General features: G+C 39.5%; 2 protein-coding genes and 1 non-coding gene across 5 annotated transcripts; 2 read left to right on the top strand and 1 right to left on the bottom strand.

Annotated features, from left to right (window-relative positions):
* Nucleotides 1–49446: 49446 nt before the first annotated feature.
* On the bottom strand, nt 49447–49529 carry mir184 (microRNA mir-184). Its single transcript, NR_049597.1, has one exon. It is a non-coding gene; the product is annotated as a microRNA mir-184 (primary transcript).
* An 18432-nt stretch (nt 49530–67961) lies between these two features.
* Nucleotides 67962–117636, top strand: rasgrf1 (Ras protein specific guanine nucleotide releasing factor 1). Of its 2 annotated transcripts, XM_018092490.2 has the most exons (27): nt 67962–68564; nt 87506–87612; nt 90010–90157; nt 93603–93692; nt 93817–94070; nt 94844–94923; nt 95079–95272; nt 95427–95536; nt 97939–98057; nt 100734–100894; nt 101058–101115; nt 102043–102170; nt 103554–103636; nt 104731–104979; nt 106429–106799; nt 106951–107076; nt 108317–108487; nt 109069–109175; nt 109945–110057; nt 110416–110476; nt 110774–110877; nt 112393–112477; nt 112570–112767; nt 113042–113121; nt 114622–114739; nt 115570–115638; nt 116374–117636. In XM_018092490.2, the coding sequence occupies exons 1-27, from the start codon at nt 68316–68318 to the stop codon at nt 116464–116466; spliced, it is 3726 nt and encodes a 1241-aa protein (XP_017947979.2). In that variant the 5' UTR covers nt 67962–68315; the 3' UTR covers nt 116467–117636. The 2 variants fall into 2 exon arrangements, with proteins under 2 accessions (XP_017947979.2, XP_031755121.1); XM_031899261.1 differs by lacking the exons at nt 67962–68564; nt 87506–87612; nt 90010–90157; ... (6 more) ...; nt 100734–100894; nt 101058–101115 and having other exon boundaries at nt 102156–102240.
* Nucleotides 117637–122647: 5011 nt separating this feature from the next.
* On the top strand, nt 122648–143942 carry blm (Bloom syndrome RecQ like helicase). 2 transcript variants are annotated; one of them, XM_012958409.3, is made up of 22 exons: nt 122653–123088; nt 123162–123260; nt 124781–125403; nt 126570–126750; nt 127093–127190; nt 127296–127422; nt 128464–129083; nt 129455–129643; nt 132174–132292; nt 133673–133786; nt 134972–135070; nt 135154–135302; nt 135993–136099; nt 136646–136806; nt 137972–138167; nt 138404–138594; nt 140069–140207; nt 140537–140736; nt 140869–141064; nt 141474–141596; nt 141784–142000; nt 143637–143942. In XM_012958409.3, the coding sequence occupies exons 2-22, from the start codon at nt 123163–123165 to the stop codon at nt 143794–143796; spliced, it is 4107 nt and encodes a 1368-aa protein (XP_012813863.2). In that variant the 5' UTR covers nt 122653–123088; nt 123162; the 3' UTR covers nt 143797–143942.
* The last annotated feature ends 237 nt before the right edge of the window (nt 143943–144179 follow it).

The raw sequence follows: 144179 nt of genomic DNA, 5'->3' as shown, positions 1-144179 counted from the left end.
CGCTATGCACAGTTGGGTACAGGTAATGTAAAGCTTTCATTTCACTATTGAGGTCTGTATTCTACAAACTATGCCTCAGGACTTGGCAGATGACACAAGGTCTTATATAAATGGGGAGCTCTAGCATGACTTCTGGCTCATTTATTCTTGGAGTATTAAAAGTGCTCGTTTAAAAAAAAAAAAAAAAAAAAAGCCCTCCCATTTGACTGCTTTGGTATTAACCCATGAGTGAATGCTGACATGGATAGCCAGGGAAAATGGAAAATTCAATACCAACTTACTGGAATTTTCATTTCCTGGCTATCCATGGCAGCATTCACGCTTTCCCACCCCATTTTTGAATATAATTGCTAAGATACAAAGACACTCTTGAGAGGAAGGGGTGGATCTATATATAGGTGTGGTATCTGGAGTGATTGTCTAATTATTTTTAATTCTGTCCTATCAGCTATCAGCGGGTGGAGTAAACCCATGAGTGAATGCTGCCATGGATAGCCAGGAAATGAAAATTCCGGTAAGTTGGTATTGAATTTTCCATTTTCCTCTTGCCAAATATTCCTCTTTAAATATGTCTCAAAGCATTTCCAGATTTGTATGTTTAGCATTCCCCCACACGCATTTTTTCCTAGATTCTTAAAAATCTTCTTGATTGTGAATGTTTTTTGAGATCTGTGTGGCTTTTTCTGTTGACTTTAATGACATAAAATTGAAAAACGGCAGGTGTCATGCTGCAAAAGCTCTTGTTGAGAACATACTGCAATACCCAAACCTTTCGCACAAATATTTTTACATTGAGAAAAACTGACAAACACAAAAAAAAATCTATCTGCAGGATAACTGTGTGTTTCTCTAAGAGCAAGCATGTAATGGTTTCCAACAATCTCATCTCCACAGCTGCCCATAGTGAGCATGTGCAGTGTCACTGACACTCACACAATACAAGATGGGGAAAATAAATGTAGGGGATCAGAAAACACAGACCTTTCACCCTGTTCTGCCTGTGACATCATCCAGCCTGGCTACAGGCAGGGAAATGATCTAATTGGCTGGGAGGCTGGAGGAAGTCCTGCTGGGAGTCCAAAGAGAGGTACTTAGGGGAAGGTAGCGCTACCTGGGGTATAAGAGCTCTTAGGAAGGGAAATTTTGCATTAAATTGAACTGTGCAGTTATTAATCTCACCCCGAGTAAAGTGTGGGACTGTGATATTAAAAGGACTGTACTAGGTATAGAGTCAGTGTGTTATCTGCTAGCGCACATGTTCCCAGTGCAGGATTGTTAATTGTGTTAGATGCCAGTTGCATTACTTTACTTTTATGTACATTTTCTCCTTGGTACTTTAAACTGTGTGTGTTTTATTTTTCCTAGTGGAATTCCCCTGAGGTGTACTCTTTAGTGTCCACTAGGCGGAGCCACTGTGCTGTAAATCCCAGTTCCCAGTATCTTTCAATAAGCAAAGAGGCTTGGTGTACCTGAATGCCACAGGAACTGTGCTGGTTACGTCAGTGTGGTCTGATACTACAGGAGTGTGGTAAGAAAAGGGTTACACAAAGCAGGGGCTATTCAATACCAGAGCCGACCCGAGGCAGCCCTTTGATGCCACCCCCCTCGCCCCTCAGCTCTCTGCTCTCCTGCACTGAAGGGGGTACAGGGGGGAAGCCGCATCACTAACTCAATTGCGTTCTCTGTACTAGAAGAGACAAATGTCTGGTTTAATAACCTGAAATTTAGCTCTTTAATTTACCAGAAGTGTTTTTTCCCCGGCCCTTGTGTGGCACTGCTGCCTGGGGCAACTTTCTCAACTCACCTCCTGGCAGCAGGAAACTGAGAAGTATAAATTAAAAGAAAATTATTAAAATAGACCAGTTTTACTGCATCTGAAAGGAGGTTATATGTTCTCCCTGTGCCAGCTTGGGTTTCCTCTGGGTACTTGGGTTCCCTCCAAAAACATACAGGCAGGTTAATTGGCTCCTTAAAATATTGACCATAGTGTGTGTGAGGTAGGGACCTTAGATTGTAAACTCTGGGGCAGGGACTGAATCATGTATAATCTCTGAAAAGCACAGCATAATATATATAAATAATTAAAAAAGACAAATGAGGCATATAACATCCCTGAACTAAATGTGCAAAACTGTGCAAATAAGTATTTAGTGAAAATTCACTAAGGTTTTTGGTATATAGCTGAGCCTTTTTACAGTAATTACATTTGCCATGGCAACAAGTGTATGTATATTCTGCGAGGAGTCACTTAGCTTATTTTGCATATTGAAAATGGCATGGTTTCCATGAGATAATATGGATATGGATAATATTATAACTGATAGGGGGCTCATGAGATTGTTATATAGTTCATCCACATTTAGTACATCTGCACTATAGAATAATCAGCCTACCTGAGCTTGTACATCGCTAAAAATGTGCGCTTTTATTCTGAATCCTTTTTATCTTTGCTCTACATTCACTTTACTTAATCTGCAGTATAAAGAGTCTGAGGGTAATTGTTAACTAGAAGTAGCTCCTCCCCTGAGGACGTCGGGTGGGGGCCCTACGAGGGGGTTAGGGGGGCCCCTACGGGGGGGTTAGAGGACGCGCCAGGTTGAGTGCACCTGCAGGGCCCCTGGGACGGGAGCCCCGGTGGGCCCTTCACACCCCAGTCCGACCCTGCTGATAGCAGCACTGAGCATGCATGGGAATCAGCTGGAAAGAAGCTGGGGGCTAATAAGGTCATCCTCAGATCCACAGGGCTGGTTACCTTGGGCTGTTACAGAACATTATTTGTAGCATTTCCAGCCTTCTTTATTAAAGGGGAAGTCTGGCTTCCGAACAAAAATTTGCTAAACCCCTAATATACCTATCATTGTAACCTGTTCCTGAATAAATACCATTTTTATTTGCTAAAATCCAACTGCAAAACAACTCTTCTCTTTCTACATTATTTGAAATCCTAGCAGGGGAGAAGAGACTAAAACACTGATGTTACAAATTGTAACAACTTTGCAACAGCTTACAGGCACAAAGCAGGAACTACATAACCCACAATGCATTGCCTTATGATGTTACTTATTGACATCACAAGTAGTCAGCCAGATCAGCAGGGGAACAGGGGGCGGGGCTTAGGGAACTGTGCCAAACTATATTACATTAAAAATCATGAAAAGGCTGCATATTTTTTAAATTGTGTATATTGCAAAGTTGCTCAAAACTCTGTTGATGTTTCAAAAAAGCTTAAGTTGTGTATTGATGGAGTTCTCTATTCTCTATATTTCTTTAAGGGCTGCCATAGTGTCCAAATATGTGTGTAGTAAGCAAACAACCAACCCCAATTCTGTAAATTTAAAACTGTGGACTAATCACATTAACAATTCCCAATAACACACAATAACAATGCCCAATATAGCCTTATGCGTTTCATGCCCATTGGCACAAATAATCACAGTATTTTCAAGAAAACATGACTAATAAAGATCTATGCATTTTGTACCCATTGGCACAAAATCATCACAATTTATCCCAGAAAATGTCAAATATAGCCTTATGCCTTGTGCCCCGTGGCACAAAATCATCCCCGCTTATTCAGGAAATGTCCAGAATGCCCATAGGCAGAAAGGAATTACAGTTTATTAAAGAAAACATTCAATATAGCTTAACACATTTTGTGCCCATAGCCATAAAATAATCATAGTTTATTCAGGAAAAGATCCAGTATAGCCTTACGCATTTTGTGCCTGTCACTCATATCATTTTTTATCCAAGTTCAGTCCCTTTCCTCTAGTTACAGTGCCCCAGTTTTATACAGTAGTTTGTTAAGTTAAAGTGTAAGTGAAGCTTTAGCAAAATCTAAATATATTACATTATCTGCATTGCCCCTATCCAGGCGACACCTTATATCCTCGAAAAATGACTGCTCCCTCAAAAACATTCTGTAATGAATTTCTTGTCAAAATAATGTGATGGTAGTATTGCTGGGTTAACAAAAGGCAGTGTAGAGATCAATATATACATATACTGTGCCATATTTATCCTAATGAACATGTTTTTCTCAGTCAGTCTGAATGCTGTTATAGCTACTATTTACTAATTCCAATTCCTTTCTTATTGGCCCAAGGCAGGATACTAGCTCAGGCAAAGCTCTGGCTGCCATATTATCTTTAAATGGGGCACACACTGAGGGGCAGATTTATCAAAATGTGTGTTTAGAGCTTAATTCATAAAAACTCACCCACGTTCTATTCATTTCCATGCGATTTTTAGATGCATATTTATCAATGGGTGAAACTCATTATTTGATAAATAGGCTTCTAAAAACCCCATAGGAATGAATAGAACGTGGGTGAGTTTTTATGTATTAAGCTCTAAAGTCACATATTGATAAATCTGCCCCTAAATTACTCCTAAGTAATCAGCATACTATAAGCTAGATTTATATGAGCTAATAATCAGTATCCATCATCTATGCTATATGCATATCTATATACTGTATATACTTGAGTATAAGCCTAGTTTTTCAGCACCCAAAATGTGCTGAAAAAGTCACCCTCGGCTTATACTCGAGTCGGGTGCCATGGGTCCCTCTAGACTAGCACCCTATCTCCTTTGTGTGCAAATAAGGCCACCTGCAACCAGACCCTCCAGTGCCCTGGCCTAGGCTCCCACTAGCAATACTTATTTCCCCTTACATCCCTCCGGGACTGGGTCTGCTGCCAGTTTGCCAATGTGCAATGAGCATGGGGTAGTACTCATATTGTTTTTGTTGACCCTCTTCTCCGCTTACAGAGCTAGTTTACTGTTTTTCTTTTAAATAAATATTTAAAAACATATACCCCACTGATGCCTCAATTTATGTAATTTTACTGGTATTTATTTTGATTATTGAAACTTAAGTAATAAGTTTTTCCAGTTTTCTTAGGTAAAATTAGCTTATCAGCTTATACTCGAGTATATACGGTATATATATATATATATATATATATATATATATATATATATATAAGTATAGTGAGAGAGAAATAGAGAAAGAGAAAACAGTGAACTGCACTGTAAAATATAGGAATATATATATATATATATATATATATATATATATATATATATATATATATATATATATATATATATATATATATTACCAGGCAGCTCGACAACAATATTAAGAAAAAGACCAGAGGCAAACTGGGGCAAAGGAGGAGGGAAAAAAAACTGTTAGTGAATTTTCTTTTGTAGTTACTGAAATAAATGGCGTTAATAGTGGCTGGGATACTGTTCTATTAAAGAACAAGTTTTCTGTGGGATTCAGACAGTGACTGACAGTGGAACACTGGTATCAGAGGAGTAAACTTTAATTTGTTTAGAAAAGTGCCACGTTTTGTGGAAAACCCAACTACGAATATAACATAGGCACCTACCTGCTTAAAGTTATACTGTGCATTGCGGTCGCTTCCTGTCAAAAAGTATTATTACTTCTGCCATTTGCATGGACACCCACTACATATACAGTTGCAAGAAAAAGTATGTGAACCCTTGGATTTAATAACTGGTTGAACCTCCTTTGGCAGCAATAACTTCAACCAAACGTTTCCTGTAGTTGCAGATCAGACGTGCACAACAGTCAGGAGTAATTCTTGACCATTCCTCTTTACAGAACTGTTTTAGTTCAGCAATATTCTTGGGATGTCTGGTGTAAATCGCTTTCTTGAGGTCATGCCACAGCATCTCAATCGGGTTGAGGTCAGGACTCTGACTGGGCCACTCCAGAAGGCGTATTTTCTTCTGTTTAAGCCATTCTGTTGTCTGCTAAAAATCATTTGAACATTAAATAAACCCAATAGGATTATGTTGCCACCAATATGAATTCATGCAGCTTAGTTATTAAGTACAAGGTACAGGATTTAGAATTATGGAAAGGCCATCTCCCATAGACTCCATTTTAATCAAATAATTCACATTTTCCTTTTTCTTTCTAATAATAAAACAGTAGCTTGTACTTAATCCCAACTAAGATATAATTAATCCTTATTGGAGCCAAAACAATCCTACTGAGTTTAATTACTGTTTAAATAATTTTATTAGCAGACTTAAGATAGGAGATCCAAATTACAGAAAGACCCCTTATCCGGAAAACCCCAGGTCCCGAGCATTCTGGATAATGGGTCCCATACCTGTACTGTTTTATTATTATTACAGAGAAAAAATATATTTTTTAAAATTAGAATTATTTTCTTAAAATGGGCTCTATGGGAGGTGGCCTTCTAGTAATTCAAACTTTCTGAATAATGGGTTTCCAGATAAGGGATCCTAACCTGTATAAGGTAACATAAGGAGATCAGAAAAAATGTGCTCTCCCTAGGACTACAGTCCCTGGATATGCAATGGCACTGGGTTTATGAATTAAATGGTGCCAATGTCACTTTAAAATACAGTGAAAAGATCCCTTGCCAGTGCTGCAAGGAAAGGTGTGCAATATGGAAATGTTCTTGAGGTTTCTAGGGAGTGATATCCTGGAAATCATCACTCCATAACGGAAAATAAATTCTAAGAGAAACAGGAAACTTTCAGGTTCTCAGGGCTCCATGTATAGTTTTAGATATTTAGTTTCTGTAAGGAGCAAACACTTGCCAGATATGCCTGATATAGATAAAGTATATAGACAATGTATGTGGCCGTGTCCATTATATTATCCCCCTATGCCTCCACACTAGTTCAAGGGAAGATTGAAATGAAAGAATAAATTCCAAATTATCAATTTCTGTTTAATTACCACAAGGTCCGTAGTGCAGTGACTCACCAGACTCAGATAAATCACTTTACCCTTCTCTTTGCCTAGTTAATAATTTACAAGAACACCCCTGGGAATGAACGGTGGATATAATCTTTTTCTCTTTAAGGTTCTTGAATTATGGATGAATCTGCGTTGCTTCTTCCCATGGACAGGTGATCTCATAAATGGCTTTGCTTCACCTTCTATATTTCTCCCAAGTCATACTCACTGATATAATATGTACCAACATCGGAATTTTCTCTCCATTATACTCATACTAGATCATCGAGGGCCACTATAACAATCAGTGTAATGCATCAGCTGAGGAATAAGTTTTCTGCATTTATCCAGAGTCCCTCTTTGTAGCTTCTTCATTTTCTTGAAATGTCCTCACCTAAAGGGCACTCACGGTGGGAATTCCTATGATGCATTATACTGAATATGAGTTAAATCTGGGCTAGTAGTTATCATGTAATCACATCAGCTTGTAGTGCCCCCTTGAAATAAATAAAAGGGGATCATAGAAGCAAGACATGTATCAATGCAATAATGATTTCCTCTGCTTTTAATTATTCACTTTGTTCTCCCTCCTAATCTCCTCATTACGATCCCACCATGTGATGCACTCCAGGCAATTTTAGAGTCTTGTAACACACATAGCATTTATCAGCCTATTCTATTTACACGGCTCCTTAATATTGTATATGTAGCCAGCATGGTGCTCCTCTTCTTCTTACTCTTCTTCATTTTACTAGACAAACAAAACTGATCAAATACTTAAAGAAAGGAAAGGTAACAACTAAGTAAGTAATCAGAAAGGTCTATGTAAATACAGCCATAAGCACTCACAGAAACACTGCACTGAGTCCTCTATCAAAAGAAACACAGGATTTATTGTCTTCTTTTGTGTATCTTCAGTAGTCTTTGGTATTAGACTTTCTTCTCTCAGAAAAATCCTTCAGGGCACAGCACAAGTATGCTTAGTTTGCTCCTCTCCCCCCTTTCTCTGTTCTCCCCCTCTCCTCTCTGCTGTAATCTGAGCTACCAGCAGCCAGAGCTGCAGCACAGAAGTTACGGAGACCAAGCTAAAATGGCAGCTGCTATCTTAAACAGAGGGAGCTTCTAAGGCTGTTAACTTGGGTGTTCTAGAGTAGTGTTCTAGCTTGCATTATTGTGGCTTATTTATTGGCAATAAAATACCAAAAAGACTTTCTTTCTCCTTTAAGGTTATTTTATAGCTTTGAATGCTTTTCTAAACCCAAAATATTAAGTGATGTATGCTTACACTGGGTGCTTCTCTGGTCATTTTCTGAGATATTTGATGAATGCTTATACAGGTATGGGATCCCTTATCCGGAAACCCATTATCCAGAAAGCTCCAAATTACAGAAAGCCCGTCTCCCATAGACTCCATTTTAATCAAATCATTCAGAATTTTAAAACTGATTTCCTTTTTCTCTGTAGTAATAAAACAGTTCTTCTGGATTGCCCTATTGGGTTTAATTAATGTTTTGTTGATTTTTTTTAGTAGACTTAAGGTATGGAGATCCAAATTACAGAAAGACCCCTTATCCGGAATACCATTGGTCCCAAGCATTCTGGATAACGGGTCCTATACCTGTATCAGGCTTTTGGCTCAACTGGGAGTCAGCAACCCTTAGGTTACCTGAATCCAAAATATACATAGAAAGTGCAGAGGCAATTAGGGTTGCTGACACACTCATTCAAAGATAGCTGATGAGCTGAAGTCCACATAAACCTGTCTAAAACTGCTAATATCTAAACTAAGCTAAGAATATAAAATAAATGTAAATTGCGAAAGTGTTTAAAGGAGCAATCTGAATACATTTACATCAATTAATTGGTTTGATTTTAAACCCCCTTTAAGGTGTCATTGCCTACTACTATAATGTGCAGAGTATGACCACAAAAAAGACTACCAACCCACAGGAGAGGATTGGGAATGTGCAGCCAATAATAATGAGAGGCAGTCATGCACACAGACTACACCCAATTTCTTAAAGGAACAGTAACACCAAAAAATGAAAGAGCGTTAAAGTATTAAAAATAGAATGCACTGTTGCCCTGCACTGGTAAAACTGGTGTGTTTGCTACAGTAACACTACTATAATTTATATAATAAGCTGCTGTGTAGCTACCCCGTAGCCATGGGGGCAGCCATTCAAGCTGGAATAAAGGAGAAAAGGCACAGGTTACATAGCAGATAACAGATAAAACACTATTGTATTCTACAGAACTTATTTGTTATCTGCTATGTGCCTGTGCCTTTTCTCCTTTGAATGGCTGCCCCCATGGCTACATAGCAGCTTATTTATATAAATTATAGTAGGGGTTCTGAAGTAAACACACAACTTTTACCAGTGCAGGGCAGCAGCACATTATATTTTAGCTACTTTTATACACTTTAATTTTTTGGTGTTACTGTTCCTTTAACAGAGACTTAATGGGTCATTTTATACCACTATAAGTTCTGTACATGAAAAAAATAATCAGATCTTAATGCCCTTTGTCCTGATGCAATACAGGTATGGGATCCCTTATCCGGAAACCCGTTATCCAGAAAGCTCCGAATTATGGAATGCCCGTCTCCCATAGACTCCATTTTAATCAAATAATTCAGAATTTTAAAACTGATTTCCCTTTTCTCTGTAATAATAAAACAGTATCTTGTAATTGATCCCAACTAAGATACAAATAATCTTTATTGGATGCAAAACAATCCTGTTGGATTTAATTGCAGTTTTATTGATTCTTTGGTAGACTTAAGGTATGGAGATCCAAATTACGGAAAGACCCCTTATCCGGAATACCCTTGGTCCCGAGCATTCTGGATAACGGGTCCTATACCTGTATTAAGAATTCAACCCATTCAGATATCCACACATAATGCTTAATTGTGGTTGCCTTGTTGATGGGGGTTAAAGGCACATGTGATTTCTCTTTTGCTACAGCCATTTCTATGGAGTTACTAGAGAAAAGTTTTAACTGATATAATGTGATATGAACTAATGTGATGTGAAACACAAAGAAGGACTGGTGGCAGGTAGAGCATAGTGAGCCAGGTGAAGGGGGCCAGAGCACACCAGGATTTCTTTCAGTGTCTTGATGGGCCAGTCTGATCCCATGGAGGTGCAAGGAAAGTCCAAGGGAAGAGGATATGAACTTTAATAGGGTAACCTTAATTGTAAGGCTTATCAACCCATGTGCAACGCTGTCTGTGTATCATTTTTAACACCTATCTCTGGAATGGGATATTTGGTATTTCTTGTTACATAGCTTCTTATATAAAGCCCCCTTGTTGTACATCACCTAGAGGGGTTCTGAAGAATTAAGGGGGGCCATGTATTAATTAATAAATATTAACAGATGATATAATGAAGGAAACAAACAAACAGAGAAGAGCAAAGCAGTGATCCCCTGGATAGAAAACTATGGTAGACCAATGGCCAGTGTTAATTTAAATTGCAAGTCACATAGGTCAAAATATGCAGCTATGAAATTCAATCAAAGTGCAATACAGTGTTATACAGCACTATGTATAGCTATAGAAATTCAGCTTTACCTGCACTTTTTTAAGAAATAACATTGCTTTCTCCAGACCGTCCAAACATTAGAGTACAGTACAAATAACCCCATACTATACTACAGTGTCTTCATCAGTGAGAAAACTGCTGGTCTGCTTTTCCCTTCACATAATTACTGTGATAATTTTATAGTATATTGTTTCATTTTCAGAAAGGAGACCTTTATAAAAATCAGTGAAAACTATATTATGCCATTTAAGCCTATTAAGTTCAAGTATATCACATCAACAGTATTGCAAACAATAGCGCTCATATGCAAACATTAGTACTAAATTGCTGAATTGTACCAGAGCAATTTCCTATAGCAACCAACCAGCAATTAGTGCTGTATTGATCAGTCTACTACAAGTTGGAGAAAGAGCAAAGATCTGATATGTTGCCATGGGTAAAAGCCTGGTGCAATTTAGTACCTATGTTAGCAAATTAGCCCCGATGTTTTTCCATCAATAAAACAATAAAGTGTTTCAGAAAGAGATGCAATTGATCCTAATTACATGTCTGAAATTGCTGAAAGTGTTTATAGTTAATGGAGTATATTAAATAGATGGAAGTAGAGGTAACGCTTTGCTGCCACATTGAGAAACTGTATCTGCATTAGGCAGTTGGTAGATAAGGAATCTAGAGCACAATTAAATTGTTGATTAGCTGTGCTAGTAATTTTGCTGATGCTAATCATAGTACATAGCCCTTGGTCACTTCTATGTGTCATAGACTTTTCATGGCCTATATGTGGTACCTTTAAAGGGCCTATGTTGGGCCAGTTCTATTACCAACCCACACACTGTGAAACAGACCTGACTATGCTTATAATTGTGCTAATAATTCCTTAATAACTCAACATGATTCTGCCTTTTCTGCACTCTATACCTTTCCCATTATGTACAGAATGGTCTTTTAGAAGCTATGAATACCTTTCTGTGTCCTGTGGCCTTTTATCATTTTGTTTTGAAAAAGTGTAGAAGCCAAATCACCGCTATGCTTGAGATCCAGTTATATAGTCTGGCCAGCCACCTCCCAGGTATTTTGGACGCTGGTGTTCTCTTTTACAATATAACCTTTAAGGACTTTTCCTTTTATGTCCTTTTTCCATTGACATAATATTGAACACACTAGTCCTATTTTTAAAAGAAGCTGTTCCAGCTTGTGTGTGATCTTTATTGCACAAAAATGAAATTAATGGCTACCCTCAGGAGCTTGCCTGGCTAACATTATCCCTGAAGCCTTAGAACGCGTTGATAAAAGACTCTGGAAATAGAAATGATGTAAACAGATTTTAAAGTTAAATGACAGTATCTTGCTTCAGTCCAGCTAAATCTTATGTAGGCGTGGAATCTTTTATACCAAATGCTAGGGTTGTGTGGTTTTCCACTTGCTCGGATGTTTTATAAAGCAATTTAAACATTGACAACACAATAAGGATGCTTTTACTATCATGGCTTTTTATTTATTTTTTACTTTTATTAGTAGTAGTATTATTGGTATTGTTATGGTATTCAGTAATATCAATTACAGTTCATTGTCTTATTGCAGACTTTTATTATTAGTAGTAGTAGTATTATTGGTATTATTGTTATGGTATTCAGTAATATCAATTACAGTTCATTGTCTTATTGCAGACTTTTATTATTAGTAGTAGTAGTATTATTGGTATTATTGTCATGGTATTAAGTTATATCAATTACAGTTCATTGTCTTATTGCAGATGATCCATAAAATAATTAATAATAATAATGTTGAATTAATTTTTACGTACAACACTTTGGGGTAGGTGCTTGACAGTTCGCAGAGTATTTTGGATCCTAGAATTATAGATCCTATATACTGTATGTATCATGAGAATGTTTTCCTGACCCTAGAATTAATCCCATAATATACAACACCTTTGTGAGTTGGATGCCACTGGCATCTATGTTGATGAATATCTATTCCAGCACAATGCTTTGGTCTGCCTCCAGTTATTATAGATCAACTCTTTACCTTGTTATACACATCTATCATTCTTCTTCCAAATTTCCCTTGATCCAGAAGCACCTACCTCTCCTCTTATCATAACTTAAAAAGTAGAAGAGTTTTGGCCTTAAAGTTGCCCATATGTGGAAAGATCCACTAGTTTGATGGGGTCATTAAATGAGGCAACCTGTTGACTATTTGTTTACTATTTTAGGGGGCTGTATCAGGCTGACTGGAGCATATAAAGCCAGTGATTAGAGCCCTATTCAGGGTAGTGTAATTACCTGGTAACCACAGACAAAGACCAATGCTGTGCTCAACCGTCCTGATACTCTGCCTTGCCTGAGCATTATCTGGACAACTACTGAGCTAAAATCATCTTGAAAAGGTAATTGCTTTGGTCTTATACATGGGCCTGTGGTCTGCCAGTTCAGTCAAAAAATACCAAAATGGCAGCTTAAATAAATCATATATAGGTCAATAGCCTGCCAGTCCAGTCTGTGGCAGCTTGGACTCCTCTAATAAATTAGGAGTTTGGCCTATGCCTACAGGGACACATGGGCCCACACGAGACTCTTCAGCTAAAACAACTATTGAATTACTTTACTTTACTTACTACAGTGCATCTCATCCTTTCAAACAGCAATACCAGGCTGGATTTAATGGAAAGGCTTCATTTTTGCAATTTTTCCCAGTATTAGTTACCAACACATGTCCATAAAATGAATGGGGCAACATTTCATTATATTTGTTAGGGTGGCAGTGAATGTGGGAGTCTTTCAACTGTACCAGCCATTGTTTGCCAGTCTAAAGGCACCTAATAGCCCCTTCACACACTGATGTGCAAGTCAGTCCATGGCGCTTCAGTGGCTGCTGACTTTCACAAAATTCCCACCCAGCCACTAACCTCAGCTTTAGCTTTGCATATATAGTAATAGAACATTGATAATCACATTAATTAGCAAGGCATTTATTTCAAAACATTGTTTTATGACGTTAATTTGTCTCTGGACGAGACAGAAGACATATCTGTTGAGAGACTGCAGAAAGGTCACGGGTAATTTTCTCAATGCAACATTAATCTTGATAGCAGAAAAGTGACACTTCAGACATTATACAGCCGGTTATTAAACTCATGTTCTAGATGCAGTTTTTGTGGGTTGCCGTGTATGAATCAGATACATAAAACTTACTGAAACACATGCAATTAGATTAATGTAAGATGCAGAAGGAAGAAGGACTGAAAGGCTATTGCCCAGTAATATTCATATTCAGGTAAAGCATCAATTACCCAGAATGCTTGGAGCCTGCAGTTTACCGTTAGTCTGCTGAAATCATTTAAACATAAAATAAACCCAGCATGAATGTTTTGGTACCAATATGGATTCATGCAGTTTAGTTAGGATCAACTACAAGCTACTGTATTATTATTATTATTATTATTATTATTATTAGAGAGAAAAAGAGAAGCATTTTTAACAATTAGAATTATTTGATTAAAATGGAGTATATGGGAGATGTCCTTACTGTAATTTGGAGCTTTTTGACTGACGGGTTTTTACATCCCATACCTGTGTATATAATGAGCATCGGCATTGTGCACACAAGTAAAAAAGTGGTGCATGAGCTACAGAATAAAAGTTCTGTTGGGAGACTTGGGGAAGTGGTTAATTGTATGGTACCTGGCACCCAGTTCTAGACATTAGTTTTTACTAGTGATAAAAGCCATATTGATAGTATACGATAATCTGCCATGGAAACCCAGTGCAGTGATATTGTTGGTCCTTTTATTTCAGCAGAAAGTAACTGAAACCATATACCATATTTTCATACCAAGAACTGAAAGGGTCCCTTAAGATCCAAGGTGAATGCACCAATCGGTAGTTCTATTTCTCATTATAGAAACATTATAGCACTGAAGCAGAAACCATACTATGTGCAAGGAACTGATACAGAACTCTTATTCTTATAATTGTCCTAAATCCCAGGATTATTCAATAATTTGTATTAGTATATACATACATTCTAGTGTTGTCATGTGAAGATGTGCCTTTTCTGCTGTCTCTATCTCCCACGGGCAGCCACTAATGCATAGTGATCACTTCAATCCAATAGCCTATGCATTATGTATCAACTCCTTACAGTGCATACATAATTATTTGCATGTGACATTGTGAGATAGTGAGAACTGTCATAGGAAAGATATTATCTTATCATGCATGGCAGCTCGTTCTTCACTGCTTGGTGCACACACATTTGCAAATATAGACATACTCCCACACCAACATATAAACACACATACAGACTAATATGTGCAGAGTGATGGATTAATCACTAGTCAGATAATCACATACCGAAAACATACACACAGATTAAACAAGTAACAATGTTATAGATACTAAGTCTGACACATGGCATCACTCCACAGACAGATGCATATGCACACATTGGATAGGCAGATAGATATATAGATAGGAACTTGCAAGTTTCACCGGAAACAAACCCATTCATTCATTCATTCGTTTGTTCATTCATATCTCAGATCTATTTATTGCAAGCTGTCAATATATTGTAAGTGGTTATGTTGTTTGCCAGTTTTGATCAATGAGCACAGCCAACTGTCAGTTCTTCTGAAAGCCAAACATAATGTCTCTCTGATTTTTATTGAGGTAAATGTATAATAATTTTCTTTTGTTTGTTACTGAAAAACCTATAGATATACCTAAATTACCATTTCATCTGGCTGGCCACATTCTGTAAAAAGAGTCAGGGAGTAAGCCAAGCATAAAAAAAGCTCATAGGAATTGAAAAATAAGGGTTGCGATTGGCTATTTAGTGCCATATGTATCGGTGCCCTGCAGGAGGCTCTGGTTGGTAGTGCACGTGGTCGTTAAACCTTATAAACTTGCCTCCAAGCTTTAAGGCCCCTGTGAGCAACATCAAATGGGTCAGTGGAACATGATTGCCTCCATTAACATCCTAATTGTGTTACAACTCATTACAATAGTGATGGTAGCCTGGTGGGCTGGGGTACATATATCTCACATCAGTCGTGTAAGGGTGGTCAGACATAATGTCCTCTAGGGCCTCAGTAGCTTGGGCTCATTTAGCTATGGTGGTCTGGCATGTACATTGTTGGGAGCATTCACCAGTCTTAGCACTTGGGTATTCATATGTGATTGCACAGGTTGTACATCCACATCAGTCTGCTGGGCCATGAAAGAACCCAAAGATGCCAGATGCTTCAGCTTAATATTAGCTTTTCTTGATCTTACAGGAGTACCCAGCATTGCGCCTGTTGCTTAGATATTGTTACCTTGTTTGTTTCCTGATGTTCAAACTCCCACTTTCGAGAGACCTTTGAGAGCACTGTGAGAGGTCAATCACCTCCAATTTAGACTCCAAACATCACAGATTTCTACTATATGAACCCTCATTATCAAGAAGCAATTTGCAAATAGAGGGAGCACATTATAAGAGAAGCACTGGGATAAAGGTGGATGCAGTGTATGTTTCCCCCATATGTGTGGAAACTTCAGCAAATGTCAGTTTTGCAATGGAAAAATACAGTGTTTATTTTACTATTGTTCAGCTTCAGTAAACGCTGGTTTAAAGAGTCACTGGGGTCAATGGACAAAAGTGGCTGAGTCCTCCATTCCAGTTGGCCGCTCCAGGTGAATTAGGTTCCCAGACAGGTAGATAAAGCCAGAGAGGCTTAGGATTTGTTGTTTTCTGTATTTTTTATTTTGTTTTGTCTAAAGACCAGTTATATTGACTTATATTGCCTCCAAAGGTCTGTTCCCCAGTAAGACCACGGTCCAACTACTTGAAATCCTCTTAAAACACACAGGACTTGCTCAAATGCACATCTAAAAAAAAGAGTCTGTGCGACTGATAAGCCTTGTGTGTGACCTAATAAACTAATAATGGAAGTGCACATACTGTGAAGGATTAGGAGCTCTAAATGATAAAGTTATGTCAATTTTTCAAAAATAATAAATGGTGGTCACAAAATGCATGTTTGAAGAGTCTGTGAAATTATTTTACTGCATTCAGTTTTGAGTATTACAAAGCAGAGCAAGATGCGCATTTACTATTGCCATGAACAAAAGTGTAAGATGAACCCCTTAGGGCTTATAAACAGAGCACTGTTGGCTAATGAGATACCCGTGTAGACCCTGCTCTACAGAATGCACAACCAATGGGGCAAGATCAAAGAGCAAAAAACACAGTGAGATAGGGTCTATCAATCCCGCTGCTCTCATTTTCAGATCCCGGTGCAGCAAACAGGGCAGTTTAGGGGGTCCAGAGTGGTGAAGTTTGCAAAATATAATAAGTATAGAAAACAACAAATCCTAAGCCTGTCTGGCTCTATCTACCTGTCTAGGAACCCAAATCACCCGGAGCAGCCAACTGGAATGGAGGACTCAGCCACTTTAGTCCACTGACCACAGTGATTCTGTAAACCAGCTTTTACTCACTTTGCTTTTTTCACGCATACAAATCTCCATAAAATCCCTTGCTATAGACAATACTGAGAACTGCCTCTGCTAAAACACACGTAAAGACAATTATCAGTAAATGATCAGCATTGTCTGTTTTAGTAGCTGTGACAAGTAGCTGCTACTAGTAGCTCCATCTTCACCCTAAAGGCAAATGTGGTTTTTAAAAATTGTTGACTACAAAATGACAACTATAGTGAGAAAAAAACACCTTTTAAGTACCAATGTAATTACTTACAACAATATAAATTAGGAAAGGAAATCACATTTTATATTTCACTGATAGGCCCTGAACCAGTATACAATTAACAGCAAAAAATTCAGTGAAAATAAAACCACATTTTAATGGCTCAAAGATTTTTTCAAAACATAATACAAAACAAATTCAAATATATACTATACCAAACAGTGACAAGGTGCATCCTAGTGCCTCTCCTAACGCGTTTTGCACAAACTGCTTCATCAGAGGAGGTATTGTGTATTGATGTCACTTCCCTTTTATACCCAACAGCATCTCCCATATACAGTGTACAGGGTTGATGCTATACCTTATAGTGAGCATATATTATAACAATTCTTAAAACATACACATTCCAGGGTCTAAAATTGCCCTGTATTCAGCATAAATTATAACAATTCTTAAAACATACACATTCCAGGGTTTAAAATTGCCCTGTATTCAGCATAAATTATACAAAACCACATAAAAAACTTCATAGGACTTATCTGTTTTAGAAAAAATCTTCTCAGTTAACCACTATAGTGGATATTATAGCCACTGTGTTAAAACATCACACACAGTAAAATACATTAGTGTAGTTCAGTGCAAAATAGTGCAAATCAGTTAAAACAAAATAAAATAAAAACATTTACTTTACTGTTTATTCACTTTTTCTTTCTATATTTCTTCAGACCCAGACCAGTTGCCCTTAACTTATTAAATGCCATGGATTGTAACCCATACTTCTCCTACATAGATTATTTCCAAGGTGATACCAAGAATGGTTTTAATTAAAATTTTGTATTCATCCCTTTTGGTATTACAGTATTTAATGTAAATATCCACTTAGATTCTAACCGCAACAATTTAGTGACCAGATTTCCTTCACTTCTTTCATCTTTTTTATCAATGCCAAACATTTGAAAATGCATCTGTTTGCCGTCATGCGAATATTTGAAATGTTTGTATAGAGGGTTATCTTCCTCTTTATTTTTTAATCCTCGCAGATGTTCTCCTAATCTTATTCTTAACTGTCTTATAGTCCGTCCCACATACAGGGAACCACATTCGCAATGTGGTTTTATTTTCACTGAATTTTTTGCTGTAATTTAAGTACCAATGACATATATCTAAGAATGTTGGTACCAGTTTTACTATATGCAATGCTCAAGACAAAATAGGACTGGCCCTAAAGAATCCAAGATTCAAGATAATTGGACAGGAGGTATAATAGCCAATGTGCAATTAATACAAATTGTAATAATGTGAACAAACCCTCAATAGTGTAAGAGTGTATACTCAGGGGCATTTCACCCTTTGTTCCCCTGCAGTAGAATTCTCCTGTGTGCTATCGCCCCTTAGCCTGGTCATTTTGACATACAGGTAATTAATGTAGTCAATTACCATAAATACCAAAATAGCTGGTGGAGCCAGGAGAATAGTAACGTTTTGCCTATCAAATACAAGGGGCTGCTGAATAAGAACATTTGTGTTAATCTTTTGCCGGAAGCTGTTGGGAGAGGTGTAAAGAAGTATTATTTGCCGGTCCAATGAATGGAACTGCTTGGGGTGAGAATATGTGTTGAATGGGTAAAAAAGGTCAGTTAACCTTGTCTAGAGTTAAAGGGGCATGTAAACTCTTCCAATGGCTCAATTTCTGCCTTCCCAGACTAGTACCTGTAAAACATGGGTCACATGGGTCACAAGGTAACCACCTGACTTGCTGCTGTACAGAGGTTCTTGCAAACAAAACAAAAAGGGTTTATTTAACATCCACAAGGTTTACTCACAGTACAGTTTCTCTGAGGCAAGTCATACAAGCAACATCAAAAGTAATACAGGCTGACACTCCCCTGAGGATGGGTTTGGCAGGAATCACACTCTGCGACACACTGCAGCAGCTTAGATCACTTTGGGGAATTCCTCTCTGTCCACTGGGATCCCTACACTGCAGGCAATATGTCCGGGGAGAGATACCTCCAATCTGCCACTCTTATGGGAGTTACACCTACCAATATATAATACCTTATTTGCGGGGCCCTGTTCCCTGACTTCACCAAGGGCTTCATAACCTTATGGCCTTTCCTTTTCTGTGCCCATGCCCAGGCTCCCAGCAACATCCACTCTGGTCCTCAGACAGAAGCCAGAAAAAGGAAATGTCGCCCCTTTTCCAGCACTGCCTGCTATCCAGTAGCATACATACACTATATAATTGAACTAACTCTGATGCAGGCTCTTCTGCCTAGTAACTAAATTAACTAAGCCCTGGCCTGGACTGGGACTCAGTATAGGCCCTGGCATTACAAGTACACAGAAGCCCAAACAGCCCCCCCACAGACCCAATAAATAGTGTCTATGGCATCTTACAGCAGCTCCTACAGTTTGCCTGTCCAGGCCTGACTAAGCCTGTAGGGATTTAAAGCCATAGGGGTAGTTAACCCTAGAATTGAAGGGACGGCTCACTGTGAATTGTTACAAAAACTGCACGAGAAACCATCATTGATATCAAACTACACACACACAAACAGAAACAACTTGGCGAGTTTATGTTGCTGAAGATCAAGGACAGCCCTCTGAGCTGAGGGGACCAGTAGCATTGTTTCACAGGTGCCCCTTTTTGAGGTTTGATTGGTTTATATGTATAATGGGCTTTAAACACTCTATAGATTTAACTGGGTATCTTAAAAGAGAACTAAACCCTAAAAATGAATATGGCTAGAAATGCCATATTTTACTTATTGCACCAACCTAAGGGTTCAATATTTCTATAGTAGTAAGGCATTCAAAATTATCCAAAATGAGCTCCCATCTTGGATTCTGTTAGGAGTGTCAGTGACTCTCACATGCTGGCCTGTCATATAAACGGATGCTACAGGGCTGATTATTATATTCTGATGCTAATTGTGCTGGTTTCTGAGCTGTACTAATAATCTAAATTATTTACTAACCAGTCTTATATTGTCATTTTTATATTCTGTATAAACAGTATATTGTGAGTCAGTCCCTAAGCTTAAGTGACAGCAGCACAGAGCATCGGCAGACAACAAATCCTGTTTCTTTTGATAGAGGACTCGGTGCAGTGTTTCTGTGAGTGCTTATGGCTGTATTTACATAGACCTTTCTGATAAAGCTTACTTAGTTTTTACCTTTCCTTCTCCTTTAAGTAAACCTTTAGGGGCCCATTTATCAATGAATGATTGGTTACGAATGGAAAAAAATTGTATTTTTTCTAACTTTTAGAACTTTTTCATACTTTGCAACAATTTGTAGGACAAAATCGTATTTGTCGCAATGAGTACGAAAGTTTCGGAATTCATTCAAGCTTCAGTATCGTGACTTTCTTTCGGCCAGGTTGGAGCTGTAGTGCCATTGAGTCCTTTGGAAAGCTTCCCAAGTCATGCATTGAAGTGTCAAAGTCAGAAAGGGTTTTGCGTCGTTTACGATTGTTGAGATCACCATACGTAAACAATCGTTTAAATATGAAGATTTTTTAACTTTCGGATCGTAAGTACGAAATTTTCGTATTCAAACAAAGAGAATTTACGTGACATTTTCGATCATCAGAAATGATTGGATTTCGTGATTTGTATTCGTACATTAGTGAATCAGCCCCTTAGTATGTTATATAGCACCTCATTCCTAGAAACTTTGCAGTTGGTATGTACCCTAGTATATATACCCTATATACTACCCTAGTAGTTGCCTGCAGCCTCTCTGGCACTTATGAAGTTAATTGTGCGCTATATAGTGCACTAAAATGCTCTCTTTGGGAAGCTTATAAATAGCAGAGTGTTCATGAATTTGGCTTTATTAATCCTTCTAAACCTGATGTACTTGGCTCTCATGCTTCTTAAGTGCTACAGAATATGTGGGAATTACCAGGACTTTGATAGTAGATATTGGATACACGTTTACGTTGCAAATGACACATGTTTTAGGCACTTTATTTTGCTGCTGTATTTGCTGTTGTTTTAATGTACTGTATATACTCAAGTATAAGCCTAGTTTTTCAGCACCCAAAATGTGCTCAAAAAGTCACCCTCGGCTTATACTCGAGTCGGGTGCCATGGGACCCTCTAGACTAGCACCCTCTCTCCTTTGTGTGCAAATTAGGCCACCTGCAACCAGACCCTCCAGTGCCTTGGCCTAGGCTCCCACTAGCAATACTTATTCCCCCTTACATCTCCTCCGGGACTGGGTCTGCTGCCAGTTTGCCAATGTGCAATGAGCGTGGGGTAGTACCAGGGTCGGACTGGGGGGTGCAGGGCCCACCGGGGCTCCCGTCCCAGGGGCCCTGCAGGTGCCCCAGCCACGTCCCCTAACCCCCCCCAGGGGCCCCCCTAACCCCCCCCCGCAGGGCCCCCGCCTGACGTCCTCCCCAAGCGCGTATAAATTGAACGCGTCGGGGAGGAACAGTCAGTAAGGGGAGCGCCAGCAAAGGTCGGACTGGGCCGCTGGGGCCCACTAGGGCGGGGGCCCACCGGGATTTTTCCCGGTGTCCCGGCGGCCCAGTCCGACCCTGGGTAGTACTCATATTGTTTTTGTTGACCCTCTTCTCCGCTTACAGAGCTAGTTTATGGTTTTTCTTTTAAATAAATATTGAAAAACATATACCCCACTGATGCCTCAATTAATGTTATTTTATTGGTAATTTTTCCAGTTTTCTTAGGTAAAATTAGGTACCTCGGCTTATATTCAGATCGGCTTATACTCGAGTATATACGGTATATGTTTACTTGTGTTTTGCACTGGTGTTAGCTTTATTCTAATTACAGATCCACAGAGGTTTTTGGTGCCATTCTCACTAGGGGGAGGGTGTTTAGCAGTTTGTGTTGGTTTTGTTCTGGTTATCCAGAATGCTCGGGACCAAGGGTATTCTGGATAAGGCGTCTTTCCATAGTTTGGATCTTCATACCTTAAGTCTACTAAAAAATCAATAAAACATTAATTAAACCCAATAGGATTATTTTGCATTCAGTAAGGATTAATTATATCTTGGGATCAAATACAAAGCACTGTTTTATGTTTACAGAGAAAAAGGAAATCAATTTAAAAAAATCTGAATTATTTGATTAAAATGGAGTCAGGCTTTCTGTAATTCGGAGTTTTCTAGATATCGGGTTTCCGGATAACAGATCCCATACCTGTACTATGTCATTCTATTTGCGATATTTACCAGCACTGGGCAGGTTGCTATATACATTTAGCAAATGCTCCTCCATGGGTATATACTGTATATATATATACACACACAATAGTTATGATACCCTTATAATCAGAGCTTCGTGATGTAATTTCTGTCATATAACTTACTGAAAACTGTGTATTAAAACAAATAATGTACCCCCTGTTGTAAAATATAAGGATATTAGGAAGCACCTTGGAGTTCTATGACCTATATAAAAGCAAAGGTGTTCAGCCTCCTCATACACTTACAATATCCTTACATTATACAGAAGGGGGTACATTATTCAGTGTATGTATATATATATATATATATATATATATATATAACAGCATTTGCTAATTCACCCATGCAGCACTATGCAATGACTGTATGCTGTAAGTTATAATTATTAACAAATACAAAATATTCCACATTGGGATTCACTTACAGCAATTGAGAAGTAGAATTTTTTTACCCCCAAAAACACGCTCTGCCCAGGATTTACCAGATGCAGCTTTGGTCCTTATTAATAACAAGAAAAAACTGAAACTGAAGTATGAAAGAATATATTGAAATGAATAAAAATGTGCTGTAATTCTCTGCACTTGAAAATATTCCCATCCGTACCATTTCCATTACATTATGAATATACAAATAACTCAATTTTCCCTTTTATCTTGGGAAAAAAACAGTTCAATGAATTCTTAGGTCCGTAGCAACTGAGCAGCAAGCATTATTATTATTCTTCTTCTATCCAAGCCACAATGGTTTATGTGCTTCTTGAGTTTCTATTTCTCCAAGTGTTCATAGAGGCTCATTTTATTATAAATCTTTCTGTGAATCATAAAAAGATACATTTTTTAAAAACAAGGAAGGGAAGGTCTGCAGAGAATGAATGAAAAACTCACAGAATCCTAATGATTTTTTCCCAGCGGTTGGAATAACTGACATGTCTGGATTTCTTAGCAGCCTGCGAGAGTCCAAAGCACAGACTTGTTTAACCACAGCCCAAACTGACATGGAGACTGAATGGGGTCAGGCCCAGGGGGGCACCCTGCTTATAAATACAATACAAATTTAAAGACATTCAGTAACTTTGCCTCTTTTCTCCTGTGTGAAAAGACTCCCCATTAGCGATGAACAAAAGTGCCCTGTTTTGATTCGCCAAAATGCAAAGCCGTGGAAAAATTCTCATTTGGCACAGGAAAAAATGCACCCAAAAACAATTGACCCAATGTATTTGGCGCTCGCTTGCCCCGGCTGCTTATCATTGTGCAGTATATGCCCCTCCCTGTAGCATCTCAGGCGGGTTAGGATGCAGGCCGAGGAGGCTGGTCGGGTTGCCTAGGGCATCCAGTCAGCTTGGCCTGCCCCTGGTATTTGGTGAAAACACCATGCAGGATGCTGCCGCTTTGCAGAGCGATTTGACAAAATTGGAAAACTGGGCAGCAAACTGGAAAATGAGGTTCAATGTTGACAAGTGCAAAGTTATGCACTTTGGTAGGAATAATATAAACGCAAACTATCTACTGAATGGTAGTGTGTTGGGGGCATCCTTAATGGAGAAGGATCTAGGGGTTTTTGTAGATCACAAGTTGTCTAATTCCAGGCAGTGTCATTCTGTGGCTACTACAGCAAATAAAGTGCTGTCTTGTATAAAAAAGGGCATTGACTCAAGGGATGAGAACATATTTTTGCCGCTTTATAGGTCCCTGGTAAGGCCTCACCTTGAGTATGCGGTGCAGTTTTGGGCTCCAGTCCTTAAGAAGGATATTAATGAGCTAAACTGGTAAAGGGGATGGAAGATTTAAGCTATGAGGTTAGACTGTCGAGGTTGGGGTTGTTTTCTCTGGAAAAGAGGCGCTTGCGAGGGGACATGATTACTCTGTACAAGTACATTAGAGGGGATTATAGGCAGTTGGGGGATGTTCTTTTTTCCCATAAAAACAATCAGTGCACCAGAGGTCACCCCTATAGATTAGAGGAACAGAGCTTCCATTTGAAGCAGCGTAGGTGGTTTTTCACGGTGAGGGCAGTGAGGTTGTGGAATGCCCTTCCTAGAGATGTGGTAATGGCAGATTCTGTTAATGCCTTTAAGAGGGGCCTGGATGAGTTTTTGAACAAGCAGAATATCCAAGGCTATTGTGATACTAATATCTACAGTTAGTATTACTGGTTGTATATATATAGTTTATGTATGTGAGTGTATAGATTGGTTAGTATAGGTTGTGTGCTGGGTTTACTCGGATGGGTTGAACTTGATGGACAATGGTCTTTTTTCAACCCTATGTAACTATGTAACAGTGGAGTCAATGGACATTTTTTCTTGTTTTTCTCATGCAAAATGCATTGGAGTCTCCATAAAGCTCTTTTTTATATAATTAGTAAGCAAGACTAAAAGCAATAATGACAGTAACTTGAGTCAGTTTTGCTAGTAGGGGGCGTTGCAAGGCAGGCTGTTATACAGGCTACTGGCCAGCCGCCTAATTATTGTTTAATAAATGTAATTATAAAAGTGAAAAGAGGTAAATGTCTTCTTTGTTATTAATGTTATGATATAACAACCTACACAACCTTTAACAACTGACAATATAACAGTACTATTACCTCTTCAGGGGTACACCATAAAGCAGGGATCCCCAACCTTTTATACCCGTGAGCCACATTCAAATGGAAAAAGTTTTGGAGAGCAGCACAGGAATGAAAAAAGTTCCTGGAGGTGCCAATAAGAGCTATAATTAGCTATTTGATAGCCCCTATGTTGACTGGAAGCCTGCAGAAAACTGTTGGCAATTACACTGGGTTTTAATGCAATTAAAGTTTGCCGCCTAACCAGAAATTCAAAAATAAGCACCTGTTTGAGACCACTGGGCGCAACATCCAAAGGGTTGGTGAGCAAAATGTTACTCATGAACCACTGGTTGGGGATCACTGCTATAAAGGCTTCATACCTTTTTACAGACTGGTTGTTTTGGCAGAACTGTACAGACTTACTTCCCCAAGGCAAGTTAGTCTCCTGCACAAAGGTATATGGATATCACATGAGGATAATTATTTCCCTGGTATAAAGGCAAAAACATGCCTTTTAAATCCTCAGAGAAAAAAATGGTTTTCCATCCAGATACTTGTACTGAACCCTTCAACAGGATCCAAACAGACTCCTGGGTCTTCTAGAATTCCCTGGTTCTGCTCTTATTTTTATATCTCTGCTAACAGAAGACCTGTTACTCACACATACATGCAGCCCTTGATACTCCTGGGCCCTGGTTTCTCACAACTGAAGAATTTTTACATATCAGAATCGGAGAATAATTCACTCTATCACTAAAGTTAATTCTACATATCAAATCAGAAGAGAAATACACCCTTAATAAAGAAGTTACTGTATTATAAATGAGTTTCCAGATTGTGCACTAGGGGGCAGGATTTCCCTTCTGGTAAAACTTGAGCAATATAAAAACATTATGCTGTCAAGATGTCTTCTATAAAACTATCCACACAATAAAATCAAAATGGCATTAAGGGAACAGTTTTGTTATGATTTTATTGCTCATTTTTCTATGCCCTTTACTCATTGGCATTGTTATTTGCTGTAGTTTTTCAGCCCAGCAGTCACCCAGATGCTGCCAAGTTGGATATGTTGTATGCAGTTGTATGTGTATATATGTGTTTTGCCATTGCACATTCAGGCACACGTCTAATAAATGTACTTTGCAGGGTTACACTGATTGCATTTACATGTAATTGCAATCATTGTAATCTATCTGATTTTCTGGACATATCCCAGATTTTTCAACTGATCTGGTCCACCCTAGCTTATGGGGGCCTATTATTATTATTATTAACATTCATTTATAAAGCGCCAACATTTTCCGCAGCGCTGTAAAATAAGTGGGTTTCATAGATTGGACATAGAGAGTAACATATAAAGCAATCAATAACCAATACAAGAGGTGAAGAGAGCCCAGCCCAAAAGAGCTTACAATCTACAAGGAGAAAGGGTTGAGACACAAGGTGTGGGAATGGGCATGACCAGAGTTGTGAGAGGTGGGGCACAGGGTATTGCTAAACTAGATTAGGGTAAGCTTCTCTGATTAAATGTGTTTTTAGAGATCTCTTGAAGGCAGAGAGATTGGGAGAAAGTCTGATAGTTTGTGGGAGAGAATTCCAGAGAAGGCCTAGGGATCAGGTTCTCTGCTGGGCCCCGGGCACCCCAGTTTGACACTGTAAATGCCCCTTTTGATAATAGAATGAAGTTGTGCAAGCATTGCAGAACTCCCATGGAATCCCATTGGTGATGGTGCAGATTCTGGTATATTATATAAGATTCTGTGCTCACTAAGATTCTGCATTTGTGGGGCTCCTTTAATGGCGCTAGGCAGAAACCCATAACAACAATCAGAAATGTACTTTGCCAATTTTGATCCTTGTCAGTCTGTATGTTTAAGTCTGACTCCTATTGTAATAGATGCTACATCTCCTGTATCTGACTTATAATGTTGCTTTCACTAACCAATAACCAGTCCCAAAATCTAAATGCAATTTTAATAGATGTTGGCGGAAATTCCTGCAAGGCCCCCTATTGGGGGTTTGTAGTAAAATCCAAGAGAGTTACAAGTGTGTGAGCTACTGACTGTAATGCATTGCCCACTGGTCTGGGAACTCCTGGAATAGGCTGCTGCTCAAGGGCTGAAGAAGATCAAATCAATGGCAGATCAAAGGTCAGAGTAGGTAGAACAATAACCAAATCCAGGAGCTTGGTATGGGTCAAGGGGGGGGGGGGGGGGCAGTCAATACCAGAAAATCACAAGCACAAAACAACAACTGAAAAATAAAATTAGGTATCAGCAGGAATCGGGCCTGGGTCCAACACATTTTATCACAAATCAGCCCTACGTTGCGTGGAACTCTGTCTAGCATCATTTCAGGTGATCGGCATGCACGTAATGTCACTGCTCAATTCTTTAGGTGCAAGTATGCTGCTCCTATTGACTCTAGGAAGGAAGTAGTGATGTGTACCCGACCCTAACCCGCCCTCTCCCGACCCAATCCCTACCCGACCCGGCTCCCTCCCTCCATTTATAGACCTGCGCCAAAATGACATCACAAAAGGGTTTGGGCTTTCCGGCCCTGCGCCTATAAATGGAGAAACCGGAAGAGAGCTGCCGGCAGTGTAAGGTTGCGGGTGGGAAAGGCGAGCGGAAGAGATCAGCCCGCATTGATGTGCTGAGGTCAGCCCCATACCCACGGGACCCGCATATCATTAGAAGGAAGGGAACCCTAAAGGTGGAGGTAGCTCCACAGCTCCCCTGTGTCAATAAGCACAGCAATGGTCAGTTTGGAAGAGAAGGCAGGAAGAAATGAGAGACGCCAAGCACAACTATATGAAAGTGCAAAGAGGGCATTTTGACGCAAGTATCTCTAATGAAAGTGGTTTTAAGAGCACCTGAGTGCCTGCACAGGGATGCCACCCTTCCACTGTCTGTGACATAGCACCCTCTCAGGGGGGGGCAAAGGTTTTATTCCCAGAACTTCGTTTGTTGTAATAGCAGAACTTTCTTTTGCTTCTGTCACTTCTGCATGCAAATAGAATTGAGAGGTAAGGAAAAAGAGAGCATATAGAAGATAATGGGGGAGAGAAGAACTAGAGAAAAGAGAAGTATTATAGGGATGAAGGAGGTAGAAGCATCAGAGAGGGTAAAGACAACTGGAGAGAAGAAAATGGGGGGACAAAAAGATAAAATAAAGGGAGAGAACAGTAGCAGACTTAGAAATGGTGACAGGATCATTCATAATAAATCACGTGGGGGTTATACAGAATATGCTGAGGTTGTGCTGTGTTAATACACACAATACAAAGGCAGAGTGCTGTGTTTGCACAAGCTGAATTGGCAGCCAAGAAATGATATATTCTTTTTTTTTTGGACACACTATGGGCTACATACTTTGTTAAATCTATTCATATTGGGCATCAGACTGTTCAGTAGATAGAAATCACAAAATGGTTTTGCTTTTAAGTGGTTAAAACTAAGAAGTGTTGGTGGGCGAGACTTACCCACTTATAATAGTGGGTGTGGCTTATAATTGTAGGGGGGGCTTGCATTTGGAACGCGGCCACACTATGCGCAGCACACATAGCATCCCTCCACTTTTAAACCTCCAATTCAGGCACTGGTGCCTGGTGTCATTTTAACAGTGTGCCCTGCATTTAGCCAATGCCTCTCGTTTTAATGCTAAATTGTAATTAATTTTTTACCAGTGAGTGGTCACATGAAAACCAATTTGTTCAATGGTCATTTAAATGAGACAAAAAGATCAGACAATTTGTATAAAAGCCCAAATTGCACGCTATCGTTGCCAAGCAACACTACAGAAGCTGGAGGAAATAAGGGACAAATGCCTGTGAAATGGCAGTGTAATAAAAGAGATATCACACAACAGTTTTTTTAAAGGGTTAAAGGTTCTTGGCAATAATATTTCAATACGGTAATGCAAATTATATTATTGCTCTTTAAATAAAAAGAGATTAAATTAAACCACAGGTGCAATGTGCAAAGTTTCAGACACAATTTGCCATGTTCTATCCACATAACACAGCATTAAAACTTGTGCAACGGCACTTATACATTTTAACAAGTGCAAGAGCACATCCCTTAGTGTTCATTAAACAGACCTTGTGCTCCTAGGCTTGTTGTAGCATCAGAAGATGCAGCCCAGCCCTGTCCTTACTGTTTGTCTTTCGGGCCCTGCTGTGGGCTGCACCTTCATGCCTTTCCCCCACTCGCCCCTTTTAAATCTAGGTCGGCCTAAGGTAAGCTGCACTAGATTCCAACAGCAGTCTGCAGGTCTCTGTGCTCCAAGACAGAGTACAAAAGAACGCAGCTATTTGCACAATACCCCAAGCAGTCTGAAAAGTGCAAAAATAAGTCAGATTGCAACCTTTTTTGCACTTTGCACCCCACCTGGGGCTTTGTAAATGACCCCTTATGTTTCCAGATGTTTCTGTACCAGCCCAAGGCAACCACAGCCCTGGATCTGTGCCTCTGAAGATGCCCCCAGTAGCTCCCCATCTTCTTTTCTGCCGATTCACTACACATGCTCTGTGCTGCTTTCGGTTACTTAGGGGTCAACACACAATATACTGTATATTTAGAATATAAATGTCACTATACAAGGCTGATTAGTAAATGATTCAGATTCTCATTACATGGCAGTTCAGAAACGAGTGCAATTAGCATCAATCCTGTAGCATCAGCTTTTTTTTTGGATGATTTGTGATAACCCCTAAGCTTAGCTTCTCAAAAATTGCCCAATGTGCATTGAGCATGTGTAGTGTCACTGACACTCCTGACAAAATCCAAGATGGGCAGCTCCTGTCCTGTTTAAAGGCCTGAATTATTACTTTTATTGGGATTTTGAAACTTTAGGCTGGTGCAGTAAGTCCAGTATATAAAATATGGTAAGCAATGTTACCCAAGGGCTAATTCTTATGAGCGTTGGGACAAAGAAGGCCGGGAGCCCTAGGCAACCCAGCTGGGCGAGCACTTATGAACACACACAGGGGTTACTGGGCTGCTGGGGGTGATGCGGAACTAGGGTTAAGTGAAAGGAGAGGCACCTGCCTGGCGTCCCCCACCATTGCACCCTAGGCAGGTGTCTCTTCTGCCTACCCCTAGTTCCTGATTCTTATAAGCATTCTGTTTCATATGTAGAAGGCAATGATATATGATTCTGTTTTGGTTTGGGAACTTCCAAGAGTCTGTCTAATCACTTTATTTGGCATATTTTCTTTGTCTCTCTGACAGCAGACAGTAGCACATCTGCCTCTACATGTGTTGCTCTGCTCTCTATCAAAGAACCAGCAAGCATTTTGAAGTAGAGGTACAAAGAGGTGTAGGATGAGAGGGACATTTTTAAGGACCCCATAAATACCCATAAATAACCCCATATAAATAAAAAATACAAATACAAACCCCATACAAATAAAAAAAACCATAAATAATTTTTTGCCTAATAGAAGAGAACTTAATTCTAAGCAACTTTTCAATATACATTGATTACATATTTGTAATGGTTTTTTAATTATTTGTATATATAATTGCTATAAAAAGTAGTGTTTGTCTGGCCTTTCTATAATCTGCCCTGGTGGCTCTGGCGTTTGAAACAATGTAACACAAGGCAGCAGACTGACAGACCTGACTCGCTGGAGGAGCCTGGCACTTGCAACATTGTTTAAAAAGTAACAACCAGGAGTCCAGCAAATGCTGCTTTCTATTGCAATTACATTTACAAATAACTTTTAAAGCACTAATAATTTTCAATAAATTGAAAAGATGCTTAGAATTTATTTTCTTTTATTAGGCAAAAAGTCATTTTTGGGGTTGACATGTCCTGTGGGCACATAGAACACCCCGTGTACCATAGCCCTTCAGTTTAATCCTCTAATTGGTATAAACAAATAATATAAATTGATTTGAAACTAATTTGATTTGCTGTCCTGTGTCCTCACCACTTTAACTGATGAGCTTCTTTGCTGGAGGGAAGGGCACATAGAACACCCCGTGTACCATAGCCCTTCAGTTTTATCCCCAAATTGGTATAAACAAGTAGTATAAATTGATTTGAAACTAATTTGATTTGCTGACCTGTGTCTTCACCACTTTACTGCATAACTTGCATCTGAAATTATAATGCATATGATTATACGGATACTGACTGTATATTCTGACCAGTATTAAGAAGCATATCTTGGCCACATCATTTGGGCCAAAATGCTTTCTGACTATTACAAAAGGGCAGTTTAGTTTCCTCAGTGAGAAGTTTGGGGGCAGCTCGTATATCTCAGCTCATATTTCTCAGTTACTACTCATTTAAAGTGCAATTGTCATGATTTCTTCCCACAATGCAGCATATTTCCCAGAATTTCAGTGTCTGCAGTCACAAGGGGGCAATGCGCTTGGCACAATTACACTTCACCTACTGCAATTAGCCAAAATGACTGCAATTGCAAGCACATTTCGCCACTATTGTGTGAAAGTCCATCTGGTGTCCTTTCCGGTGTTTGACACCAGTTCTTCAGGTGTAAATGTGCTGCACCTATTGACACCAGGGCGCAAAGGGAACCCTGGAACTGCTGCCCGGTCAGAAAGTGGTGGTAGCTCCAGGGTTCCCTTGTGTCAATAAGCGCAGAAGGCAGGAAGGACTGAGCTCATTGTGCAAAATATTTTTTCGCATTGTAAACAGGTTTCATAAATGGTTTCACAATATTGTATATGTACTGAAAATGAATAAAATGTTTGTATCTGAGTCATTTCTATCTATTTTTGAGCGGTATACAGGTGCTTTAAATCTCAATTAATGACAAAGCCACAGACACATAAAAGCTCACTTTATTAAGTCAAGTGAAGACTGAGATAATGGGCATTCTGATATCTCAATAATTCTTTATACATTATGTTCATTGCCTCAGAATGTATTATTGGGTTCCAGCGGAAATGTTTATGTGGTCCTTTAGTTTCTGTGGCAACAGAGTTCACTGGTTGTTCATAGTCCGGCCATAGGAACTGATCTGTTGTTGATCACTTATATTCCAAACCATAGAAAACAGCATGGGCATCATCTAAATTGCAAATAATCCTACCTTGATTCTGTTTTTTTAATTTTATTTTTTATTTGGAGTAACACCCAGTAGGCCCATACTTCATCATTGTACCTCCTGTAGCACTGACAGATGCTTTATCCTTTCCCTTTTTCTGTTTAGTTCTAGAAGTCAGCATGATTGGGGGGGAATCTTTGGCTTCTATTTGAGATTCATAAACCTCATCGCTGCAGTTACAATGTAAGTAAGAAGACATTGAGCAGTCTTGGTAAATAAAAAACATGGGTTTTTTATTTAATAGGTAAATTTAAGGAGTTTGGGAGAAACTGTAACATTTCATTTAATGCAGGCCGCACTAGATTCAAACAACAGTCTGCAGATCTCTGAGCTCTGAAATAGAGTACAGTTGTCTGTGGCTAATTGCACAATGTCCCACACACTGGGCAAAGTGCAAAAGATGACATTGTAAATGACCCTTATGTTTTTCATAATGATGACTTTTTAAAATGTTCCCCTATTTGTGACCAGGTTTTTCTACATTTGTTCTGTTTTGTTAATTTTTTCTTGTACCTGTATGTGCAATAAAAATGTTTTAACTTAATGGATCAATGATGAGCAAAACTGCTCCTCTTCGCTTCGCCAAAAAATCTGGATAACGGTGAAGCACTGAAATTAATGGTTGTTTTTTCATCCCATTTTTTTCTCATGCCAGATGCATTAGAGTTAATAGCTGTTTTTTTCTACCATCAAATGCATTGGAGTCAATAGACCATATCTGGGATCGAGATATTAAACTGAAACATAAAGAAATGGTTCTTTTTTTTTCTATTGTACAGCTCTGCAGAATATGTTGGTGCTTTATAAATATCTATTAATAAAGGTATGGGATCCGTTATCTGGAAACCCCTTATCCAGAAAGCTCCAAATTATGGAAAGCCCGTCTCCCATAGCCTCCATTTTAATCAAATAGTTCCTGATTACCTTTTTCTCTGTAATAATAAAACAGTACCTTGTAATTGATCCTAACTAAGATATAATTAATCCTTATTAGAGGCAAAATAATCCTATTGGGTTTATTGAACGTTTTATTGATTTTTTAGTAGACTTAAGGTATCGAGATCCAAAATATGGAAAAGACCCCTTATCCGGAATACCCTTGCATAGCGAGCATTCTGGATAATGGATCCTATACCTGTAATAAGAATTTTGTTAATAGGGACAGCACAATAGGGCAGACTTCCCCTGTAAAGGCTGAGGCTTCTTAGGCTTACTGAAATGTCAGCATTACTGAATACACTCTAGGCTGAGACCACAAACATGTGGAACAGAAACAGGCCTTTCTGCAGCAATAAAACCAGTATATTATTATAGTTTTATACATATTTTATATTTTACTGCAGCAAAATAATAATCTATATAGCAATATAACCAACATAAACATTCTAAATTGTTTTCTCTCGTCCCATTTACCTAAGGCCTACTTGGAGGAGCACATGCTGCTTGGCTATGGTAGAAAATGTAACCTAAATGACCACTGTTGCCATCTTGCTAACAAACCAATTATATGTTTACAGATTGCCTCAAATAACCTTAAAGGGAATGCAATTTCCACAAAAACATTTCGAGCAGCTGCAGCATTAGCAGCATAGAACTCCAGGCCTGATTTGCATTGGATTCAAGCTGTCACCTCTTGTTCTTCCACTAGGGGGAAAGCTAAGTACATGGATTATCGATGCAAAAATCCAAGTTGCTGTTTCAGTGAGCAAAAGCAGAATTATATTTACTATTACATAAGTTATTCAATATATTTATTAAAAACGTTACAAAAATTATTATGGGATTCGGAGTTTTGTATTAGATTGAAGTTGCTATTTATAGTGATTCACTTAAATTCTGCAACTATGCCCGATGCCCATGCCCCACTTGCCTACCATCATCATCATAATAATGCCATTAATAAACATCTTGCCTTTCAATATACTCCTCTAATTGGCAAGTGTGGTATCTGCAAAGATTCAAGTGAAATACTGGTCTGAGGTTCCCAGAAAAAGTAAATGAAAAATAGTTAAAATAAGCCAAGTAGGCCAACTCTCTATATCCTAATAAATTAATTTTTAATTTTAACTATTCTTCTTTGACTTTTTTCCTGGGAACCTCACATCAATTTTTCACTTGGATCTTGCATCATATACCAACAGTCTGGGATGAGCTTTTACACACTCCCTTATGCTGAGACATTGCCGTCAGGGTCAGACTGGGCCGTCGGGACACCGAGAAAAATCCTGGTGGGCTCCGGCCCTAGTGGGCCTGACGGCCCAAAACCAATCCTTGCCGGCGCTCTCCCGGCCGACCATTCCTCCCCTAATGCGTTATGCACGCTCTGGGGAGGACATTGGGTGGGGGACCCTGCGGGGGTTAGGATGGCTCTGTGGAGGGGGTGCGGGGGATGTGGCCAGCGGGGGCACCTGCAGGGCCTCTGGGGTGGGAGCCCCAGTGGGCCCTAACCCCCCAGTCCAACCCTGATTGCCCTTGTGCTATCAACTGTATGACTGTATTGACTGTGTTCATATTTGGTGTGGTGCCCTCATTATATGTTGTTATTAATCAAAGGATTTAGGATACAGTTAGTATCTGCTAAGACAGGTATGGGACCTGTTATCCAGAATGCTCAGGACCTGGCATTTTCCGGATGAAGGATCTTTTCATAATTTGATCTCCATACCTTAATTATACTAAAAAACACTCATTTATATAAACATTAATTAAACCAAACAGGATTGTTTTGCCATCAGCAAGGATTAAGTAAATCTTAGTTGGGATCATGTATATACAATATACTGTATATATATATAACTATATATTATATATTGTTTTATTATTACAGAGAAAAGGGGAAATCTTTTTTAAAAAAAGGAATTATTTGATCAAAATGGAGTTTGGCCTTCCCATAATTCGAAGCTTTCTAGATAACTGGTCTCTGGATAAGGGATTCCATACCTGTACCACACAAAAAAGGAGTATAAGAGGGAGGAAATTTTTCAGGTCGGGGCTACTTCCTTCAGTCTCCAGCTGTGAACAAGGGATACAGGGTGATCTTATTTACACAATGAGATCCTCTCATTCATGTTCAGTTAAATATTGTAATACTGTGATTAAATGGGGCATAAAAACAAAAATATTTTTTTTCCCTAACATAAGAAAATGCAGCTTTCCAGTATGTATTCATTTCAAACTGCAATGGTTTTAAAGTTAGATGTAAAGGCAATTGCAACTGAAAGCAGTATTTGTCTGTCCCTATTTACTCTGCTGGTTCTAACTTTTGAAACAATGTGGAAGTCAGCTTTCCTCCACCCAAGGCTTTATTTCTCACAATGCCGTGCATGCTTCTTTGAGTTTTGTGAAACTGGCCATAAACTGAAAGATCCACTCGTTTGGTGAGGTCACCAAGCGCCCTGATCTTTTCACAATATGCCCGACTTGATGCCCGAGGCCAAAGGGTCGAATCACATTGATGGAATGTATGCCTTTTGGGCAAAGGACCTCGATCCAAGCCGATTGTAGGTCTCTCTACATCAGGGATCCCAAACCTTTTATACTCATGAGCCACATTCAAATGGAAAAGTGTTGGGGAGCAACACAAGCATGGAAAAAGTTCCTGTGGGTGCAAATAAGAGCTACAATTGGCTATTTGGTAGCCCCTATGTGGACTGGTAGGCTCTGTTTGACTTTACACTGGGTTTTTATGCAACCAAAACTCAACCCTAAGCCAGAAATTCAAAAATGGGCACCTACGTTGAGGCCCCTGGGAGCAACATCCAAGGGGTTGGGGAGCAACATGTTGCTCACGAAGCACTGATTGGGGATCACTGCTCTACATGTAAGCATTTTATACAATACAATTTATACAGCAGTCCATACTTCAGAGTAATTATAGTACTGTATATACTATATAATATATACATTGTAGTAGGCCATAATGGGGTTTCAAATACTTTAAATAATAATAATAATATGTACATATAAGAAAACTCAAACATGAAGTTGGTTTTATAAATGTAATTTTGAAGACATGTATCAGTGTAATCAGTTGTGTGAAGGCATGAAACAGCCCAAAATCCTGGCAAAAACATACAGTATGTAACTGGGCTTCTGGGTCTAAAAATAGAAGCTGTCAGTAGAGCCTGAAGCCTCCCAGTCTGATAGAGAAGTGTCGTAGGGAATTCTCTATACCAATACCTAGCAGATAATGTAAGACCATTTGCTTGATTAGAATGCATTTTTAGAACAAGTCGACATTAGTGATGAGCACAGTTTTTCACCAGGCATGGATTCACAGCAAAATTCTGTATTTCCCCATTGGAGATTTTTTTCATAAAATTTTGCCATGGAAAATTTCCGATCCCATCAAAAAAGTGCATAAAAAAAGGCACAGCTGCATTAAAAAAAAAAAAGTTTTGTGGTAGTCGCATATCCCAGGTTTTTTGTTGTTTCATGAATTTTCGCTAATTTTTCACCAAAGCGAAATGGGACAGATTAGTTCATCACTACTCTACATTTTACAATGTTGTACAACAAGGTTATGTGCAATGAAAATCAGGCAGGAAGTCAGTGGAAAGTTTAGGGGAAAGGATCTAGTAACTTTTGTAACACAGAGACTGAGGACCTTTAGGGTGAAGACACACAGAGCTACTAGTAGCAGCTACTTTTTCATGGCTACTAAATGCCAGAAAATACCCTGCCATAGACGATGCTGAGAATTGGCTTTGCTAAAACAGACATAGAGACAATTATCAATAAATGATCAGCATTGTCTATTTTAGTAGCCATGACAAGTAGCTGCTACTAGTAGCTCCGTGTGTCTTCACCCTTAACTGTGGAGGGCGAGTGGCACAGTTGGATCACACTTCCTACTTTCCAGTTTCTGGTGGTGTTTGTCAGTAAGGGACCTACACCTAACAGATCCATTTAACCAATTATCTTTATTGGTTTCATCTCTTTGCCAAAGGTGGTCACCATGTCACTTTCTTCAGAACCACATTGACACTGAGACATGGTGGACTCTGTTACCCCTTGTTGCACTGGCTGCTCTAGGCTTGGGTGTAGCAGTTACACCAAAGAGATGTGCCTGATCTCCATCTAAATGCTACAGATACCACAGTTGAACTGAAATGGAAAGGCTGCTGCTGCTATAAGCAGAAAAACGCTGAAATGTAATTCTTGACAGATCCATGACTTGTTTTGGGTATAGAGAGCCATCGTTACAATGTCATCAAGCAGATGTCACAGCATATTAATGTCAGAGCAGGGTTTTTTATATGAGATCAAGTTTATTTTTGGTTCACATAGCAGTCCATACAAACATGCCACTGTCAGAAGAAATCATAGTCAGTTATGCAAGCATGACAATGCACAAGAATTTTTTAACAAACAATTTGTGCCTGTATGTTGCCTAACCACTTTGACTGTAAGCTCTACGGGGCAGGAACCTCCTTCCTACTGTGTCTCATACCACATGGTAATTACTCCCAGTGTATTTATACTTATTTATTGTATTTATTATAACACTTGTCCTCCCTGTGTGTAATTGTGTACATTGTAAGACTGAACAGCGCTGCGTATCCTTGTAGCGCTTTATAAATAAAGTTAAACATACATACATACAATACTAGGGTATGGGTATGTTTATGCTGTTAACAAAGCAATAACATGTTTAGTAGTTTGTACAGCCACATTCATTATGGCATGATGCCATTTTGCAGTCAGCATTTTTCAGCATTTGTTTCTATGCCAGTACTAGAAGTTTTTCCTTTAGTTCAATGATTATGTAAAAGAAACATTTTTTTAACCTAGTATCTAGTGCATATTCAGTAACAAGAGGGCTAATTAGACACAGTTTATCGGAGTGTTCCTAGGCTTTTTGTCACCAAAAGAGACATACCTGATGCCTCCAAGCAATGCCTACATCTCTTGTGGTCATACAGGTTCTCTGATACACTTTGCTACACCAAAAGAGCACAACTCCCATTTAAAAATATCGGGAAAAATGGAAACTCTGCTCTTGAGTTGTCCCTTGGTGTAAAGTTGCCCAAAATAGGGTTTTAACCTTGCTTCAAGGCAAAAGAACCCCTGCAGTTTATGCACAGGGACATTAGAAATAGCAGCACTCAGCGTTGGACTGGAAACCCAGGGGCCCACCAGAAAACCTTAGACCCCAGGCCCGCTTTCCAAACTACTTTCCCTCTTTTCCTCACCCAACCTCTTTATTCTCCTAGTCTCTTTTATTTGCATGCTAGCATCTATTCTTCCAGCGATATCTCCTCTTTGTTTCCATTCAGAAATAGGGAATGACCATGAAACAGGGATAATGCTCAGGAGCAGGAGGGCCCACTGACACTTGAGCCCACCGGGAGTTTTCCTGGTATCCTGGTGGGCCAGTCCGACACTGGCAGCACTAGTAATAGTAATAGTACTCTCAGGGGGGCCTGAGTAGTGTGGGTTTTAATTTCCATGTATACTATTTGTCACTATTTATCCAGGGTAAGAGACAGTCTAGGATGTGTTTCTTCCTGCATTTATGGTGGAATGCATCCACTGAAAGGGGGGGCCACAGACAGAAACGCTTGTAAGAAAGAGCCCCAATAAATATTTTTGTGTATTAGTTCCCAACCAGTTTTTTTCAAATTGTTAGAGATCGTGCAGTTATGTTATGTACAAAGGTTATTTAAGAATTCAGCAGCGCCTCTAGGATTGTTATAGGGTTCTCAGGGAACTTCAAAGATGACCATTTGCTGGCAGCAACATTAAAGGTGGCATTGAGCAAAATTCCGTTGTTCATAAAAGGGATCTCTACCCAAAAATGTATTATACTGTACATAGTGAATGAAAAAGTGCTTCTTAAAAGGGATCTCTACCCAAAAATGGATTATACTGTACATAGTGAATGAAAAAGTACTTCTAAGCAACTTTCCTATATATATTGTATTGTTATTTAAAAATGTAACTGCAATTAAAAGCAGAATTTAACCCATCTGTCATTTGGTTCTCCCTCTAGAAACATTATAGCTGAAGTCAGTTGCCCTCCCAGTCTGCTAATCTGTTGCGTATGCTACGTGCCAGCAGTGCAGGGAATAGAAACAGCCAGACAGGCACTGCTTTCAATAGCAATTACACTTCCAAATCACTTTAAGACCATTGATATTTTTTATATTTCTAAATCATGGAAAGTTCCTAGAATTACAGTTTATTGCATTAGGCAATTATGTAGGCAGAGAAGAAAGGCAGAGAGGCAGTAATGTATTCTAGTTCGGTGTTGCCCTAGGCACCGTGCCAGTGAGTGCCCATCAGTGCAGGTGCATCACAAGTGACATCACAGCACAACACGTACACGCGTGACATCACTTTCACTCAAGGGTCCCCAAGGAATTCCTCACCTCTGCTGCCAGATTTGATAGGAAAGTATCCAGCAGCAGTGGAGGGTTTTTTTTTTTTTACAATACAGGCATCCAAGGGCAGCCCCCCATTATCTGCCCCCTAGGTACAGGCCTTGCAGACAGGGTGTTTACTCTAGTCCTCCAGTCTCAGAGGAGCCCCTGAAAATGGTAAAGGTAAAATAGTTATCTACAAATATATATATATATTTTTTTTTTTTAATTAAGACATTGATGTCTATCCTGAATGCCACTAGTTGAGGCTGTACTTATTCCAAGCATCCACCAGGTACTGGGTGCTGAAGTTCACCAACAGCTGGAGGGTTTTGGAGGGTTTTGTAACCTCCAGTTAATGTGGTTAAATCAAACTGCTATAGTAAAGAGAGAGACAGATAAGACCCAATTATAAAATGGGAAGGCTTCTGTAGCTGTGGAGCACGTTGTACCAAGATGATAGTGGCCAGGGGGGAAATGGGCCTTTTGAGCTGGCGTCTGAAACAATGGATGAATGCTTTGTATTAATGCTGGTATTTCCTGCCCTCAGCCTTCATGGCAGGAACAGAGAATGGGCGGCAGGGCAATTGCAGAGTTGCAGGGGCTGTCCAACCTTTGATCCCAGCTCCACATACCAGACTGAGCTGTGTTGGGTTTAGGGATTTGCCGGGATGAGCAAATTATTATTCCTCCTGGAAATTGCGCTGCCACTGACATTCCTGCATGTCGGGAGCTAAATCCGTCTTTTCAGAGTTAATACAACAAGCACACAAATCTGGATGAGACAGAGGGAGCAGAGGAACGTAACAAGAAGCACAGGGGCAGTCAGGCCAACTTGCGCCTTCAACTTCTAAATGTGCCTTTCCAAGTAGGAGACCATCCCAAGGTCACATGAAGAAACAGATTCACAGCCTCCTCCTTTACTTTTACATGAGTGGAACATGTGATATTATCATAACCGCTTGGTCCTTGGGTAGCTTATCCTTCCTTAGCCTCTGCTCGCTATATGAATGTCTGTTATTAATGAAGACTCCTGTTCTTGGGGCCAGAGATTAGCTGTATGCTATAGATACAGAGCCCTGTGAGCTTTCTCAGGAAAAAGTTATGATGATTGCTGCTATGTTTCAAATACAGGTGCATTTATCTCTGTTTTTCTATATCTCCTCTTTTATGAAATACGCCTAAAGCTAGGATTGCTAATTAGTCATCTACATACCTGGCCTCTATATAAACTCGGCTGCCTTTATCTCGCATTTGCTTCCCCAATAAGCAATTTACAGTTCACATTCCAAAGTCAAGCCTGAAGCAAATTCATTTAGTGTTCCTTGTTTTTATGGGTCTTGGGCAGTTGCTTTACCTTTCTGAAGTTATTATTCAGCACATAGTGGGCTCTGTAGAACAGTAATTGTAGGTAGGAAGAGAAATGGTAACATTCGGAATTGCACCCCATATTCACCACTTAACTGTGCAAACAGCATAGCAGCACCATTAGTGGTCAGGGTGACAGGTATATCCCGTGGCCAGGGGGTTAGTATTAGCAGCAATACTTCAGTGGCACTAGGAGCAAGGTGCCGATAGTAGCATTTTATATCATTTTTGCCCTTTTATCTGTTGTAGAACAGGGAATCCCAACAGGTACTGATCCCCAATAATTAGAGGTGCCTTGAATTGCCATTACAAAACAATGGGTAATAAGATAATAAAAGTCACCAAGTTTGCACCAAGTCTTTAGACCTATGGAAACCAATTTGAATTTAGCATTCACTAGTCACCTTTTAAAAAGAAAGCACTTTGGGTTATAGGTTACTAGATCAGTTGCACCAATTGCACAACTGTAATCCTTTCAGTGGGAAAGGATGATGGAAGCTGAATGTTTGTGGGTATGGCCCTGTTAATCTCCTATTAGTACTCCTGCTTGCTTTCCAGGATCCCCAGACTGATGTTGCACAACTTTCTGTACCTCTCACATGGCTGCTCTCTGTCTGCCCATTAGGTCATTAACTACAGACAAGTGACCTGGAACCTATTCAATTAGATAATTAATTCTGGTCTGGCAGTTTATAAATAAATGCTAATAATGATGGGTATATACAAGTTCAAAGTTAGTGTTTGGAAAGGCGTAGTCCCCACAGACTGATTCCATGCTTGACTTCTCCAAATAATTTCCTTGATTTCAGGTTATGACTTGACATAGGCTGGGTTTAAAAAAAAAGAACTGCAGCAAAAAAAAAGAATTTAATTGAATTTAGGTCCATTCAGACTCATAAAGTTTCGGAAATTAATCATAAATTTAAATAGACGTAAATAATAATCTTTTCATAGGGGTATATTTAAAAGGCACAGCATAATGTCAAATTGCTCAGCGTGTGCTTCTGAGCATTTTTTGCAATTTACTTTTTTCATAATATTAGCAGTTTTCCACTACTTATACTATGAATGTGTAAGAAGGAGCCCTTCTGTTTTCCTGTCCAGATGTCAGCCAGACACAAACACATTTAGGCTCATAGTGACAGAACTGAGCCCAGTATTGCACAAATTGACACAGATTAAGGTTCTTTTCCAAATATGCTTCTGCATTCCCACATTGCTGCCAGTGCATCTATACTGTCTCTTCTCATGAATGGGGCAGAACTGCTATTGATGCGTGGGAACCCTGGAGCTACTATCACCCTAGACATGGCAGTTTCCCACTGTGGGTTGCGCCTCTAGGCACACCAGTGAATCAGATGCAAATGCTGTTTTGAATGTGTACTCTGCAATTGATGCACCCACTCCGTTTAGAAGAAGGGAGGTTCCGTTTAAATATTCAAAAAGGATTTTTTACTATGAGAGCTGTGAAGTTGTGGAATTCCCTCCCTGAATCAGTCGTGCTGGCTGATACATTATATAGCTTTAAGAAGGGGTTGGATGGCTTTTTAGCATTTGAGGGACTACAGGGTTATGGGAGACAGCTCTTAGTACAAGTCGATCGAGGGACTATTTTGTGGCAAATTACAGAGGTTTTAGATGGGTTTTTTGCTCTGGATCAACTAGCAGTTAGTAGTGATGAGCGAATCTGTCCCGTTTCGCTTGGCCATAAAATTCACGAAACGGCAACAAAATTCGCGAGATGGCGAAAAATCAGCGAAACGTGTTTGTTGCACGTTTTTTTTTCTTTTTTGTTGTCCGCGTCTATTTTTTGTTGCCTGCGTTCATTTTTTGTCACCCACGCTTTTTTTTTTATGCGACCGCACCCAATTTAGATGTGACCACGCCCAGTTTGACACAACCGCTCCCTTTTTTATGCGACCGCACCCAATTTGACGCGCTACAAAAAAATTCCGCACAACAAATTTTTCCGTGGCAATGCCGAAATGTGGAAATTCGCTGCGAATCCATGCCTGCCGAAAAAATTCGCTCATCACTAGCAGTTAGGCAGGTTATATAGGCATTAAGGTTAAACTTGATGGACGTATGTCTTTTTTCAGCCTAACTTACTGTGTTACTATGTTACTATGTTGCTATGATGTAACCCCCAATAACCCCCACTCTGAAAGTACTTGATGCAACTTGCACCTGGATTTGCATCAAAATGCAAACACAGTTGGTTCCCATAGGGTCTAAAGGTTAGGATTCATGGTTTTCACCCAGTCAGCACAAGTAAAACTCCTGGTACAGGAAGTAACACTTTTTAATAGAGAGTAAGCTCTTCAGGGCAGGGTCCTTATCCAAACTGTGTATTAAGCACTTAAAGGAGACATATAAGATAAGTAAAAACCCATGGTGTACAGCAGGGATCCCCAACCTTTTATAACCGTGAGCCACATTCAAATGGAAAAGGTTTTGGGGAGCAACACATGCATAAAAAATGTTCCTGGAGGTGCCAATGAGAGCTATAATTGGCTATTTGATAGCCCCTGTGTTGACTGGAAGCCTACAGAAGAATCTGTTTGGCAGTTACGCTGGGTTTTTATTCAATTAAAACTTGCCCCCAAGCCAGAAATTCAAAAATAAGCACCTGCTTTGAGGCCACTGAGAGCAACATCCAAGGGGTTGGGGAGTAACATGTTGCTCATGGGCCACTGGTTGGGGATCATTGGTGTACAGTATGTGAGTCATGAGCAGCCTTTAATGGCCCAAGAGTTCAGCTGAAACCTGATATACACAAAACCAGTTCCATCACTTCTTACTTAACCAGCTTCTATAGACATTAGAGAATAAAGTTAGTATAAATGATCATTTGATAAAATAATAACTGCAGTTTATATCTAAGCTTTTCTAAACATGTTGTTTGTGTTAAAGTCAAGCAATTAACAAGCAAATGATTCATCATTCCTTGGGAAATTTCCTTTAAAAAGAGATGAACAATACAATAATGTAAAACTAAGGGGGCCTGTAACTCAATAGGTAATAAGTATGTCAAGACACAAACAAAATTCTAAAAAAAAGACTGTAACAGTGAATTGGGTGTGGGTGTATTTTTAGAGAATTGTGTAGCATTGTCTTTCAGTAAATAAACTTGGGCACCAACAAGTCTCTATAGCATGTTGTTAATATTATCACCAATATATTCCGTAGAGGTTCATACCATTCACATCAGTCCTTGGCCAATCGGAGCTTACAATCTAAGGTCCCTGTCTGATTCACAAACACACTATGGGAAATTTTAACAGGAAATCATTAACCTGCCTGTATATTTTGGGGAGGAAAGCAGAATACCTAAAGGAAACCTATGCAGATTTATGGAACCCCTTCTGATCATACGAGTGCCACCCCGTTCCACCATCGGAGGGTACAGGGGGTACTTTGGTCAGGGGCCCTGTATTAGAAGGGGCCCCAATAGGCAAACTGGAGCAATTCACATCCTGCAAAGTAGGTGGAGCTTACAGGGTGTTGGTGTGATTTTGGCAAATAATGGGCAGGATTATGGCATAATAGAATGAGGCCAGGATGGATCATGGGTGCCACCTTTGCCAGTGGCAGAAACCAGACAAAGGGCAGGCTATGATAATGGCACTGCAGATGATGTCTATGGGCATAATGATGTCATTGGGGGGCAGGATCATGACATAACGAGTGGCCATATATTGTTTAGGTTGTACAGATTGGCATGTTAAACCAGACAGCCCTAATTAAAACCAGGTTGTGCAGTTCAAAACCAAACAGGTGTAAACCCTATGTGCGACAATGCGTCCACGGGGCATTTGTTTTCATTGGGGCACCAATCCTACTTGCATGGAACAGGTGACCACTAGGCTAATAACTAGTACCCTGCTTACTTAGTAGTATGGGCCTCATGATTATGGATGGCACCTAACTGGTAATGTGCACATGATCTAGGCTTGACCTGCATTTAATATCATCATAGTGTATGCTTCTAAATCTCATATATTCATGAAGTATAATTCCAGTGTATATGAATTATAGTTCTCTATGGAGCATCTTATTTGTCTTGTGCAGCCTGACCCTACACCTGCGCTCCCTAAAGTATGAAGCATCCCCCTAAAATATGCAACTCGTTCATAACTGTCAGATAAAAATATAAGTTCTGTGCTTTAGTAAGAAAAACAGGCAACTCCCCAAATGTTGGACTATAACTCACCGCCCAGGATGGTGGCAGCAACATCTAAAGCTTGACCATTTCTGGAGCAAAAACTTCTCTGGAATGGGAATACATTTCCCCCCCTATATTTTCAGGAGTTCCCCTATTTTGGCACCTCTCTCTCAGTTGCTGGCACCTATAGCATTCTCGTGATTTTTTACAATTTTTCCCAAAGTTCTGCACAAATTCTGGGTGCAGTGATGTCATCTTAAGCAATTATACATGCACAGGTAGCAAATTTCCAGCTTCAGTGCCACATGTGCGTGATGTCACTTCCAGGGGCATGTGCCTGCGTATGACGTCACTTCCAGTCAGCAGCGAGAATTTTGAAGTGGGCCACATGTGCTCCTGGACACCACACTTTGAAAGTTGACAGCTCTGCATTTCCATTGTATTATTTAGAAAATGAAGTTCAGGGGTGTAACTACAGAGGAAGCAGACCCCCAGTTGCAGGGGGACCCAAGAGTGTAGGGGACCCAGATAGGCGCTAATTAAAGGGCAATTTTAATATATCTTGGCAGAATTGGTCAACTTGCCAATGTTTTGGGGCCCTAAATTGAATTTGATGTGGGGCCCAGTAAAATTTAGTCTTGCTACTGAGTAAGTACATGCGAGAGGAACTCCTAACTTGGGAATTTTCCCTGTTTTTTTGGGGGGGGGGGGTAGTCTTTTCCAAGCAGGAGAAAAATAAGCCTTGTATAAATGTATAAACAAGTTGTTTTATGTGGTTTAAGAGAAGTAGTTGCATAATTCAGAAAATTATTCTAGATTAATTGACGTAATGTCAGGAGGAAAAATACTAAAGAAGAAAACAGTAGTGATTAGCCTAATGGCACATGGGGAGATTTGTCACTTCAGCAGGCAACAAATCTCCCCAATATGCTTTCCCACTGGCAATAAAGTAAATCGCCAGTGGGAAAGCTTAACCAGCACTTCATTTTCCGAAGTTTTTTTCCTATGGATTTCCTTTTAAGGGGTCCTCCTGCCCTTCTATTGTTTATTTGTGATGACACAAACAAAATCCAATACACACAGCTGAAACTGCCAAGATTTTTTCCCACACAACTAAATTAGATCACTATAAAAAAATTAGTAAAACATCTAATAAATGCATAAATGTATTTGCAATTAGTGCAGCCCTTCTAGTTGAATTTCCTAGATGTGTCTGGTCACCCTAAACTAAATGGCTGCAGAGCATTGCACTAGTATTGGCACTGCTGCTTGGTACCCACACGCATGCACTTTTCACTGACCCTCGCATTATAGTGCCAAATAATTCCATTAAGCCTCTGTAACCTGTAAATGGCAATGGCACCCCCTTCCCAGCCCGCTTGTGATATACCTTCTGGCCCACATAATGCCACTATTTTAAAGATAGGGGAGGGGCCAGGGAGGGGGGGACTACAATACAGAAGACCCTGTAGCCTTAATATTTATCAGACAAACTTCATCTATGGTGGTATAATATATTGGGCCAATAAATGGTTAAAGCACATCCCCTCAGCAGATCAGTCAGAATTTCCTGTGTACAACAAGGGTAGGGTTAATAGTTTAATATGCCTGGCTATCTATAGTTAATTAACAGTTACTCTGCCCTGTTTGTTTAAGAACTACATTCATCTTTGGTGTGGTTGCAGTCCGACTGAGGGTGAAGACACACTGAGCTACTAGTAGAAGCTGCTTTTTCATTGCTACTAAACTGCAAAAAATCCCCTGCCATAGACAATACTGAGAATTGCCTCTGCTAAAACACACTTAGAGACAATTATCAGTAAATGATCAGCATTGTCTATTTTAGTAGCCATAATAAATGGCTGCTCCTAGTAGCTCTGTGTGTCTTCACCCTAAGGGCTCTGGCACATGGGGAGATTAGTCGCCCGCGACAAATCTCCCTGTTCGCGGGCGACTAATCTCCCTGAGTTGCCATCAGTTGCCATCCCACCGGCGAACATGTAAGTCACCGGTGGGATGGCACACGCGGCAGCGCGATTTAACTTCGGCGATTTGCCGAAATCACCTGCGCAGCATGTACCATCCCACCGGCGACTTACATGTTCGCCGGTGGGATGGTAGTTCAGGGAGATTAGTCGCCCGTGGCAAGGGAGATTAGTCGCCCGCGACAAATCTCCCTGTTCGCGGGCGACTAATCTCCCCGAAATTCCATCCCACGGGCGAAAATGTAAATCACCGGTGGGATGGCATACGCATACGCACGATTTCCCTGAAATTGCGGAAGTTGCCTTGAGAGGAAACGTCCGCGATTTCAGGGAAATTGCGGCGCAGCGTATGCCATCCCACCAGCGATTTACATTTTCGCCAGTGGCGACTAATTTCCCAGTGTGGCAGAGCCCTAAAGGCTCCTAGATGCAAGTGTTTAGGCAAAGATAAAGCATCCGTTGACTTATACTAAAGTTGAAGTTGATGCACAACAGCCCATACTGTGCCTTTTCCTTGCAACTTTAGCCAAGCTGTACTATTCTGTGCTACATGGGACAATCTCACAAAATCAGTATTACAAACATTATCAGCTGATATCCCAAGAATCAAGAAGATGTTTGTGCTTGGTCCAACCTCTCCAATTAGCTCATATATTATCTAAATAATTCAGTTTTATCCCTGTCCTGTAATCGGCTCATGATCAGATTTGATCTCTGCAATACCCATGAAATCAGCATCTACTACAATAATCTTTACCATACATCCCTTCATCATGGGAAAACAGAGGGTGAGAGAGCAAATGAGCATAAATGCCACATTTTAGTTGCCTTATGTAGTCTAAAGCCGTATCCTGTACATAGAGGTACGGGTGGGTACAGATGTGGATTCAAGTTCTAATGCCGTATTAAAAGTAGAATGCTGGATCGTACATCATTTCTTCAATAAGAAGTTGCGCACACATACAGCAGATGTAGGGTGTGTAACCCACTTACACAGTAGGTCACCCTTTATTTGACACCTTTCATCTACTAAATGTCTATACGACTCCTGTTTTGTCAGTAATGGTGACAGAACAACAACATATAATAGCAACATCTTTTTTATTTAACCATTGTTTAATGTCCAAGCTTTCATGGAAAGTATATGTTATGTATATAGTCCTACAGTGTGGGGAGGGAATTACTCTTTCACCACCTCATATTAGACTGTGAGAATGATTTACTTGAAAAACAATACACATAATTTTCTTTCGTCACGCTATGGTTCAAAACATCAAAATAGTTCCACACTCAACTGGTCTTTTTTTAAAAAATCTGTCAATTTAATATTCCTGGGGTTTAAAAGATAAGGGGTTTTTCCATAATTTGGATCTCCATACATTGTCTGCTTAAAACCATTTAAAAATTAAATTAGCCCAATAGGATTGTTTTTCCACCAATATGGATGTGTGCAGCTTAGTTACCATTAAGTACAGTGTCATGGTACTGTTTTATTATAACAGCGAAACAGGAAATCATTTTAAAAATTAGAATTATTTGATCAAAATGGACTTATGGGAGAAGGTCTTACCGTAATTTAGAGCTTTCTGGATACAGATATAGGACCCGTTATCCAGAATGCTAGGGACCAAGGGTATTCCGGATAAGGGGTCTTTCCGTATTTTGGATCTCCATACCTTAAGTCTACTAAAAAATCTGTAAAACATTAATAAATCCAACAGGATTGTTTTGCATCCAATAAGGATACAAGGTACTGTTTTATTATTACAGAGAAAAAAATCAATTAAAAAAATCTGAATTATTTGATTAAAATGGAGTCTATGGGATACAGGCTTTCCGTAATTCGAAACTTTCTGGATAACGGGTTTCTGGATAACGGATCCCATACCTGTATTAGAAATTCAGATAGAAAATCCCATAGCTTTATAGATAGGTAGACAGATGTAGTACAAAAAAGGTTGGTTCAATACAGGATAAATGTTTTGAACTTACTGGAGAAAACAAAGGCTCTCCAGTGGGGCCTAAAGATTTCATGTTCATGATGAACAAAGCATTTAATTTAGTTTCAATATTAATCACTAAGTTCTGTATTGTGCCAAACCTTTTTGAACTATTGTACTAATTATTTTTGTGTGACAAGGGATAACTAATTCTATAACTACATAACTATTTGGGTGTGCACCACCTTGGACTATATTTCATATAGAGGTATGGGACCTGTTATCCAAAATGCTCAGGGCCTGGGGTTTTCCAGATAAGGTCTTTCCATAATTTGGATCTATATTGCTTAAGTCTACTAAACATTCAATTAAATATTAATTAAACCCAAAGGGATTGTTCTGCCTCCAGTGAGGGTAATGTATCTTATTTGGGTTAAAGTACAAGTACAGGGAGATGGCCTTTCTGTAATTTGAAGCTTTCTGGATAAACAGTTTTCAGATAACAGATCCCATACTTATATATAATTATAGATTACTGTTAGAAATGCCTGAAATCGGAAAGAGTGAAAATGCAGATTAGTGCAGGATTGTTGCAGTCGTAAGGAGTTGAACAGCCAAAGTAGAAAGCAAACATAAAGTTAATGAAGGACAATATTGATAGAAGGTAAGAGGAGTAGATCAGAGTGTCGTGGCTCCTCAGCAATCCCTTGGGCACCTGCCCAAACAGCCTTTTATCCTCACCTCGAGGCAGAAACTTCCAGAAGAGTGTGGCAGTCACACAGCCTTATCAGTTCTCCGTCCAACAGTTTGTCATGAAAAGCTGGGCTGGAAAAGTGATAAGGAAGTGATACTGGCATCTGGGGAGGGATCTTCAGCTCTGCACAAATTCACATATTCCAAGTCTCTGGAAACCCAAAGGGAAGAATGAAAAGTTTCAGTCCATGCGTGAGATTCTGCAGAGATTCCAGATGTGCAGGATTTCTGGCTCAGAGTTAAAATGTTCCCACCACCTTTTCCATGAGATTATGAGTTTCCCCTTATGGCCCTTTAAGCCTTACACCTGTACACCTCCCGTTATGATCTAAAAGTGTCTCCTAACTCAACTACCTTCCCATTCATACCTCCCTCATTTGCCTGGATCCTCCCCCTGCCGTACGCCATTGGCCCCACTTAGTCTTCACTGCCCCAGGACTTCTGCCGAATCATTACATTCCATTTCTCTGACACTCATTCCCTTCCCCAAAAGGCAGAGGGAGGAGTGTCAGTTAGTCATCATGTTCTAGAGTCCAAGAGAACCGTGTGTCCTGCATATGGAAAAACTTTATGTATTTCAACTGCACATTAAGCTTTTATCTGGATATTTGGCACATATTTCCATGCACTTGCCAATAAGATCTATCTGTAAGCATACAGCGGGCTAGTAAAATAACTACCTGATTTCTAGTCTCCAAACACCATTATCCTGCAACTTTTTAGTATAATAATAAGCTCATGGAGAAATACTTGCACACATATAACACAACCCAACTAGAGGCTATACCTATGATTCACACCTTCCATGTCAAATCCTTAAGTCCTCAAGAAATCTGAAAAAGGTTTGTTGTGACAGATTATTTCACGCATTCCTAAGCATAATTACTCTACCTGACACTTTGTATGAATCAGAAAAAGCAATATGGGATTTATTTTAGCTTCCTTTTTTTGCCATTCCCTAGAGGCTGCCTCTAAAGATCTAGTACTTTTAAAGTTGACCTCCCATTCAGGCAATCTGTAAATTCTAGCAAATGCCAGAGGGGCTGCTGTAAGATGCCAGACAGTCACTATTTATTGGGTCTGTGGGGGGCTGTGGGTATCTGAGTGCTTGATATGCAAGGGCCTATTTTAAATCTTGAGTCTGGACCATTACCTGAGTCTTCTACTAATACAATGCTTTGGGGTAGTTTTACCTTGGCTTGGCTAATTCTTCCTATCATATCCTGGATCACTTTATCAGTTCTCAGTTTCTTGTTGCCACTGCCCAATTCACTGACTGTCATTCAGAGAGTATTTCTGTTACCTTAACTAGCTGCTACCTTCTGTCAGTATTTAAACTGGGGTTTGGTCCAGTCATTTCTTTAGCTTAGAAATGATCATTGACTCCGATACTCACACAGGGAACACCCATGGTTGCCATCACGCCATGTCATACAATAATTACACAGCGGTTCAAATAAGTAGGAACAGGTGGGGAACAAATCCTATAATAAGTTGGATGGTGGGAACTTCGAGCCCTCATTGTTGCTCTTGGGTTTCCAAGGCTCCAATATGTCCCTTTCAAGCAGTAATTCTATTACTACAGTTCTACAGATTTCAAAGGTCAATAGCACTAATATCCCATAAATTGTTATTAAAAATAGAAAGAGTAAATGTTCAGCAAAAAGGTGCTATGAGGTTCAAAACCTAGACGTTCATAGGTTTGGGGAAAAAATGTGTGAACTGCTGTTTCTAAATTCAATTATTCAATGAAAAATAGTATGATAATATATAATATAATTAATATGATAAAAAGATTTATTTTCCCAGACTTTGTGACAAGTTTATTATTTTCTGCTTCATGTTTTATTGCTATATGTGTAGGTTTAATGACCTTAAATAGTAAGCTTTAATGGTGATAGGACTGATGTAGGGCTCCTTTTTTTTTTATAAAAAAAAAAAAGTTACAATATATATGCATTTAGTGGATTTATTGGTGTCCCATATAAATTTGGGCTGGGGGGGATCTGCCTGTTAGCTTCGCTACAGTTGACAAAACATGAGAAGATCCTTAGGCAGAAGAAAATTATAGATCCTTTTTGGTTCGGTTGAATTTTTGTGTTTCCACAGCTACACAAGTACTAAATGACGCATTGTTCTCATTTGGAATAACCACTGGCTAACTTTATCTATTGAGAATTATTTTATGTTCCTGCATTAAAACTGTACTTTGAGGGGAATATTTTTCAAAAAGCTGTATAATATATTGACCCTTTTCTCCCCAGAAGGATTTCTTTTGTTTTCGGGCACTTACTATCACTGTAAATCATTTTTATTCATGCGTGAAAATGCTAAAGAAAATAGGGCACATGTACGTCCCCAAATGCAGTGACCAAAGTGCAATCACCATGTTTTTTTCCCACAATGCAGCATTTTCCCTGTAATTCTAGCATCATTGCAGTTGCAAAGTGGCAATGCTCTTGGCACAATTGCTCTGCACCTACTGCATGCATCCAATTTGGCAAAATTACCACATTTGCATGTGTTTTCTTGCAAATCAGACACAATTGCATGGAAGTCCATCTGGCTTCATCTCCGGTGTTCAGCATTCAAGAGATGTCTGCAATTCTTCAAGGGTAAGTGTGCCTTGCCTATTGATGCAGGCGGTAGCTTCAGGGTTCCCCTGCGTCAATAAGTGATTTGTAACAAAAGGCAGGAGGGACTGAGTGGCGCTGAGAAAAACTATACGAAAGTGTGTCCTTTTTGTGCGTGTGCATTTCTTGTGGTATGTATTACTTTGTTTAATTGATATTTTTTGTTAAATTTGTAAATTAAAACTGTTTTGTTGTTAAAACGTCTGCATGCTGTATAAAAGATTTTTTTAATACTACCACAGTAGTATTCTGTTCTATTTAAAAACAAGTAAGAAAACCAATGGTACAATCAGAAATATGCTTCGGTATACAATACAAAATTCAATGCTGGTGAAAGTACACACAAAAAAAAACCACTTTTAAAAATGTTTCCATGAACGTGACAATGATTTGGATTAAGGGAAAACAGTGAGGGGAAAACATAACCTTGGATAAACCTGTCCTGTTCAGTGCTAGTGCCATAAGATCTCCCAGCTTCAAGGGAGCCCCACTGCCCCCCCTTAGAAAAGGGCTACCTTTGCTTGGGCTAATTCTGGTTCCAAGCCTCATTCCTCTTCCTAGTCTGACTGTAGACATACTGCTCATACTGACGACTAGCAGGCTGAAAGCACCTTTCCCAAATGAGATCTCCCTGATATGAAGCATGGCCTGAGGGAAACCATGTGGACTGGATAAAGAAGGAATGCCGTTTGTGTCCCAGTATGTCTCCTGGTTTGAATAATGCTTTATTGCACAGTGTGGATACCAGGACTAGACTAGTATTTAGTACAGCACAGATACAAGAGATTTAGGTTTAAATTTGTAACCGCTTCATTTGTGGAGTTTTGATGATAAGTGTTGAAAGGAAACAAGACAGGTTAGTATTTTAGGCCGGTATTATTGATTGAGTGGTGCATTCCAAGCTGTGGTAACTCAGAATAGGAAAAGGATTTGGCCACAATGCAGCAACAACATCTGACGTTAATTTAACTAGTTAAACTTGAAAGTCAAATCTCATCAACCTGGTCGCCACATGCTCTAGGGGCCTTAGCCTCTTTAGGCAGTGAGTGTTCTGAGGGATAATGTCTCACAGGTAGCTTTTGTCATCCACTGCAATATCCAACAGCAGTAGGTTTTTGCTTTAAGGAGAAAATGGCTGCTATGATTATACCAGTATGCCAACCCTAAGGTATCTGATATTCTTGCCTGACACATTTTGACTGTGGCAATTCCTTGTGTGACAACTGAGCTGATTAAATTAGTGACTGCTAAGTGATGGTGTGAAGATTCAAACAGTCATTGCCCATTCACCATTTGCCAATTCACCACTACCTCTGCAGTGGATTTCTGCTTGAACTTCACAAGTGTTTATATGGCACTAATGTTGTTATGATCGAGGGGCTGAACAAATGAGGGCCAGAGGAGGCTTAATCCTATGAATTCAAAAACTAGTTAATGTAAGGGTTATATTATCTTAGAAAATATAATTTAGGGGCAGTCATAAAGTTGTCAAACCTAGGTGCCCCCCTCCTACCTTCTTATAATCCAGCGTCTCACGCTGAAAGCAACAGCCAGGGGGGTGCATGTTCATTCCCTCCATTGACATTTAGGGCTGAATCTTTAGATATGGAGGTAGAAACAATACGAATTCTACTTCCACCTGACAATTCAGCCCTAAACGCAGATTTTGCTCAGGTTCCTTCAACGGCACCAGATCAAAATCTTTTGCCCCGCTCAATCAACGAGACGACAGATATCCCAAGCTATTGCAATATCAGACGTCTCGTCAATCTGCCATACACGCACCAAATATCGGCTGAAATGAGGTTTCATACGATAATATCGGTGCTTGTATAGCCAGCTTTAGTCTAATTACAAGAAGTTTCAAATCAAGGACAGTCTGAAGAAAACAGAAGGTGGAGTAGGGGAGTAATAGGACAGAACATTACCCAATAAAAATGGAAATTGCTCTGCTTTTTCCAATATAGAGCTGGCATTTATAAAAGCACATTAGTAACTACAAGCTTTGATTACGTTTAGGGGCATTATTAAAGTTGATATTTAAAGGCAGTTTTAGTGGGGCCAATTTAATAACATGGGTGCTCACTTGCACCAGGGCAAACAGACTTGAAAATCAGTCAGAAGTTTGCTTTCATTCTCTAGCTTTAGCAGCAATAATAATGATTGGTTGCTATGGGTAACTGCACTGGTGAAATCTACCACACCTGTTAGTGAACGTTAGCAAGAACATTTAACAATCCAAGTTAAGATGAAAGTTTATGTGGAATTATAATTAAAGTTACAGGTAAGTAGTGTTATTTTAGCACAAACAAGTGCTGTTGGCATTCTAATAATTATTTAGGTAGTTAGCTGCTAGTTCTGGGTTATGAACTAATCCTTATTATCAACTTTGGTATTAGAATTTGAATGAATGGTTACCAGAATGTATTGGTGCTGGAGATAATAGGAAGTTCCGTGGCTAAATGTCATATTAGTGATGGCTTTTGCACTCATTGTTTCTATAGTAGCTTCACATATCCCTGGTCAGTCAGCTGGAAAATGGAATCAGACAGATGAGCTCCCTTACTCCCAGACTCACCTGAGCTATCGTCCACTATTGCACATTCCCCCGGCCTTCTCACTCCTCTTTTACAGCTTTATGTAGTTCTCACTTCCTTTCTTACACCAGTATTGAGCCAGACAGATTTTGTATCTATCATATTTACAACCCGGATTCCAAAAAAGTTGGGACACTAAACAAATTGTGAATTAAAACTGAACGCAATGATGTGGAGGTGCCAACTTCTAATATTTTATTCAGAATAGAACATAAATCACGGAACAAAAGTTTAAACTGAGAAAATGTACCATTTTAAGGGAAAAATATGTTGATTCAGAATTTCATGGTGTCAACAAATCCCAAAAAAGTTGGGACAAGGCCATTTTCACCACTGTGTGGCATCTCCCCTTCTTCTTACAACACTCAACAGACGTCTGGGGACCAAGGAGACCAGTTTCTCAAGTTTAGGAATAGGAATGCTCTCCCATTCTTGTCTAATACAGGCCTCTAACTGTTCAATCGTCTTGGGCCTTCTTTGTCGCACCTTCCTCTTTATGATGCGCCAAATGTTCTCTATAGGTGAAAGATCTGTACTGCAGACTGGCCATTTCAGTACCCGGATCCTTCTCCTACGCAGCCATGATGTTGTGATTGATGCAGAATGTGGTCTGGCATTATCTTGTTGAAAAATGCAGGGTGTTCCCTGAAAGAGATGACGTCTGGATGGGAGCATATGTTGTTCTAGAACCTGAATATATTTTTCTGCATTGATGCTGCCTTTCCAGACATGCAAGCTGCCCATGCCACACGCACTCATGCAACCCCATACCATCAGAGATGCAGGCTTCTGAACTGAGCGTTGATAACAACTTGGGTTGTCCTTGTCCTCTTTGGTCCGGATGACATGGCGTCCCAGATTTCCAAAAAGAACTTCGAATCGTGACTCGTCTGACCACAGAATAGTCTTCCATTTTGCCACACTCCATTTTAAATGATCCCTGGCCCAGTGAAAACGCCTGAGCTTGTGGATCTTACTTAGAAATGGCTTCTTCTTTGCACTGTAGAGTTTTAGCTGGCAACGGCGGATGGCACGGTGGATTGTGTTCGCTGACAATGGTTTCTGGAAGTATTCCTGAGCCCATTCTGTGATTTCCTTTACAGTAGCATTCCTGTTTGTGGTGCAGTGTCGTTTAAGGGCCCGGAGATCACTGGCATCCAGTATGGTTTTACGGCCTTGACCCTTACGCACAGAGATTGTTCCAGATTCTCTGAATCTTCGGATGATGTTATGCACAGTTGATGATGATAGATGCAAAATCTTTGCAATTTTTCGCTGGGTAACACCTTTCTGATATTGCTCCACTATCTTTCTGCGCAACATTGTGGGAATTGGTGATCCTCTCCCCATCTTGGCTTCTGAGAGACACTGCCACTCTGAGAAGCTCTTTTTATACCCAATCATGTTGCCAATTGACCTAATTAGTGTTATTTGGTCTTCCAGCTCTTCGTTATGCTCAAATTTACTTTTTCCAGCCTCTTATTGCTACTTGTCCCAACTTTTTGGGATTTGTTGACACCATGAAATTCTGAATCAACATATTTTTCCCTTAAAATGGTACATTTTCTCAGTTTAAACTTTTGTTCCGTGATTTATGTTCTATTCTGAATAAAATATTAGAAGTTGGCACCTCCACATCATTGCATTCAGTTTTTATTCACAATTTGTTTAGTGTCCCAACTTTTTTGGAATCCGGTTTGTATTTATAGAGATTAGATTAACAGACAGAAGACAGACATAAATATATAGATATACATTTTTTTATTAGATGACTTTACATGTACAGTTATATGCCCCTCAATCCAGAAACCTGCTATCCATTTTAAGAAAATAGTTCTAATTTAAATGAAAAATGATTCCTGCTATTCCACAGCCACAGTCTCTTCCCAGAGGCTATTATCCCCACTGTTACTATAGGCACCATCTCTCCCTACTATACCTGCTATCCCACAGCCACAGTCCCTTCCCAGAGACTATTATCCCCACTGCTACTATAGGCACCATCTCTCCCTACTATACCTGCTATCCCACATCCACAGTCCCTTCCCAGAGGCTATTATCCCCCCACTGCTACTATAGGCACCATCTCTCCCTACTATACCTGCTATCCCACATCCACAGTCCCTTCCCAGAGGCTATTATCCCCCCACTGCTACTATAGGCACCATCTCTCCCTACTATACCTGCTATCCCACATCCACAGTCCCTTCCCAGAGGCTATTATCCCCCCACTGCTACTATAGGCACCATCTCTCCCTACTATACCTGCTATCCCACATCCACAGTCCCTTCCCAGAGGCTATTATCCCCCCACTGCTACTATAGGCACCATCTCTCCCTACTATACCTGCTATTCCACAGCCACAGTCCCTTCCCAGAGGCTATTATCCCACTGCTACTATAGGCACCATGTCTCCCTACTATACCTGCTATCCCACAGCCACAGTCCCTTCCCAGAGGCTATTATCCCCACTGCTACTATAGGCGCCATCTCTCCTTACTATACCTGCTATCCAACAGCCACATTCCCTTCCCAGGGGTTATTATCCCCCCACTGCTACTATAGGCACCATCTCTCCCTACTATACATGCTATCCCATAGCCACAGTCCCTTCCCAGAGGCTATTATCCCACTACTACTATAGGTACCATCTCTCCTTACTATACCTGCTATCCCACAGCCCCAGTCCCTTCCCAGAGGCTATTATACCCCCACTGCTACTATAGGCACCATGTCTCCCTACTATACCTGCTATCCCACAGCCCCAGTCCCTTCCCAGAGGCCATTATCCCACTGCTATTATAGGCACCATCTCTCCCTACTATACCTGCTATGCCACAGCCACAGTCCCTTCCCAGAGGCTATTATCCCACTGCTACTATAGGCACCATCTCTCCCTACTATACTTGCTATCCCACAGCCACAGTCCCTTCCCAGAGGCTATTATCCCACTGCTTCTATAGATACTATCTCTCCCTACCATACCTGCATTGCCTACAGTATTATGCATCAGCACCGCTTTAGTACTTATAGAGACCTATACATTTAGAGCTGTCGGTTTAAGACATCACATTCTTGATTAAGCCCCTTTGTATTTTGCACCTTTATATGCTTGCGATTGCACCACTTGAAACATGTAGATGTACACCCATGAGCTGCTCACGTGATGCAATTTGCACCATAAACATGCAATCATCTTACCCATACTATTCTTTATGCCTCCAGCATCTGCCCTAAAAGTTTGCACCTGGGAAGGAAAGTGGCATTGTGGGTAAAAGAACATGGAACTGCGCTGATTTCTTTGAACTTTCTCAGGAAATGATCCCTTGTGTCTGTATTCTTTGCAACTCTACGGACGCATACAGAGATACAATCTCTATGGACACTCTTACCCCTTAGAACCTAATACTTCTTTTAGCTCCACCTCATCCCACTTTATCTGAATGGCAACACTGACTTTTATACACATCCAACATCCAAGTTGCCCAGTATATATACAAAAGCTTTCTACGGTTACATGAATTTGGGGAGGATCTGCTTAAAGGTGATAATACAGTTCAAGTACCAGTTATATGTGCTGAATATTCCCTTCTCTTTTCTTACTTTTGTCTCTATTGAAACACAGGTAAAGACTGATAAATGTGTTTGTTGAGGGCCTTTTTACTTTAATTAATTGGCACAAATGCCTGATGTGTTCAGATGTGCTGACACTAACCAGGGCAAGTGTATTCATCAGAGAGACCAGGTATATACCCTTGGCAAATGTACAATTGACTACTCACTGCACTGTGTCATATGTCAGCCAGCGGCAGTTGCAGAATGCTGGAAGTTGCAGTTCAGCAAGCAACAGGTAGTATACCCTTACATACTAGAAACGTATTGATTGGGGCTTATTAGTTCCAGGAAACCCCTAAAACATAATGTTGAGTCACAATTAAAAATCCAAACTTGTTGTGTTTGGGCACAGTAGGCCAGTGCTTTACTAAACATTCCTCCTGCATCAGTCGTTAAAGCTTCTCTATCCCGGCCCCATCAATAAGCTGCTGGAACTCCGTGTAGGAACTCGTCAGCACATATTCCATGTCATGACATATTTGGGCGTTCTGCTGTGCGTAGTCAGCGGCAGGTTCGCTTGTTGCTATGGAGACTGGCTGTGTCACATCTTTCTATTTTTTGTCCTTGCAGTGTTTCCATGGCAACTTATATTGACTATTCTAGAATTCTATTTTCATAATTTCCTGGTTGTTGGAGTGAAATATATATATATATATATATATATATATATATATATATATATATATATATAATTATGTGTGTGTTGATACTTCTTCATGCTGGTGGTTATCTTTTGTATCTGCCGGAGTGTATGTTTATGCCTGTTTTTATAGAAAGATATCTTTGAGTATATGTTTATTTATGTGTAAAAATCTACAGTTGTTTACCCATACTTATATAATACATTTAAAAAAAATAGAAAGAAAAAAGTTTGTGTTATATACTTTTGGATAGGTTAGTGTGCCAATAAATAGACAGACAGACAGACATGTAGGCATATAGGTAGAAAGACAGATAGATAGACAAGTAGACAGATAGATAGATAGATAGATAGATAGATAGATAGATAGACATAGAAATAGAAAGACAGATGATAGATAGATGGTAGATAGATAGATAGATGGTAGATAGATAGATAGATAGATAGATAGATAGATAGATAGATAGACATATAAGATAGATGATAGATAGATATTTGCAGATGGACAGATATATATAGACAGGGGCAGACAGAAGGACCAATTAAGATAGATAAAAAGCACCTACCTTGCCCTCTTTTCTGCTACCACCTTGCTGCTAGAATTGCTTCATAATAGATAGATGATAGATAGATAGATAGATAGATAGATAGATAGATGAAGTATAGCTACAGACAGATAGATAGATAGATAGATAGATAGATAGATAGATAGATAGACATAGATGGACAGACTGACAGAGTGATAGATAGATGAAAGATAGATAGATATATAGATAGATAGATGATAGATGATAGATAGATAGATCGATAAATAGATAGATAGATAGATAGATAGACATAGATGGACAGACTGACATATATCTTTATTGTCATTGTCACAAGTATAACGATAGATAGATAGATAAGATAGATAGATAAGATACATAGATGATAGATTGTACATTTTTGTAGCAAGGTACTCACATCACTAAAATGTGCCTCGAGCAAGCACTCGTGCATCAGTGCATAGCAATCTAGTACAAGGAGTAAGTTGAAGGAGATTCGCCACTAAAGTTGAAGGAGATTCGCCAGTCCTTCAGTTCACCATGGTCAGTGGAAATGACTAAAAGCAGGGACTTCTCAGATAAGACTTTGCCCTTTCCCCTTCTAAACCCTGCATTTTATAATCTTTACATCTCCTTTAGGCACATCAGGTGATGAGGTTCACCAAGACTACTTTAAGGGGTGTGTAGAATAAACCCTTTCCCATCCCCCCTGGCTCTTCAGTGACTATAATATTAATATAAAATGTCTTGTAATTTCTACCTTTTACCATTGTCGAGGGAGTTGGGCCTTATTTGTTAAAAGAAATACAGACCTTAGCCATGCGCTTTTGTGTAATAGAAGCAAAGTGTTACTGGGGCCCCTAAACTTCACCCCCACTCCAAACAGTTAGTAGGGTGTTTCTAAAGGGTACCCCTACATAGCATTACCAAGTCCCACATTCAGTTAGGCCAATAATGAGATTATATTAGTGCACTAAAACAGCATAGTTCCAAGTGTGTTTATACCCAACTGTATTGTACCCACAGAGACACACTGTGCTTTTCCTGCTGTAGATTAAGTATCTATAGTCTGCCTCACATCTCTCCGTTACTGTCTCCAAAATAGAAATCAGTACCACCAAAGATGCTGGCAGGAATCATGTATGAACTTATCATCTCATGGTTTATTTTCCCCATAAAATTGCTGATAACGTCTGACCCCTCTCTCTGCTTTTTAGGACTTGAAATAACTTGGTGGGGGATGTAATTGAGTTTCTAGAGCAAAGTCACAGAAGCTGAGGTTAAAGCCTTATTGAAAACAAGCTTGCTTTCTGAACCATGCACACAGAACAATGCAAGCGGAAAATCTCCTCTCATGTCAGAGCTTGGCTGCCATATTGATGTGACATCTGCACCTGGATATCTGGAGCGTATCCTGTGCTTTATCTGAGGCCATCTCCCAAGCACACCTGTGTTACCTGCACTCACCCGTCTGGGTGGGGCAGGCACATAGTCAGGCCACGAGGAACAGGGTCCAGTAAAAACTTGTCAGTTTAATGTGACTGCACCATTTCATTTGACATGAGCAGGAACAAAGAATACTGCTGTGTTGGCTTCTCTTCCCATGCAAACTACATACACAGTTGCCCTTTGGCATGCAAGACCTGTCTGAGCAATCAGATTTCTCCAGATTTAAAGGGGGTACTGACATTAACTTTCTCATTAGTTGGATACATACTTTATTAGCAATTTTAAACGATGTTATTCTGTGCATTGCCTTAGTTGTGATAATGACACAGCACATGAAAACTGCAGCTTATAACCAGGGGCCATCTCTATGCTCATGAAGTTCCCCATGCTGAGAATTAAATTATAACCTACTGAGTAAATATTTTGTGTATGGGTTGTACAGTGTCTGTACAAAGCATACACACTGATGCTCCATGGGACGGTCCCTGTAAGTGCTCTGCAGTTCAGATAGAAGGGTAGGTGTTAGCCAATACACTCAGGGGCAGATTTATACTGCTGTGTAAAAAATGGCAATAAAATTGGGATGGGGGGGCAGGGCCCACCGGGGCTCCTGCCCCAGGGGCCCACCTAACCCCCCCACAGGTCCCCCACCCGACGTCCTCGCCGAGTGCGCATAAATAGAACAGCATCAGGGGAGGAACAGTCTGTAGGGGGAGCGCCAACAACGGTCGGATTGGGGCGACACTGTACACACTAGTGTGGGTAACACTGCCACTTGGATAATGAAACAGTATGATTGTCTAGAAATGGCTTATACAAATTATAGTGAGTAGCACTTGTTCTTTTCTTGGTCAACAATCACTGTAGGCAGCATACGAATCTGAAAGACTCAGCATTCTCTCAAGCCTGAGAAAGGGCTAGACGCAACCTAAAACTTGTGCCTGTTCAGAGATTTCAAACCCATCATGGAACAGACACTTTTTAAACAAATACTCTTAGAATGGTGCTTGTATATTTCTTTGAGATTCATAGTGCTGCCTTATGGTCAGCATTTCTCTCAGGGTCGGACCTATAGCAAAAGGGTGATGGGGTTGCTGTCAACCAATCAGTAGGTCACCTGTTTGAAAGCCAAGATCTGGTTGCTATGGGTTACTAGACTTGATGCAAACTGTTCAACACTGAGGCCCTGGACTTTTTGTAATGACAAACCAACTGAGACACAGCCTGCCTCCTGAGCAGCCCTTACAGGTAGCCATTGTAATGCAGAACTTTCTGGCTTTATCATTTCGCCTAATTTATTTTTAATAGCACCAAAGCGACATAAGCTTTTGTTTGCTGACAGTTCATTTTCAAATCTGAATTAACACTTGCCTTTGATGGGGTGAAACACTATCCGAACATGCTCTTTAGCCCATTTTCCCCTATCAACACAAATCAGAGAACACATTTTCAGCTATATTAATGTGACAGCATTTTTGGAAGTAGATAAAACTGAGCGTGCATATTCTCGTGCAAGGGCAATGGTATGTTTGTTTAAGTACATAGCTACGTGACCATTAGGTCAGTGATGTGCATTCATCTGACATTGCTGGGCACTCATGCAAAAGTTCTATTCATCCGTCACCTTACAGCTTAAAAAAATATAGATGGAGCTTAAAGGGGAAGTTTACATTAGAACTTTTGGTAGTCTGTAGATATTGCTATCATGAATGGAGCCCTTAATTTTATAATTTGTTTTTGAATTATCTGCTTCTAACCTGAAATCTGAAATGCTATCCTGGTGCTGGGAGGCTGACTGTGGGGAACCAGTATTGTTTATCACCAGGCCCCCTCTCCCAGTGTGTTGGTCAAACCACTTGTCAGCCTTTTTTTGCACAAAAATGATCTTGTGTGTGGGTTAAAATATGTCCATGGTCATCACATGCATGTATACAAGTGTCTAGCACTGTGAGAACATTCCTGTGCAGTTGCTAGGGCCAGTGGGACCCTAACAACCAGAGAAACATTTACATTGTATATAGAAGGGATGCAGAGCAAATTAATGAATTTAAAAGTGTTTGTGTCAGCAGATGTTATATAAAGGGACGTGCATATTATGCATTCATGTCTTACCATTATGGAAAAAGTGTATAGCGTAGTATAAACATCTGACCAGTTCCTTATCGACTAGAATTGAGCTTTCAGCATCTGGCAAGGAACTGGTTACATTTGTATGGGTGGGATCCCTGCCTCTCACCATTATCATCTGATTGATGCAGCAGAGATTCGGAATAACACTAAACCCTCCCATATGCCTGGAGCTTAAAGGCCTGTAATACATGCTAATAAGAGTTTGAATATACAAGCAATGCGGTCCCTGGAATGCATAAGGTTATCTGCACACCTGCAGTTGTGTACAAAGTAACGGTTATGTAAAGGTGTAGTGTTAATACTACATTTGGCATCATGTGATTTGAACTTGTGAAAAAGCTATGGTTGAAATACCAAATCCTGATGAGGATATATCTGTGGCTTTGAACGCTTATGCAGCAGAATGCCTGGTTTCATTTATACGCTGGGTCGTTGAAGTGTACAACATTGTACCGCATCGTATCCTCTCTGGGAATAACATGGCTAGAAACGACACAGTGCACACCCCTGATGGGTCGTATTTATGGGTCATCTGCATCCAGAGATCAGACAGGATCTACATAGGCACTGCAGTGCTGTAACCAGAGAGACCGAGCTCGCTATACTGGCTCTACTGTACTCAGTGTCCTGACCTCCCATGGGCTGTTTGGCACAGTGCAGAATGCAGGAAAGGAGAGGAAAAGAGCAAGACACAACAGTATCTTAGAAAACAACAATAGCAATATGTATCCGTATTAGCATGGATTGATATGGTTGTTTCTATGGTTGTTTTCTCTTCCTTTCGATGTATATTACCAAGCACATAATAACATACTGTATGGAGATGCATACATGCAAAGATGCACCAAAGTGTAAATGAACCTATACTCTCACTGACATAAATATAATAAAGGGTATCTATTTTCAACACATGCACATACATAATGTGAATTTAACTATAGGTATCATATACTGTATACACACAGCTCCTGTATGCACACATTTATACACACACATGTATATCCACAGACATATTTTCTTTGTGTCTCCAATAGCCCCTGTACTCCTTCCTCCCACTTTCCCCCCTCCCTCTCTCCTTTCTGTGCTGAGGATGCTGGGAGACGTTTGCAAGAAGTGTGTAGGCAGCAAATCTCTATAAATAGCCCCGTCTCTCAGTCTGAATATTACCAGCATGCCTTATACAGTACTCCTGTATTCAGAAACATGGGCTGTGCAGCACATCCAGTGCCCCCAAACACCTAAGGATAGCAGTACATTATTGAACGCTAGAATAGAACCAGCTGCTGAGCTCAATCCAAGTTTGTGGCATTTTAAGCAAGTAATCAAGCAGCGATATAATTATGTCATATCACTGATGTTTTATGCTTAAATGGATGACTCTTTTTGCACCCATAAATCCAAGCCCATTTTAGGTGAGTGCTTATAGGCCTGTTAGATAATGTACAAGGCAGGGAAACATGGGAATGAGTGAATAAATATTATCTTTTAGTCTGCATGCAAAGCAGTGCGAGTCCATCAAAATGCATTATAATAAATACAGACATTAGCAGGCGATTGCAATATCTGTATTTATTTAACACTCGTTTTACTGTGCTCTACCCAGAATTTTGCAGCCTAGTCATGGTTATATACAGTATTAAGCGGTGCTAAGGCAAATTAAGTGCAAACCTTTATCTCTTTCATTCATCGTAAGGTAATCACAAGTAAAAGCAGTTCAATTTGGGGCCCAAAGGCTTATTGAAGTCCTTTAAAGGATTAGCCCAACCCAATGCCTTAAAAGAATAATGTGACACAGCAAACTAAATACCTTCTACATTCTAATGTATCTTATAATAAGCCCACTAATATTACCTAATTGATGGTGTACACAGACTGGGCCAGCAGAACATTGGGGAAAAAAAGCCCTGCCGACCCAGACCCACACCCATTTTAAAACTAGGGGCACTACCCCCTGACCATGGCTGCAAGGGAGAAGTACAAAGTATGCATGGGGGAGTGGGGAAGGGAGGGTGTTGCACCATCAATTATGCTGTGTGGAGGACCCTGACACCCTAGTCTGACACTGGTTAGTATTATAAAAATGTAGATCCTGCTGCTCTTAATCATTGCAAAAAGTCATGGGTAAAACACCACCAATAGAAATGGTCCAATTTTTGCACCTAAGAAGGGGCATAACTACATATATGTAGTGGTGGGGAAAGGGGGGCCTGATAAAGATTTCCTACCTTTGGACCCACCCCCCCTGCCTGCACCTGTACCATCTGTCCCAGGAGACACAGGACAAGAGGCAGTGTGCACTCAAAGAAGCAGTTGGGGGGCTGAAATGTTTTTGTGGGGTGCCTAAAAAAGTACATTATGCCACTTTGCTCAAGGTATGTAATAATAACTGGACTTTTTGCATTAGAAGATATAATTACTTAGCACTATTTGTTGGATTGGCCAAATGGTTCAGACAAACTAAATTCAAACCCTTTAAGTCATGTGACGTTAAACCTTTGGACAACTGAATGCAAAAGTTGATCAAATGTAATGATTTTCCTCAAATATGATTATGCAAACTAGGGTTTAGATTAGGATTGGCATTCGGCCGCATCGTTTGTGGTGGGTTTGTTACTCTCTCAAATACAAAAATGATGGTATTGGCGCATTTCACTCACGGGAAATTTTTCAACATAGCCATATTTCTACATACAAACTAAATACAATACAGTTATATGCAGGTAGGGAGTGCAAGTTATCTTTGCCTACCTTTATGTTAGGGGGTCTCTAGGGTGGTGTTGAATAAAAACTTATAGGGTTAACTGTGCCTGGTCGATCAAAAACAGAAGCAGGCGGTTCTAGTCTCTTTGTTCTAGAGCTTACAAGAGAGAACAAACAATTCTACCCTTGATATTCATTTTTTTGCATTCTTAAGATACCTACACAAAGGATCAGAGAACTGTTAATACAGTCATTAAGGGAAAAATGTCTATCAAAGCCATTCTTTGCCATAACTGTTAAAACAGGTTGCCACTAGCAATGGCCTTTAGGGAAGAAAGGCATCTGCAATGTCTTCCAACATGCAAAGCTGTGACCTTTTCTTCATCAAGACCTCAAAGGGGGAATCATAATCCAGGTGTACCCATAGCAACCAATCAGAATTTTACTTTTATTAGTCTTAATGCAGCAGACTGATTACAGCTAATTGCTCATTGGTTGCTGTGGGTTTCTTCTCTGGAGGAAGAAACTTTATCAAGTGTTTTGTGTGGTTGGGGAATAGCATAAAGTATAGCTTAGACATCTCAAATTCTTACTCATCATATATACAGACCAGCCTAATATGGCATTTATTTACCTGAAATATACCGATTTCCCACATAATTAGGGGCATATTTATAAAGCTATGTAAAGGATTTTGCAGCCAAAAATGTGTAAGAAGTGGTGTAAAATGAAGGCAGATGTATAAGATGAATTGATATATTTATACATTATTAACACCAAACATAGAGGTCACACAAATAATCCATTACAAGAAGATAACTGGCCTATCTATAAAGGTGAGTATTTTATTTAGCCAAATTAGACCCTAAAATTACACTCTGGGTTTATAAATGTCTAATTTCCCATTTTGTATGCCAGAATTTTCATTTGAGAAACACAATTGCATAAACTTATTACATGGCTTTATAAGTGCATGTGAGTTTACATGGCATATTGTGTGCTTCTTTGAAATGCTTGTGCTGGTGGGGATGCAGCATTATCTGTATTTCCCTGTATCACCTACTTGGACAAATTCTATTCTGCCTGAGTTGGCCACTGTCCGTGGTGCTGAATCAAAGCAAAAACCTAGTGAATTAATGAATCAATGGTTTTCTGGGTTTAGGGTTTGGATTGGGTCTTTCTGTTATTCTGGCCACAGCGGCCAGGGCAGTAAATGTGAATTCATCAGCATTAGCACTTCTCCATGCAGCACATGAATGCCATGTTACCCCTTGCCTATGGATTAAACCAGTGGTCTCCAACCTTTTTGGCACCAAGGACCGGTGTCAAGCACGAACATTGTTCCACAGACCGGGGGGTAGGTGTTCATTCGTGCGTGCATCTACGCTTTTCTATGTGCACGTTGTGTTGATCGCCGCAGCGCTTTTATACGCGCCTTTCTTTGGCCAGCGCTTCGTTTACGACGCATTTTTACCGTGGCCGGGAACTGAGGCGGTCCCCTAGAAAGCACCCCGTGGCCCAGCACTGGTCCGCGGACTGGTGGTTGGGGACCCCTGGATTAAACAATCCTTCTTGTATAAGAAAACATTTAGCAGGTCTAATCCCAGTAAGTGTATAACTTACTTTACCATATTTAACACACCCATACCTTGCACTTAGGGTAACAATACAGAGAGCAGATCCAGCCTAAAAGTTTAGTGTCCAAACTGTGGCACTGTGTCAATAACCATGTTTAGTATACTTTATCTTTATGAAGGTTGTGGGAATGGGGGCCCTAAAATTACTCCGTTGTGGGCAGAAACCCCTTTGAGGTAGTGGGACATGAAGCAAAATATCTCCAGCTCCCCCAAAAAGCCTTTATTTCTGTAAAGTAATGCAATATCGCTGAAGGTTGCAGGTTGGCCTATTCTGCATTAAATGAATATATTATTCACTTTCTTCCAAGAAAACAGCTGAATGTGTATGATACCCAGTTACTTTGCTCTCTGGGGGCTCTCAGTAAGTGGGGCACAACGGGCTGCGGCAGCTTGCGCCTTCCAGTAGCCAAGACAACTTTAAGTCCCAGTTTCTCCCATACTTTTCTCCCCCCCACAGAGGCCTTAGCTCCCACTCATGACTAACCTGCCCACAGACTGCGAATCTACCCAAACTCTGAACCCCCCGATCTCTCCTGCTGCAGCGCTCACCTCTCTGCCATTCCATCCTCCCCTCACTTCCCCACCCTCTCCCTGCATGTCGAGCCTCCGCTCTCCCCTATTCTACTTCCCTGCGCCGTAGCTTGGGCGCTGTCCGTGGTGCTGAATTGGCGCAAACCCCAGAGTTGCGTCATGTGACTTGTCCCGGAGAGTCGGGCACCGGGAGAGGGACTGGTGGGAGGAGCGACAGTACCTGGGATTCCGAGCACTGGGGGGGGGGCGTACCGGAGGGAGGAGCGGTATTAATCGCAAACTGGGGGGGAGGGTTACCCTGCACCTAGGGGAAAAAAAGCGGTCACCGTGGGGGGGAGGAGCGGGTCTCTGTGGCAGAGGGATAGAGCACCGTTAGAGGGGGCTGGGGGCGGGGCTAGCAGGCAACAAGATGCAGCGGCTCCGGTTGAATGAGGCTCACGCCGTGTACCTGGGGCAGCTCGCCCGGAAAGACGGGACGCGTAAGGGGATCCTGAGCAAGCGGAGCTCGGACAACAGCCGATGGCAGAGCCGGTGCTTCTCCCTCCTCTACAACCTGCTCTTCTGCTTCGAGAGCGAGTCCAGCGGGCGTCCGTGTGCGCTTTACCTGCTGGAGGGATGCAGCTGCGAGCGGGGGGCCAAAGGGGGCCCGGACAGACAGGTACCTGCAGCCTGGGGGGGGGGGGGGGCAGTGGGGTAGCAGGTCACTGGCAGGGGGGTATCAGTGGCAGGGCTGCCAGAGTCAGGCTCATATGGAGAAACACCCGGGGAGAAGCAGATGTTTCGCTGGGTGGGGGGGTCTCCAAGTCACACTGTGCGCTAATACTAGTGTTGGAACTCTGTGGGAATGTGTCGGGGCCTCACCTATCCATACTATTAGCGGATGCAGGGGGGTCTATTTAAGGGGCCCTAAGCAGGGGTAACTTCTCTGGGCCACTTGCACCCTACAGACACAGGGCAGAACTTGTACATCTGTCTGTCCATTCAGTGGCCTAGAAGTTACTGAGCCCTACAGCAAATTCTTTTTAGGCCCCCATACCCTGCAAAACACATATACAGAAATCACATATCAGCTGGAGCTCCAGGGCCCCCCATAAACTTCCACCCCCTAGGCAGCTAAACACCTAATTGTCTGTCTGTCTGTAACTAGTAAGGATTGGGCATAGCCAAGTATCACTAAATTAATATACATATTGATATTTATTTGTATCTGTATGTGTAAGGCAGTTCTGCAGTGCTTATAGCAGCAGTGGTAATAAAAAGACAGCAGGGCCTATAGTGGCAGCAGGGATAACAGGTTATGGGAAATGACTGCAGCTGTGGGATAGCAGGGCAACATTGCAGCACTAACACTATATAGCAGTGTTGCCCAAGCTGCTTTAATACTGTTGCTGTTGAAGTACAACTCCCAGAAACAACTGGAAACCAAAGAGTGTTGGGAGATAACAAATAATCCAACCCTGATGGGATGGCAGGTTAGAGCTAGTTGTGGCACATATAGGATTGCAGTACATTATGGTTGGTCAGCTGTAGGTCTATAGACTGGATATGGCCCTCTAAGCAATTCTTAAGGACCCTAGCTTGACCCAGGTTACATAGACTTCTTTGTATGACATCATCATTTTAAAATAACCCAGTCCTCAAACCTGTAGCATATGGATAATGTGCCCATCATGGAAGTGTCACAGCATCATCCTTGGCCACAGGGTTAAAGGAATAGTTTTAAGGAAGAGGAGAACTGTAGTTACACAATAGCTGGAGGGCTTTTTTTGTATGTCCCTAAATTTGTAAGATTAGGGATTTTTAACTGTGATAAGGTAAGAGGCTTAGTTCACACTCAAGACTCTGGTGTAATACAGTTGGACCAGGCCCCTTTATTTTACTTGTCAGGTCCTGTAATTATCCTTGTATTTTTAATAGGCCATGTTCACTTTATCAGATCCAAATATAAATTCAGGTGCATTGGTGGCATAATGAAACATTTGTGTATTTATGCAACCTAATTCCCTGCTGTTATATACTGTACCTTTGCATGTTTATGTGATTAAGGATGCACAAAATCCAGCATTTTGGGATTTTGCCAAATAACTAAGTGACTTTTTTTATATTGACATTTGCAACTAAGCCGTACCCCCAGACATTTTTAACTGTTAGCTCCAGGGCACAGTTCCCAAGCAGATCACCAGCAAATCGACAAACTCATCTAATCCCACATATGGTCTCCCAAAGTGTACAACTAAGCAGCGTTGTTGGTGGCCATAATAATTCCATTGCCAAGTCCCATGGAACTACTTGCCAAGCAGGAGCATGTGCATTTGATACTGACCCGTGGTTCTGGCCAAGTTGACATGTTTCTGGCCATTCACCATAATTGAACCGGGGAACAATATGGAACCATGATATGACCAAAGATGGAGACTGGTGGGGAAGTTGGGGAAAGAGACAGCAGGATGGGTGACTGTGCCCTGTAGATGACTGTGGATAATGCCTGGAGGAGATTTAGTTCCCCTTAAATGAAAGCTCATGACATCTCTTGGTTCAGGACTCTAATTTGGTTCTGGAAAAAACTGAATCCTAATTCAGTTGCATCTAAATCATGTGCAGATTTTGACATGACTGTCCTATTTAATCAGGTCTGATTTCTTTGGCGTCCAAATTGCTTAGACATGGTGTGTGCAAATCTGTCATAAAAATGCCTTAGTAAACTTATATGAATGGGTTAGCATATTAAAATACAGATATAAGCACACAAGAGATAAATATCTTTACAATGAGTAGTATACACAAGAATGATGAATGAAAATATAAGATAAATGAATATAAGGTTTGCTATTGGATTCATGGCAGCTTAGCCAGAAGTATTTCTATTGTAATGAATAGGTGAGGTTTTCAAGAATTTAGAATCCAAGGAACCTCAGTCATACAAGGCACATTAGTGTGGCAGCCCACTGACCCACATACACCATGCAATCCAATGTCAGATGAAGTTGGTTCAGCTGCAGTCTGGTCTTATCAGTGGGAACAACGATTAAACCCCCACTAATTTTATGTGAAAGTTACATGGAAACCAAATATAACTGAATCTCCATATGACGAGTAAACCGATTTTACGGTGGGATGTGTTTCTCTTTACAAATTGGATAAAGTCTCATTAAATGAAAACCACGCCTGATGCGTCTGTCATTCATATTACAATCAAGTTACGTGTAAATTTCAGTTGGGCAGTAGCGTTGAAGTCAAAGGCAAATGTGCATAAGGCACATTTATATACGGAGGTTGAGAAACACCACAGGGCTAGTTTATTAAAATTTGTGAGCGTTTTTTTCTACAAATTAACAAACAATTCTGTGCAAAAAATCCAATTATGAATATACCTGTATATGGTTATATTAAACTTGAATAGTCACGATTTAGTACTGAAATACACAAAACCCCAAAATTCAGAGGGAAAAGTTCAAAAGTAAAACCTGGCAAGTTTTATAGAAGCCAGTGGGACCTACATCTAAAGATTTCAAGCAATTTGGTGGATGGAACAATGTGATTTTTGTCCGTGAACATTTTTTGCCTATTATGCAACAATTGTTCTATTTTTGTATTTTGTTAAATATGCCTGTGATTGAGAATTTAAATATGAGGTAGCGGAAAAACTTGAATTTATAAATCAGCCTCCAAAAACTTTATAGCAAAGAGCTGTGATTGGGTTTAAGAGTGGCATTAAATGGTTTTTTGGAAGAGAAGGATAGAAATTACTGGGAAATTGCTGGGAACCAACAGATGAGTGCTGAAAGGTCAATATTTATGGTTTGGACTGATATAAATGTGTGTGTGTATATATATATATATATATATATATATATATATATATGTATTTCAGCCAAGAGGAGCACTTGAGTGTAAGACAAATCAACTGCCTCGTTGTTAATAAAAATACATGGATAGAAGGAAAAACTATTGTACTCAAAGGACTTTGTGTAAAAAATCAAAAAGACTTTTAGTTTATTTAGTTTCCTAACGTTTTGGTCACATTACATGACCTTTCTCAGGGGAGCACTTCACTGTTTGTTTGTTCTCCCTGGAGAAAGGTCATGTAATTTGACCGAAACGTTGGGAAAATAAAATAAAGTCTTCTTCATTTTTTTCCACAAAGTCCTTTAAGTGCAATACAATACTTTTTTCTTCTATATATATATATATATATATGTATATACATGTATATGTATATTTTTTTTTTCCCAGAACTTGCAACTGAAAAAAACAGAACCCTAGGTAAACACACTGTGATAGAGAAATCCAGGGAAGATCTCTATGGACCTAAAGAAGTCATGTATTTGAAAGAGGTTTATGGTAACTTGAGGAATGATTGAAGAGAATGGTGTGTAAAAAGTGGGGTTTGTGCATATATGGGAGTTGGAGATGGAAGTTGTACATATGTACAGCAGAAGAAGGAAATTTAAATGGGAACTGCAAATGGGGGGTTGTCTATACTTGTGGTTACGTTAATACCTAGAAATTGCATCTCTGTAAGATTGAACTTTTACTTCTATTTGTAAATAGGGAAGTGCAACTTACCTTCATGGTAGCACACATTCCTGCCTTTGGGTGTCTACTCTCCCACAGGCACTCTGATTCTGTTTACACTTGCATAATTATGGTCGTACATGTTAGCATGCACATATAGACGCCAGTGTTGGTGACCCATTTTGCTTCGAAATGCACATCTTGACATCAGGTCCTGCATGCATCATTGCCATATTTTATCTATTTAAGGAAGTTGGGTCACGCTAACTGCTTGTTTGGCTTGGTTGTATTGTCAGGCCTCCAGTGATGATCAGTGTAGGGAGGGAGAGATCCACAAGTTCCTTAAATAGCTACCCAATTCACCTGAGGTTGGTCAAGGGAACATGTTGGGTGTCTTGAACTCCTGAGGTGGTGACATTGATCCAGTGTAGTAAATAAAGACCAGTGAGCACAGGTAGCATTCCAAAATAAGTAGAATTTGTTAATGGTGAATTGCAGAAATTGGCTGCCGCAACTGCATATCATGTGGATACAGCACCTTCTCATAATAAAATGCCTCATGTGATTGTGGCACCCAAAAGTGAGAAAATGCATGGCCAAGAAGACAGTAGGAGGGTAAGTGCTTACATAGTTACACAGTAAATATAGTAGCATCACATAGCCTTGGATATTATGCTTGTTCAAGAAATCATCCAAACCACTCGTAAAGGCATTAACAGAATCTGCCATTACAACATCACTAGGAAGGGCATTCCCCAACCTCACTGCCCTCACTGTGAAAAACCCCGTACCCTGCTTCAAAAGGAAGTTTTGTTCCTCTAATCTAAAGGGGGCCTCTAGTGCGCTGATCGTTGTTATGGTAAAAAAGAACCCCCCTATCTGCCTATAATCCCCTCTAATGTATTTGTACAGAGTAATTATGTCCCCTTGCAAGCACCTTTTTGCCAAAGAAAATAACCCCAACCCTGACAGTCTAACCTCATAATTTAAACCTTCCATCCCCTAGATCAGTTTAGTTGCAGTTTCTGCACTCTCTCCAGCTCATTAATATCCTTCTTAAGGACTGGAGCCCAAAACTGCACCGCATACTCAAGGTGAGGCCTTACCAGGGACCTATAAAGAGGCAAAATTAAGTTTTCATCCCTTAAGTCAGTGCCCTTTTTTATACAGGACAGCACTTTATTTGCTTTAGTAGCCATGGAATGAAACTGGCTGGAATTACACAGCTTGTTATCTACAAAAATCCAACAATCCTACTCAAATTAATGATCCCCCCAGCACACTTTAATTTAGTGTATAGCTTGCATTTACATTATTTCTACCAAAGTGCATAACTTTGCACTTATCAACACTGAACCTCATTTTCCATTTTGCTGCCCAGTTTTCCAATTTTGTCAAATCACTTGTGCAAAGTGGCAGCATCCTGCATGGAACTTTTAGTTTTGCACAATTTAATATCGTCAGCAAGAATAGAAATAGTACTTAACTACATTAATAACCAAGTTAAAAATTAAAGGACCAAGGACTGACCCCTAAAGTACTCCACCGCCACTCTTATCTATCCATCAGCCAGTTCTCTGTCCAAGTAAAAATATTGTGTTCCAGGCCGATATTCCTCAATTTTATCAATGGCTGGGGAGGGGGATTTCTATCACTGTAGAGCACGTGTCAAACACAAGGCCTGTGGGTTGAATACGGCCCTTCTGCCTGTCTTATGTGGTCCCTGGTGACTGTGCCTGACCGTGCAGCACCAATCGCCTGACTACACTGTGCCCGAGCAGTATCTTAATCTTAAAAAATTGGCCGGCGACTTAGCCTGTGTTTTAGATTTCGGCCCCCCTATGTGATTGAGTTTGACACCCCTGGGGAGGAAGCAGACCCCACTGTGCCCCTGGTCCCCCTGTAACTGCAGGTTCTGCTTCCTTTATAGTTACACCAGTGTGCTGTACTGTATCAAATGAAGACGACATCCACTGCCATCCCAGAGTCAAGGTTCATACTCACCTCCTCATAAAAGACAATTAAATTAGTCTGGCAAGATCTGTTATGCATAAACCCATGCTGGCACAAGCTCATAGTATTATGATTTGCAATGTATGGCCTTATTTATATTTAGGGCATAGTTATAGTGGCGTGTCAAAAATATAGTGTTAGAATACAACATACATCGTCACTTTCATGCCACAGTACATTGAATAAAATCACACTTGATTATAAAGCAATATAATGTATAGTTTGGTATATATGTAGGTTAATATAAATTTATGATGTGGAAGCAGGTGTGAGTGTTAAAAAATCTGTGTAAAATCTAGCGCTAAGAACCACTACCATATTCATAGCTTTTTACACCACTTTTTCAGGTCTGAATTTATTTGCCTCCTGAATTTGTCCCTTTAACCCTTAAGTGGGTTACACCAGGACTGTGTCTGAGGTGATAAAACAATGGGCAAATTTTCTTTAGAAGGTCGGCATGAAAAATACAGATTTATAAGTAGGGCAGTCAGTTCTTTGTGATGGATTATTTCCACAATCATGGTACACGGCGTTAATTCACGCCTAAAGACAACAATTAAGATCTGTAAACACAGCATTTATTTGTCACTGCTTTTTACACCTTTTTTTAGGGTGTTAAATATTTTACAAATCTTTATAAATATGCACAATAGACAGTTACAGTGTGCTTGGTGATACAGGCCTGCTATGAGTCAAAAGAATTCTAGACCCCTTATTACAGGTATGGGGTCCGTTATCCGGAAACCCATTATCCAGAAAGTTCGGAATTACAGAAAGGCCATCTCCCATAGACTCCATTATAAGAAAATAATTCTAATTTTTGAAAATGATTTCCTTTTTCTCTGTAATAATAAAATAGTACCTTGTACTTGATCCCAACTAACATATAATTAATCCTCACTGGAGGCTAAACAATCCTATTGGGTTTAAATGATGTTTAACTTTTTTTTTAATAGACCTAAGGTATAGAGATCAAAACTATGGAAAGATCCCTTATCCAGAAAGCCCTGGGTCCCATGCATCCAAGCATTCTGTACAACAGGTTCCATACCTGTACAGAGACAGAGCAGTCTTATAATTAGGGTGATAGCTCCATGTCAGTAAATAAAGAGGCCCTATATATAGAGCTATATATATACATAGAAAGATAGTAAATAACCTTGTGGTGTGCAGGGCAGCAAGGAAGGGAGAGACCATCTGCTGTGGAAGGAAAAAAAGCACTATATATATTGGCATGTATAGACTTTGTTGAGAATAGCAGTGAGAAAATTACAGATATATGCATTCCGAGAGTGCACCTAGGTGAAGCCATGTCTGCCCACAAGTTATCAATCTGGACTTTTTTTTTTTTTAAAGGGGTTGTTCACCTTGGAGTTAGCCTTTAGTAGAGACCAATATTCTGAGACAATTTGCAATTGGTCTTAGTTTTTTTTAATTTTTGTAGTTTTTAATTATTTCACTTTTTGTTTAGCAGCTCTTTAGCTTGGAATTTCAGCAGCTATCTGGTTGCTAGGGTTCAAATTACCTTAGCAACCACGGAGTGGTTATAACAAGAGACTGGAATATGAATAGGAGAGAACCTGAGCACAAAAATAAGTAATAAAAATAACAATGACAATAAAATTGTAGCCTCACAGAGCAATAGTTTTTGGCTTCTGGGGTCAGTGACCCCCATTTGAAAGCTGGAAAAAGGCAGAAGTGAAAAGCAAATAATTCCAAAATTATAAAAAAAATCAATAATAAAAACCAATGGTAAAGTTGCTTAGAATTGTCCATTCTATAACATACTAAATGTTAACTTTAAGGTGAACCACCCTTTTAACAAAAGATCAATAAGGACTTTTATCTACTCTTTCAGATGTATGGTGGGCACATTATTATAAAACTATCATGTCACAAAAAGAGGTCTGTGGACATACTGAATGCAAATGTAGCTAAGCTGATACTTGTAAATCAACATGTCAAATATGGACCTTTGAGGACTATTAGTCTATATTCAGCAACTGATATATGATCTGAGTGTTTGTTTCTATGCAATGTAACTACAGTGCAGTTGTTAAAGTTATCAGTGTAGTCATCAGTTATAAATGTTATAATCATTGCTTATACATTATTATATATTTTAAATATTAAATGCATTAATAAAGTGTCATTTATACCTCATATGCTTAATCTTTCTAAACCTTTTTAGGAAATTCTCGGATACACAGACTGTATATTTGCCACAGTGTATGGATAGTGGCTTTAGTACTATTATCAGCAAGATTACTCACAGAACAAAATATATCATTATCCTTAATGCATTAACAATAAGTGGAAGATAAACATTACTCATAAAACAAGATTTTTTTGCCATGCTAAGGCTTTCCTATTAGCTAAAGTAACTGTTTTTGCCATCATATCTTCCAGATCAGGCCTTACCAGGTGAATAGCAGCTAAAAAAGTAATTTATAAACAAACACCCCTGACTTATCTATAGCCAGTGACTGAATGCACAAGAGCTGATATTTCCTTTAGTAAGTTCCTAAGCTCCTGACATGGTCCCCCAAGTGGCCCTAAGCTAAGAACCAAAATGTGAAGATACTACTCTGTTTTTTTGTAGTTTTTGGGGGGGTTAAAAGTCTGCATAAATTCATAGGATAAAATCAGTACGGAGGGAGGCTGGAAAACGCATGGATCCAGATAAGCCTATATTTTTGAGTGGGGGGTTGGTAATTGGATTAGGCTTCTAATATCAGTGGTAGACAGACTTTTACAACCACTGCCCCTTTACCACTTTGGCAGGTTGGTGGGAACCCATTTATGTTGTTGGTTTATTTAGAGCAGGGATTTTTAGGACCCAAATATAGATGCCCATGCTGCTGGGGCAGGATCCCTATGATTCCTTTTTATGATTATTTTTATATCAGAAAATTTATTGTGCATAACTAAACTCAAGTCCAGTTCTTTGTTCCCAAAGCTGATTAAATCTGGGTCTACCAAGAATGGTAGGGCTGTATCAACAAACTAATGCGACATATACTGTAGAGATCATAATATTAAAATGTAGAAATGTACATTATCTATGGGTTATTTATGACCCAAGAGATTTGTAAACCAAACTAGACTATTTGTGAACCAAATTGGACTACAGACAGAAGCATAACTACAGAGTGCTGCCCCCCCCCAATAAATCTTCATAGGGGCCCAGTGCTCACTGCAACCTGTACTTACCCCACACCTCACCCCCCCCCCCCCCCCCCCACTTCCCACTGCTTTCTCTCAAGTAGGGGAGCAGCCATTCAACAGGATTTCTGAACATATATACTAGAGGCAGATCCTGTGTTCTGGGCCCACCTGCCCCACCTGCCCCACCGGCCCCCCTGCGACTGCAGGTCGGCTTCCTCTATAGTTACACCACTGGGCAGCAACCTACAAGTGTCACACTACTGTTTTATGCAGGAGTTTGCATCCCAAGATCTTCTGCTCCTTTCTTTTATAGGTACAGTAATACATGGTGCTTCTGGGTGGTGTATTGAGTAGGCCTTTTGTTTTAAAAAAAGTCAACATTTTTAGCGTTTTTATTCGTGACGCCTTTATTTTTAAACACAATTTCAGAGAACAAAGTTGCAGGATGTTGGTAAGCAAGCAGAGAACACCATATGATGTAACAGTTGTAAGGATAGTAAAAATTCTGAAATGTTTTTATAACTTATGACATAAATGTTGTTGTTTTTTTCATGTAGGGTGCCTTAATCATTCTAGACATTCTTTTTATAGTCACCATTTATATTTTAGGTTCCTTGCTATCAGTGTGTTATGCTACAGAATTTACATATGCCAGATGGAAAAGTAAATGTATGTAATGGACTAGAGGCAAGTAGATATATATTCCATACCTCACAACTGTCACAATTTTTGCGGGACAGTCCCAAAGTCCCGCAGTCCCGGGTTCTTACTGAAAAGTCCCTCATTTTCCTTTGATCTCCCGCACTGAACCTGTACTGAATGCCAAAAAAGATACAAAGTTTCTCAAACTTAATTAAACAAGAAGCTTTTGACAGAGGGTGCAGAAAAGTTAACAAGCTACACCTGCACTTACAATTGTACAATTGTAACTAATACTACATAGGTCTCTTGGGGGAACATGCAGCTTAAAGGGCAATTTCACCTTTTTGTTGGCAAAATAACACATAAAACAAGACCCCAAAATGCACTATGCACATTTTTCAAATGCTGGGGGGTATGATATTCTCAACCCTTAATATAGCCTTGGGAGTCAGATACGATGAACAATAAAGCCTAGACTTAGAAATTTACCATTTTTTCTTGATTTCTTTTTCATTTTACTGCATCCCAGCTAGTGGTATCCTTGTCTATTGTAAGGACTTTGAATTAGCCTGATGTCCATGAATACTGACTAAAAACTATAGATTTCATAGATATCAAGGAACATAACAGTGGCATGTGGGCAATAGGGTCAGTTATGGTACTATAGTCAATACACCTGGGTTTTTCTTTCTTTTCTCCCTTGATGTTAATGAAAAGACACTTGATTATAGGCTAAAGATATGCTTTCTAGGTCTGAAAAGGGTAGCCTTATTTGCCTTGTCTTCCCTACGTAGTGTCCCCAGAATGGGTTTTTGCCTGGTGCATTTAATAACCAGTTCCCCAAATAAGCCAGTGCACCCCATGCATGTCAGCAACACACGTTTCTTACTTATAATCATAGGAAGCTGTATGCAGCTGTGTCAGGCAATCATGTCAAGTTTAAGTCAGAAAATACACTACCATTACCATAAGGCAGAGTCCTGAACCTTTTTTTTTTTACCCATGAGCAAAATTGAAATGTAAAGAGTTGGGAAGCAACAGAAGCATAAAAAAGTTCCTGAGGGTTGCCCAATAAGTAATTAATTATTTGTTAGCCCCTATATGGACTGACAGTTGTCACATTTGCATTTTTTGTAGTTTTTGATTAAGTTAACCTTCAGAGCAGTGGAACAAAGGGAAGGCATGTTATTTACAAATAAAACAATATTTTGGTTATTGTAATCATATCCCTCAAACTATATATAAACTATAAAGCATATACAGTATAGAAAGTGAGAAAGAATGCTAAGTATTAAAAAGTGACAATAAAATTGTAGTGTCACAGAGCAATAATTACAGTAGGACAGCTGGTTTTCAGGGAACCAGATAAAAAATAGTGTAGGTAGTTTTTCTTTGAACTTCAATATTACTGTATTAATGACGAGGGCCAAGCAGTGCAGCATTAATAAGTGATTTGTGGAGGTGCAGGCTAATTGGCTTTGACTATTTACAGACAGAACCATGGCAAAGTGTGCATCTGGTTAGTATTTAAGTAAAACCCAGGAAGTAAAGTTAGGGAAATTGGTGGGACCACAAGTAATATAAAATGTCTGAAAACCTAAAAACAGGGTATGTAAAATTGTAGTTTTACTGGTTTTGGATTCTGGGGTAAGTAACCCCTATTTGAGAGCTGGAAAGAGGCAGAAGAGAAAGGCAAGCTGCAGCAAAAAACTAAGAAGGAAGACCTGGGGACCCATTTATCAAAATACGATTGCCTCCAAATACAAAGAAATAATATTTTTTCAAAGTTTTCACACCTTGCGTATTTTCGCAGATTTTTTCGTAAATTTGCACAACTTTTTCATACTGTGCGCCAAAAATGACGCGATCGAGTATGAAAGTTTCGGATTCATTCAAGCTTCGGTATCGTGACTTTCCTTGGGCCAGGTTGGAGCTGCAGAGTGCCATTGAGCCCTATGGGAGACTTTCCTTGGGCCGGGTTGGAGCTGCAGAGTGCCATTGAGCCCTATGGGAGACTTTCCTTGGGCCGGGTTGGAGCTGCAGAGTGCCATTGAGCCCTATGGGAGACTTTCCTTGGGCCGGGTTGGAGCTGCAGAGTGCCATTGAGCCCTATGGGAGACTTTCCTTGGGCCAGGTTGGAGCTGCAGAGTGCCATTGAGCCCTATGGGAGACTTTCCTTGGGCCAGGTTGAAGCTGCAGAGTGCCATTGAGCCCTATGGGAGACTTTCCTTGGGCCAGGTTGGAGCTGCAGAGTGCCATTGAGCCCTATGGGAGACTTTCCTTGGGCCGGGTTGGAGCTGCAGAGTGCCATTGAGCCCTATGGGAGGCTTTCCTTGGGCCAGGTTGGAGCTGTAGAGTGCCATTGAGCCCTATGGGAGACTTTCCTTGGGCCGGGTTCGAGCTGCAGAGTGCCATTGAGTCCTATGGGAGGCTTCCAAAATCATGCACTGAAGGTTCAAAGTCAGAAAGGTTTTCCCGCCCTTAACGATTGTTCGGATATGAAAATTTTGTGACTTTCGGATCGCCAATACGATATTATCATGACTAATACGATATTTTCATAAGCTTTTTTTGTGATATTTGCGATCATCAGAAATTATCGTATTTAATCCAAATTTGTGCTTTATGTAATTATATTTTATTCTAATGTTAACAAGGCAATTTGGGGACTGCAGCTACAATTTTATAGTTGGCCTAAGAGGAAATGTAGGATAGAGATATTAGAAGGATGAGCAACATGGCACTTTATACACTTTACAAATTGTTTAGTTGGATGTGCAGGTCAACACAATGAATAGAATAGTATATTGCGATTCATATCCGTTTATTCAGTTATGGCAATGGCAAGAGGAAATGTCCTTGGCAATCTCTCAAAAGGATTTGTACATTCATTTTGCTCAGAGAATTCCTGTGGTAGATCTAGTAAGCACAGTGTTTTCTTTTCCTTCCTTTGTTGATCTTCTGTGCAGGTAAAGGGGCATGGCAGGTGCTGTGTCAGTATTCACTGACCCTGATCATTTTTATGGGAAAAAAGAACACCCCCTATCTGCCTATAATCCCCTCTAATGTACTTGTACAGAGTAATCATGTCCCCTCGCAAGCGCCTCTTTTCCAGAGAAAATAACCCCAACTCTAACAGTCTCACCTCATAGTTTAAATCTTCCATCCCCTTAACCAGTTTAGTTGCAGTCTCTGCACGCTCTCCAGCTCAAAACTGCACTGCATACCATAGGCGGAGGGTGACTTTTTTGTTTGGGGAGGCTAAAGATGGCCCATACACAGACTGACCTATAGCTAATGTGAGACTTAGTGGATTCGCTGCTGGTGTAAAAAATTAACCTCCCAACTACCTCTTGCCGTTCCCACTGACTCCCAGGGATACTGTACAAAAGTGCGGGGGGTGCTTTTTTTTTTTTTACCCTAAAATGCTTAGGATGTAAAAGTATTCATACGTGCACTTCTGTTAGGGGATCTGCAAACATTTGTGTTTGTGATCAGTTAGCTTAAAGGGGTAGTTCGCATTCGAATTCACTTTTATTTTTAATGGTTTTTCAGTTATTTAGCTTTTTTTTCAGCAGCTCTCCATTTGGTATTTCAGCAGCTATCTGGTTGCTAGGGTCTTATTTACCCTAGCAACCAGGTAGTGGTTTAAACAAGAGATGGGAATATGAATAGTTAAGGGGCCTACTTGGAAAAATAAGTAATACAAAATTATAATAATAATAAAATTGTAGCCTCACAGAGCAATATTTTTGGCCCCCATTTGAAATCTGGAAAGAGGCAGAACAGAGGCAAATTATTCAAAAAAATTAATTAGGAAGACCAATTGCAAAGTTGCTAGGAATAAGCCATTTTATAACATACTAAAGGTTAACTTAAAAGTGAACCACCCCTTTAGATGTGTTAATGTTAGTTTTATAGCAAGAAAGGCAGTGGGTACTGACTCCCCATTATATACAGTGAGACGCAGTCCGTATTTACAAACCCAGCACATTATATACAGTGAGAAGCAGTGGGTACAGATGGCAGATATTCAGGCCCTGGCACTATAACACTGGCACTGATACACAGCATTGGCCCCACTGTAACTTACTATAAATGAACAAAACAATGACAAAAATAAAAAAAAAATAGTAAGTGCAAAAAACAACAGCAAATATATAAACACACAATGAGCTTTTTCAGAGGGAAAGAGTTAACTTACCCTCCATCTGTTAGGGTAGGGGATAGATTATAAATTATTATAGATGTCAGGTCAGGCAAAAAACAATTTAATGTCAGCTAGTGATTCTTTAGAACTGTATAGTGCCTGTGTATAGTGCCTGTGTATAGTGCCTGTGTATAGTACCTGTGTATAGTGCCTGGGTATAGTGCCTGTGTATAGTGCCTGTGTATAGTGCCTGGGTATAGTGCCTGTGTATAGTACCTGTGTATAGTGCCTGTGTATAGTGCCTGGGTATAGTGCCTGGGTATAGTACCTGTGTATAGTACCTGTGTATAGTGCCTGTGTATAGTTCCTGTGTATAGTACCTGGGTATAGTGCCTGTGTATAGTACCTGTGTATAGTACCTGTGTATAGTACCTGTGTATAGTGCCTGGGTATAGTACCTGTGTATAGTACCTGTGTATAGTACCTGGGTATAGTACCTGTGTATAGTGCCTGTGTATAGTACCTGGGTATAGTGCCTGTGTATATAGTACCTGTGGGATGAAATCTGCAGCAAAAGTTGAGAGTTGGTTCTTAGGTAAAGTTACAGCTGCAGATTCTTCTTTTCAGTCTTCATTTCTGCACTGTTTCCCGATCCCTGTGTGCATCTGTGCTCTGATTGGTCAATTTTACTGTCTGTCAAGGAAGCTGTGCTCTGATTGGAGAATCCAGAAAAAGAAAGATCCAATCGGAGCACAGCAAAATGGGCTTGAGGAACTCATTTCCAGGACAGTGCAGAAACGGAGTAAGGTGTTTTTTTGTTTTTTTTTTTATGTGCCAAGCAGGTTTGGGGAGGCTTAGCCTACCCTAGCCTTATGGAAAATCCGCCTATGCTGCATACTCAAGATGAGGCCTTACCAGGGACCTATAAAGGGGCAAAATTATGTTCTCATCCCTTGAGTCCTTTTTTTTTACATGCCCTTTTTTATACAAGACAGCACTTTATTTGCTTTAGTAGCCACAGAATGACACTGCCTGAAATTGGACAACTTGTTATCTACAAAAACCCCCAGATCCTTCTCAATTAAGGATCCCCCCAACACACTACCATTTAGTGTATACCTTGCGTTTATATTATTTCTTCCAAAGTGCATAACTTTGCACTTGTCCACATTGAACCTCAATTTCCGATTTGCTGCCCAGTTTTCCAATTTTGGAAGAAGAAGAAGAAGTTAAAGCTATTTGCAATCAGTGTGGATTTCTAAAACAGACTGCATTTGACACTATAGCCTTGCCCTTGTGAAGGGCAGCAAGAGCAAAGGCACAAGGCAGCCTTATAATTTATGGGGTTAATTTACCAAGTGCTGGGGCCCATACAATGGGCACTTGTGTCTGTAGCATTAGTGGGTACAAGCTGCCACTTGAGGAAAGGTGCAAAGTATACCTGCACCCATTTATTGCCCCTTGCCCCATTTCTGACAAAAATGCTATTTTGGAATATTTCTTTGCTTGCCCATTGCCATTACCATTACAGAAGTTTTTTTTTTATTTTTTGCTCTTGTGACATTACATGCAACTGAGGAGCAAATAAGTATCTGTCTATGCTCTGCAGTCATAAAACCTAAAATGTTACAGTTCCAACTAAAGTGAGATTTACTAATATACCATTAGTAATATATATATATATATTACTAATAGGCACAAGTTTTGTAATTGTGTTGTAACATAAATTGGGACAAGAAGTGCACACACAGTTTAGTGGCAACTTGCGGTAGAATTCTGGTTAGAAAATGCTTCATTGTTGATAAAAATCTTTTGCAGTTTACCTGTGTTAGTAACAGAGGCCCATTGTATTTGAAATCATTTTAGTTATCTGTATAGAACCTTCTGTGGTACAATAATTGCAATTAATTAACTCAGGGTATTTTCATGACCCCCTACCTGCCCGAGGGTTCCCTGAACTGCTGATATGTGACATCTTTATTTCAATAAGATCTGGCACACTGACACAAAGATCTAGCTGGTAAATTGCCCTCTACATGGAAAAGTTGGATAACATTGGTAATCATTTTACATTAAATGCGCTGTGCAAATCGGCAATTTAACATGAGGAAGTACTCAGGAGAGCTCATTGTAAACTATTACTTTACGGAGATACTGAAGCATTCTAATCAGTGTTTGTACTTAATTTCTCTGATGTATACATTCTTCCATTGTACAGAACATGTCAGTGCTTTATAAATGCATGTTAATGGGCCTACTGACCTGCATGAGCCAACCTTACATACATTACTTTTATCAGCTGGCAACGGCTTGTAATCTTGCATGGTACCCACCATGCTTGGGACATAACTGCACACTATGGTGCTATACATTGAGTGGTAATACTACATACTCACAGCATTGGCAATGGGCTGTTGATTCACACCAATCTGTTCATGGCTAAAGGTGGCCATACACGTGGCGATCTAACGATGTTTCGTGCGACCATCGGTCGCACGAAACATCGTCAGATCCGCCACACACCGTCAGGGCTGAAACAGCAGATAAGGAGGTAGAAACAATAGGATTTCTACCTCCTTCTGCCGATTCAGCCCTGACGGCAGATTTTGGTCAGGCGCCTTCTATGGCGCCCGATCAAAATTTTCTAACCTGGCCGATCGGCGAGTCGTCCGATATCAGCAGCTTCCTGCGATATCGGTCGACTCGCCGACATGCCATACACGCACCGAATATCGTACGAAACGAGGTTATTTTTAAGCTGGCGTATATGGCCAGCTTAAATTGGAAGAGGAGTTCATGTCAAGTTCTGCTACCAAACCTATGTTCTACCTCCGCTACATTGATGATATCTTAATAATCTAGACCGCGTGAAGAGGACCTCCTATCTTTCCAAAGGAACTACAGCTCCTTCCACCCCACCGAAAAAATTGAAACTGAACTACTCCAAAACAGACATCAATTTCCTAAATACCACAATTCATATAAAAACAATACCCTGGCAACATCCTTTGACCCACAAGTAGACGCACATTCCTCAGAAATGACAGCTTCCACCCCAAACATATGAGGAAATCCATCACTTACACCCAAGCAATAAGAAATAATCGCATCTGCTCAGACTCCACCGATCAGGATACATGGCTGTCTGAACTCAAGAGGGACTTCATCCAACAATGATATAGCCCTGGCATGACAGACATGCAAATAAAGTGAGCATACCCAAGAAAAACCTCCTTAAATACAAACAGACATACAACAATAACCATGCCCCCCCTTGTTGTTACCTATAACCCCATCTGGAGTCCCTACGTAAAACCATAAAGGAACTGCAGCCAATATTCCTTAAGGACAAGAGGCTGCAAAATATATTACCAGAACCTCCACTCCTAGCATACAGGCAGCCCCCCAATTTAAAAGAATTGATTGTGCAAAGCTCTCTACAAGGCCTTGCAGAAAATGGCACATCTCCCTGCCTGCAAAGAAGGTATGAAACCTGTGCACACATACACACAGTAGACCGGGTACCAATACCACACCGCTAACAGGTAACACCAGATAAAAGGTTAATTTACCTGCAAATCAGACAACATTGTATACCTAATAATGTGCTTGAAATGCCCCACTATGGGACTCTATGTGGGAGAAATAGGACAAACACTGTGCCAACAGTAATAACCACAGCATCAAAGATCATCGGGTCACAATATTAATGGGTATCTTTAGGACACAACAAGAGCGTAAGGAGTGGGAATTCAAACTGATGAGACATTTCAACACTTTAGAACAGTGGTCTGAAACCAGTGGCTCAGGAGCAAAATGTTGCTCCTCGTGTCCTCAAAGTAGACGCCTATTTTTAAATGATTGACTTGGAGGCAAGTTTTGGGGGCACGGACATACAGTTTTACTCCAAGTAGTCCATGTGCAGCTACCAAATAGCCAATCGCAGCCCTTATTTTGAATCCTCAAGGAACTTTTTTATGCTTGTGTGGCTCATCAAAACTTTTTTGTGGCTCACAACTAAAATGAGGTTGGGGATCCCTGCTCTAGAATGTGGCCTAAACAGAGACAGGAGTTTTATGTCCAGATCTGCTATCTATAAAAACACAGATACGGACAATTTACATCTCAAAAGACACATTTTGCTTAGTTTGACTTCTCCACACAACAAGGTTCTAATTGTACTAGCATTTGCTTCCTTGGCAGAGTGAAGCTAAATTGTTTAGCTTGGGGGTCTTTATAGGTCATAATTTCCATTTGTAATTTATTTATTACAGTCTGATATGGACTTGTGAAGTGGATAAGATTCAGATCCATGCATTATCCCATCCAATTCCTACTTGTGCACTCTCTTGTGCACCACCCTATTCTGTCTGTGTCACACTATGTGACCGGATATAGGTATCATTTCTACAATACTTCTGTATTTGTGTTTTTTCATTATTTTTGACACTGGCTAACACGGTACTACAGTTTTTGTTTTGTATGTGACCCGATTGACTCTAGACCCCTGGACTATTTACAACCCACACTAATTACTTTTATTATCTCTCTCTATCTGTAACTTCCTAAATTATTGCCCCTGAACACTTTTCAGAGATCTAACAGTATATATGCTGTGCCTTTCTAGCTTTCATTTGTATTTTGCCTGATAAAGGGGCCCTGGTGTTCCGAAAGCTTGCAATTTTTACTTACTCAATTAGCCAATAAAAGGTATCACCTAACCTTACTTTGTCTTTCATTTTTTCAATGGCCAACATAGTACATCTTAAACATCTTAAAACCTTGGGGTGATAAAAACTATGCTTTCCTAATGTCAGTCTGGGTTCTACATGCACAAAGTGCCTGGTGGTGATGTTCTGCAGGAAACTTTAGAAGACTTTCATGTACACCACTAAGTAACGGGAGGCCTGGCAGTTCTGCAGAAGTTATTGGGAGGATGTGTTTAACTGCAGGGAATGCAAAAAGGCTGTAATGTACAACAACAGAGGGTAATAGTAAGCTGAACTATTCTGCCAGGGACCCCAGAATAGATATACCAAGTGTTCTTTCTGTAGGAACATTCCAAGTATTTAAATTATGACAATTGGTAATTTATTGTTCTGCTTCCTCAGTATTATTTTATCATCAACTTCAACCACGAGAACCAGAAACCTCTGGAGCTGAGGACAGAAGATGCCAAGGACTGTGAAGAGTGGGTGACCGCAATCTCACGAGCCAGGTACAATACATGTTTAATTCTTAAGCCATAAAACAAGGCTACATCTCAGCCCACCCTTCACTTTCCACATGCACGTGTACACTAACTAGATATAATTGTGCTACTATTAAATTGTGGACAGTGGCACAAAGAGATTTCCTCTCAACACAGGGCTTTTGCTTTCTGTAGCTGTTTCTTAGCCTTGAAAAATACGAGGAATGGCTCTTTGAATGTGTATGCCATGTTGCCTGTCTATTAGAGCTGTGCACCACCAACAGGAATCCATCCCCCCTGACACACTGGAGAACAGAGGTGCAGGCAAAGCTGTAATAAATAAGCATTTCTTTAAAATAAAGATTACTTGGATAACCTATCACACACATAAGAATCAGGTTTGCAGGGTGTTTCGTACATTACTAAGGGATTTAAAACATGTAATGCTGAGTGGATCCTGGCCTAATATTATAGCTTTAGGCACATATGCTCCATGCAGTTAGTGTAGAATGTCTGCTAATCTAAATGTCTCAAATCTGTAACCCTTAGTAATCTAGTAACCATTAGTATGTGATCTCTATTTGCTTTTGGATAACACTCCTAATTTTATATATATAGTAACCATTGTAGGAGGACTGCAAAATTAAAAAAAGGTGTCATTCACCATTTCCTAACCCCACCATCCAAAATTCCAGCACAATTGCACCCATAGAGTAGCACAATTCAGGTGATAAATATTGCACCGGTTATTAAATAGCTCAGCAGTAGTACCAAAGTGTGCCTGCGCGTTGCTGTGCAGTGGGCAAAGGATGCCCTTTATATGCCTGCTTAATTGCATAATGTTGTTTTAACATGGCAAATTTGCGCTTATTTTTACACCTAGAGATTGCACCCCAAATAGTTAGTGAGGCACTATATCTCTGAAGAGCCTATGAATAGAGCTGCATAAAATGATTTCCACTGGAAAATATGGGGTAGATAATGATGTAAAATATATAGCATATTTATAAAAACATATGATTTAACACCAAGAGAGCATTTTTCAAGGGGCCACTGTTTTGATGCCAGAAATTTACACGGGACTTTGTGTACCTCAAAAATCAGTATTTTACACAGTGATAATGGTGTTCAGACTTCAATGTGCGGTGCATTGTTTGTTTGACAACTTTATAAGTAAGCTCCGTAGTACTTGTTAAAACATAACGGTTCCATGTTTGTTCTTTTCTGTATTCTTTCCGTGTAAGATTAAAATACTTTACTCTGGTGCTGCTTGAGGACTCTGGGATCAGTGGTTTGTAATGGTTAATGACCCATGTGATTTCATTACTCAGAATAACTCTGTGGTTTAACGCTAGTATCTTATATTATATGATATATGATTGTGTAACTTCATTCCCTTATTTAATATTCTGTGTTGTACCTGCTTCCCAAGTGTAGCACTGGAATATTAAATACTCTTGTATGCAAAAGTACAAAAATAGATCTGCCCCTTAGTGTAAGGGATCTCTTATACAGAAACCCATTAGCTCCAAAATGTGGCAATTATGTATTATTTAAGCAGACAATTCTTAATTCTTTGACACATTTTTTGTCTCTCTCTTAATTCTAAAGTTAGCCCAATATATGGGCAGTTTTATGCTGCCAGTTCAGTCTGAATCATCATCTTATCTGGCCATGTATGGCCCGGCTTGTAGGTGCCCAGCTCAGGCAAAGATCTACTCACAGGAAGAGAAGATCTTTATGTGTATGGCCACCTTAAGATATAAGGTACAGGTATCGGACCCCTTATCTGGAAACCCATTATCCAGAAAGTTCCGAATTACGGAAAGGCCGTCTCCCATAGACTCCATTTTAATCAAATAATTCACCTTTTTAAAAATGGTTAGCTTTTTCTCTGTAATAATAAAACAGTACTTGTACTTGTACTTGATTACAACTAAGATATAATTAATCCTTATTGGAGGCAAAACAATCCTATTAGGTTTAATTACTGTTTAAATAATGTTTTTAGAAGACTTTAGGTAGGAGATCCGAATTACGGAAAGACCCCTTATCTGGAAAACCCCAGGTCCCATTCTGGATAATGGGTCCCATACCTGTAGTTAACTTCCATGTTGATTTTAAAACTATCCTAATGAGATTGTAATGTTAAAATTTTTTCACAACCTTTTACATTGTGTTTCACAGTACAGAAAGACCCTCTAATTAAACATCCCCTGGTCCCAAATGTGCCATAAAATAGATCCCATAACTGTACTGGGACAAAGATCATCCGTACTTGAGGCCAAGCTGATTACCCTGCAATAAGTGATCCCATACAGCATTTCCATAACACTGGAGAAAGCTTCTGTGCCTACCTGATACTTCTCTTCCACCATAACAGGCCACTAACCCAGTCTCATCAAGTCTTTTTTTTTGTTTCAGCTACAAGACATTAGTGACTGAACATGAAGCTTTGATGCAAAAGTATTTGCATTTACTGCAGATTGTTGAGACGGAGAAGAAGGTGGCAAAACAGTTGCGGCAGCAGATAGAAGATGGAGAGGTAGAGGTGGAGCGTCTTAAATCTGAGGTAAAAACTTATTGAAGGTGTTAAAGCCACTTGTTAGGCAGCACACAGAGTAGACAGAATTGAGATTCAAGAATTCTATGTGGCCATCTGGGCATGCAAGTAACCTTGCAATCAGTTTTAACAGGGGATCCTGTCAATGTTTTTTGTCCAAACTGAATATTGCATATGTTGATTTACCTTCTTGGTGGGTGAAAGGTGTGTTTGCTAATGAAGCTCATGTAAACTTCCTGTCCAGCAGTCAAAACAAGCAGGACACTGGCATTTAAGGTGCTATACACAGACAGATTTAAGTTGCCAGTTCAAGTCCTTTAGACCTATTCAGCTGCTTATCCACCCCATATGGGGACCCCCCACTGGCCTCCCTGATCCATATCTGGCCTTAAATTGGGCCGGTGCCTTAGAACCAAACAATCTAATTACCCCAATATTGCCCACTCTCTGGCGCATTAATTCTATTTATGCCAAAGGGAGGAAGCGGCAGTAGGGAGCAGGCTTGGGCTGGGGGGGCCACTAGGGCTGGGGCCGACCGTTTTTTTCCCAGTGTCCCACTGGCCCAGTCCGACTTGGCCAACCCTGAGAAATTTTGTGGCCAGGTCATAGTGTCCAATGCAAGTTTACACAGTTCTGAAAAAACCTTCATAAAAGCTAAGTATAAGTAAGCAAGAAGAAAATCAGAAAGCAGTCTCTGGGTAAACACAAAAGTAAACATATACAATGCTTAATTCTCTTTATGGTTGGTATCGTATGTGTGTATGAAAATGTACACAAACTACTCTTCCCTAGTGTGTGTTTATATATAATGTACATTATGTCTAGTATGGGCCGTGTTCTTCCTATTTGTATGATAATGAACTGTGATGGAAATTAAATAGTATTGTATAATGTATGCAGAGGGTTCTTTGTGTGTGTTCTGTGTATGCTGCGGTTGAAGAAGACCTAATGTCACAGCGATGTTGTGTCTGTGTCACAGCTGCTGACACTTTGATGTGTTAATGACAATTATTGGATATAAAAGGATGAAAAATCTGAATATTTATGAGCGGTACAATTTCTGCTAATAAATTCTTTCTTATCAGCAGAAAATTAACCTCTGCCCTTAGGTAGTTATTTTAGAACATTACCTACAGCCTCCCTCCCCTCCAACATCCCAGATTCCACAAAAAATATGAAAATCTACCAGGCAGTGCCACACAAAAGGCTGGAACAAGGTAATAGAAATAATCAGGCTTAACGCTAGAAGCCCTTAATATTTTACCACTTTTAGGTTTCTAAAGTAAATATGGTGGTAATGATCAGCTAGAAAATAATTTGCCATCAATAGTTGATCTCTATGGTCTATGGCACGTAAGTATCTTTACTAAATAGAGTCTATTAATATGCAGTGGAGCAGTGGACAAATATAGGTTTCCTCCCATTAGCAATAGAATGTGCAGCCTGTGCCCACACTGGAGCATTGTTCAGGCATCAAACACAGACCAAGGGCTACTTGCTGTGCTCTCCATTTGGATGTGAATTTCATTACATCATAGTATAGCCTTAGACACTGGGTACAGCATAGAGGCAAGTATTTTGCCAGGCAGATTTCTTTTATCTGCGTATTTCAGTATCTTTATATAAGTGGGAGCAGCCTTGAAGCAATTAAATGGCATCCATCACTGGCCAAATTTTAAAACAAATGATTGCTACACTATACTGGCCAATATTTTTTGAACTAAGCATGAGATTAATCATGCTTTAAGGTGGCTAAACATTGGCAGACTGTGTATGTTAACTTGGCTACTCTTAAAATAAGTGAATGTAAAATTGATAAGAGTGCAATTCAGCTGATGATAGCTGTTACTGGTGTACTTCCATGCGTATTCCCCATACAGAAATTACAACTTACCCCAACCAAAAACCATGGTTCAGCAAGCAGTGAAGTACGGAAAAAATGTAAAGAATGTCACACAGCCTTTAAAGCTGAGGACCCAGTCCTTATTTAAGATTGCTCGGTATGCTCTTGCAAATGCCAATAGATCCAAAAGTTATTTAAACCTTTGCAGATCTCCTAGGTGAAACATATGCAGACATCTTCAATGCTTCCCTCAAGCAAGCCTAAAGGTCCCCATACACGGTAAGATCCGCTCGCTTGGCGAGATCGCCAAGCGAGCGGATCTTCCCCCGATATCCCCACCTATGGGTGGGCGATATCGGGGAGCTTGAAGTTAAAAAAAAAAATAATTATGTAGGCGGCAATGGGGCAGTCGGTTTGGGGACTGCATCAACGAGCCAATGCGGCCCCCGATCCGACTGAATCTTTTAACCTGGCCGATCGATATCTGACCAATTTCAGGCCAGATATCGGTCGGCCAGCCCGCTCGTTTCTGCCCCTACACGGGCAGATAAGCTGCCGAGTCGGTCCAAGGGACCGATATCAGCAGCTTCTATCGGCCCGTGTATGGGGGCCTTTAGTTCCCCGCTGTTTCAAGACCTCTATCATTATATCTGTATCAAAGAAGCCTAAAACTGACGGCCTCAATGACTACAGACCCATTGTACTAAGATCAGTTGCAATGAAGTGCCTTGTTATCTCTAAAGTTTTGAGACAAAAGAAAGAACTTCAGGGAAATAGAAGGGACCTGGCGAATTGACAGATTCGGATTTGTAGCCGTTTAGGCGCATAGTAAATTTCAGAAAAGTCGCAGAGTTTTCCCTCTGCGACTTTTTTTTTTAAATTTGAATCGAGTTTAAAATACAAAATTGATGATTAGTGGTTAAAACTGCTAAATGAATTATTACCTCCACACTTCCATCTTTATCTGATCTAGACATTGCCAGATACAAGAACAAAATCAAGTCATTACTAGCGATCCAAGTCATCCAGGGCATGAACTGTTCATCAAAAACCCAACTATTTTCTTAGGTACAAAAGGCCTGAAAGTATCAAAACTAGAAGTAAAAGGCTATTTAAACTGCACTTACTTAAACACATTCCCCTTAATTCCCCTTTGAATCTTGAAAAAAAATAAAGAATTTAAATTGCAAAAGTGCTAGCATTCTCATCAATTCTCATCAATTTTACATTCACTTATTTTAAAGGTTTACTTATTCTTTAAATAAGTCAACCTGTAATTTGGCCAAAAGATAGTCCAGATGGCTATCTGTTTGGGCTTTGCTCATATCAATCAAGCAGACAGGATCATCCCACCAGTCAAGTACTGCATGGGTTATGGATGTGGTTCTGTTGTCTTCATCGGCCCCATATGGATATTATCATTTGTCAAGCAGACTTACAATCACCTTACCCTGTTACGGCCCACCACTTGGGTGACAAGATTGGTCAAAGATCCATTCCTTTGGCTGCTGTGAGTGCCCAGCTTTATTCAAAAGTAAAGTCATGCAAAACATTTCATTGCTTAAAAGGTCACCCTGTGTTCCTTTAACAATATTCCATGTCTTCCTTTAGATTGCATCATTATTGAAAGACAATGAACGCATCCAGTCAACACAAACTGCAGCCCCAAATGAGGATGTTGACATCAAAAAGATTAAAAAGGTGAAAAAGCTTTAGCCCTTCAACCTAAATTCATTGCCATCTCTTCCATCTCTTTCCAGTTCCATGATATTTACTTTCTTTTGAAGAGTGGAATCCATCTAAACTTCTGCACTTCTTCCTGTAGGTACAGAGCTTCCTGCGTGGCTGGCTGTGCCGCAGGAAGTGGAAGAGCATTATCCAGGATTACTCGAGGTCTCCCCATGCAGACAGCATGCGGAAGAGGAATCAAGTTGTGTTCAGTATGCTGGAAGCCGAGGCTGAGTATGTGCAACAGTTACACATACTGGTCAATAATTTCCTGCGGCCACTTCGCATGGCTGCCAGCTCCAAAAAGCCTTCAATTACTCATGATGATGTCAGCAGCATTTTCCTCAACAGGTAACCATGAATAAATAGATTTATAGCAGAGAGGTTATTTTCAGTTATATACTCTAATCTCATAAATGTTTTTGCTAGATAAACTATGGTCTAATGATATTGCTACAATAAATTATGGGGGTGCTGACCCTTTAGTGGGTCCTGCTAGTGATGTGTGGGTCAGGAAAACTCAACCAACACCGGACACTAACCTGCAAAACCTTAACTCGCACCCAACCCTAACCTCCAAAATCTTGCCATTGGAGGACCTGCACCCAACCCATACCTGCATCTTTCTGCTCTGTTCACTTACTTCTGCAGAGGAAGAATGTACTTCCCCAGTCTGAACCAGACCCACAATGGTTGCTTAAATTTCAAGCCTGACCTAAGGGTAAACATGTGGGTCCTGCGGGTTGCGGGTCAACCTACACATCACTGCAATACTTAGTTTGCCCACAACTCCTATCCCACCCTGGCCACTAACCACACATCAGGTCCATCCTATGGTGAGTTGATTATCCAACATAATCACAAAAGCTAGGAAAGTTTTGGGTTGAGAATTATGTGCCACAAGATAAAATATTATTTTTCTTTTGGCCAAAGCTTAATCCAGCAAGTAGATTTATAAAACAACCCATTAAAAATTTACCATGTGACTACCAGAGGGTATACCTCCTCCCTGTAGATACTCCCATTGGCATTCCCTCTAGAGAGAGGGAGTAGAAATGCCCTGTTGGTAATTTAATAAACTCGCCTTTGCAGTCACAGTCACTTTGTTTTGTGATTTTTTACAGTGAAACCATCATGTTTTTGCACCAGATATTTTACCAAGGTCTGAAGGCTAGAATATCCAGCTGGCCCACACTGGTGCTGGGTGAGAATATGTTGCCTGTTTCTTTTTCACCAACCCCTTTGTGTGAATTTCACAATGTCCATGTCTGTGATACTGTCGCCAGGTACTGTGCCTGCCTGGTTGTACTTGTCACCCTGTCCTACGTGTTCTGGTTCTTAGCTTCTTTCTCTCCTCAGCGGACCTGTTTGACATCCTTCTGCCAATGCTGAACATTTATCAGGAATTTGTGCGGAACCATCAGTACAGTCTGCAGATTCTGGCTCACTGCAAACAGAACCGGGATTTTGACAAACTGCTGAAACAATATGAAGCCAAACCAGACTGTGAGGAGCGGACGCTGGAAACCTTCCTCACATATCCCATGTTTCAGGTCTGTAGAGAACTGGCAACCCATTACCAAATCAGGCAGAAAACATTATTAATTAGGACACAAACTGCTATAACAGTGGATTTAATATTAAGGAACAATGACATTCTGATGGGTGAGATCTGTAGATAAATAACTGTGTATACTTTGCATCTAGATTCCTCGATACATACTCACTCTACATGAACTGCTGGCTCATACACCTCATGAACATGTGGAGCGGAATAGTCTGGAATATGCTAAATCCAAACTGGAGGAGCTCTCACGGTAAGGATTGATGCAGAAACCATATGAAATTAGAGACAAGAGTGGGTCCCAATTCCCAGACCAAAGGGTGGAAAACACTATAAATAAACCAAGCATCTGGCAGTTATTGCTGCTTATGTGATAGGACAGGTGTGATGAGTTGTGGAAATGGATGGATATCACAATGAATGAGCGGAGGGAGTATTAGCTTGATATAATATGCGGTGGAAAGTGGCTTTCATGCTGTTCTTAAATAGAATTAATACATTCTGTACAAATGTCAAGGGAAAGGCAGCTCAGTGTGTTAAAGTTTTAAATAGATAATAGATAGATAATGGATAGATATACAGATACATAGATAGATAGATGATAGATAGATAGATAGATAGATAGATAGATAGATAGATAGATAGATAGATAGATAGATAGATAGATAGATGATGGTTGAATAGATAGATAGATAGATAGATACTGTAGATAGTTCAGGCACCCTTTCAATTTACATTTAGTCAATTTCATAAGTGAAAAGTATTAAACTGCTGCAGGGATCAGTGGGTTAAAAAAACAACATATTTGTAAAAGTTATTGCACTGTTACATTTTGCTTCACCAACTCTTACTTTGTTTTAAAGGGGTGGTTCACATTTTAGTGTTATCTTTTAGTATGTTAGAGAAGTTCTAATTCTAGTTTACTTTTAAATTGGTCTTCATTATTTATATTTTAAGGTTTTTTAATTACTTGCCTTCTTCTGACTCTTACAACTTTCAAACAGGAGTCACTGACCCCGGCCTCCAAAAAAAAACATTGTTGCGTAATGCTACGATTTTATTGTTGCTTTTTATTACTTATCATTCTGTCCAGGCCCTCTCCTGTTCATATTCCAGTCTCTTATTAAAACCACACCCTCGTTTCTAAGGTAATTTGTACCCTAGCAACCAAACAGCTGGTGAAATTCTAAACTGGATAGTTACATTTAAAAAAAAAAATACAAATAATATAAAATGAATACCAATTGCAGATTGCAGACTAGTACTCTCTACATCACACTAAAAGTTAACTTACACGTGAACAACCCATTTAATTGAGGCTCGATAATTGAAATATAAATAGAATAGGAAGTGGTATTCTTAGATACGTTGCAGTTGGAAATCTATTTTTACCCATAAATTAGAAGGATCAATATTGAGTTCTCTTGTTTTGAAGAAGAAGAGAGTACCTGTCACCTAGCTAACCTAGGACATCCTTCATTTCCCTTTCTTCTGTTCTGTCTCTCCTTATAAGTATGGACAATAGTGTAACACTTGTTTGGCTTAATAGGGGTATTATACCAGGCTAGTTGGACACTTAGAGCACGTGTTACATGCAACCCCCTTTCCCAGGAATGGGCCTCCGCTATATGGGAGCTATGTCAGGGCTAGATGATGTAGTTGAACTACAACTCACACTGGTGTTGTGCAATATAATAAGTGATAGGACGCCAGGAGCTCTTGCAGTTAACTGAATGATACTTTATTTGGACAAGGCACATATAGAATAGTGCATCAGGGTATATACTCACAGTCACAGCAGTATAGAACTTGGTCACAGAGAACACAGCAGAAGTGACACTCAAGGTAACAGTATAGCCCACTTGGAGGATATGCAGAGTATTAGCTGTATGCCAGGAATGGATGCCCTTTACTGGAATGGATCCCCTCCAGCCAACTATGGTTCAGGGTAAGGAACTGCCTGAATCCTGCGTCTTAACTGTGGTCCCTGCAGCAAGGCATACAAAGCCTGGGTTATACTAAACCCTTACAGTCTCCTTTGATGGGGCCAGTGCTGCCCTTACTAAATAAGCTATCTATGCTCACCACTCCTAGAGGGTGCTATTACATATGACTGACTGTGCTGGCTTTATCTCATTCACGGGGCCCTGTCCCCGACTTACAAATCAGCAGTTCTCTTTACTGGGGCCTAATTGCCTCAGGCTCAGTGACATGAAGCCTCAGGACAACATCAGCCAAAGAGGAAGACACTTCCTTGTGCCAGACACTATATAGTCTGCACAAGGGGAGTGGTCAACCTGGCTAAACCTATAGGGGGTAGCCTAATACTGTAATCTGAGTGTAGAGGGCTCTGCCCTATTACAACACAGATAATATAAAGGTAGGGGATAACACCATAGGGAACTTAACCCTATGGGTCCCTACAATAGTATTGCTAATTTGATTTCTTGAATAACAGATCAAGATAGTTATTATATAATATATACTGTTCTAAAGTAAAAATATGACATTTAGAAAAGAAAATGCCTGTGCTGTGTAAGTTATGCCATCAGTAGGCACCCACAATTTTTTTTTTTAGCTCTACATTTAGTAGTTTATCATTTGTAGATTTTAAACAAAAATGATACATTACTTTTCTGCTGAATGTTCCCCTAGAATTATGCACGATGAAGTCAGCGAAACCGAGAATATCCGGAAGAATCTGGCAATTGAGAGGATGATAGTTGAGGGGTGCGAAGTTTTACTGGACACCAGTCAGACATTTGTGCGGCAAGGTAAGAAGACTGTCACTGAAGGAATCTGGTACCAAACTGGTGTGTAAAATATTTCTGCCCGTACTCAGGATATGGATGAGGTACCTGTCCTGGCACTGCTTATGGGCCAGTCAGGGATCAAGTGTCAGCGTGCTGCTAAGAGATTGGGGGTTGTATTTATTAGGGATGCACCGAACCCAGTTTTTCCGGTTCGGCCGAACCCCCGAATCCATGTTAAGGGATGCGGGCGAATACCGAACCAAATCCAAATCCTAATTAGCACATGCTAATTAGCATTTGGAAGGGCTAAATGTTTTACACTTCCGTGTTTATGCGGCGACATTAACCCTTCCAAATCCTAATTAGCATATACTAATTTGGATTCGGTTCGGCCAGGACCGTGGATTCAGCCGAATATCGATTCGGTGCATCCCTAATATTTATCAAAGGATGAGAATACAGCTGCTAAAAACTACCATAGGGAAATTTCACAGATCTCTATCAGTTTGCATGGGCTGTTTGGGGGGCATATTTATCATGTAGTAAATATTTAGGGGCACATTTACTTACTCACGAACTGGCCAAATGCGTCCGATTGCGTTTTTTTCGTAATGATCGGTATTTGGCGATTGTCGCAACGTTTTCGTTGCCATTCCGAATGTTGTGCAAAATCTGGCGATTTTTTCGTAGAGTTACTACTTGCGCAAAAAGGCGCGACTTTTTCGTAGCCTTCGCGCCGAGTACGAAAGATTCGGATTCATTCAAGCTTCAGTATGGTGACTTTTCTTGGGCCAGGTTGGAGCTGCAGGGTGCCATTGAGTCCTATGGGAGGCTTCCAAAATCATGCTAAGTCTGAAAGTTTCACCCGCCGCTTACAAGTGCTCAATATGAAAAAGTCGCGACAAGATACGAGCGCATCGTAATGGCTACGAAAAACTTGCGTTTTTTCGCGCAAGTCGTATTGGTAACAAAAAAGTCGCGACAATTTCCGAAAAGTCGTAAAGGCGTCGAAAAAATCGCAAAAATACGAAAAAGTCTAAAATGCCAAATTAAAGGGCTGTTGAATAAAAAGTTAAATAATTGAAAAAAAAATCATAAAACATGTAGACCAATTTTGTCTCAGAATATTAATGGATTCATCATAACTAAAAGTTCAAAACCTGCCTTGAACAGGTGTTATTTCCACGGTTCATTTAGCATGTTGTGCCTTTGCACACACTGTGCCAGCAGGACATATTGATGCCATATTGAATGTTAATTTGCATCCAGATTGATAAATTGCACACCAGTTAGTGGCCATCCCCTATTATGCTGACATTCTAGGTTATAATTCTGCTTTGCAGGTAAGAAAAACATGTACGGTTTGTGCAACCAAACTGGTAAAACCATAGAACAACTGGGATGATGTTTATGCAATAAAGGTGCTTGCGAGGGGACATGATTATATTTTACATTAAAGGGACATATAGACAGATAGTGGGGATCTTGTTTTTATGAGGGGCTTGGATATTTTCTTAGACAGGCAAAATAACCAGGGCTACAGTAATCTTCAGTTTGTCTATCTAAATTAATTTATATGTATGTCTATGTGACAGTATCTATATTTATGTATGTGTATATGTAGGGCTGTGTGGGACATATAACATGTCTATATGTTACATTACATGTAAAATGGCCTTTGCATTGGTTTTTAGCCTTTTGCATTGCACTTGGATTTGTAAATGAGCTTTGTAGACTGGTACAGGTATTGTGTAACTACACCATCTGAAATAGGTAACAGTATTATCCATATAGTGGGCCATTTATTCTGTGTTCTGAGGTTGGATTGAAATAAAATTATGATTTCACGGAGAGAGGAAAACATCATGTCTACAGGCCTCCATCTTACCCAACCTTCAGTGTAATATCTAGTTAACAGACAGACAAGATCTTTGTTGCCGCCTTTCCTTCTGGAGCCTGTCCTGTTTTTATACTTTATTCTGTACACGTGCTTTGGATTTCTGGCTATTAAATAGCATTAGGGCACATATACATATATAAATATAGGGTATATGTAAAATAAGCTTTGATAATACAGTATTCTGCCCTAATGGAACTGGGGCTTTACCTAATTTACTACCTTAATTTGGAAGAAGTGTAGTGGTTGTTGGCTGAAGTTGTGTCTGACTCAAAGTTGTCATTTATAGCATGTTAACCAGTGTTTGGGACTCTTTCAGGTTTATCATGGAATTAACTATTCTAAGCAATTTTAATTTTTCAGTTAATCTTTATTTTTTTATTTTGTATAGTTTTTGAAATATTTGCCTTATTATTCCATTCCAGCTTTTAAATGGGGGTCACTGACTCTGGAACCCAAAAAATGATTGCTCTGTGAGGCTACAATTTTTTTGTTATTGTTACATTTTATTACTTAACTTTTTATGCAGGCATCTCCTATTCAGATTCCACTGGCTCACTCACACAACTGCTTGGTCGCTAGGGTAGTTTGAACCCTAGCAACAAGATAGATGCTAAAATTCCAAACTGGATAAAAAGCTTAATCATTTAAAAAAACACACATAATAAAAAATGAAGACCAATTGCAAATTGTCTCAGAATATTACTCTGTACATCATACTGAAAGTTAATTTAAACGTGAACAACTGCTTTAACTTAGGAAGAACTTGGATATGATAGCTGTGTTTGCACTGTCCCCAGGCTGTCTCATCCAGGTCCCTATGTCAGAGAAGAGTAGGATAACAAGAGGACGCCTTGGTTCTCTGTCTCTGAGAAAGGAAGGAGAACGTCAGTGCTTTTTATTTTCCAAACACCTTCTGATCTGCACACGGAGCTCAGGGGGCAAGTTACATCTCACCAAGGTATGTACCAGTTAACCATATCTAAAATAGGGAGCATGCAAGAGAAATATTATTGTACCCTGGTAGGCTATAATGAGCAGTCTCTGAGAATGTTTTACATAAAGTAGACCAGAGAAGAGAGATATCTGTTATTACCTGTAATGTTTATACTTTTCCTTTGTAGAACGGAGTGGTCTCGCTGATGGACTGTACTTTACTAGAAGAAAATGATGATGATGACAGTGAGTATCACCCAAAGCAGCTGTCTAAACTAGCTATTCTCCATAAGTCCCTAAAAAGTGAGAAACCCTATTTAATAATGAACAGAGCATCATTTCATGTTTTGTAGCTAGACTCCATGGAATGATTTAGAAAAGTGGTCTTTGTAGAGCAAAAATAGCAAAAAAAAAGAGAAAAAAGAGCAAAAAAAATTCAGCTGAAAAAATTCTAAAATAAACAGCTGAATTTATTCACTTCAACTCCTAATTTGATTTTGAAATCTCAGGATTTAAGTGTAGCGATATAATATATGGAACTTAGCATAAAGGAATCGTCCCAAGCACTTGCCTGATGCTAAAAAATTATACTGATTTAGTCAGTGTAAGGCTGGGTTTTCGGGGGCCACCAGGGCACCTTAGTGGTCTTGATCAGGGGTGGAGTGCCCACAGTTCCCAGAGAGACCAATTTATTCATTTTTAGAATTGGAGGGGGGTTTTTTTTGTTTTGTTTTTTAAACTTGATTGTAAAAGAAATAGTAGTTAAACTTGATGTAGTTTTTTTCTTGATGATTAGCATATTTTTAAAAAAAATCTTGATCCAGAAAATCTCAGTTGCACGTTATGGAAAAAAGGCTTGATCAAAGTAAAAATTGCATTGTTCCATTCATTTTTTACAGTTGACGTGTCTCAACACTCCAAGTTTGTAAAACTCGATTTAGAAAATAATTTTAAATTGATTTTTTGCATTTTTGCAGAGATTTTCTCTTTTATTGCATAACCAGAATCACCATTATATCACCATCTTTTCTACCATGTACCATCATACCTTCACTATTTGGTTTAAACCCCCTTATATCATCTCTATCACTTCTAACACTGTATCTATCTTCATACCAGGGTAAGCCACAGTATTATTTTGCTTTCTGACTTGTCTCATCTCTTTCTCTGCAGACAGACAAGATGGGGATCACTTAGACTTTAAAATCTCTGTGGAACCCAAAGATTCTGCACCATTTGTTGTCATTCTTCTTGCATCATCCAGACAGGAGAAAGCAGCCTGGACAAGTGACATAAGCCAGGTCACCAAAGTGGCATCACATTGTCACCATCCAGTCTCCATTACAACCCTTAGACCATTGTATTTCCATGGTACCTCTTCCATATTACATTTGTATTCAAGCTGTTATCTTTCTTTTAGATTATTGCATACACTGAATATCATGCTGTTGGGCCTTTCTGAACTACATACCAAACTCCTCTGTATTGTGGCTGTACTGTATCTTATACTCTAGTCTCACTTTACACTGCATTCTGTGGCTAGTACTTTGTATTCTACAGTATACACTGCATTCTGTGGCTAGTACTGTGTATTCTACAGTGCATTCTGCATTTTGTGTTCTACCCTTTACACTGCATTGTGTGCCAGTTCTTTTGTTCAGCGCCTTACATTGTATTCCATTCACTTGTACTATAAATTCTGCACTGAACACTATGTTCCATGCCCTGCATTTTGTGTCCTGCACTGGGCACTGCATTCCATTTCTGATTCTTTATTCTGTACTGTTAATTGAATTCCATGCCCAGCACTTTGTGTTCTATAGTGTACACTTACTGATTGCACTATTGCCAAGCTTAAAGGGGATGTTACCCTTAATATATGTATGACATAAAGTAGATAATGGTATAATAACAAATTGCCAAATGGTGTTTATCATGTTTTAAATATATTTTAAGTTTTAGAATTATTTAGCTTATTGCTTTGCATCCCTTTGGTTTGAATAACAGAGTAAAAAAATAACATCTATAATAATTAAAAAAAAAAAGAAAATTAAGAAAAACACAAAAAATTATACTAAATGTTTAGTTATCATTTATTTCACTATTTGCACATTTTACTCCCTCTATCTGCATTGCTCATCCTGCATTCCCCTTCCTGCATTCCCCTGTGCTCTTACAGTGGCTTGGCATTCACTTTTCTGCATATCAGGGCTCATGTCCAGTGCACATTCCCCCACAGTCAGTTGCACGTTAAATCACTTTCATTAAAGGTACTTGCATCAAAATGCACTTCTCCCTATAGTTTGCTGGGTGCTGCTCAGTACCCAATAGCACATACTACTAAAAATGTATATTTTTATGAAAATGGTTTATTTAGATGAAGCACGGTTTTTTAATAGAGACCTACATTGTTTGGGGGTATAGTTTTCCTTTAAAGAGCCCTGTTATGTTTTCATTTAGTAAAATGCTTGACCTGGCTGCTATGTTATGTCCAATCCCTGTTATCTGTATCATGCAGAGTGTATTGTCTTTCTCTCTGTCTTGGTTGTTTTCTATCCCTACCACACTGTTATTTTTGTGTCTGCTTTGGTTTGTTATGCCACCCGTATCACATAGTTGCCATATCTTTTTTGTTGTCGCTTTCTTAACCTCCATGTTTCTATATGTTTCTATTTTCTCCTTAGTGTGTGGACAACATCCGCTGCAATGGCCTTATGATGAATGCATTTGAGGAGAATTCCAAGGTTTCTGTTCCTCAGATGATCAAGTGAGTAAAGCATCAAACCAGATTTGGGTTACCAGCTTGTATTGTGCTGTGTGTGTAAGCTATTATGTTTAGCAGAGTCATAGTTGTGCAGCATATAGTGACTAATATACCCCATAGTGTAAAATACAAGGATATTATAAGGAGTAATAAAATCACAAGGCTAAAGGCCAAGTGCTTTTATACAGGTCATAGAACTGTATATGTGATTTCTAATATTCTCATTATTTACAACTGGGGGTACTTTTCCATCACTAAGCACTAATATTATTAATTATAATTATATTAATTATAATAATAACAATACAACAGGATTTGTGACCATTATGCATTATAAACTGCTATTCCATATAATAGGCTGAGCTTTGAAGAGATTTGCTGCATTAAAAAGGTGAGCTCTCCCACTTTCACCTTGGCAAATGTTTTTTTAGCAGTTCTTTTAGTCTGGGTAAGGCCATCTCCTGTCTCAGAAGGATAGTGCCCCTGGCCTGCACAGATTTGAGTGGAAGACTATCTACCTAACCAAATACCTGAGGGATAAAAACACCGGCTGTGAGCCAGGTCTGATTGCCCAAGATCGTTGCTCAACCACTTATGTATGAATGGAAGCTAATTCCACAAACAATGTTCCAACATCTTGGGAAAGCTTTCCCAGATGAAAAGAAGGTAAAGGTTATTTTAGCTGAAAAAAGAAGGGACAACTTTATGTAAATACCCTTGGGTATTTTTGTAATGAGATTCTGGATAGGCAGGTGTCCACATACTTTTGGCTATGTTATGTAGTTATAATTAATAAATAATCCTGAATGTGCTAAATTGGTACACTTGACAAAGCTCATTAGCTTTAGACATGTCACAGGAACATTTTCTAATTAACATGCCATCTGTAGTTATTATCTTTGAGGATATCCTCCTTGGACTTGTGCCTAGATCTTAGGATTGTTAAAACAAGTTAGACAGACAGTGTAGATTGTGTTTGTATCTAAAACCAGTGTGTAATGTGTAGAACATTAGAGAGTAGATGAGTTATGGCAAAAACTGATTTACTTACATTTTTAACATTTTGGGAGTTCACATTTGATGACATGATTCCACAGGTCTGACAGCAGTTTGTACTGTGATGATGTGGACATACGCTTTAGCAAGACCATGAATTCATGCAAGGTTCTCCAGATTCGCTATGCAAGTGTCGAACGCTTACTGGAACGTCTCACAGACTTGCGCTTCCTGAGCATCGATTTCCTCAACACGTTCTTGCACTCCTACCGGGTTTTCACCACTGCTGACATTGTACTGGAAAAGCTTATTGCTATTTACAGGAAGCCAGTCAGTGCTATCCCTGCCAGGTATGTAGAACAGAATGGCTCTCATTTATATTTAATAATAAGAAATGGCTGTACAAGAATGTAAGAATGGCTGTCCAAATTAAAGGGCAAAATATAGTTCCTATACCAGGTATAGCAATTTTTTGTGAAAAAACTCATTACAGAGACAGGGTTTTATTTGAAACCTCCCAGTAACTTAGTGCGCTTATGTTATCTGTGTCTCTATCTAGTGGCATTAGTGGTACTGCAGTACCAAGGATATATAATAAAAATAGCAGACTCAACTGCTGTTGGGGACCCAAAAACATTGAGGGACTGGTGTATGACTGAACTGCATCTCCCAGTTTAGGGCATGGGACCAGTAAATTTGGTTACGACATTGCCAAAGTAAAGGACCTCTATGCTGTGACATATTCCTGCACATGTATGCAGTAAAGATAATTACTGTGCCTTCTATGTAGAGTTCCATTTCGGCAGACCACACTTACCCAGCAGGTTTAGATCACCTCCGTTCCACTTTGTGCTTGGATATTCTTGTTAAGGGAGTCCAGTACAGTCGAAAGCCTCTCAGAGTTGATACAAAGACAGTAGCAATATAGACATATCTAAAAATGTCAGTAAAACCTTCATTAAAGCTAAAGGGGTTAAAATGTAATGTGTCTATTAGACACGTGCAAAATCCAGTACCTACACTTATGTTATTCCCTGGCCTAGACCTTTTTCATATAAGATATATTTTCATTCTATAGTAGAGAGTCATAAATAGCATTTGACTACTGTTTATCTTCCTGTGTAAGAAGCAAATCCATTGTATTCTACACAGCTAAATTGTTATCTGCTATGTAAACATGTGCCCTATAGCTAAATATTAGTATGAATTGCTGCCTTCATCAGGCCCGGATTTGTGGCGAGGCACCCTGATAACAAATCCGTTGCTGGCCTTTATGTCTTAATAGCAATTGAGTTATTTAAAATAAAGCAGTTTTAATTATATTAACTATTGTATTTAAATTAAGGGACCAACACCAGTTTTGGATATTACCAGATATATAAAAACATACATTCAGGCAAGCAAAAAAGATGCCTCAACCAACTGCTGGACCACAATCAGAAAAACTTCTGGTTAATTATGGAGTTATCAAATATATTTTTAAAAAGGTAGTAATGTTGTTTCCTTAATTAGTCCTGTTAAGGGCTCAAAGCCTGAGCTGATCTAATCAGTTTCAGAGAAGATCTCAGACCACAGTGTCTATACAAAGTGTTTTTGATCTCTACTTCTAGCTCTAGGTGGCTTCCCATTTACATCAATATTTATATTCTGGTAATCATTCCATTATGGCAATCCAACCTTGTGAAAGTCTGTGGAGCTCTATTGACTACCCCAAGCAGAGGATGACAAATAACGGTGCTTACCAATCATGGTCCTGTGTGACTGAGCCTGCTCCCACACTGTTTTTATTTTCTGCTTAGGTCCCTGGAGCTCCTGTTTGCTAGTAATCAGAATAACAAACTTCTATATGGGGAGCCCCCAAAATCTCCCAGAGCCACTCGCAAGTTTTCATCTCCACCACCTTTATCCATTACAAAGTCCTCATCACCAAGCCGCCGACGCAAACTCTCCCTCAACATTCCTATAATAACGGGAGGAAAAGCACTTGACCTTGCTGCTCTTGGGTGTTCCACCAATGGATACCAAAGTACTTGTCCTGCCCCTCCACCATACAGCAAGACTACTTTAGACATCAACAAACTCTATGTGTCTGGGAGCTTTCCCAGTAAGGTGGGGGAGGGAGAAGAACCTCCTGCAGAGAGGGATGAAGAACCAGGGACTCAGAGGCAGAGTGAGTATTTTGAAGAGACATGCAGTATTAAGGGATATTATGCGACAGTATTGTATATTATGGACAATATTAGTGAAGCCTGGTATAGCAACAAGAGAGGTGAGAGGGACACTGGGGTAAGGGTTCTTATTCTGCCATTTCTAATTTGCAGACTCTGAAGTTTCCACCCGTGGAGATTCGGACAATGAGCAAACGGATGGTGACGAGGCTGAAACAGATACTTCTCCTACACGTTCTCCCACCACCCCAGTATCTCAGCGAGGCCGTAACTCTGCAGGTAGTTTTATATTGTATCCAAACAGCGTAACAGGGTGACGTATAATACACCAAATACATATATCTACAGTAGCTTACAGCAGCAGTCTCAATGCATATTGACATATTTCTGCATTGTATAGAAGAATGTTTTGTTTTTTATTAGTTAAGGTTATATAATAAATACTTTGACACCAAAGAAATTTTGTGAGAAGGTAATTTTCCTGAAAGTCTTCTTACACTGGAGTGGTAGTAATTCCATTGACCCTTAATTTTCTCCAAAATGAAGTGGCTTTGTAAATTTGGGACAAACTTAAAGTGGACCTGTCACCCAGACATAAAAATCTGTAAAATAAAAGTCCTGTTCAAATTAAACATGAAACCCAAATTCATTTTTATATTAACACATCCAAACCCATTATAAAGGCATTTAAAAATCCCAGCTGTCAATCAAATATTGCTTGCCCCACCTCTATGCCTTAGGCATAGAGGCGGGGCAGACAATAACTTTAGCTTTCCATTCAGCACTTCCTAGATGTCACTGCACATCTCACTTTTCCCCTCCCTCCTCCTCATCTAATTGTGTATCCAGTACATGGGCATGGGCATCGGGTCCCCCATTCTGGCACATTAACAAGATTTTGGCATGATACAAAGCTTGCCTTAATAACAGTGTCCGCAAAATGGTGCCTGCCTGCTTGCTTTGATTGAGTAATTCCAAGACGGAAAGAAACAAGATTTATATTATTTAAATAGAGTAAGTAAAGTTTATTTTGCTCAACTAACAATATAGAAAATAATTTGGACTTATTTCTTAGGGTGACAGGTCCGCTTTAAAGATGGAGGGAAAAGTAAAAATGGACGCAAACCAGTCCTTAAGCTTTCATTCAATTCCCATTTAATACCAAATAGTTGATTACACACACCAAAACCTGAACATATGTGAACCCACAATAGAGATTGTAGGCAGTCTGGTTTCCCGTAGCAACCAGCTGGATATAGGCACTCATTTTCTAACTGGTATAAGACTGATTAAAACCAATTGCTGATTGCTTGCTGGAGGGGCAACTTCACTTGTGCTTTTTGCCCTCATGTTTGTAAATAATCTCTATTCTGTCAGTGAGACTCTTATGAACATAAACCCAAAGTCTCTGCAATTTTTAAAGAAAAATATGAAATACAATACAAGTGTCACTGCACTAGTTAACAGTTATATGTCATTTTTTACTCTTGGTGCTTATTACATTATTGTTGCACTATAGATTTCACACTCTTTTCATATAATAATGGCATTGTGATGACCGCCTGTCGGGAACATGATAACAGCCGAAGCAACCTATCAGCAGCTTCTGCCTTTGCTATAGCAACAGCTGGAGCCAATGAGGGAACACCAACAAAAGAGACCTACAGACGCATGTCTTTAGCCACTGCAGGTAAGGTGCTTGGAAAAAAATGGGTGTTTAGAGGGTATTAAATGTCAATCAACAAAAAAAAGGGTTTTATGTATGTTTATCATTGGAATTTACTGCTAGAAAGTAGCTGAAAGGGTTAAGGCTTGCTTAATGTGCTGCCAAGTGACACTAGCTTGCTGCAAGCGACACACTGACATCCCAGGGTACAATGGCAGCCATGTTGGACTGGGGTGTCCAGAGCCCACTAGAGTTGCCACTTCGAGGTCCTGCAGTTACATTCTTGGGACTCTACTGCCTTTCTGCCTGTCAAAGCTGCCTAATCTCTACCCTCTCAGTTTCTGAGAATATATATAAGAATACATATATATATATATAATAAAGCCATTTCATTTGCAGATATTAATGGATTTCAAACACACTCTAGGCAAAGTGGCACATTTCACACCTACAGATTATATATAAAATAATGTATGCAATGTGTAGACCAAGCAGGAAGTAATTTAAGAAGTGTTGAAGGAAGTAGTATACATGGAAGTGGAAGAGAAAAGGAAACAGCAGATGTTAGTGCCCAATGGTTGATGGTGTTTGCATATTTCCAACAGGGTTCCCCTCAGATCAAAGAAACGGAGACAAAGAATTTGTAATCAGGAGAGCAGCAACGAACCGAGTGCTGAATGTACTGAGACACTGGGTGTCCAAACATGCACAGGTACCCTAAAAACATCTCTGTCTTTACTAAACCAAACATGGTGTTTATAGACCTCTTTCCCATTCATTACCCACCAAGGCATCTTCTAACAGCCTAAACCATCATTAAAGAATTTGCCTATGACTTATGAAGCCCGAGGATGCCTGGGGAAATTGATTGGATGCGAACTTGGAGGTCCTTCCTGATTAATCCTTATGTCTATAACGAAAATATGCTGTACCTTAATTTGTGCAATCTAAATTAGCATCTTCATATACCTCTCATTTATATAAGACTGTATTTCATGACAAACAGTTAACTGTAAATAGTAGAATGTGAATGCCTACTACTACTACATTACTGTGACTTACGAAATATTTCTAAGAAACCATACTGTCTGCGTACTTATTCTGACTGTGAATTGCACTTGTTAAACTTTATGGGTTTCAGCATCAAGACCCACTGTACGGCATGTGTAAGTCTCAGCGGATAATTATGCCATCTATATTAATTGTGTAAATCTGTGAATATAATTACTTTATCCATATTAATGGTATTAATCTGGGCATATAATGATGTAGTCCATGTTAACTGGCTAAATCTTTGCACTTAATTATGCAATATATATAGGAGTTGTGTAACCCTAATGCATATCATTCTCAGTCCATATTAATTGCTTTAATCTGTACATGTCTGTGCAGTCTATATAAATCAGTTACGCAGAAGACGCCATTCATTTACCCATTAATGTTTGCTAAACATGGCAATTTTTTATTATGTATTGTTAAAGGATTTTGAGACCAATCTGCAGCTAAAGACAAAGGTGATTTGTTTCCTGGAGGAGGTTATCCACAACCCTGAGTTGCTGGCTCAAGAGCGGAAGGCAGCAGCCAATATCATTCGGTGAGACAGCCATGTGCATATAAACAGGCTTTTACAGATAAACAAACAGGAGGTGTATGCCCAGAGAAGAGAGGAGGTTGTTGTTAGAATGTAACCCAACTAATACACAACCACAGCTGGTCAGTGGGAAGGGGGTGGGGAGAGGAATATTGTATGTGATCATTAAGACAGAAGCACTAGAAAACATTATTTAACAAGGCCCTAACACAGCAACATACACAAACAAACACATGTGGAGCACATGCTGATATTAATAGAGAAACCCATTAATGCATGCAAAGTAATTGGCATACACTGATATAAATAACAGTACATAAACTGAACATTGCTGTGTATCTGTTGCCCTCTGTGTCTATAGCACATTGACCCAGGAGGATCCCGGAGACAGTCAGGTTACTCTGGAAGAAATTGAGAATATGGTGAGTCCTGCCCAATTAAAAATTTGAGGAAAAAAAAGGATGTGGGGATGTGAGATTAAGAAAAAAGTTAAATATAGAAGGATATAAGCTAAGAAATATAATAAGAAAAAGAGAACTACGTAATGTAATGAATGAGATCTGTATAATGTTTTGTAAGAGAGAGGAAAGCAGATGCAAACAAGGTAATGTGGGGGAAGACTGGTTGTGAAAGAGCAGAAATCATATGGAATATGCATGTTTTAATGGATAGAATGTTTCCATACTTATATTATATTGCCATTTGTCTGTAATGCACAGGTATTGGATGGTCCAATGGAACTCTTTGAATCCCTGTCTGCATTGGAGATTGCAGAGCAACTCACATTATTGGATCACCTCATCTTCAAAAAAATCCCTTATGAGTGAGTCATATCCCTACCAACACTGCCCTCTGCAGTCTGTCACTGTATTATGTACTGTGTCATTCAGAACAATATAATCCCCTATCCTTCTAGAACCAGAATACTATTATCCCCTATCCTTATCCAGATAAAAAAACAAACAGATACAATAGTAATACTTATATTGCAAGATTTCAGGCCCTTCATCAGGCAAAAATGCAAATGGAATGTCACAGCATATATACTGGTAGATCATTGAAAAGTGTTCATGGGCATTAAAATAGGAAGTTACAAATAAATAGAGTTAACTTGTAGAGATATTAAAAGTAAATAGGGTGGGTTGTAAATAGTCCAGGGATCTGGATTCAGTCAGGTCACATAGTGTGACTTCTACAATACTTTTGTATTTGTTTTTTTTTTCTTTTTGCCACAGGTTAACACAGTCCCACAGTTTTTGTTCTATCCTTATCCAGAAACTTCAGAAAGTTCTAAATTATGAAAAGTCCATCTTCCATACAGTCCATTTAAAGCAAATAACTTTAGAACATAATTCCCTTTTCTCTGTAATAATAGCACAGTAGCTTGTACTTGACGGTAACGAAGCTACATGAATCCATATTGGTGGCAAAACAATCCAATTAATTGGTAAATGTAATGTTTTCTTTTTAGAAGACTTTAGAAGGTATGGTGATCGAAATTACAGAAAGATCCTTTATCCAGAAATATTCAGGTCCCAACCATTCTGTATAATAGATTCTATATATGTATAGTCTGCTTTATCACACATCTATTATGTATTTCACAACGTAATATAAACAATCTGAAGTGATAAATCGGCCTCCACAAGTGTATGCTGTATATATCTGATAACAGATAGCGCTGCAGTAAGCACTGCCCTGACCCTACACCATACTTTCCCCTATAGGGCTCAAATTGAGACTGTTGTTGCTAAATACCTGCTAGCTACTCAGCTAAACGTAGGTTCCACTCCTTGACAGAATGAAAGAATAGTGACTGAATATGACAGTAGGCTGCCAGAACACAATTTTCCCTTCCATACATAACCTCTTGTAATTGTGTATTTTGAAAATGTAATACTGCCTGAAAGGTTTGCACTACCAACCTTCTATATTGACAAGGTGTTACTATTCCTTAATGGAAGATAATGAGATGTTGCAATATGAGATGTTTGAATGACAGAGATATTTCCTATTTGAATTAATCCTGGTTTTAAGTACTAGCATTTCGCAGCTTCCTCCTACTTCCCCCACCTAAACCCAGCCAAAAGGAACCATCAGTACACCCCGGCATCACACTCCCACTATCCATCTGTCCCAAGCACAAAACTCAGCCTTTATCTGCCCACATTTGTTCCAGTTCTAAATGAACGAAACTAGCATAGTCACATAATGCTGCCCTCCTCTTTTCATTGAAAGATTGCACTTTGCCAATTTCTACACATTTTTGTTGTGTTTGTTTTTATGGGTCATCATCCCTTAATTGTGTGTTTCCCTTTCACTTAACATCACCCTATAGAGAATTCTTTGGTCAAGGTTGGATGAAAAATGACAAGAATGAACGGACACCTTACATAATGAACACTAGCAAGCACTTCAACCTTGTAAGTGATACAACTTTATATTGTGAAAGAAATGCAAGCAGGGTTGTTAGTGGCACTACAATTACATAATATTACCATGCCTCTTGTTTTAGATGAGTAATTTGATTGCCACTGAGATTCTGCGAGGGGAAGAGCCAGCACAGCGTGGATGTACCATAGAAAAGTGGGTTGCCGTAGCTGATATTTGTCGCTGTCTCCATAATTACAATGCTGTTTTGGAGATTACATCATCCCTAAACCGCAGTGCAATATACCGTCTCAAGAGGACTTGGATCAAGGTTTCCAAGCAGGTGCTGGCTAGCTACAACTTTTCATCTTGCCTTACAGTGTATAAGGCACCTGGCATTTTCAGATGGGACTGAAAATCTCAGAACCAGTTTCAAGACCCAATTTTTGTTCAAGGTCCTTGTAATTGTCTTAAATATGTTCTATTAATCGAGAAGAAAATTTTAATGTCTATTAATTAAATCATGGTAAAAAAAAGTATGGTTTGCTTTTGTCCCTCTTCCTATATATCTTTCAAGCCATCACTATTTTTCCTTACGTAAGTAATTTTTCTTTCAGACAAAGACGTTAATTGACCGGTTACAAAAGCTGGTGTCTTCAGAAGGACGATTCAAGAATCTTAGGGAAGCTCTAAAGAAGTGAGTATTTATTTTATGCTTTAATACCAATAAATTAGCCTCTGCAGATCAGTATATATTTATCAACTGTCTATTGTATCATCTGATGCAAGACTGTGGATGCATTTGAAGCCCAGTAGTATTTGTCAAACAGTTGGTTACAAAAGTAACAGACATTATGTAACAATAGTCAGGGTCGGACTGGGATGCCAGGACACTGGGAATAAACCCGGTGGGCCCCGGCCCTAGTGGGCCCAGACGGCCCAGACCAGACCTTTGCCAGTGCTCCCCCGGCCGACTTTGTTCCTCCCCTGATGCTTTAAACTTTTAACGCGCACTCAGGGGAGGACGGGTGGGGGCCCCTGCAAGGGAGTTAAGGAAGGAACAGCAGGGGCCCCTGTGGGGGCTAAGGGGGGCCCCTAGGGGGTGGGGGGACACGGCCGGTGGGGGCCCCTGGGGCGGCAGCCCCGGTGGGCCCTGCACCCCCTAGTCCGACCTTGACAATAGTGCCAATATATGCCTAACTTTTCATGAATTACAAATACTTATTATTTGGAGCTACTAATATTATTGTTAAAAAAAGTAAAAATACAGTAAAACCTCAATTTTAAATACCCTGATTTTAAGTTTTCGCTCATTTTATACTGATTTTTTTGTGGTCCCAACCAATACATACTGCATTTCCCTGATTTTAGATTTTACTTCATATATGTCAAACACAAGGCCCGGGGGCCAAATCCGGCCCACCTGGCTGTTTTATGTGGCCCTTGGTGAGTGTGTCTGACCATCCAGCCTGATCAATTTCCATTTTCCTCACATAGTAACTAAGACTAAGGGGTATATTTATCATGCTGTGTAAAAAGTGGAGTGAAGCATTACCAGTAATGTTGCCCAAGGCATCCAATAAGTAATCAGATTTCAACAGTAGCAAAGCATCTATTGGCTGCTATGAACAACATCACAGGTAATGTCTTACTCCACTTTTTACGCATTGTGATAAATATATCCCAAACATCTGTTTAAACTTAGTGAGAGCACTGATCAGTGAGACTGTCCTCCCTGCCACACCTGTGAAATTAATATATTGTCTTGTCAACATTGGTGCTCAAGTTATTGGAATTGGGCACTATTACTCTGCCTAGTGCAACCCCTACATGCACCATACACTCCATTGTCTTAATGCCTGCCTTAAACAGATGTAAGCGGGTGCCTTTCACATACAGGCACTCATTCCTTGCACCTCTTTTACACACAAGTAAGGCTCTGCATTTGGATGCACATGAGCTGCCCACATGCATGCCCCATATTGTAAAAAACAATCTGGTGAGTAAAAATATGTGACTGAAGGAATGAAAGTCAGGGTGGAACAGGCAGACTAAACCCCTAGACTTAAATAAAATTCAAAAGTCTGCAGTTTGATAATGATACTCAAGATCTATTTATCTCTTATTGCTTACCATTTAATGTGTCCCACAAGTTCTTTTCCTTTATTTCTATTAATTGATTTTCTTCTATCTCCAGTTGTGACCCACCATGTGTCCCTTATCTGGGCATGTACCTAACAGATCTGGCTTTTATAGAGGAAGGGACCCCAAATTACACAGAAGACGGACTGGTCAACTTCTCTAAGATGAGGATGGTGAGCAAAATACAATTATTTGTAGAAACGTGCTGTATGTAAACACTTGTGCCTCAGCGGTGTTCATATAATGCGATCCAGGTAAATAAAGTATAACCAGTTTTAAGTTAGCTCATCTTATGCCAATATACTGCCTTAAAATACAGAATTTGACAATGCCCAGACACAGCAGCCGCCCCACTCAGTGCACAGATCTGCATTTTATGACATGACAGACTAAACTGAAATGGTCATATACTGATGAATTATTTGTTTTGTTTCCCTGCAGACTAATAGCTGTAAATGCTAACAGGGGTTTTCATCCTAAGGGCAATAACACATGAGAAGATCTCCCTGCAATTAATCTCCTTTAGCGGCGATGACTGATGTCCTCTAAATGCTTTCCTAACTGCGACAATGTAAATCACCAGTAGGAACATATATGCATCACTACGGCTCTCCAAAGTAACCCTAAATTTCCTTGTAAGGCAACTTCAGACAACTTTGGAAAGCCAAAGCAACACATTTGTTTTGCCTCCGCCAATTTACATTATCGCTGCTAGGAAAGCAATCCCCTCATGTGTCATTTCCCTAATAATGACTTGGGATTAGTAAACTATCCCATTGTTAGATTTTTAGCTTTATATTGTAAATATAAAATGTATTTTTACAATTAGATCAGCAGTGTGCAATAATGTAAGATGATAAATCAGTCAACAAAAATGAAAAAGTAGCTCAAGAAACTATAGAGTTTCTAAAGCCAATGTATTGGTTTCTCTACTGCTTTTCTGACTCATCACTACCTATATTTGTGTGTATGCATGTGCATGAATTATCGGTGTGTGTTGCAGATTTCACACATTATTCGAGAGATTCGGCAGTTTCAGCAGACTTCATACAAGATTGAACATCAGCCCAAGGTACTACTGTGAGACCACCTATACTAGTACTGATCCCACTGTACAGCCACATTGCTTCTTATTTTATATACATTGTGTAGCAGCCACTTAGGAGTAGTAACCGTTGTTTGGTTAGTGCAATAAATTCATTAGTAGGATTTGTATGATGGTTCAGTAATGGTGACTAGTCCTGAATTTGGTTTGGAGTAGTGATAGTGAAAAACATACTACTGAGTATGACCTCAGCAGAAACAATTGGTCACTATTCATATCCATTACTTGCTTCTTAATAAAATCTTAAAGGTGTTGTTCACCTTTAAATCAACTTTTAGTATGATGTATAGAGTGCTGTTAATTTTTTATTATTTGCGTTTTTGTAATCATGAGCTTTTTGTTCAGCAGCTCTGGAATTGTTTGGAATTGTAGTAGCTATCTGGTTGAATAAAGGGGGGTCTAAATAGGAAGATAGGTAATAAAAAGTAATAATAAGAATACAATTGTTGAATCACAGAGTTACAGTTTTTTAGCTGCCATAGTCAGTGAGCCCCATTTAAAAGCTGGAAAGAGTCAGAAGTGGAAGGCAAATAAATCAAAAACTAAGTATTAAAAAATGAAGACCAATTTGCTAAGGAAAAGCCATTCTTTAACATACTAAAAGTTAAACTGAAGGTAAACCACCCCTTTAATTTTATATATAAAACTAAGAGGTATAAGCTGTATGCTTTCTGGTTTTAAATACAATTATTTTCATTGCAGGTGACACAGTATCTCCTGGATTCTTCAACAGTGCTAGATGAAGAAGGTCTATATGAAGCTTCTCTCCGACTGGAGCCCAAACTCCCCACCTGAAAGTTTTTTTAGAACCCCCTGCCTGTATCATATTGTACAGAACCCCCCAAGCCTCTCGCCAGACCCCACTGTGCAGGGGTCACCAAGCAGGGGCAGAGATGTCTGTGTCTCCATCCATCCCAAAAACCCAATATCTCCTCCGAGACACCCCACACTGCCCCCCCCCAGGTTTGCCCCAAAGACACCCCACAGAGAAAGTGAGTAGGGTGGAGACTGAGATGCCTCTTACCAAAAGCCCTGTCTTACAGTCTCACAAACTATGCAGTGGGAAGGCTTGGACTGCTGAAGCCTCCTTCTGACTTTTAGTGAAAGGAGTAATAATGGGAGCAACGCATCACCCAAACAGTGGCCACCCTGCACTTGCATCCTCCATCATCAGCCATGCTAAAATGGAGGGGGAATGGAGCAATGATCTGCAGTCTTTCAAACCTTAATTGTAAGCTGTACTGAATGCAGAATTAATTTGGAGAAACTAGAAGACTTTTGTGCATAGAAAACAAAAAATTATGATGTCCCTAAAAAAGATGAATATGGGAACTCTGCATTGTTGTATAACATAGAGAATTATCATGCCCTATTGCGCCAGAAAGGACATCTTAGGTTTGGAGTCTACCTAGCCTGCTTCTTATTTTTTTCCATATCGAGAGCTGGCCGATCTAGATCCACAGATTTTTGACTCTGCTCACGATTTGTGGAATGGAAATCTGAGTAGCACGCCACAACATTGTTGTGAATATAAAGACCTTGCAGCTTGTTTCAATTTAGGGGCTGCTTTCAGTGGTTACTTTCAGCAATCTGGCCAGAGGACATCCCACAGCTGGATATAGTAGAAAGCACAGAAACTGCTTCAGAGAATATGGAGAAGCTGGTGTAGGGAAGGTGACTGTTTTCTCTAAATTTAAGTTACGATTAAGGCTTCTTATTTACTGTCATGAGATCTTTTAAACCTTTTAGCTTTGCAGAAATCAATATTATCAGCTGAAATATATAGATTAAGCACAAGGCTTAGAATGATGGCCCGTCCAGCAGCTGGTCTAGAGGACAAGGACTGATGGTTTAGAGAAGAATTTGCAACTACATTTCTGGTTTCTTTATTTTTTTTGTACAATTCAGTATTTCCTGATTACCTCTCGCTAATAAATCTTTTATCTCAGGGTTACCACCAGCTAAGTGTGCTTACTGATGTATTATTTCACACTGAATCAAATACCAACCATCATCTTCCCTTAACCTATAACATGTCCTATTTATTCAAACAAGTTAAACTTGATCACATTTACTTTTGACTTTCCTCTAACCAAAAGCCAGCAACAGGGTGTTTTATTTTCATGGAATACCCTTTAAGGTGTTTATTGGGGTTTTAAATCACACTTTCTACATTTTTTTAAACTAAGTGAGTAAGAGTTGTTATTCCATTAAAATATAACTTCTTTCCCACAATTCTCCTTAATTTAAAAATACTTGGTATGGTACAAAAGATACTAAATAATAGCAAAGGTAAATTTGTAGGACTAAGCTTAACAGTTCAGTGTAAAAATGAAACTTGTTAAAATAGATAGAATACTCAAAATAAAAAAATATTTTCAATATAGTTAGGCAAAAATGTAATCTAATAATACATCATAGCCAGAACACTACTTCCTCCTTTACGGCTTGAGGAGGGGGGCCATGTGGGACATAACTGTTTGCTTTTGAATCTGACCTGCGTGCTATGAATCAAAAGCAAACCAAGCGAACAGTTATGTCCAATGTGGGCCCCCCTCAAGTCGCTACTAACTAAAGGTTAGAGAGCTGAAAGCAGTGGTCTGGCTATTATGTTAGACATCCACTCACTCCAGACTTTATAGATTACATTTTTGCCTAACTAACTTTATTGGAAATAATTTTTATTTTGCACAGTCTACCCATCATATCCATCAAGTCATACAGAGAGGCTGATCTACAAGTGACAGACAATCTTTACCTACTTATTAACATGGTTATAGATCATTGCAAATTTGGCAATTTATTTTCGGAATCATTCCTACAAGGAAAAAAATTGTCCAGATCATGCTTGCAGCATTGGAGATTAATGGTTTGGAGGGTTGTTAGAGCTCAGTGCTGCCTAAATAAAAGCCTATTTCTCATAAACTTTCCAAAACAAATGGTGTAAAAAAAATACCTACACAAATTACATATTTGTGACACAAAATCATATTGTGATCAGAGGATAGTCATGTGAACTGAAAGCCAGAAGTGTGGAGCCAAAACTGAAGGTAATATTATTGTCCCCTCCAGATGGGAAAGCAGAGGGTGTCAAAATCCAAGCCTGTTTAATACCATTAAGCTCCAAACTCAATGGTTCTGTTGTACATTAAATCATAAGTGAAAACAAAGATACCTGTAGATCCATGATGGGATAATTTTATTCCGGTGTTCTGGACACACAGGTTATGATCAAACGTGTCAGGACAATATGCCCTTCCTCAAGTGATAACCAGCCATAGAGATCCCACCCATTTATATACCCATTGGTTTAGTGACACCTAGTGGAATAGGATGAAAGTGCAATGAACTCTAAACATAATTGAGTTCAATATATAGTCCATGATTGAGGGAAAATCATCCGTAAAGTCCCTTTTGTGGAATCTACACATGAAAATCATTTATAGCACAAAATTAACATCAAAAGTATAGTATAGACTTGAGGTATCGCAACCCATCATTATCACAAGCTATAGGATTGTCACTAAAAGATAACTTTTAGTATGTTAAACATCACCGGTGATGTTGCTCATAGCAGCCAATCAGATGCTTTGCTTTGATTTTCTAACTGTTGAAATCTAATTGCTGATTGGTTGCCCTGGGCAACATCCCCGGTAATGCTCTACTCCACACAGCATGATAAATATACCCCTAAAAGTTAACTCAAAGGTGAACAACCCCTTTAAGATCACAGTGAATTAAGTAATCGCCTAAGTTCTTAACCCAGTGATAAGCAAATAAAGGACATTCAGTAAATATTTCCGAGGTGGAGGGATTATTTAATATGAAAGGCCAAATTTTTCCTAACAACCTTGTGTACCTCCTTGAACTGACAATCAAATGTAGTAACAAAAGGGATTCTGTTACTATAAGATTCTTTCTTATTACATCTTAACTTATCACATGTGATATGATCCATCGCACTCTTGGCGTAAGTAATACCTTATCGGGATAGCCTCGAGTCCTAAATGTATCCAAAACCTTCCCACTTATTTGTTTGTGTACCCTTGTATCAGAGGAATTCATTTACACCTCATCATCTGGCTTTTAGCTAAGCTAGCTTTTGTACCTGGGGGGTGAAAGTTGTCGTGTAGTGACATGCTATTCCTTTCAACCAGTTTTCTAAATAACATGGTTGACAGTCTAATACCCTCAGGATACACTGACACATCTAGGTATTTTATAGGTGATGCATCCTTAGGTAAAAAAACATAATAGTGGGATGTACCTTATTAATGTTTTCATGAAACTGAGTAAGCTTACTCAGGGGACCACGCCATCCAAAGAATATATGATCCACAAAACGATTATACCAGTGGATAAATTGTGAAAACATTGAGTTCTGCATAAAAGCCTTTTCTTCAAGGTCATACATAAATATATTTGCATAGGCTAGTGCCGTATTAGCACCCCTACTGGTCCCTTTGCTTTTGGAAATAGAATTTGGTATCAAAGCGGAGATAGTTGTGTGTTAATACAATCTGTTAAAGGACAACCCCAAAAATATTTTTTTGCGTTAAAAAAGAAAACATAATCTAAGCAATTCCAATGTGACTTTACTGAAAATTTTTAGTGCTTTAAAAGTTATTGTAAATGTAATTGCTATTGAAAGCAGCATTTGCTGAACTCCTGGTTGTTACTCTTTAAACAAGGTTGCAAAGTTAAGTCTCCTCCAGCAAGGGAGGTCTGTCAGTCTGCTGCCTTGTGTTATATTGTTTCAAAGGCCAGAGCCACCAGGGCAGAGAGTAAAAAAGGATTGGCAAACAATACTTCTAATAGCAATTATATATACAAATAAGTAAAAAAAACATTGCAAATGTGTAATGAATGTATATTGCTAAGTTGTTTTGAATTGCTTTCCTTTATTACCCAAAAAAATGATATTTTGGGTCGACTTGTCCTTTACAGAGAGCAAATAAATGATACAATCTGGGGATCACCCATATGTTTATTAGCAAGATGGTTAAATACACTTTCCAAACCTTAATCACATGGGATACAAGTATACAAACTTGCAACATCCATTGTGCATAGCTGTACCTCCTCAGATTCAAGAATTTGTATGTCCTCAGTCTGTGGTATCATAGTAACATAGTAAGTTAGGTTGAAAAAAGACGTACGTCCATCACATTCAACCATAATGCCTATATATAACCTGCCTAACTTCTAGATTATCCAGAGGAAGGCAAAAAACCCCATCTGAAGCCTCTCTAATTTGCTGCAGAGGGGGAAAAATTCATTCCTGACTCCAAGATGGCAATCGGACCAGTCCCTGGATCAACTTGTACTAAGAGCTATCTCCCATAACCCTGTATTCCCTCACTTGCTAAGAAGCCATCCAACCCCTTCTTAAAGCTATATAATGTATCAGCCAGCACAAGTGATTCAGGCAGGGAATTCCACAACTTCACAGCTCTCACAGTAAAAAATCCTTTCTGAATATTTAAACGGAACCTCCCTTCTTCTAAACGGAGTGGGTGCCCTCGTGTCCGTTGGAAGGACCTACTGGTAAATAAAGCATTAGAGAAGTTATTATATGATCCCCTTATATATTTATACATAGTTATCATGTCACCTCTTAAGCGCCTCTTAAGAAAGCGTCTTTCTTCATAACTGAGACTTTCCATACCCTTTACCAGCTTAGTTGCCCTTCTCTGGACCCTCTCTAATTCAATAATGTCCCGTTTAAGCACTGGAGACCAAAACTGAACAGCATATTCAACAGCATATTCAACCTTTCTTACTCGTGAGGCACAGTCAAATTTAAAAAGGCATGGAGAGCAACACAAGCACCATAAAAGTTCATGGAGGAGCCAAATAAGGGCTAAGATTGGCTATTAGGGAGCCTCTATGCACACTAATCAGCTTACAGGGGCTTTATTTGGTGGTAAATCTTGTTTTTATTCAACCAAGACTTGCCCCCAAGTCAGCAATTCGAAAATAACTACCTGGTTTTGGGGGCACTGAGAGCAACATCCAAGGGGTTGGGGACAGGGGCGTTTGGGCCCCTCTTGCCGCCTGAGGCAGCTCCTGGATGCCGCCCCCCTCCCGCTCCCCAGCGCTTACCTCTCCAGCGCAGGAGCGGGTCCGGGGGCGGTCTGATCGCTAGCACTGCACTAGAAGAGCCGAATTTCCGGTTTAAAAACCGGAAATTCGGCTCTTAAAGTTACCAGGAGCGGCTTTTTGCCGCCCCTTGTAACTGGGGCGCTTCTGCCGCCTGAGGCGAGTTTCTCAACTCGCCTCATGGCAGAAGCGCCCCTGGTTGGGGAGCAACATGTAACCCCCGAGCCACTGGTTGGGGATCATTGGTTTAAATTATAATTTTCACAAGAAAACAGAAAAGCTTCAATAAGTAGTGAGAAATTCCAATTAACAGCATTTCTTTTAGATGTAAATTGCCTTTTGGTATAATCATATGCCCACACTTAAAGAAACAGTAACACCAAAAAATGAAAGTGTACAAAAGTAATTACAATATAAAATACCATTGTCCTGCACTGCTACAACTGGGGCCCTAGAAAGACTACTATAGTTTATATAAACAAAGTTTCTGTGTAGCCATGGGGGCAGCCATTCAAATGCAAAAAAGGCACAGGTTACTTAGCAGCTAACTCAATTATGTTCCATTATTATAAAACTCCATTATGTTCAACAGAGCCTGTTATCTCCCTGTGTCTTTTCTCCTTTTACCAGCTTGCAGGCTGCCCCGCATGGCTACACAGCATTGAATATTTATATAAACTATACCAAACACACCAGTTTTCCAAGTGCAGAACAGCAGCACATTATATTTTATATATAATATTTATATATCTTGCAAGGTTCTGTATGTGTATTTCCCAGGGGCTGTATTCATCATGTTTCCATGTTTAAGGGTAAATCACTACATAAGTGTGGCACTGGCGGACTGGGACACATCACAACACCCTGCTACCCAGTGCCTCAGTCCAGTAAGCGCCCAGTAAAACCGGAACTGACGTCACCACCCCGCTCATTCTCTGAAATCTAGAACTTGTGCGGAGAGTACGGATAGGCGTGACGTAAAATAATCTCGCCGTATCCACGGCGCGTTACTAAGGGAAAAGAGTCGCTCTTTTTTGTCGTTTCTTTCACTCCAGCAAATCCCTGCAAACTTCCTGCGGCGCCAATAGAGGAGAGGGAACTATGAGAGAATGGTGCGGAGAGTGTGAAGAAATAGCGCAAAGCCTGAAGGAGAAGTGGAGCTTTTCGTGCTGAACAGGGCTCTTTGCTAAACCCTGTGGTGCTTACAGCTTCATGGCATTTTAAAAACTTTATCCTGGTTGAATGCCTCTGGCAAATGGGCATTGGTGTAAAGTCACTGGAACCTGTATGTTCTCCATGATAGAGCCTCCCACATGTAAGTTGTAAGTTCTCTCCTTTTTTATTGTCCTAATCTGTTTCATATTAACATAAACTTCCTTTTATTTTAGCATGGCTGCTCTTCCACAAAATAATCTTCAGAAGCAGCTAGAACTTTTCTCTGCAAAGGGAACTGCCAACAAGCTTTCTCTTCAGAAACCAAAATCCAGGTGAGTGCCAATGCACACTGCCCTCATTCCTTAATGATATGTGTTTGTATAGTAAAGCTACGGGTAAACATAGGAAATTCTCTTATGGCACACAGGTTAGCGTACAAAACAACAACTATGGTGAGATGGAGGTGTGACATATATAGCTTAAGCTGGCCATACACGTGGCGATCTGACGATGTTTCGTTCGACCATCGGTCGCACGAAACATCGTCAGAGCCGCCACACACAGTCAGGGCTGAAACAGCAGATAAGGAGGTAGAAACAATAGGATTTCTACCTCCTTCTGCCGATTTAGCACTGACGGCAGATTTTGGTCAGGCTACTTCTATGGCGCCCGATCAAAATTTTCTAACCTGGCCGATCGGCGAGTCGTCCGATATCAGCAGCTTCCTGCGATATCGGTCGACTCGCCGACATGCCATACATGCACCGAATATCGTATGAAACGAGGTTTCGTGCGATAGTATCGGTGCGTGTATGGCCAGCTTAAGGCTGATGATAGCAACCATAGCTTGCCCAGCTGCCTTTTAGTGACAGAGAGATTAAAGATGTGAAGCTTGAGCCAGCAAACTATATTGATTGAGAGGGAGACAAAATGTATATAAATAGTGTTAAAGGAGAATTAAACCCTAAAAATAATTATGGCTACAAATGCCATATTTTATATTATAAACTGACTGCACTGGCTTAAAGTTTTCAGCATCTGTATAGTAGTAATGATATGGGTCATTACAGTTGTGACAGGAGCTCCCCATCTTGGATTCTGTTCCCCCTTGGAACTTTCCGGGACAGTGCACATGCTCAGTGTGGTCTGAGAAGCTGAGCTTAGGGGTTGTTGCAAATTATCAAGCAGAAAATATGGGTTGTCTGTCATATAAGCTGATGCCACAGGACTAATGATTCAATTCTGATGCAAATGCCCTGGTTTTAGATCTGTCATGTAATGTGAATCTGAATGAATTACTAGTCAGCTTTTTACTGTTACATTTATACTGTATGTATGCAGTATATTTTGAGTCAGTCCCTAAGTAACTGACAGCAGCACAGAGCATGTGTAGGGAATCAGCAGAAAAGAAGATGGAGGGGGGCTACAGGGGCATCTTTGGAGGCACAAATCTTCCCTGCTAAAGGGCTGTGGTTGCTTTGGGCTGGTACAGAAAATCCAAATCCAGAAATCCAAAACATAATGTGCAACATTTCTGCCCTACTTCTTTAGTTAGGCTTTAGTTCTCCTTTAACTTGTTTTGAAGGTCAAAGTGGAACTACACAGGTTTGCTTTGTGTATGGGGTGTAAACATTAAATGCAGCTCTGACATAAAAAAGGTATGCAAGACAGACATTATTACTTAAATTACAATTGCAGCACATTGTGTTTTCCACATAACTTGAGCTACTCCTGTGAATGCTGTTCTACAAATTTTAATGTTGCATCATTCAGTTACCTTTCCTCCCATACTGATATATTATTTTCCCATAGGGCATGTTCTTAATCTTTTTCTGTTTTCTCCTCTCTACAGTGTTTTTACCTTTAAAAAGAAATGTTCTCCAAATGGTTCATTGTCAACTGGCTTCGTTGAAGTTAAGCAAAATGTTGCTTTAAAGGACAAAAATGTGAATGTGAAACAAAATGATGTCCAAACAAACCTCACAGTTTTGCCAAAATCTGCAGAACGCAATAAAATAAATGGATTTTTCACCCCGGTCTACACAAAGTCCACACAGCTGCCACAGACAGTGGCAGTGAAGGACCACGTCCATATCAATGACTCTGCAAACAAGCACCCAAGAGTGGAGGATTCTGCATCCAAGAAAACAGGGATTAATACCTCCTTTGGTTCTGTTACCAGTTTGGAGGAATGGGATGATCTCGATGATTTTGACACATCTGTGTCTCCCCCCAAGAGTCAGGCTGGCAAAATAAAAATAACTCCTCAAAATTGCAAGAACACATCTCCTGTTTCTTCTAAAATTCAGTGTCTGAGCCCTAAAGGGCCAACCATTGAAAAGCAGATGTGTGCCAAGAAACCATATGAGAATAATGAGATCGCTTCTGAGCCACAAAAACTTGTGCATGCTCAAACAGCAGAAATGCCAGACAAATCATTAGTTTGTTTGGGGTCTGTGGAACATACAAATTTAGGTATGTGTATTTTTATTTATATAGCGCTACTTATGTATGCCATACTGTACAGCAGAGCAATTAAAATAAAAAATAAGTCCAATAATAACAAGTATATTTGCATTAAAGATTCCACAGAACTAAGTGACAAAGAGCCAAGAGGATGGAGGGTAAATTAGAGGCACAAATAGGAGGGCATTAAGTGCTGCTGGTTACAATGGGTGACACTGCAATATAAATGCCAGTTGAGGTGCTATGCGAGTGTCCCAAGAGGTAGCCTTTGAGTTTGGTTTTGAAGAGACTGAGGGAGGATTGACCCTGGAGGAATTCAGGGATAACATGCCAAATATAAGGAGCAGCAAAGCAGAATGGTTTAATACATAGAAAATCAGTAGTTGTGTCTGGTGCAACCAAGGTGATATATAATTTACCATGCTTTGTTGTCTGTATGGTCTCTTTACAAGACTGTGCCCTAAAATGAAAGGAGTTGATATAGATTTTAATACAATATGCTATTGTTCCTGAATCTTGTCACTTGGTTTTGGTCAGAATAGTTCTACATATTCTGATATCACGTTAATGATATCATTTTAATTCAGTTCGGCCTCCAGCATGCATATAATTAGCTCACTACGTGTAACAAGTTAGAAAACACTGTTCTAGAAAATACATTTGCTTTTACAAGACTTTGTTGATAACTTTGTCATTTTCATATCAACCAAGTTTGCCAAGAGACATCATTTTCATAGTAGAACAATGCCACATGATATGATTGAGGACCTTATTATGGCAATGCATAATTCAATAAGTTTGTAAACAAAATTAATTCAATTTTGTTGCCAACCTGCCATGCTGCAAATCACTTGAGCATCAAAATGCCCTGAATCACTATTGCCCTTATGATGTACAGACCAAATGCTCCCAAACAGTGGCATTTGTCCCTTTAGCAAGGCTTAAAGTGGTCCTTGGTTGCAGTCCAGCCTTAACAGCAATCCGAAGATTTGTGTTAAAAGTTTAATTGCTCTCATATCTTTTAGTTTAGTGCTAATGCCACTGGAGAGGCCTACATTTATTCTAAAGACCTTACAAGAAGTAATTGATTCAATTTAAATGCAGTTTACTTTAAATCTAATAACTGTTGTGTTTTTTGTACATTTCTGAGCATGACTCATTGCATTGTTTTTCAGGCAGTGCAGAGAAAGACACATGTAGGAACATTGATTATTCAGGAACTGATGATATAGAACATGATCAAGAGACGCTTTCACAGGCACTTATTGAAAATGAAGATGATTGTGAACCTGATTTTATTCCCCCATCCCCATCAGATGAAAGTCTGTCCTCTCCTCCGGTTTTAAGAGTAATTGGGTAAGTAGTAATCTACTGTGGTACAGATTATTCTGCACTGTACTGCCAGTGATTGTGTAGCTAAATGAACATTCTGCTAATGTGAAAACCGCAGTATAAGCATGATTATTATATATGATGTTGCTGTTGACTGCTTGAATTTATATTGTATGTCTCAGCATATTGAGAATAACTTGTATAATTCCAATGTGCTCAGCGGTGTTACATTGCAAAACGACATTTGCAACAGTCAAACAGCCCTGCATTCAGAATTTTAGTCTAAACATGCGGAATTATGCTCTGTGAATATTTTATAATGTTTCCTCTGAGGATTCTAGAATTCCTTCTCTTTATTTTTACCAGTGCACAAAGGAAACACAAAGTCTCTTCTGTAACAGATGTAAATGACTGTGAAAATACAGCTGATCACCTGCAGAGCCAATGTGTCTCTTCTTCACTTGGTATGAAAGTTCTTTTCTGCATTGCAAGAAAATTTAAGGGTGGAACAGCCCATTAAAAATGTTAGTAACTTTTTTTTTTCTTCCAAACCTCTTTCATTGTGCCAGATTCCAAAGTGCCTTCTCATCTTTTGAGTGTGATGCTTGAAATCTGTGACTTGGTTGACAAGATTCCAATATCAGAGCTACACGTGCTGTCTTGTGGGATGGACCTCAAGAAAAAAAGGGACATGCGGTATGTATTAAGCACTAAAAAATATATACTGGTCTGGCCATTCAGAAATTTTGGTCACAGAGGAAATCGTCCAACTACTGGCGCTTATTGGCCCCTTAATTCCTACTGTAATATTGTTAAATCAAGTGGAAGATACAGTTCCTACCATAACAGAACATAACCTGTTTTCTGTTTATCCAAGCAAAAATACTAATAGCCCTTAAATGGAAATTAGGCCACCCCCCCCCCCAAAAAAAAAGAGAATAGGTTAAACTTGGTAACAGTTCACACCCCTGTATCAGTTAATCTACATGCGCAGGGTTGTCCCAAAAAGTTTAACAAGATCTGGTCCCCTTGGATATGTCCCCTCCCTGCTGCTCCAAAATGCACAGATATCATATAATACTGCTTCCCTTTGAATTCTCCCTCATTCCCTAAAAAATTACAAAACATTATGTTTAATGGGAAATGTTGTTTATTGTTGGTTTATACAGTTGCCAATAGATAAAACATGTCTGAAGTACAAAAATGTACTCCAAATGTATTGCCTTGAATTTGATGCTCTCTCTGACTTGGGTACTTAATGTCAACAAATTTTGTTAACAGTGGGGAGAAAGTGCAAAACTTAATAAAACTTTGAAAAAAAAATATAATATATACTGACCTGACAATGTTGAGTACATTTCTTCACATTGTTCGGTACAATATATTTTTCAGTATGTACAAGTTGAATGGTGACCACCTTACTTCTTTAAATAGAACTCAACGTATACTATTTTTATATTAATTAAATCCCCAAAGCAAACAAAACATATTTACACTTGGGTTTGATATTTATTTTCTGTCATTTTAAAAGTACAGGCTATTAAAATAAATGGAGTTTACTGCATGCTGAAGCTTTTCTGGCCCTTGCATTCAAAGTATTTGGACTGCAATGCTAACTGACAGTGCACCTTCACAGAAACTAGGGGTATTAAAAAAACAAAAGACAAATCATATGTATATGACTTAATACCTTTATTAGACCATTTTAAATGCTTTTTCGTTTATTTATTTTTGCAGGAAGCGCCTCTTGTTAAATAACTCTGTGTTAAGATCATCTCCTGCTGACAGCTCAACAGTATCTTTGACTTCCTGTCCATCCCAAAATATGGAATTTGATGTTAGTGCTCCCAAGGATGCAGAAAGTTTCTCTGGATCTTCTGTGAACAAAATCTTTAAATTCAATAAATTGGTTGCAGACGAGTTTGGCACAAAGGGAAATGATAGGGCTTCTGATTTTGCTCCCAATTTCAGGGAGAAAATGGAGAATAAAACCTCCTTCTCTCTCCAGGCTGGAGGAGATTCAGTGATGGAAGACTCCTTCAGTTTTCAGAGCAATGTTCTTAGCACCAGCCAGTTTAATACCCCACAAAATGAGAAGCCAGTCTCATCTAGCACCTGCGCCAGACCCATCAGTCAGCCTATAGATGACATGGATAACCCTGATCTTGACTTTGATATTGATAACTTTGATATTGAGGACTTTGATGATCAGCTCATGGACAGCCCTGCAGCTCCTCCTGTTTCCAGCAAAAATGCTCCACAGTACCCAACAATATGTGAGACACAGTTTGATTCTGGAAGTAAAGAGAAAGTTACACGTCATAATGTCGGTGACAAAACTAACACAGAGTTATCAGGTCAGCTGCTTAATATCTAGCCTGTTAAATGATTTTTACTCTGTATTTATAGACTTATACTTTACTTGGGGCTGAAAAATTTTAAATGTGGGAGGAACTGATGCTTTTTGCTTATGTTGCTTGGAATGATAATTGCTGGGAGTCTTAACCACTGTAAACTCTCATTTGCCTTGTTCCATGCCTTACATATTTTCTGTCAGACTTTTCTATAGAGATGAACCTTACAGCAGAAAGGCTTTAATACTCTTGGCATCTTCTTGAAGTAAATTTGTGTTAATACAAGGATTAATTAAAGTTCACAGGTTTACACAGGGATATATCCATTAAAATATCAGTATTACAGAAGCGTGGTGCTTTTCTTTCTTCCACAGACTCCCTACTAAAGCCACAGATAGTGAACCCAGCCCTTGAACGATTCAAAAGCTTTAACTTTCCTCACTCCAAGGAAATGATGAAGATTTTTCACAAGAAATTTGGTTTGCATCGGTTCCGGACGAACCAGCTAGAAGCAATTAATGCATGCTTGCTTGGGGAAGACTGCTTCATTCTTATGCCAACAGGCAAGTATTCATTGATTTTCGTGTCACACCTTTAGTCAAAGACTACTTACAATTTTTTGTTACTTTTTGCAGAATATTCTTTAAGCGTTCACTATTTAGCTAAATTGGGGTCTTACAATATACAAGCATCTCTATAACAGGGATGCACAGATTTTAGTGTTACACTGAGAGTGTGTTATATTAAAATGAACAGCACCCATTTTTAAGGCATTATTTTAAATGTCTGAAAAAAGTACTCTGAAGGGCGATCTAATGGAGCTATATGTGGATATTATGGGCTGCTTTCACCAGCACAAGATCTATTTGGTATATCATGGTCTACCTTTTGGAGGAACCCCTGCAATAAAAATATACATACCGTATATACTCGAGCATAAGCCGGTCCGAATGTAAGCCAAGGTACTTAATTTTACCTAAGAAAAACTCGAGTATAAGCCTAGGGTGAGAAATGCAGCAGCTGATCACATGATATGGATATACCTAATCAGTATTGCTAATAATGGGAAATACTGTACTTAGGTACTAATTATAGGTAATTATTGATTGATTGAAGTTAAACACATGATATGTGTTTAACTTCAATTATGATTAACTATAATTAGGATCTATAGGAAATATATACTACAGTATTATATATATATGTAATGTATGTAACATTTAAAGTAGTATAGATATATAGATATATATCTATATGACTAGTACCTTGGAAGACGAGGCCATGATTACCTGAAGGGGCGCGTGATGTCACTTCCGCCCCAGGCGCCACTGCGGCGTGCAGAAGAGTGAACTAACAGGTAGCAGGCTAATGCAGCAGGACGTGTGGATTACTCATGTAGCGGGCTCAGCTGTTCCTATCACAGCCCCAAGCTGCTGTGGGAAGCTGGCATAGACATGCTGAGAGCGGAACTGAAGGAACTTTAAATCGCGACTATGTAAGACTGCAACTTGTTTCAGAGACTGTCCGTGCTGTGCGTGGGGGCTATAGAGATGGTGGGGGCAGCGGGAATTGCTAGCAGGGGGTCTGGAGCGCCCGGGACTCGAGTATAAGCCGAGGGTGAGTTTTTCAGCACATTTTGTGTGCTGAAAAACTCTACTTATACTCGAGTATATACGGTTGTTATTTATTCAAAATAAGCTGCTGGTAAAGAGAGGCAGGTTAAAGGTATAAGAGATGCATTATGACATTATGAATACATTTAAAATAAACTTTCTTTTTTGCATAAACAAACATAATCCTAAGCATTTTTTTATTATTTGTAAATTTAAGAATATCTATGGTTTTTAAGTTACTTGTAATTGTGGTTGCAACAGAAATATTTTTATTTTTGTTTATACTTTTGTATTCACTAGTTCTGACTGAAATAATGCAGGCAATGTCTTTTTCAGGCCTATTAATCAGCTAGCTTTTGCTAAGTTGTTTGAGAAGTCAGAATCAGTAGTGCAAAAACTATTAACAGACAGACTAACAGACAGACAGACAGATACATTACATTTACCTAATACATTCATTTCTGGGGCATTCAGTTGAGTGGGTTGGTTAGGGAACAAGCTGGGAAGATACTTTATTTTGGTAGATGACAGATGTATCCCTACCCTACCTCCTACCACAACACCAGCACTCCCCTATTCCTCTTCTGCTTTGTTTATATACTTGAGCCTGAACCATCTCCTCCAATGATATTAGGTTAATGGCACAAGGGGCTGATTCTGATAAAAGCAGGCCAAAAATCAGCCCCGACACTCAACTTAACCCTGTGGCTTCAACCCAAGCCACTATGTTAGCCCAGGTGCAAACACACAGCTGATTTCGGCACCACACATGGTTGGGCTGATTCAAGTGTAGCGGCTGAGTCTCGGCCTGCAGGGTGAGGATCAGCCCCGTGTGGCATTAGCCCTAGCCTAAGAGATGGGCCAATTGAGAAGGGTATATAAGTGAAGACTGCTCACCAGTTTGTGTCATGTCCTGTTTGAGAGAGGGTGGGTTGGGAATTAGCTTCAGCAGACTTTTAGTCAACCCGTACATCATTATTTTTTGTGTATTTGTATATATCTATGACCAGTATTCTCACCATGTACTGTGATGAATATAAGATCAGATGTGTGTAAATTTTACATTTGTTTTATGTATTTGTTTATAGCTTTTGCTATTTATGTTTGACTGTCAGATCATTATTTGGATGCTAGTATGGCTAAATTAATTAACTACCACATAGCTTCTAAAATAGCAAACTGCAGAATAAAATCAAATTAATAAAGCTAACTGCAAATTGTTAGGGCTTTTGATTGGATACCCTAGCTGTGCGCAACAAAACGCCCCATCTGCCATCAACCCAAAGCATTTTCCCTTGACAACCAAGGTACTGCACAGTCCATAGATTATTAATTTAGATCCTGTTCTATAATGTTTACACATCTGTCGTACATGGCATCCACGTCAGAAGACTGTACAGCATACATAAATAAAAACCTTAAATTACATCTTAATGAAATTTAGAGTGGTATTAATTTTCTCACTGATTATGCTTTCTAGGTGGTGGGAAAAGTCTATGCTACCAACTGCCAGGCTGTGTATCCCCAGGAGTCACAATTGTCATCTCTCCCCTCCGGTCCCTGATTGTAGATCAGGTTCAAAAGCTCACCTCTTTGGATGTAAGTTGCCTTATATTTATAAAATAGTATTTCTTAAAGTAGAAGGAAAGGTAAAAACTAAGTAAGCTTTATCAGAAAGGTCTATGTAAATACAGCTATAAGCACTCACAGAAATGTTGCACTCTATCAAAAGAAACACAGGACTTTTTGTCTCCTTTTTTGTAAACATGTTGTTCGGGTGTCTGACTTCCTTTCTCAGAAAAATCCTTAATTCCTTTGGCCAGAGTCTGCACAGTTCTGTCCTCTCTTCCCTCTCCTGCTCCCCCCTCCCATAAGAATTCATAAAAATTACTCCCCACACCCATAGGAATGTGTGATCTGAGCTATAATGGCTAGAGCTGCAGCAGGAAGCTAATTAAAATGGCAGCTGCTATCTTAAGCAAACAGAGAAAGCTTCTAAGGCTCTTTACTCAGGTATGGCAATGCTTTCTGCATAATAAATATATTGTTCTAGGTGGCACTAATGTGGCAAATCTATTGGCAGTAAAATGCCAATAAGGTTCCAATCCAATTTTTGTCATCCTTTCTCTGTAAATTGTCAAAGTTTAAAGGAACAGTAATACCATAAAATGAAAGAGCTTTAAAGTAATAAAAATATAATGCAATGTTGCCCTGCACAAGCTGGAAAAAAGGAGAAAAGGCACAGGTTACATAGCAGATAACAGATAAGCTCTGTAGAATACAATAGTGTTTTATCTGTAATAAAATGAAAGAGCTTTAAAGTAATAAAAATATAATGCAATGTTGCCCTGCACAAGCTGGAAAAAAGGAGAAAAGGCACAGGTTACATAGCAGATAACAGATAAGCTCTGTAGAATACAATAGTGTTTTATCTGTTATCTGCTATGTGCCTGTGCCTTTTCTCCTTTGAATGGCTGCCTCCATGGCTACATAGCAGCTTATTTATATAAATTATAGTAGACTTTCTGAAGTAAACACACAACTTTTACCAGTGCAGGGCAGCAGCACATTATATTTTAGTTACTTTTATACACTTTCATTTTTTGGTGTTACTGTTCCTTTAATTAGGTCCATGGTACAGGTATAGGTGTTAAGCATTTTATATGCCATCTTTTATTCATGATAAAAACTGTCCTCAATTGCTGTCTATGAGAATTGCATGAAAACACCCAGCACAGATGATTTGTATAATTTTCCCAGTTGGTTCTTGCCTGAAATTTGCACAAGAACAATAATGGCAGTTAAGAACATTTTACATAGGCAGTTGTGTATATTAATAATTTAATTTTGAGTTTAGATTTTAGACATGTTCAGCATGTGGTGAAAATGGGCATGAGTGGTTTATGGCCCCCTCTCATTCTCCTTGTAGGAAATGATTACTAAAACACCGTATGCATCTTGCTTTGTGTTTCTCTGCAGATTCCAGCTACATATCTCACTGGAGATAAGACAGATGCTGAAGCTGCTAGTATTTATTTGCAACTCTCTAAGAAAGACCCTATCATTAAACTTCTCTATGTCACTCCAGAAAAGGTGTGTATTTTTTTTACAAATAATGCATATAACAGTGATGGGCTTTATAGTGCAGGGAGACCAAGTATTTTTATTTTTGCTGCACGTTAGGTGGTAGTTATATAGGAAACCTTGCTTAGCTGTTCTGTACTGCACTTTACTCCATAAAGTAGTTGCAATCCATTTCACAGTACTATTTCTTTCTAGATCCACCCTGGTGGAGTTTAAACATTTTTTTTTTAAAACTTTATCATTTATCTTTTTATTCAGGCTCTTTCCTATTCTTTTAGTCTGTCATTCAAATCAGTGCCTCATTGCTAGGGTAAATTAAACCTTAACAACCAGATAACTGCTGAAATTCCAAAGTGAAGAGCTAAATAATTTTTTTTAACATAGAAAATAAAGATAAGTTGAAAATCGTCTTAGAATATCACTGGTTACATCATACTAAGTTAATTGAAAGGGCAGCTACCCCTTTGCATTTATGGAATATGTTTCCTAAATGAGTGTCATTTGCCAGAACCATTAGGGAATAGACAATATAAGATCCATCTCAGTGATTCTTGCTCACTGGAAGTTTCATTCCTCGTTTGTACACACCTATCCACTTAATTGAAAGGATGTGAATGTTTGCTTCAGAACAAGTTCTGTATATAAAGTTAGCTATGAGAACATTTGCATTGTGCTGACTAGGTGACAGACATCTGGCCTAAAATTGGGCAGATTTCAGTCAGGCCGATTTGATTTCCCATCAGATTGTTGACGCGGTCCTCGGTCCAACTGCACTTATTCCCGCTGGTTTAATTAGATCCTTTGGCCCTGGGATCTTACTATGTATGGACACCTTTAGGTTGCTCTGCCACAGATTTTTATTTCAGCTTTTGGAAACACTATTAACATACATGCTTCTGAGCCAAATACTTCATAGCCCATGTCATCACTTATTAATGTGGAGCTTCAAAAATCTGTATTACCTAGGTATGGTGGAGAAGGCAGGATTTGAACATCTGTTTTTGAGTTTTGAAATTCATGATTTGACCTGTTTCTTCCTGCACAATTATTTGCATATCTAGCAGTAATAAATCTAGCAGTGCATTTAAAAAATTAGTTGTGCTGCGGGTATAAATGGCTGTGTTTTGCTATTATCTCTAGTTGTGCACAGTATTTTTAAGTAATCCTTTTTTTTTTTTTTCTCCTGATGCATAGGTCTGTGCAAGTACCAGGCTAATATCAACCATGGAAAATCTATATGAGCGTCAGTTGCTGGCACGATTTGTCATCGATGAGGCTCACTGTGTCAGTCAGGTATGTTCTTATTGTCTCCTGCTTTCAAATTGTGCTGCATGTGTGCTCATTAATGTATTACGTTGCACTGTAATCTGTTTTAGTGGGGCCATGATTTCCGGCCAGACTACAAGCGTCTGAACATGCTACGCCAGAAGTTTCAGTCTGTACCAATGATGGCTCTCACAGCAACTGCAAACCCCCGTGTACAGAAGGATATTCTTAATCAACTAAAGATGACCAAACCTCAAATGTAAGTTTGTCTTGCTGAAGTTGGTTAGAGAGGTACTGACACCAGAAATTAAATCTATTATAACATTCTTAGCGTGCTATTTATAATTTTGTCTTAAAAGTAGTTTCCTGATGTTTTTACATTACCTATCTCTTCCCCCATGTTCCTCTATGAGTGGGCTGGCATATTTGTGCAGCAGGAGTCCGTTAGCATTAGAAGCTATACCTGACAGGTTGAGGAGGGACAGTCAGGTTGGCAAAACAGTCAGGTTTAGGAACTTCAAGTAACAATTACTTAAAGAAGCTGCTCTGTCAGTGAAAAATGCTCAAAAAAAATACTTTTAAAAATATTTTTAATTAATATTTTGAAAAGTAGTTTTTTTGTGTCAGTATCACTTTAAGGCTATTATTTTGCACAACTTGCAGACTACATAAGAATACAAATTAATCTAAGAAACAAAATGGTTACAGGGCAGCTCCTGTCATGAGGCAAGGGGAGAACCTTCCCTCAGGTGGCAAAGAGCAGCCAGTTACCAGTGGTGGCAAAAAGCCACTGCTAGTCCAGATATTGATACGCGGCATCTGTGCTGCTTAGGCAGCAGCAGCAGCTCCAGAATAAGCGCTGCATGGTAAGCATTTACACTGTCTCTTTATTGAGCTGTTGGAAATCAGATACAGAGGGTTCTCAACTGTATCTGTCATCTTTATTTAGATTTACAATGAGCTTTAACCGAGACAACCTAAAATATGACGTACTTCCAAAAAAACCCAAGAGGGTGGCATTGGACTGTGTGGAGTGGATCAAGAAATATCACCCAAGTAAGTACTAAACTTGTAGCCAGTTCTGCTGTAACTGCAGTTATACATTATAATTAGTGTGCTTGTCTAATGCTGTCCCGTGCAAAAGGGCAGATGGCAATATGCTAAGTACAAACAGCGGCCCTTACATGCACCCCCTTAGGGGTGAAGACACGGGGAGCTACTTGTCACAGCTACAAAAACAGACAATGCTGATCATTTATTGATAATTGTCTGTACGTGTGTTTTAGTAGAGGCAATTCTCTGTATTGTCTATGGCAGGGTATATTCGGGCATTTAGTAGCCATGACAAGTAGGCTTGTCGCCCTTATGTGTCATGCATTTACTTATGTATGCATGTGTTATGCCACATAACATGCAAAATTTTTGGTTATGAAGGTTATTGGCATTGCTTTCAATTTGTTCAATGTCCTGCCCTATTATGTAGTGGTAAATGAAAATAAATATGTAAACTTGAAAACTAAATTATTTTTAAATTGTATGGAACTACTGCAGGTTTAGAAAAAACTGAAATACTGGTTTATAGTTCTGTGTTTAATTTTATAGATGATTCCGGAATCATTTATTGTCTGTCACGACATGAGTGTGATACAATGGCAGATACCCTGCAGAAGGGGGGCCTTGCTGCACTTGCATATCATGCAGGACTAGCTGACTCTAACAGAGATTATGTACAGCATAAGTGGATAAACCAAGATGATTGCCAGGTATTGCACTGACTATAGAAGGAATTATGTTGGCATTCTTGTCATATTATTTTCTTATTCTAGTATATCATAATGTTTTTGGTTTCTCTCTTGAATGTAGACCTGTTCCTTCCATCTTTGGTACTTGCAATATTTTGTATTTCTTGTCACTAATGGGGGGGCACATACTATCTGTCAGGACCACTTGGAAATCTGTGACATAGCTAGAGCTTTATGCCTAAAATAATTACCTGCATTGATCAGTTGATAAGTACAGAGCTCTATTTGTATGTTGCCCCTCAAGCTTCTCTTGAAATTACACATAGTTAAAGGGCATGAATATGTGTGCCCATGTGCTTCCCCTTTTCTGTGTTTTGCTTCTGTTTGGTTAGCAGTTAATGTCCTCAAAGTTTTAAGCTTCTTATATGTAAACTGGTGCAGAGAAAATATTGGGCCCTGCTCACTTACAGCTTCAAGTTTTAACTGGATAATGCTAGCTCCTGGGTGTTACCTAAAGTTTAATGCATCTTTAGCTATACTTAGTTGGCTATTATGTTGGCAGCTGAGAATATATCAGAATGTTTTACCAGTGGAAAATAGTTTACGGCACATTCAGCAGAGAGCACAGTGCCTGCTGACCTGAGCTTTTGCTGCAAGCTCTATCTTTTAATGCAGACATTGCACTTGCAGCGAGGGACAAATTATACATGCACAGCTACCCTAACAAGAGTACACTTAGGGCATTTGGCTCTAGAACAGTGGTTTTCAACCTTCCTAATGCCGCAACCCTTTAATACAGTTCCTCATGTTGTGGTGACCCCCAACCATAGAGGAACGGTGTCTCGGTTCCTAAGACCATTGGAAATATGTGTTTTCCAATGGTCTTAGGCGACCCCTGTGAAAGGGTCATTCGACCCCCAAAGGGGTCCCGACCCACAGGTTGAGAACTGCTAATCTAGAATATGATAGTTGTACAACATGTTTAACAATGGACTTTTGATGAAGGACTCTCACATTTATTTATACATTATTTTATTTATTGCTGACCACCTTATTTTATATTTTGGCTTCTTCACTCTTCAACAAGGCTTGGATTTGCTGGCAGCTCATAGAAGGTTTGTATCATCTATTGCTTTTCATTCTGAGGTGACATTTAAAACATTTTCTTTTTTTGGTTTTTATGCAGGTAATCTGTGCTACCATTGCCTTTGGAATGGGCATTGATAAGCCAGATGTGAGGTATGTCATTCATGCTTCTCTACCAAAGTCTGTGGAGGGATATTACCAGGAGTCAGGGAGAGCTGGCCGAGACGGGGAAATATCCCACTGCCTCCTGTTCTACAGCTACAGTGATGTAACAAGAATTCGTAGGCTAATACAAAGTGAGTAGACACTCCAGGGTCCCAAATGTTTACATTACCTTATCTCATTGCATTTAGAACCCCAGCTTAATTCAACAGTGTTGATCAATCAGGGCTTGTGTAAAATTGATTGACATTTACTGTTGGGCCACAAGAAATACATACATCTTTGTTATACTGCTTAAAATATTCACAATAGTGGGAATATTGTGTGCAACCCAGCAGACATATAATTTCAAGACTCCTCTTTTTTTCAGTGGAGAAAGATGGAAACAGCCATACAAAACAGACACATTTTAACAACCTATACAGTATGGTCCACTACTGTGAAAATGTAGTGGAGTGTCGCAGGATGCAACTCCTGGCTTATTTTGGTGAAAATAATTTTAATCCAAACTTCTGCAAAGAGAACACACGAGTCAGTTGTGATAACTGTCTTGGGAGGAAGGTGAGTCTTCTAATTTATTCTAGTGCCAAAGACTGGACTTTGCAAATGTTTATCCTTTAAACACCAGGGCTTATTCATCTCACTGCTTTACAGACCCTTGACAGTTGATACAGTAGTTTGTAGTAGTTACAGTAGTCATTTGTAGAATTTCCACAGCAGTTGATGAACTGTTGAGCTATGTATGTTCAATATAAGAGCAACAAGTAAGATTTGTTTTGAAAAGAAGTTTCTGTTTGATTCAATTTGTATCATCTTCAACATGATGTCTATATAGAGATGTTAAATACAACATTGGTAAATATTTCCTGTAAAGGTCCCCATACACCATAAGATCCGCTCCAAGCGAGCGGATCTTCTCCCGATATCCCCCACCTACGGGTGGGCGATATCGGGAGAATCCAGGGTAATTCGACCGTTTGGCCCTGGGGACAAATGATCGAATTATAACGGCGGGTATAGGAAAAGTCGGTCCGGGGACTGCATCAACAAGCCGATGCGGTCCCCCATCCCACTAGATTTTTTAACCTGCCCGATCGAGATCTGGCCGATTTCAGGCCAAATATCGGTTGGGAGTGCCCATACATGGGCCGATTAGGTACCGAATATAAATCGGTTTGATTTATATAGAAAAATGTTATTCAGTTTCCACATTGATGTCATGTATTTCCTGCTAGTAAAGTAACTTATTCCTTCTTTTCAAAAAGTTTCATTGAAAAGAGTCTGGCCTTGGAACCACAGCGCAGCATACAATAGAATAGATAGCAAAGTCCAAGGATAGAATGAAAACTGATTCTGTGAGCACAACACCAGTGAAGTTTCTTTACAACACTTGAAGAGCTAAACAGCTTTGCAAATGCTCTTTTTGTGTGTGGTTTTTTTTTATTCTAAACTTCATGCCACCTGCAAATCTTCTGTTCAAGCCTTTCACTGTTCATCTTCAAGTTTTTCATTCATACAACTTACCAGTTCTGAATAGCAAGGCCATTTTGAATTTCCATATTAAGGAGCTGCAAAAAAAACAAAAAACATTACATTCAATAAAAAGAAAGAAACAAGCAAAAATGAAGACAGTTTGTAAATAATCTGCTTTTTAAGTCATGCTAAAATTGAAATCTAAAGTAAGCACCCCTCTTAACCAATGCAAATGCATTTAGAATGCTGGGGGCTTGCTATGTTAGGGGTCTTTTCAGAAAAGGTACTATGTCTTAAGTGCATAGACTTATTCGGCCACCTGTGTGGATTAATGCTTGCTTAGATCATAAGAATATTACAAAGTAGCTGGAGTGCAAGTGAAATGGGAATGAATAATTTTTCGCTTGAACTATATGCGGTTATATAATAGATTCTATACCTTTATTATATTTGAGAACACCTGCTACTTTTCACTTTCAACATAATATTACCGTTAATCTCTCAGACAATTGCACAAATAAATTGGTTGTTCACTATTTTTACATTCTGCTGTTTTAATAAGGAGTTCAAATCCAGAAATGTGACCGATGATGTGAGAAACATTGTGAGATTTGTGCAAGAAAATTGCTCTTCAGCACGTGGCAAGGGTAGAAGCAACAGCAGTCGACTGACCCTTAACATGATGGTAGATATATTCCTAGGTGAGTGCCAAACTTCAAGAACCCAAGTAGTGGTATACATATGTTCCACCTGTGACCATCCAGCCACTGTACATTTGAAATTCCTATTATCCCCCTCACATACAAATGCTGGGGTTTGTACAAATGCAGTTTAGTGTCACATACTTGAGTAAAGATAAATATTGCCTAGAATATCAGGAAAAGATTTATTGCTGAGAAATAGTACATAAATGTTACACTTTTGCATGTTTATTTAGGCCCATAATCTAAACACTATTCCTTGTATGAGACTGCAATTAATATTTAAGCAACAAATAGGTAGTAGCTTTGTATTACTTTCATTACACCAGGTTCTAAGTCTGCAAAAATCCAAACTGGGCTATTTGGGAAAGGAGCTGCTTATTCACGGCACAATGCAGAACGTCTCTTCCGGAAGTTAGTCCTGGACAGGATATTAGATGAAGAGCTTTACATTACTGCCAATGATCAGGCTGTGGCCTATGTAAAAACAGGAGAGCGGGCGCAGGCTGTGCTAAATGGATTCTTGACGGTGCGTCTGCAATATACAGTATTCATGTGTACAAAGCTGGGAGGTTGGATTTCTAGTGGTTTTGTAAGTATATATGTTCTGGCTCACTGAATTAAGAGCAGCACTTTTTTTAAAAAAAAAAAAAAATAACAGGTTGAGTTCCAAGACACCGAAAATGCCTCCAGCCTCAGAAAGCAAAAGGCATCAGTTGTCGCTAATACGTCCCAAAGGGAAGAAATGGTCAAGAAGTGCCAGGCAGAGCTCACAGAACTCTGTAAACGCCTGGGCAAAATATTTGGAGTTCATTACTTCAACATCTTCAACACGGCCACAATACGGAGAATTGCAGGTGAGCAGCTACTCCACCATAGTGGGTAATGTTTGGAAAGTTATCCGAGAGACTTTCTCATAGACTTCAAAGCTGGTGTCCAGTTCATTTTAATCTATATTAATATATGTGAAATTAACAAGCCAAGATTCATGCCAAATGTAGATTGCAGCCAACCAGGGGAAAGCTCAGAACCAGAAATGATAATCTGTTTGCTATGCTGTTAAGGCCAGCAATAATTGAGGAATGAAAGCTCTTAGCTTGTTAAGCATGTGATATGGTAATGGCAAGTTCATGTAAGTTCCATCACAATAGTATTGTTTCTTTTAAACCTGGTGTTTGTAATCCATTTATATCAGGTTTAGATAAAAAGAGTGAATGTTAAGTTGAGCATGGAAAGGCATTGCAGTATAACATTTTTGTATTGCAGAATCACTATCTCCTGAGCCTGATGTGTTACTTCAGATTGATGGTGTTACAGAGGATAAGTTGGAGAAATATGGTGCAGAGCTAATTGATGTTTTACAGAAATATTCTGAGTGGACACTTCCAGGTATAACATGCATCTGAAACGTGTGCTATATATAAGAATGAATTATATAAAAACTGGCCATTTTATTTCTTTCTAGATGCACTTCACCACTGTTTATGCTATTGAGCAACAAATGCCAGCGATAAGGAAGTTTCATGCTGTAAGTGAAAATTATTTTTCATCAAATTAATTTTTTTTGTCCTTCCAGTGGAAGATATTCACCAAAAATCTAGTGGGCCTGCCAATTTCTCTGCAAGGAGATATGATAGTGATGATGATGATGATGATGATGGTGAGAGAGGTGAAAAGTCGTCTTACTTCAGCACCAAGAGTAATAAAGGTACAAAGCGGAAGAATGCCCCCACCTTTAGGAAGTCCAAAAAACGAAAGACTGGAGGAGATGGTCAGCAGTCCCATCCCAAGAAGTAGGTTCCCACATGCTAGATGGCATGACTAATTTATTTTCTCAACTTCAGTTTTTTTTAATTAAATGCCTTTATTTGAAATAACAACGCAAATAATACGTACATTTTAGAACTGAATGATTTCAAGTTTCAAACATATTATTCAATGATAGAGTAGATAGTAGTGACAACATTTTTAAACATTATGACCTTCTGATTAACAAAGTATATGCAATGATTTTGTTTCTTGATCAGACCATTTAAAGATTTCAATATTCTTGCCAGGAGTTTGCAGGTTGTAGCAATCCTTCCTGGTTCCAGTTAGTCAGTAGTCTGTCAACATGGTGACTGCTGGGGGTTTCATATGCCAAAAATGACCTCTGGGGGTCTGAGTGTAGCAATGTCTGCTCTGCCTCATGGACTAATGGGTTGTTTCAGAGTATTTCAGTGCTGTACCAGGCAGTGTGTTGAAAAATTATTGTTAGATGTTTTGTAGCTTGAGGTAGAGAAGTTATGTATGTTAGCCAGTATATTTTTCATTATTGGTTAAAGTCTCTATCCAATCAAGATGAAATATGTAATGACGTTTTTGCTGTACTATTGTGATAGGGGGATATGTGTGCAAGAGCTATTGTTGCAGAATTGCTGCCGCCGCTGCCAGTCTTTCAGCTATGGCTTTTTATGGTCATGTGATTTGTGTGTTGGAAAAATAAAATAATAAGGATTATTTTTATCTTTGTCTGTTAAATCCTTGTTTCCTATCCATGTCAGGTGCATCAAGTTATAGGGAGAAAGGTTGTGTCTTTTTCTGAGTGAACAATTTTTATTGGTATTTTTTATTTCAAAATGTCAGATAATGACTGACTTTTAGTATGCATTATTACACAACATACAAAAAGAAAGGTAATTGGGAGTGCAGGACAAAAATGGGGGGGTAAGAGACAGTGAATGCTCTAGGTACAACCTTTAGCAATCATATAAAGTACCTTACTGTACTAGCTCTGTTGCTATTAGATCGCTATAACATTGTCACTTCCCTAATGAAAGGGGTGCCCTACCCATTGTGGTGCAAGAGGCCTTTGTTTAGGTACCAGTAAAGGACCAGTAACACAATTTTTTTTACATTAAGCATATGCCTTTTTATTTTAGTAACATTGCCATGTATTGACTACAGCTCAGGATGCAACTCCTGTTGTGACATAATTATGGTCCCCCTCCCTCTCCCTGTACAATCTCTCAGCAGTGCACGCCGCTTGCACAAAAATCCAAACAAGAGCAAGCGTAAAGAAGCCCTCCCGACCTATAAATTGCCTTTTTTTCTTATGAAGTTGCAATTTCGGGCTGTTATATATGTTAATTAATGTTTTAAAAAGGTATATTTGTAGTGTGAAAATTTTGTTACTTTTCCTTAAAGCAGTTTCTTGGTCTTTATGTACTCAATTTAATCTTTGGTTAGTAATAGGGTACATTTCTAAACTGCTAGCCACTATAAAAACCCAAAGCATCACCAACACGTCACACAGAGGTAAATGTAAGTTGATTGGTGGGGATCTGATAACTACATGGCTGAACATTACACCCATAACTGGAATATTATATTGGGGTTATAAGACTGTGGTCTCTTTTTTAATAAATATGTTCTTTATTTGTTTCCTAGTGCGACAGGTTCATTTTCTAGGAATAATTCTACTGCCAAAACATCTAGTAGCTACTACAGTGGTTCAAAGACAGGAGCTGATAAAAGACCTGGATTTATGGCACCACCATTGCCTCAGCCCAACAGACGCTTCCTTAAACCATCCTACACTCTGTTTTGACCTTCTATATATTATGTTGGACTGACAAAACTATCTGTATATTATGTATAATATATAAATATATATATATTTGTTGGGTTTCTATGTGTTTTTTAATTGAAAGAAATACAGTTATAAATAAATAATCTTTAACTTGTTTAAGAAGTCAGCATCTTTTTCTGTGTTGTGTTGTTTTACTGCTAGGGATTCCAGTCTACCCTGTCAAAGTGTACTCTGTTTATGATACAGGAAAATGCAAATAAACCTGCTATCCCCCAGCACAGTAAAGATTGGATGTCCTACAAAGAAAAATGCCTTTACTTTATTGGTTATTTTATTGGCTGCCTCCTGCTCTTTATTTAGTCAACATGCCCCCATCATGAAAGGCTTTAAGCCCATGAAAT

The sequence above is a fragment of the Xenopus tropicalis genome, chromosome 3 (genome assembly GCF_000004195.4).
Source record: "Xenopus tropicalis strain Nigerian chromosome 3, UCB_Xtro_10.0, whole genome shotgun sequence".
NCBI classification, from domain to species: domain Eukaryota; kingdom Metazoa; phylum Chordata; class Amphibia; order Anura; family Pipidae; genus Xenopus; species Xenopus tropicalis.
Note: the sequence above shows the minus strand (reverse complement) of the source record. Positions and strands in the feature narration are given on the sequence as shown.

What these genes read in the sequence shown, in the direction of transcription:
- rasgrf1 (XM_018092490.2), top strand. Translation starts at nt 68,316, where the DNA reads ATGCAGCGGCTCCGGTTGAATGAGGCTCACGCCGTGTACCTGGGGCAG. An exon ending in ACATCAAAAAGATTAAAAAG is followed by an intron (nt 93,693 to 93,816) that starts GTGAAAAAGCTT and finishes TTCTTCCTGTAG; the next exon opens with GTACAGAGCTTCCTGCGTGG. An exon ending in CTTAGGGAAGCTCTAAAGAA is followed by an intron (nt 113,122 to 114,621) that starts GTGAGTATTTAT and finishes TTCTATCTCCAG; the next exon opens with TTGTGACCCACCATGTGTCC.
- blm (XM_012958409.3), top strand. Translation starts at nt 123,163, where the DNA reads ATGGCTGCTCTTCCACAAAATAATCTTCAGAAGCAGCTAGAACTTTTC. An exon ending in GATCAAGAAATATCACCCAA is followed by an intron (nt 136,100 to 136,645) that starts GTAAGTACTAAA and finishes TTAATTTTATAG; the next exon opens with ATGATTCCGGAATCATTTAT. An exon ending in TGCTAAATGGATTCTTGACG is followed by an intron (nt 140,737 to 140,868) that starts GTGCGTCTGCAA and finishes AAAAAATAACAG; the next exon opens with GTTGAGTTCCAAGACACCGA.